General features: G+C 48.5%; 2 protein-coding genes and 1 long non-coding RNA gene across 6 annotated transcripts; all 3 read right to left on the bottom strand.

Annotated features, from left to right (window-relative positions):
• Positions 1-3,338: 3,338 nt before the first annotated feature.
• Positions 3,339-18,435, bottom strand: LOC120370790 (E3 ubiquitin/ISG15 ligase TRIM25-like). Of its 3 annotated transcripts, XM_039485994.1 has the most exons (10): positions 18,175-18,435; positions 17,127-17,667; positions 15,902-15,997; positions 14,742-14,975; positions 14,620-14,642; positions 12,503-12,639; positions 12,062-12,092; positions 10,296-10,333; positions 8,776-8,876; positions 7,905-8,323 (listed from the first exon to the last, which is right to left on the bottom strand). In XM_039485994.1, exons 2-9 carry the CDS (start codon positions 17,565-17,567, stop codon positions 8,803-8,805), a joined length of 1,074 nt encoding a protein of 357 aa, XP_039341928.1. In that variant the 5' UTR covers positions 17,568-17,667; positions 18,175-18,435; the 3' UTR covers positions 7,905-8,323; positions 8,776-8,802. The 3 variants fall into 3 exon arrangements, with proteins under 3 accessions (XP_039341927.1, XP_039341928.1, XP_039341926.1); XM_039485993.1 differs by lacking the exons at positions 7,905-8,323; positions 18,175-18,435 and adding an exon at positions 3,339-4,748 and having other exon boundaries at positions 17,127-17,877; XM_039485992.1 differs by lacking the exon at positions 18,175-18,435 and having other exon boundaries at positions 17,127-17,876.
• A 14,722-nt stretch (positions 18,436-33,157) lies between these two features.
• On the bottom strand, positions 33,158-126,956 carry PPARGC1B (PPARG coactivator 1 beta). 2 transcript variants are annotated; one of them, XM_039485268.1, is made up of 12 exons: positions 126,853-126,956; positions 60,642-60,815; positions 55,116-55,328; positions 52,665-52,781; positions 48,031-49,183; positions 47,016-47,052; positions 46,252-46,316; positions 44,547-45,300; positions 43,010-43,085; positions 42,049-42,170; positions 41,494-41,645; positions 33,158-37,342 (listed from the first exon to the last, which is right to left on the bottom strand). In XM_039485268.1, the coding sequence occupies exons 1-12, from the start codon at positions 126,934-126,936 to the stop codon at positions 37,239-37,241; spliced, it is 3,051 nt and encodes a 1,016-aa protein (XP_039341202.1). In that variant the 5' UTR covers positions 126,937-126,956; the 3' UTR covers positions 33,158-37,238. The 2 variants fall into 2 exon arrangements, with proteins under 2 accessions (XP_039341202.1, XP_039341203.1); XM_039485269.1 differs by lacking the exons at positions 33,158-37,342; positions 42,049-42,170 and having other exon boundaries at positions 41,503-41,645.
• An 832-nt stretch (positions 126,957-127,788) lies between these two features.
• Positions 127,789-133,669, bottom strand: LOC120369836. Its single transcript, XR_005583454.1, has 3 exons — positions 133,578-133,669; positions 132,175-132,319; positions 127,789-128,243 (listed from the first exon to the last, which is right to left on the bottom strand). It is a non-coding gene; the product is annotated as an uncharacterized LOC120369836 (long non-coding RNA).
• Between the last annotated feature and the right edge of the window lie 10,089 nt (positions 133,670-143,758).

Genomic DNA, 143,758 nt, shown 5'->3' with positions numbered 1-143,758 from the left:
TCAACAGCTAAGCAGGTATTAAAATTCTCATAGGATTGAATTCTTCTTAAATAATCAATGGGCTCAGGTATATTTCCTCATATCATCTTCATTTAATCATCTTCATCCTTTTCCTCCTCCCCCAAGGCATATGTAAGGGGCATTAAAAATAGGAGTAGTCTCAAACTCATATTTTTTCATTCTATAACAGACAGCATGTGACCTGGAAATAAAACTGCAGTGTCAGCTTAGTATCCACAGAGAAATCTGCCTTCCTAGATATTAATTTTCACCTACAAGCCTTTTTCACCTTAGGCAGTATTGAGACACCTATGTATCTAGCTCACCTGCTATACAGCAGGAATGACAAAATCCTTATCTCCCCCAATCACAGCTAATTTAGCCAACAACGTGGGCACCCCCACACACACACAGAGTTTGGCAACATATTGCATCCCCAACAAATTCTACTAGAATAAGGAAGATTGTACCAATGTGGAGAAATGTTCAGCTTTTCTTCTAAATTATAGTCTAGCAAAGATGGGAAGGTCCCACCTAGGTAATTATCCTCTCAATTTTGCTCATTATAGCCCAATAATTTCAGGTTTCAGTTCTTAGCAATGCTGTCAAGTGTTTTAGTTGTGCAATGGGATGTTGTATTGTCTTTGATCATACTGCAGAGAGGGCTTTAGAACTGTCTAGTGAGGGCTATAGAGGTCTCCATCACAGCAGGGACATCTATACCCAGCTGTTTAAAGTGTGACTATACCTTCCACGGCTTCCACCTACCCCTTCCAAATGGCTAAAGGAGGCACATAAGAATCAGACTGGCACCTATTTGAGTGGTGTCAGAGGAAATCTTCTCTAAGCCAGTTTCAGAAGTTTCTACCAGGGGTTCAGAGATGTGGGGAACTGTGGAGGAGCCAAATGCCATTGCATGTTGGCAATAAAGAAGGGAGAGGTAAACTCCCTAAATTCCTCATCCCAAACCCCCTCATCTTAGGAAGAAAAGTTTGCTGCCACTTCTCTGGCAGTGGCGCCAACAGACGTTAAGAAAAGAAGCTGCCAAACACAGGGCCTACCCCTGCAACGTGCAGAACGGGGTCAAATCCCTGTGAAAGCAGAAGAATAAAGCTCAGCAGCTTGCTGTATTGGGCTCAGAGTCCCTTGCAAGGGAGCTTTCAGTGAAACCAAACCTTAGACAACAGACAGGTTGGGCATTTTCATGGCACAGGGCAATGCTTTGTGGTGCAACAATACATCTTCCCCAAGTGGCCACATAGCTGCCCACCCCTTCCCAGGGCCCAGAATTAGCACAGCCATTTATGACGCTGGGGCTGTTCCACTGCTGGAGAAAGAAGAAAATAGATCCTCATTCTCCTACAATGTCCTCCTGTCGCTGGAGGTGAAGGAAATGTGTTGTGAATTACCAAGTGCTGTCGCCATAGAAAGTGACAAATTAGCACTTCAGTGGAGTATGCAGAGATGCTGATTAATGACAAAGGTTCGCCCTCACTCCACCTAGAACAACACTGGTGGCATTTAAAGTATCACTCTGAGAAAACACCTTCCCATCTGAACTGGTTTGTCCTAAGTTGCTGCCTGCAACTGCAGCACCAGGTTGCATCTGCTGACCATAGCTTCTTTGCTTTGGGTGAAAACAACAAGCTATTTTACAATCAGAAAACATGCTGGGTAATAAAAGTGAACAAGGCCAGGCTGGTTTCTTTTGTGTCTTTTGAGAGGTTGAAAGCAGCTGTTATCCATATCCTGCTGGCTTGGACCCAAAGTTAGCGTGGTGATAGGGAGAGCAGGTAGATCACCTTGAACGACTGCTGAACTCCCAAGCCTGTGTTACACTTTATGTTACACTGAAGACTGATAAGTGCAGCAGAGCAAAGGCTGGGGATCTATCAGACTTTGGCTTGTCCGTTTATGCTGAGAAGGGAGAAATCTCAGAGACAGTTCTGTTGAGGTTACTGGTTAGAATCCTCGCTCTAGGTGCATATTGATTACTGCAGGTGATAAAAGAGAATTGAACCATCTCTCCATTCTAAAGACACTCCCAATACAGAATGTTTAAAACTCCCACTAAAAGAGAACCAGAACTCCAGACCATCACAGGTAAGATTAGAAAATGAGAGTGCATTTGTTGTAGGCTTCCTATGCTGTGTGACATGGACCCTGATATTGTGACAGAGATGTGCTTCCCTTCTGGTTACAATTCTCCAACTGATGATCCCCGGGAGAGAGGAAGGAAATCAAAGCAATGGGACCAATGAAAAGAAAAGCCCTTGGCTTTGCACAGACAGTAATGCTATGTCTGTAATAGCAGCTCACCAAGTAGACCAGCTGCATTTACTGGTTTCTTTCCCCTGGGCCTTATGCAATGCAGAGTGAGTTTTATTTCTAATGTGCCCAATTGCATTTTCTTTATGCTAAAGGGTTTTATTATAGATAATTCATACACTCCGAGCTTGCTGGGCAGACCATGTCTGTTCTGCTGGGAGTTTGCCACTCAGTTTTTCTCTTTGTTGCTTATTTTGTTTGTTTGAAGATGGCATTTGTGGACCTTTGGGGGTGCAGCTGAGGCTGGATCCTTGGTATCAGGCTAGGAGTAGACTAATTTAGGTCATCAAACTGAACATTAAGCCTCACTACAGTTATTCCCCCCAGCCACACAGTGGAGAAGAGTGCATTGACCCTGGGATGAGAGAGGCCCAGGAATGGCTGGTGCTGAGAAGCTGGGCTGAGGTGGTCTTAAATTGCACCTGAGTGACCCCTTCTGGCCAATTTTTGCAGAGACTTAACAGAGTTTTGGAAGGGACAAACCCAGCCTTTTTTTGGCAGAGAGAGGGCTCTGCGCTGCAGAGCACAGTGTGCAATAAGGGAACGTAGGTTGGGAGATCCCATAGGACCTCCCTTTCCCCTTCCACTAAAAGAAAATGTGTGATAACATGACCATTAGTCAGAGAATGAGTCAGGGGTCTCACTTCTGCTCTCAGTGGCCAAGCCTCCACATCACAGAATCCACCATCACACTGATACAAATTGTTTCCTCTCAGTAGAGACGCTAAGGACTGAATAGGCCGGAGATACATCTCCCTTTGAGGTGATTTTTCAAGGTCAAGTCTGAGTCATGTTGGGCTAGTGTATGAGCTTGCTGTGCAGCTGCTGCTCTGTACCTGTTCCTAAGAATGCCAGTTCTGCACCTTTCCCCAGCATTAAATTATCTGTTATTTTTAAAAGTTAAAAAACAAGAGACAAACAAGAGGAAGTAAGGGTGTGCTAAGGTTTTATGAATTTGCACCTTGGTAAAATCTGATTGAGCTACATGCTATGAAAGAAATCCTTGCACTTTCCAGGGCTGCATTTGAGGCCATCTGTCCATTTTCTAGTATTTGCAGTGATTGTTTGAATTTATTTAGGCCCTGCCTATTGCCACACAGGCACAAGGAGGATTATTACAAATGGGCGGGGGAGGGCAATAAACACACAGAGAAGCATGTGAAGAAAGGCAGTAGGTGTGGCTGAGCATAGGACAGGGAGTCAGAACCGCAGAGTTCTCATCAGCGACTCCCTCTGTGACCACAGGCAAACGCTTAACCTCCCTGCTCTGTAAAGTTGGGATAATCCTTATCATTGCCTATCCTGATGACCAATATCGTCTCATTGTTTCCTTGTAATCCCCAGCCTGCCTGTCTGTCTGCCCCCATATATCGTCTAAGACTTAACTGTAAGCCCCTTGCAGCAGAGACTGTGTACTTGTTCTGACTAGGGACCCTAAACACTACAGTAGTACAAATAATGAATAATGTTTGCCTCACAGGGATGTTATGAGGTTTATTTGTCTTTTGTAAAAATGCTGCGAATGATCATACCTAACACTGAGATTGCATTTCCCATGGTGCAAGGGGGAGTACAAATATTGACCAGTTAATCGTCACAACCCTGAGGGAGGTAGGACAGTATCCCTGCCCTTCATTTATAGATGCGGAAACTACTGCATGAACTGTGGGGGCTTTTCCAGACTTTGAGTTTTACAATCTCAGTTTAATTAAGGAAATTGCTTTAGTGATTCAGAGACACGCAGGGTGGCTGGAAAATCTGTGGCTTGGAGCTCAACTGCTCGATACATTTCATGCCAAAGTGATTACAAAACAAAGTTGACTTCATGAAGAGGGTGTGAAAAATGACTGGAATATCTCTTTATAACTCTCTTTTTACCTTTTTGAGCATGTTTGGTAAGGCATTATTCAGTTAATACGCTTTCTGTATTGTAGTTTAGTCCTTAAACCCTAATTTAATGAGAATGGCACCAGCTTAACCTAAAGGCTGCAAACATCAACCCTAGAAACTCAGTTCTGAACAACGTTCTGTTGACAATCCTGGGGAATATTTCTTCACAGTCTTGTTTTGGAGATATTGTTTTCATCATTTTCTTTTGTTTTCCAACATTTCACTTGGCAGGTTTTGAGAAGAAGCAATGCCCAGTTGTGAGCCTGCTTGTTGAATCTGTGCCATTAGTGGGTAGCGAACTCTCAACTTTCCAATGAACATGGCCCACTGAGTCCAGACCTGAATGTGAACAGAGCTGACAGTGTCTTTGAATTCACCTGTGGAAGCAGGGCAACAGGGATGCACGAGATAAGAGCATAGTAGGGTTCAAAACACCAAGGCAGAAAATGTCTTGTCTCTTGATCTTGAGTGGTTGGGCCTGTCATATCTCATGGAAGTTGTAGACCAAATTAAGCCAGTTCTTTGATGTCCTAAATAGTTAAATAATTATCTACATTTAAAAATTATTAGAAGATTGAGATAATTAATTAGTGTCCTAAAACAATTAAAATGTAACAAATGGTAAACTAATTATGAGCTGTCTCTCTGCCTATGTGTTCATTTCATTTCTAGCCCTATTAACTCTGCATTAAGTGCCATAAAAAAAAAGGAACCACATCAATTCTGTGTCCAAAGGCAAACTTCCCCACCTGACTTCCTCAACACCTCAGTCATTCTGTAACTGCGTTACTGAGACTAGAACTGCACAAAGAGGTGGGTCTTTATTGCATATGGGGGAGGGAGTGCCACAGGCCAGAAGAACATGACTGAGAACATTATGCCCCCAGCCTCTGTGAACATCACTATGGAGGACAGCCCAACTGATTGTGGCAGCCATGGTATGTCATGCAGCGAAAGGTGGTCAGCCAAAATCGCTTGAGCCTATCCATTAATGGCCTTGAAAAATCAAGAACAAAACTTTGAATTGGCTTCAGGCTGGATAGGGAGCACAGAGTGTACAGCAACCCACGTGATGTTCTTTCTCTGGCTCATTCCACTTAGGCAGCAGACAGCAGCATGCTGGGCTAGTTCATCTCAGTGCAACCTTCACAGTCACTCCCAGGTAGCATGCCAGGCACTAGCCTAGTCAAGAAGCCATGGAGGCCAGGGTCTGATCTGATGCCATGAAGCACCTTATGGCTTCGTTTGATCGTATTGTAACATGCTTCTGCCACGTGCTTGGTAAGATAATGATTCACCTTGCAGCACTCTATACTGGCATCTCCGCCGGCATGCACACGTCTTAATCTGTTCCTTCATTAGCCCTGCTCAAGAGTCCTGACTGGTCACATGATTATTTGGTAACGTCTCTCGATACGTGGTCTATTTCTGGAACTCAGATAAACTCTTGAGCCATTTCAGTCAAAATGAACACAAATGTAGCTAATAGAGCTAGGAATCAATTTAATCAAAATAGGCCTTAACTGGCACTTAGATGGGCATATGCCTTCTTCTGCACTGGGGTGAATTTCCCACTAGGTCAAGAGTATCCAACCTGTAGCCTGGGGAATATTTGTGGCTCTGAACTGTGGTTCTCAAAGGTGATGATGTGGGAAGAAATTGTGTATTTGATTACGAATTGAAACCATGTCCCTGAGCTGTGCAGTGCGGCTTTTACACCGGCGAGTCTGAATCAGCCCCACAACTATAGGGAAGAGGAAAGGGTTGTTGCCTCTCCAGCTGTCCCACCACCTCTCCTGTGCCCCTATTTCAGGAGCAGCTCCAGCGTGAGCCAGGAGTGCTCTGAGCAGCTGCTATTCCTTCCCTGCTGGCTGCTCCACCAGTTGACACCAGCAGAGGAGCAGGCCCAAAGACTATTTTACAAACCTGAGATGGGCGATTTGTGTTTGTTCATTTTTCCCCCTTCTTTTTTTTCATAATTGTAAGATTTGATATTAAACAAATAAAGCTCAGTGGGCTAGTGGTAAAAAATAGATTTACTTTTCCTTCTACAGCTGGTGTTGACCTGACTTTTGGAAGTAAGGAACAAGAGCCAGGACTCACCATCTCAAACCATCGGACAACAGTTACTAGGAAGCGGTACAGTTTGGGCAAATTGAAGGGGATTCTCAGTTCACGTTTTCTCTTCCAGCCAGCATTACTGGGATGTGGACACTAAACATGGACTTAATAGGGGTCTTGGAGTAATTTCATGCTTTGTTCTGATGTCTAAAAGAAACTCATATGGCTCCTACCTGGAACTAAAAGGGCACTGTCTAGACATTCTTACAAGTATCTATTGGGTTTCCGGGAAACGGGGCGGGCAAAGCCCGCCCCATGCTAACGGATCCCCCCCCCAGCCTAAGGGGAGGTTCCACAGGGCCTCAGAATCCCACTAATTGCGGGGGACAACTAAAAAAAGAACAGGGACAGGAGTGCGGTCAAAGGGTCATAAGAAGGGAGCCTGACGGGGACACCGAGCAGAGAACCCCGGACAGCGCCCACTGCTCCTTGAAGGCGTCGAGGGAGCCAGCGGACGCCGCCCAGAGGAACTCCGCCCTGAGACGTGAATGGACTAAGGATCGGAAACAAGCCCCACAGTCGCAGGAGTCTCCATTGGCCAACCGCCTCTCCCTGGTCACGTAGATGGCCATTTTAGCCAGGGCAAGGAGGAGGTTGACCAGGAGGTCCCGCGACTTTGTGGGGCCACGGACAGGGAGTGCGTGGAGAAGGAGGTGAGGGGTAATGCAGCAGTTACTTGTACTGAAATGCGGAATGCTCCTCAGGAATCAAGGTGGGGCAGGATTGTGAAAGAAATACAGCGGCATTTTAGCATGTCAGACCAGAAGAAAACCTCTCATAGAGCAGGTCTTTTTGATACATTCCCCTTATTTGCTGCTGGCTCTTTGACTTGTCTGTAGCAATCGTGTTAAAGATTCGTTTGGAGGCTGCCTAAGCTCCAGTGTGTTCCCATTCTATAGGCTTTGATATAAAAACAATTATGATGCTCTGAAGTGAACCTGAGCTAATAATCACTCTTTATGGCAAGTTTTCAAAATATTTTCTCTAATACAGTGGGCATCGAGGGGTTAATTCGGTTACTCAGAGTATTATAAGTTGGAGCCATGCTCCCCCACTTCCTTAATTCCTGTTTAATTAGTGTGTATTTTCTCCACCCCCTGTTTATATATAGTTGAATAAAGCAGCAGATTCCCAGTCTGCCTGAGCTGCCCCAGAGAGGCGCTATCCCATGAGAGAGAGAAGAACGCCCGGTTATTTAAAAAACTACATTTGGGGTGTAAATTACGAAGAGAGGGATGTAGTACAGTGGTCATCCAGGGGTTAACTGGGTAGAGTATTATGGGCTGGGCCATGCTCCACCCCTCATTTCCTGTAGTCCCCCCCACAATCCTGTTTTTGTATATAGTTAAATAAAGCAGCACATTCCCAGCCTGCAGGACTGTAAGTGAAGTGTGCTGCTTGTGAACTGAGGAGTCCTTTTACAAAATTTTCTTCATAGGATTACTCTATGGTACTGCACTGTACAGCTTCCCGAAGTCCTGCCTTGTTTACTGTAGTCAGCTGTAAGCAGACATGTCTTGAATACTAGAAATCTGCTTAATGGCATGAACTACTATAGCACTGACTTTACATCTTTGTAATCATTTATTTGATTACTCCAAAACACATTGAACAGAAGTCAAAAGCTTACACACATACAGCCAATATTTAGTCAGACTTATCACTGGTGACACGACTATAGCTTGGTTGGTAAATACTCTGAAACAAGCAGTTCCACATGTTGGTGAGACAGGGAGAAGGACAAGCCACATGGGCTTTTTTGCTGCATTCATGTTTAATTCTTTGCATTCGTATTCTATATTTTTATTTGCCGCAGGAAGTTTTTTTGGCAGAGACACTTGAAAAGTACCCAGAATTAATGGACATTTTTGAAAATGTTGAACTTAATCTCTTTGGTCTCAGTCTCCCCAACTTTTTCATGTCTCTTTATTACTTCTGGGAACCATTATTTCAGCCACCACATCCTTTCCTTTCATTGTATGTTCTAGAAATATAAAAGATTGAGAAGATTCACTTTGTCACCCTCAATAATTAATTATATTTGTAATAGTACGTTAGCAACATTTCTTAAGGGCTATTTAGCATTTCATCTTGTCCAGTGTTTTCTCCTGCTTTCTCATTTCAGTTAGGTTCTTGCTCTGCGTGGAACATTTAGTTTGACCCTAACAGAAAACTTGTCTCATAACCAAACCTACATTACAAACACAGACCCCTAGTAATGAGCTATGGCTTTCTTTAAACACAGTTAATTAGACAAGACTATTGTGTTAAAATGCTCAGCTGATAAATAGGGTTTTGACAAAATAGTGTCTTAGAAAAATATAGCTAGCTGTTTTAAACACTTACTATCATATCTGGGACAGGATGGGTGCTAAAGAGAGGACAGGGATACTGTTGAATTACTCCGTAATTAATAAATTCCTCTTAGTACCTTACCTGCATTCACTGCCTTGTGTTCCCAGTCTATTTCCGTGAAAAATGGGGATTTCCAAAACCAAACCTCTGTTGTTTTTTGAAGAAAGAATGGTATGGATTACCTGGCAAAACAACCAAACATTTCAGGGAAATGTAATCATACTTAGGACTAGCTTGTGAACTCTTCCTCCCACCGGTAAGCAGCTATCACACAGGTAGCCCTTTTGAAATAAAATGTTACCACCATCCTGTTGAGTAGAACTGGCTGACATTTTTCCATCAGAAATAGGTTTGGATGGAAAATGACCTTTTTTCCCCAACACCAAAATTTTTGAGGAAAATTTTCATTTCTTTTTTAGATGTTCTGGGTTTTCAATGAAACATTGTTAGAAAACTGAAAAGGCTTCCATTTTCTATTTTTTGCCCCAAACCTGGAAAACATCTGTAAAAATAATTTTTTTTGCAAAAATTTTCACAGAAACAACTCACTATTTTCCAACCAGCTGCACTGTTTGGGCACTGGATTAGTAGCAACTGAAAGAGAATGCTACGAGTCACCGACATAATGTCCTGCAGCACTGAGGTTTTTCTTGGAGATCTCCTATCTAGTAGGCTTAATCCTGCTAATCTTATAAATTCTGACAAAAATAATAGCCCAAAGTAGCAAGGATGTAAGATCAGGGGGTGAAATTTTGGTCTCATTGAAGTCAATGGTAAAGCTCCCCTTGGCTTCACCGGGACCAGCATTTCACCTAGATCTTTATATGCTTGAGTTAACATTTTGCTACTTAGCTTTTGTTATTTATGAAACATTGGATTAGATTCATCTCCTTTACAAGAGTCAATCTGAAGTTACTCCTGTATTTTCTGAAGCATAAAGGGCAAGACAGTAAAAATCTTTTACTCCACTAGTGAGCAGAACCTCATGGGAGTAGCTAAAGGAAAGAAGGCTGCATCGCACATCCATGTGGATGGCTAACTTAGCTGTGTAATGGGGAGCGAGGAGAAATGCCTCAATGACTGAGAAGCCGTTAAGGTGCTCACTGAATGAGGGAAGATAGCAGCCCTGCCTCATTCATGTTGCAGTAAAAACACTGAAGGAGAAAAGGCAGTTATAGTAATAATTTTGCACATAAAGTAGGCATGCAAATGCACAGACGCCACATTACTATTCAGTGGCAACCCAGTAACTAGGCCTGATCCTTACAGACTTCATCCACCTTCTGTTATAGTCAGAGGGAGTCTGCATAGTCTTTCCTGGGAGCTAGATCAGGCCCCTAAGGAGCACTGAAGCAGAAGGAATCCCTCCCTAAGGCCTTAATTCCAGGATGTCTCCTGTGTGTTTTCTAGCAGATGTCAGCCTGGTGCAGATTTTGAGCACCATGCCCTGCACCTGTCCTCTGCATTCCCACTGGCCTCGCCTCTGACAGGAAGATCTGACAGAGCTGCACAATACAAAATGCAAGTGAGATACCTTCCCTCCAGAGAGGAGATATGGACCACAGTCTTTAAGAGCAACAACAATATTTTTGAACACTTACCTTGATAATGGAAATGATCTCTGGAGTCTGGAGCTGCTCTGTATGTCAAGAGATAACACTGAATATCAATGCCCATTAAAACACAAGCTGCACTTTGGGGATGGAGTTGGGTATGAAATAAATTCATTAAGAGACAGAGACACACAAAACCCATTGTTCTGAAAAGAAGAACAACCTCCTAGGGCCTGTTCCTACCCTGGATGCCAATGGATGAATCTGGTTGTAGGAATGTAACTGTGACACTGGTGGACCAGGTGCAAGCTATTGCCAAGGCTGTAGGTGCCAGCTGAGCATGGATAAATTCATCTGTATGTTAGTATTGTTCAAGATAGGTATTAGACTTGTCAGGATGTGTTTTAGACTCTATAAAATGCTTGTAAGTTGCTGCATGCATTAATCTCACTTGTAATATCTGTATCCCATGCTATAATGTAATGTGTATGCAGGGTTCTTGTAGCCATGTTGGTCCCAGGATACTAGAGAGACAAGGTGGGTCAAGTAATATCTTTAATTTGACCAATTTCTATTGGTGAGAGACAAGCTTTGTAAGCTCGAAAGCTTGTCTCTCTCACCAACAGAAGTTGGTCCAGTAAAAGATATTACTTCACCCACCTGGTCTCTCTAATAAGGTCATATGTACGTTTTGCTTTATAATTGTAAAAATGCCTGCTCTGAACTTGTGAACTCAGGCAGGAGGAGTGGTTCCCCCGCCCATCAAGGAGGGCTATCAATACTAAGTAGGCCATTGTGAACCATCACAATACAAAGACAGGAAATAAAGATAACTGACGTGAAAATCCTTCATCACTTTGCTGTCTGGACTCTCACAGGGCTGGCGCTAAGAAATAAAAGTGGAGATCCCCAGGGTAGACCTGGGTTAGCCCTAAAAGACATTCAGTGCTGACAGATTACTACAGCTCTGCCACCTTTTGGAACCATAGACTATACCTCATATGTGTATATGTTGCCTGCTTTATCCTGTAAATAACTCTCTCATTTCTTTTTCCTAGTTAATAAATCCTTAGTTAGTTAACTATAGGATTGGCTACAAGCGTTGTCTTTGGTGTGAGATCTGAGGTACAAATTGACCTGGGGTAAGTGATTGGTCTCTTGGGACTGGGAGAAACCTGAATCTTTTGTGATCTTTGGTGTAAGTGACCATTTATCACTAAGTCCAGCTTGACTGTGTGGCAAGATAGACTGGAGTGCCCCAGGGGGCTGTCTGTGACTCCATGGTAAAACTGTTATAGTGCTTCAGGAGTTCACTCTTGTTTCTGGGTTGGTGAAATCTAATTATAGCACATACAGCCAGCTTGGGGTGTCTGCCTTGCTTTATGACAGTCTGCTCCCGGTTGTGAACAACTCCAGGCGGTAAGTCTTAGAATTAGGTGGCCATGGTGAATCCTCGCCTTTTGCATTCGCACTCGACTTTCCACAAATACTCTGCTGTATGAATTTAAGTGCGCTGTTTGGGGGAGCGCTTCTGCTGGCAAACCCCTTCGCTAGCATATTCGGGGAAAGCAAAGAGGCACAGATACACTCAAAGCAAATCTGTTTAACAACGTGAACAAATGTTTGTGAGGAATGTTTGCAGCAGCAGTGCAGGTCCAGTTCTGAAGGGGGATAAAAGCAGTGAAATCTCTGTCCCTTTAGCCCAATACATAATGGCCTCCCAATGAAGAGCTGTGAACTTCTGGAAAATACAAAGGCTGGTTAGTGGCATTTGCAGTGAATATTGCAAAAGTGAAGAGAAGAAAGGGATTTACCTGTTCCTCTGTGTTTGGTTAATGAATTGACCTGCAAGGGTTGAGAGAATGTCTTAGAAGGCTGGCAGTGTATTCGCAATATAAACAGTCATTTGGAATGTGTTGCTGTGGGGTCTTGATCCCATTATCAGAGGCAGATTTGAAAATATGGGTCCACTGGGCAAACACATGGGGTGGTCCCTAAAAGTCTGACAGAGGGTGAGGTTTGGAATGCTGGGGCAGATGGAAACTGGTCGGGGGGAGGGGCTGAGGGAACAGGGTGCCATGGCAGATGGCAGACATCCATACCCTGGCCCCTATGGAGAAGGATCAACATTTGCAGCACACAAGCAATGCTCAGTTGAATAAATCAGGGAGCTATTGCACAGTCCTTGATAAAAGGTGGCCATTTTCCACTACCGACCAGTAATGTTCTGTTACTAGTTTGGGTAGTTTACTTACTGTGCACCGCTTGCATCAGTGAATCTAGGTTTGAGATATACTGCTGTGTCCAGCTTCTAGCAGCTGCAATTGTTGCCTGATCCAGCTGCAGTGCTAATACATCCATGCTGTCAGTGCTGAAATCCTGATTATTAATCCTAGAATACCCAGACAGTCATTTAATCAGTGATCACCAATTAACAATTATAAAGTTGGCTCTCTCTAAAGTTAGGTAGGTATCTAGTAATTAGAAGAAAATATACAGAGGAAAGCGCTTCGGCAACATAAAGTACTAAAGAAGTGTTCTGCATTACAACTACTCTTACAGTTATTATTAATAACATTATCATAGAATCATAGAATATCAGGGCTGGAAGAGACCTCAGGAGGTCATCTAGTCCAACCCCCTGCTCAAAGCAGAACCAATCCCCAACTAAATCATCCCAGCCAGGGCTTTGTCAAGCATAACCTTAAAAACCTCTAAGGAAGGAGATTCCACCACAGACCTAGGTAACCCATTCCAGTGCTTCACCATCCTCCTAGTGAAAAAGTTTTTCCTAATATCCAACCTAAACCTCCCCCACTGCAACTTGAGACCATTATTACTTGTTCTGTCATCTGGTACCACTGAGAACAGCCTAGATACATCCACTTTGGAACCCCCTTTCAGGTAGCTGAAAGCAGCTATCAAATCCCCCCTCATTCTTCTCTTCTGCAGACTAAACAATCCCAGTTCCCTCAGCCTCTCCTCATAAGTCATGTGCTCCAGGCCCCTAATCATTTTTGTTACCCTCTGCTGGACTCTTTCCAATTTTTCTACATTCTTCTTGTAGTGGGGGGGCCCAAAACTGGACACAGTACACCAGATGAGGCCTCACCAATGTTGAATAGAAGGGAATGATCATGTCCCTCGATCTGCTGGGTAGTATTGCTATTGATTACCACTGGGTGCAAACATTCAAATTTTGAAACTGTCTGATGAAAAATAGGGCCACCTTTTTTCTAAACATTACTGAATATTATTATCACTGCTGCGTAATCACCAGTGTGGTGAAAGGAACATGCCAGACATATTAAACTGGTTAAGCTTCTGGGAAATGACTTATTCCCTATAGGTTAGATTTTGATTTTAGATACAGCTGTGAGCTCTGTGATGTGTAAGGTGCACCGTCCGAAAAGTAGCCCTGGAGGGCATTGTGACTCAGTGCTACAATTCATACCCTATCAGGGCTTGTCTACATGGGGAAATTTACTGACGCTACTATATTGGTAGAATTGTACCACTATAGTTATATTCTCCATATGGATACTCTTAGCCTGATATAAAAGTACCCTTTCTGGTGTCGCTTAAGTCACTTCGGAAGCAGCATAAACAGAAAACATAGTCCAAGTCACAGTGTAACCCTGACTCTTACAAGGACATTTTAAAATCCAAATCAATGTTAAAGCCAAATTGCTATGTGACCCTCAAGGGGACTTTTTATCACCTCACTGCACCACAATAAGCCTGTGCTATCGCTCAGATGATTATTAGTTTTTTGTACTGATAACCATAGCAGATAGGTGTGCCAATAAGAAACTTACTAACCACCTGTGCTACTTGCAACAGGAGGCATCAACACCACTAAAACTACTATGACCATCCTCAAGCAGAACGGGCAGCCCAGCTGCTGGGAGAGTGATGAGACCCCAACTGAGTCAAATGAGACAGTTAACCCCTAACCCAAAAATGGAGCTCTGCACCTTGTTCTAAGTGCAGTAGTTTTGCCCAAGCACATTATATAAGGCTGCATACACGTGACAAAGCATCACTCTCAATACAGTTGAACCCTACACTGTGCTCACCTCTGGAAAATACAACTCTGAGCTAATAAGCTCCAGTGGATTCCCTTAGAGGTGGGTAATCAAGGCAGTGGCTCAGGACATTGAAAACTAACCGGGCACTATTGGAGTTACAGGTGAATCGTTATCCATCCATATTTTGGGCGTGGTGAACTCTGACTTAAGACCAGCCTGATTTGAGGGGCATTGGGACACAGAATGAAGACTAGAGATACAGAGAAGTCTTTTGAGCTTTTAGAGTTGCCAGCTCCCTATTGTGCCAAGGAATAAGACAAACCTTTTGGGGGAGAACTTACCTGTCTTGTGCCAGTTTAAATGCCTATAAAAATATTTTAAAAAATAGTTTTAGTGCAATGCTGGGCAAGGGCAACTGCTTGAATGTTCATTTATTAAATCAGAGCTAAATGTTGCTGCTTACTCTGAGGAACTGGAAAGGGTCTGTTTGCGCTCTCAGCCTCTGCAGGTCCTGAAGATCCTTCGCAGCCTCATCTCTCTTCTTTTCTGTTTGCTTCTTCAGTGTGGCAATGTCTGACAGCTGCTTTTTCTCACTGGCTTGTATGTCAGCCAGGATCTGCTTCTCCTTCTGATCCACCTCTGCCTTGATCTCTTTGAAAAGGTTTGACAGCTGAGCATCCAAAGTTTTCTTATTGAGCTAAAAGAACAGGTAAGCAAATAAGGTGCTGGCTCAGGAATTCAGTACCACAGCTTAGTGTGTTTATTTATTAATTATCATTATTATACCCAATGTTTTGCAATACCAGAGTTAAGAATGAAGTGGACAATAAGAACGTTTCACTTTTCCTTGGCACAGCCAAGTAATCAGCGTAATCTGAAAATTATCTGGGTGTGATGAAAGAGAATAAAGCAGAGAAAGTTCAGATAGGACATTATAGTCTGAGAATTGCATTGGTTTACTCTGAAAATCCCATACTTACGTAGAGCTCCTCTTTTAATAGGAGAAGAGAGCTTTAAGAACAATGCAATGGGATTAAGTGTGTGTAGTGATTTGACAAGGGAGCTGGGAGTCAAAATCCTGGGTTCTATTTCTGACGTGGTTGTGTGATTTTTGCCTAAGACACTTAACCTCTCTGCTTTTCAGTTTACTCATTTGTAAATGAGGGGTAAGAATAACGGGGATAAAGCAAAAACGGGGATAAGAATAATAATGATCCGCTAACTTACACTGGGAACATTGTGAAAATTAATTATTGATTGCAAAAGGCTAGACTTCTTCAGTGGGACTACTTATGTGAGTAACTGCTCACAAATGTGAATTAGGTTTCACATTCAGCCCCAAAGTACTTTGAGGTCTGTGGAAGAAAGACACTACAGAATGCAAACAAATATTCTTTGCCTCTGTCATTTTTCCTCACATTTATGGTTGTTGTTTTTTAAAAACAAGTTGCAGTCCCATGACCTGAAGAGCCCCATAGTGGGGTATTATTAATACAGATTTATTATTATGTCATCTTCACAGTCAGAAGGGGTTGCTAGAGAACACTGATCAGAGATGCTATTTTTTTTTTTTCTTACAAGTCATTATTAAAGAAAGATACTTTGAATAATCCAGGCACAAACCTGGAGCTGATTCTCACTCTTCTGAAGCTCCCCTAAGGTTTTATTCATAGCACTTTTGTTTTCCTGCATCAGTTCCATAGTGTTAGAGAAAACAACCTAGTTAAAGGAAAAACAGCATTAAACATTATAACGGGAAAGTAACAGTGATGGGTTCATAAGAAAATGGCATTTTTATGGAGCTGATGAAATGAACAAGCGACCCTTTTATCGATCCCTTCTCATTGAATATGTGCACCCATTTGTTTCAAGTGAGTCACATAATAAGTTGTGTGCTTCTCGCCTCCCCCAACCCTCCTCGAAAGACATAAGACCATGGATGAGTTGGAAAACGGAAACATTCTTGGAATTGTAGTCAGAACTGATTTTAATTTTACCTCCTATATATAGAAATTGACTGTTTGCATTATCATAGCACCCAGGAGCCCCAGTGATGGATAAGGACCCTATTGTGCTAGGTGCTGTGCAAACACAGAACAAAAAGACAGTCCCATATTTGTTAGACACACAGTGACTGTGTAGGTTAAAAAGAGAAGTTGTATACGTTTAGCTTATCACTTAATACCTGATCCTGCAAACACTTACACACGTACATAACTTTACCCAGGTGAATAGTCCTATTATACCATGAACATAAGGTAGCGATCATGGATATTTACCCCGAACCTAGCTCAGGACTTATCTGTGTGGCAAGTTACTACACAGCAAGCCAAGGTGTGACTCTCCAGCACACCAGCTTGGCATGTCCAGGGTGGACACTGCTACACTGCACTGAAAGTCCTGGAGTGCAGCTAACCGTACTACTGCTTCAAAGCTCAGTATGCTGAACTGCAGGGCTTTCCCCGTATGCTATCTGAGACTATCACTGTACTCTAGCAGCGTCCACGTGGGCCCACAAAGGACTTTTATACTTTTGACCCTCATACATCATTGCTTGAACTGAAATCTGCCTCCTGCCTTTAACTGAGTGTGACCCAGCATAAAAAGGGGGCAATCAAGGTCAATTTCCTCCTGATTTCTACAGTTTTCTCACTTTGGGGGTGAACACTAAGACCAGCTCATGAGTCACCTCCCTCCTCCTTTACCCCCTGTACCGAATTACCTGGGGAATCCTTCCCTTACCCGCCTAGCACTTCCACCCTGAACTGAACTATCATACTGAGCGTAGCTCATAAAGATCCCCTTTGGAATTTGTGCCCGTGAAGCAGAGATGCAGAAAGCCCCTTACCAGCTCCTTGTCATACTGCTCCTTCAGGGTGATGACGCTGTGGCCCTTGTGGGAGCCTGCGATAGAGCACATCACACAGACGAAGGCCAGGTCATTTTCACAGTAACACTCTAATAGCTTGCCATGCTCGCCACACTTCCTCTCCTGCAGGGAGCTGCTGTCACTGGGTTCCACCAGGACATGATCCTTCTGTGCAGCCTTGGCATTGTGTTTGCTCAGGTGGGCCTGACACAGAGATGCCTCACAGGTCATACAGGTTTTCACTGCTGTGTGAGGCTGCTCCAAGCAGAAATCACAGGGGATTATCTCCTTCCTTTGCGGAGAGGCCTTCTCCTTGCCCTGCTTTCCCTTTGAGGAAGCCGTCTGGAACTTCTCCACGATGCTGCAGAGCTGGAAGTTCTTATGCAGCTCCAGAAAGGGCCCCAGCTGGACCTTGCACATAGGACAGGAGTAGGTGGCCTTGGCTTGCTGCTGGGCAGCCAGTGCTTTCTGGATGCACTCCTTGCAGAAGCTGTGATGGCAGCTCAGGGAGACAGGGTTCCTGTAGAAGCACAGACAGATAGGGCAGCTGAGCTCATCTTCCAGCTCAGCAGCTGCTCTGAATTCTTCCTCTGCCTCTGCCATGGCTTCAGAAACAACACCCTCCTAGCCAGTTTGTGAGAAATGAAACTAAACTAAACAGGAAGCTGCTGGGCTTAGTGCCAACTGCAGAGTCAGGCAGACAGGAAGACAACAGCAAAACCATACCAAAGTCTGTAAGGACCTCCTCTGTCCACCCTTATAGGCTAACCAAAGACACCCACCCTCTGAGCTATCTGTTCTCTGGCTCCTCCTCCCACAAGCAAACATATTTGCCATTTTCTTTGTGCTGGCTGCTTCCTGGTATCTGCAGCTTTGGAACTTTTCAGCTCCCTCTTTCTCTCTCCCTCTGACACTTCCTTAAAATGACTATCAGGGCTGACAGGATGTGAGGACACAAGGGAGGCATTTAAAAGCACAAACTGAAAAATCCTTCCTGGTGAGAAGAGAAAATTAGACTTAAAATAACCTGCACTTGAGGGAGTCATCTTTCCCGAGCGAGGCCTGGCTGGCCTGAGCAAGCAATGTCCTTTACTTCATGTGGCCTGAAGTCCTCGTCTTCCCCAACGCAGGGCTGCAGGGAAAATGAGAGGGCTGAGGGAGATAAAGAAGAGCTCTTACAGGCAGAGGTGAAAGTATGCCGGACGGACCACACTGGCTTTTGCGGTGGGGATTTAAAGGGCTTGGGTCAGGGAGACCCAAGCCCTTTAAATCCCGGTCCACAGCTCCAGTGGCCGGGCCGGGCGGCAGGGAACTCAGAGGAGCCCTTTAAATCCTGGCCCCAGCTCCGGCCACAGCTCCGGCGGCCAGGCTGGGGCCAGGATTTAAAGGGCCCAGAGCTCCATGGCAGCTGGAGCCTCAGGCCCTTTAGTTCACTCCCGGGGCTACCAGCCACCTCTGCAGCTGGGAGCCCCCTGGGTGATTTAAAGGCCCTGGGACTCCCAGCCACAGCTGGTGCTCCAGGGCCTTTAAATCTTGAGGCCCCGCCTCTTTCCAGTTGAGGCCCCGCCTCTTCCAGAGGAGGCCACCCTCCCACCCCCAGACTCTGGCCGTACTGCTAAGTCCTGTGAGTTACTTTCACCCGTGCTTACAGGAGACATTTAAGGCATTTCTTCTGCACCCAGCCTGCTCTAGAGGGGGTCATGTGGCATTGGTAAAACATCACTGCAAGAGGTTGGAGTGTAGAGAAATAGGGTCACACCCCTTTATACAGTTTGTGAGCCCTCTAGTGGTGCTTGCTGTGTTCTGTGTTGTATAAGCTGCCTGAAACTAGTCAACAACAGTTAGTGTGTGTGTGTGTGCGCGCGCGCACCTATTTGACAGAGTCTGGTATGTTTGTGTACAATACAGTTAGAAAACAAGGGTATTTGGGGCCCAACTATGCCCAGGTGGTTTCTTCATAATCTTGTTGTGTAAAGAGCAAAAGTCCCAACACAGCCACAATTTTCTAACACTGAACAAGGAACTTTATTGGACTATGCAAACAGTATTATCCATCTGTCTTTCTCCCCTTTGGCTTAACTGTGGAGCCTCTACCTAGATCCTTTCCGGGCCCCCTCCTGCCTCCTGTCTCACTTCCGTTTTAAAGGTACAGTGCACGTATCCTCACAGATAAGGGAAGGGGGCATATATGTAATCTCTCCTCCCTGGCACCATGGAGCTTAGCCAGGAAAGAGGACTGTGGTGGAGTCTCCAGCTTCACGGAGATCTCCCTTTAAGGGGAATCCTGGGGCCAAGGAAAGTCTATAGGCGTGTGCTGCTCCATCAGAACTGCCAGGAGGGGGCAAGCCTGACCAGCACAAAGCTGGTGTGAAGCTGCAGGGCCTCTGCACAGATAACCCTGGTCTCCTGACAGGGGCGGCTCCAGGCACCAGCGCTCCAAGCGCATGCCTGGGGCAGCAAGCTGCAGGTGGGGGGCCTGCCGGTTGCCATGAGGGCAGGAGGTCCACCAGTCCTGCGGCTTCGGCGGCAATTCGGCGGCAGGTACGCCGAAGGCGCGGGACCGGCAGACCACCTGCAGGCATGCCGCCGAATCCACGATACCAGCGGACCTCCCGCAGGCATGCCGCCGAAGGCTGCCTGACTGCCGTGCTTGGGGCGGCAAAATACATAGAGCCGCCCCTGCCTCCTGATCCCTCAGGACCTAAAGGGATTGGGGATAGGTCCCAGTGACCAATCTGCAGTGCAGCAAACCCTGCCCCCCAGATGGAATAATCAGCAAGGAGGAACTCTGCAAGGGGATCCTCGAGGAGATTTCTTCCTTCTAAGCCCTTCCCCACAGGGGTAGTGCAGAAGGGAGCAATCCAAAGGGAAGGTTCAGCATCCCATGTGCTTAGATATCAGCATTCCTTTCCTTCCCTTTGCAGGGGGTATTGCTATATGTTCTTGTGTGAAACTGAGTCAGCCTGGGAACCTGGCACCATCTGAACTCCTTCACTTTTGCAGCGTGCTTTGTGTAAACTTTGCTTTGAATGGGAAAAGCAATTAAATAATTAAAACAAATTCCAAAAATAACTAAACAATTCCTACAGGCAACACGGTGCCTCATCTGGCTGTTGTGTAGAAAATTGCAGGGTGGGGCCAAAGACAAAAGCACCTTAAGGTGTACAAAGCAGAGCCGTAACACTTCCTGTTTCTACAACAGAGGCTCCCAGAGCACTTGAAAAGGCTGGATAAGATCATCATCGGCCTTGATTTTACACCTGAGATGAAAACTGAGGAAAAAGGGAGGTGAAGTGCCATGCCCAAGGCTTCACACAGACAACTAATGTCAGAGCGAGGAAAGAAACCTAGGTGTCTTGGCTCAGTGTCTGGCTCCTGCTTTCGTCACTAGGCTCGCTGGACCCCAGGGCTCTGTGCTGATGCTCACAAGAGGCACCGTCCAGGAGTGAGAGGCTGGAAGTTTAAAATCATCTTTGCTTCTCCCTAATTCTGTAAAGTGTCAGGGGATGGTTTTAGCGAGTTGTGTAGTGTTATAATATATTCCGCGCCCATTTAACTTTCAGTAGATCTACAATAATAGAAAACTGTGAATGTTTGTGTAGTATATGATATTGCTGTTAAAGTTCTTGCATTCTTTGTTGTGCACCAAAAGACAGGCACATTAAAATGATTGGCGGTCTATTTCCACAATACACTTTTCCCATCTTCTCTTCCTCACACACACTTTTGTCCTCCATTTCAGTCTGATACATTTGCAACATCAGTTGCCTCCATATAGCTCCTGGCTAGATATCTGCCACAGTGTTATATCAGGGCCTTAGCAGGCTGCAATCCACTCTGACCCCAAGCTCCTATTTCAAATACTTCAGGTCAGCTTAGATCTTTTGCACAGCAGTGCTTTTGCTCATATATAGGGCCCTACCAAATTCATGGGCCATTTTGGTCAATTTCATAGTCATAGGATTTTAAAAAATTATAAATTTTATTATTTTAGCTATTAAAATCTGCAATTTCATGGTGTTGTAAGTGTAGGGGTCCTGACCCAAAAAGGAGCGGGAGGGGGAGGGTCGCAAGGTTATTGTAGGGGGGGGTTGTGGTACAGCTACCCTTACTTCTGCACTGCTGCTGTTGGTGGCAGCACTGCCTTCAGAGCTGGGCAGCTGGAGAGCAGCAGATGCTGGCCGGGATCCCACCTCTGGAGGCACAGCCATCACCAGCAGCAGCGCAGAAGTAAGGCTGGCAGGGTATGGTATCACCATCCTTACTTCTGCGCTGCTGCCTTCAGAGCTGGGCCCTCAGCCAGCAGCTGCTGCCACTTCCCAGCTGCCCAGCTCTGAAGGCAGCAATGCAGAAGTAAGGGTGGCATGGTATGGTATTGCCACCTTTACTTCTGCACTGCTGCTGGTGGGATGCTGCCTTCAGAGCTGGGCACTTGGCCAACAGCCACTCAGCTCCAAAGGCAGCACACAAATAAGGGTGGCAATACCATGACCCCCATAAAATAACCTTGCAACCCCCGTAACTCCCTTTTGGGTCAGAACCCCCAATTTGAGAAACACTGGTGTCCCTCATGAAATCCGCATAGTATCGAGTAAAAGCACCCAAAAGGCCATATTTCACGTCAGAAGACCAGATTTCATGGTCTGTGACGCGTTTTTCATGGCCGTGAATTTGGTAGGGCCCTACTCATATTTGACTAAGATGAAACAACATACGTAATGGCCTCACTAATATCACTACAGGAGTGTCCGAGAGCCATTAGATAGACCAAGCATTTGTTTGAAACACCCTGTCCCTGCGTTAAAGTGTTTATAAGTATAGGATTCTTTGCAGCGGGCTTCTGGTCAGACATGTCATAAAATGACACCAAGTTTCTTTCACAGTCCAGCTCCACCTTGACCATATTTAGGAGTGGTTGCAACTTCTGGTTCTGAGCCACTTGGTGAGGGAGGGGGGAACAGGGCTAATACTTTGGTGTACATCTTAAGGACTAGGATCCCTATAATCTCCCATGGCAGGCCTGCTAATGCACATTTAATGATCACCAGCATCCCCACTGCAGTTAGATACAGATTATATCCAGGAATGTGTTCATCAGATGCATGATACTGAACGCTAGCTGGATAGTTCCCATATGAAATATGGCTGCTGGGAAATTAAAAATTCTACACTCTGCCTCTTCACCTGGGGAAGGATGGGTGTGACTCCAATTGCTTCTCCAGTGAGCCCCAGGGCAAATTTAAGAGGGGCACTGATGGACGATAGGGGAAGTTACAGCCAGCTTTCCTTGTCTAGAGGACTGGTTTTATGGTTAATGCACTGGACCAGGACTCAGGAGTATAGGATTTGACTCCTGTGCGGCCTGGGGCAAGTCACCTAAATTTTATGTGCCTCAGTTTCCCAACTATTAAATGGAGACAATACTTACATACCTCACAGGGGTACAGTAGTTGCTTAAATACCTAGATCCATAGGATGGTCAATGCAACATGAGCTCTAAAGTGCAGGGGATCTTTGGAAACTGAAAATGTATCTAAACATCTGAGTGAAGCCGTTTCACCCACCTTTAAGAAGAAACCCAGAAAAGCTCTGAGCAACCACCCAGAGATGGAAAAGCTTTGTTTTTAGTACTGATTGGGGGCCAGCCCGAGGGCCGCACCGAGCAGCTGATTGGCAGCCAGCCCCCGGGGCCTGGAACCACTGTGGCTCGTAGGTGCTGAGCAACTCCTAGTTTTTTTTCCGTGGGTGCTTGAGTCCCAGAGCACTCACAGAGTCGGTGCCTATAATGCCGGCCATCTTGGTCCAAAAGAACATGGGCTCGCGGGAAGGTCCAGCTCCTTGCTCAGGCTGCTGCAGAGGGAGGCTTCTGAGGGCCTGCAGGACAATTCGAAGTTTTGTAGGAATTCTGCAGATGACTGAATTTTGTTGCCTGTTGTGAGGCTAAAGACTAGTTATTTATACTGGTTTTAGAAATGGTGTCCAAGTGTCTAGGGCTCCTTCACACAGACATGATTCAACATAATTGCATACAATAGATACTCCCCTTCAGTCACCCTTTGAACGGATATAATGGGCCTCTGTATGGGGCTCTGATGGAAGCAGGGAAAGGGTTAACATTCTCCTCCTGAGCAGGGCAAGATGCCACAGCTGCCTCCCCTCAGCGCAGGGATTGCTGGTGAACCAGCCCAGCTGGGGGTTATGAGGTACTTCCTCCAGGGAACTATAAGAGGTGTGTGCTACAGGGCACTGAGCTTTTGCCAGGTTTAGCTGCTAGATTTTATTGGGACTACAGGAAACAATGGTTCCCCTTTTCCTTGGGTTGACTTTTTTTAAAACTGTTTCAGGGACAGGCTCCGCTGAGTTTTATTTTTATATCTGTACTTTGTCCTTGGCCTTTGCTCTCAGGTGGAGTTCAGGAAGCCCAAATTGTAGCGATTCCCTTCTTGCTGGGGCTCCCTGACTAGTCTCTCTAAGCTTATGTATACTCAGTGTTTTTCTAATCTCTACTGACCTGTTAAAGAAATGAGCAGATGATATTTCAACTGCAGGGATTTGCAAACACCAGTGAAGACAGGAAAAACTAGCGGGATCTAGAGAGATTAGAAACACAGCGAGACGAGAATAGGATTCATTTTTGAAAAATTGTGACCTAATTTATCTGGAGGAACATAATCCAAACTACAGTTGTGAAATGGGGGGAAAAACAAGCAGCGATGCCAAAGGAGATGTAGGGCTGATGGCAATCAACAAACACAGGGTCAATGCAGTTTTGGGATACTTGTACAGAGGTGCCATATCATGGAGCAAGGGGGTACAGTCAGAGTCTTTTGCTTGCCGTCCTGAGCACTCAGTACTTGAAAGACATAAGCCAAGTGAAGGGAGTCCAGAGAAGAGCAATATAAGCTGGAGGGTTTCTGAGAGGATCCAAACGCGTGTAGCTTGGCTGAGCAATTAGTGTATGTGTGTGGAAGGAAACATGATGGCAGCTGAACATTTGAAAGGTGGAAAGCTCCTGCAGGGAGATGATTGATTTAGGGCAGTGCAGGAGCAGAAAACTAGGAGAAATGGCATTAAATTTAAAGAGAGAAAAAACATAGGCAAATATCAGGATATAGGCTTTAGAACAGTCTCCCTTGGGAAGTGGTGGGAGCCCCAGTGTGTGAGACATTTAAAGATAGGCCAGGCGAAGAACTAGAAATCATACGCAAAGGCAGTGGTTCTCGAAGTGTGGGTCAGGACCCCAAAGTGGGTTGTGACCTCCTTTGAATGGGGTTGCCAGGACTGGCTTACACTTGCTGGGGCCTGGGGCTGAAGCCAAAGCCTGAGGGCTTCAGTCCTGGGCAGCAAGACTCAGGTTGTAGGCCCCTGGCCTGGGCCCTAAAGCTTTTGAGCTTCAACTTCGGCCTCCCTGGCCGCAGCGGTGGGGCTTGGGCCTTGCTCCCCAACCCCCACCCAGGGCAGTGGGGCTTGGGTGGGCTCAGGCTTCAGTCCCCCCTCCTGGGGCCATGTAGTAATTTTTGTTGTCAGAGGGGGGTCACAGTGCAATGGAGTTTGAGAACCCCTGCACTTAAACTCTTATATAGGCAGGAAGGAGCACTAGGTGACCAGCTAGGCCTGACCCAGTGCTAGTGTCATAATTCAGGCACTGCAGCCCCTTCATCACTGAGGTTACTCCTCTCCGAATAACGTCCAGTATCTCCGTTTGTTTCTGGCTCCCCAAACTGAAAGCAGTGTTGTAGCCATGTTCTTACCAGAGCCATGCAGAGAGGGGGACGAACACTGCTCTGGCCAGAGACGGGATGCCTTGGCTTAGGGAATAGAGCTGATTGAGTTTTTTTCCATTAAATTGTATTTTTCATGAGAAGTTTCTGCTTCTCATGGAAATGTTGGGCTTTTTGGCAAAAAAAATCAAACCTTGACATTTTTGGTTTTAATTTTCCACCCAGTTCTATTATCGAGCTGACCATTCCATTGGCTTTTCTTGTTACACTGTTTTGTTTTGGTTTTAATTACAAGTCTAAACCTCACCCCTGACTTTGTCTGCAATTGTATTCCTCCCTCTTTCCCTTCCCCTTTGCCTGAGATCATTTCTCCTCCATAGTTCCATGTAGCACAGAAGTTAGATTGTAAACACTCTCTTTGAAGTGCCCAGCACACCTATGGTGCTACGCACAAAGGTTTCCTGATAATATTGTCATGAGAGCTAGGTATTATTGCAGCACAAAGAGGTTTCCTATTGAGACCACAATACCCTTATAATGGAAGGTGTTGCTGTCTGTGATCCACTTGCGAAGAATAGAGTTGATTACTCCTTTGTCTAGTCCTGAGAGTTTAGCAAATTGGGACTGGCTCTGTCAATAAAGAGCCCTGAGTCTGTGTCCAGACAAGGACTCTGGGTCTCCCTGAATATGGAGTTAATTTTTTTTTATTCAGCAGACAAATCCATTCTCTTATAGATGGTAACAAGCCATCAATCCAGTCTAGTATGATGCATCCTCTGATCTCTTCCTCCTCCTCCCCCACTCAAAAAGGATTTAAATTATTTCCAGGTTGAATGTTTTATTTCCTTTTCTTATGCCTAGTCTGTCCCCCCTTGTATACACTCCCTAGTCCTCACTGGTGTCTGCGACGTCTCCTGATGTAATATCATCTGCACATGTAATGACTGTGCTGTAATTTCAGATTATTAACAGATGATCCCCGCTATACTCCCAAATCAAGTAACATTGCTGTACATAAAACAACCGGCCAATGGGAGCGCGGAGTTGGTGCTTGGGGCGGGGGCAGTGTGCGGAGCCCAGTGGCTCCCCTTGCTTAGGAGCCGGACCTGCTGCTGGCCACTTCTGGGGCGCAGCGCGGTGCCGGGACAGGTAGGGACTAGCCTGCCTTAGCCGGACAGCACGGCTGAAGGGACTTTAAACGGCCCCGTCGGCGGTGCTGACCAGAGCCGCCGTGACCCAGTGCCTTACATTCCGCGCCCAGCACTGGGTCGCAACCCACAGTTTGAAAGCCACTGCACTAGGACATGGCCTTACTGGGCAGTCTTGATGCTCTGTTTCCTCAAGTGGACCTGGCAGAATGATGCCTTGCAGTTCAGGCAGTTCCTTACTGCTTGCTGAGGCTGCCCCAGGCAGAAATCACAGGGGATACCTTCCTCCTGCCTTGGTGGCTGTTGGCTTCTCCTCTGGTCAGCAGGCCTCCTTGGAAGGTGGGGCCAGGAACTTCTCCACAGTGCAGCACAGCTGGAAGTTCTTCTGCAGCTTTGGGAAGGGTAGGAGGTCCACTTGGCCGATGGAGTGGGAGGTGTCGCAGGGCTTCTGCTGATTTGTATTGATCACCTCTTGGATGCACTCCTTGCAGAAGGTGTGGCCACAACTCAGAGACACAGGGTCCTTGTAGATGTCATGGCAGAGGGAGCAACTAACTCCTCTTCAAAGCTTTCTGCTACTGCTACTGCCTCTTCCCTGACTCCAGAAATGCAGCCCACTGAGCCGCAGTGAAGGAAAGCTGAGAAGGAAGCAGAGGATCTTAATGCTGATTGCACAAAGCGAGTTGTGACTATGCCAGCAGAGCCACCCACCTAGTTTGTATGGAAACATCTCCCTCCCTAAAGCCTCATCCAGGCTGGGACACCAAATCCCTACGAGCTGCAGGTGTATCCAGAGGCAACTGCCATGCCTGGTTCTGCTTAATATAGTGATTATTATCCAATGGCTAGCTTGGTCTGGAACTCCTACATGGGCAGGGCTTGAGGCTCCCCAGCTTTCAGGCTTTCTGAGCCTGGTTGCCATGTGGCATTTAACCATGTTGAATGTGGACACAAACCAGGGTCCCTGTGCATGTGCTGTGGCTCATTGTTAGAGACTTAGCTGTAGCAGTGTACAAGATGTGGGGGTCAGATTCAGCCCTGGTGCGATTGAAGATAGTGAACTTAGAGCCTTGGGGAATGTAGTCCGAATGTCACAAGGGAACCCTCTTGCCCTACAAGAAATGAAAGATGAGCGGCAAAGACCTGAGAAATTTAAAGAAACAGAAACCTTCACTTGGTCCATGAGACGGGGCTAGTCAGTGAGGAAACTTAGAAAAGTTAAGGGGAGATGGAAGAGGGAGTTAGCGCAGAGGTGGGCCCAACGGTAGCTGGAAAAGATGGAGAAGAAGAATAAATGGAGGAGGGAAAGCTCCCTCCTGACCTCTGGAAACTTGCTGAAGAAAACCAGGAATCTAAGTCTGAATGTGAGAAGGAGCCTGGGCAGGAGCCATGAAGGGGGAAAAAATACAACCAGGGACTGAAAAACCATGAAGGGAAGTAAGATGGGGATCCAGGGCTGGCTGCATAGGCACAGAGAGAACCCATCTCTATAGCAACCAATAATCTAGCCAATATATCAGCAACAATAGAAGCAGGAATTTCTACTGCCTTGTAGGGAAGAGGAACACATTGGTTTGTTTTCCTTAAAAAAACAGTGGGACCCTGAAGGAACAGCGCGTCCAGGGTGTGACAAGGGCACAGAAATCAGCATGGTGGCTCAGATTGGACAGGCAAATTGAAGGCTGGGTAGAAAGCCCTCACAAAAGGAAGAAACCAGCATGCCATACTGCCTGCAGTTACCTGTCTGCTACTGGCAGCAAGCAAGGATTGATTATACTGGATTGGGGAAGCGCATACATTGTCGTAATTGATTTCTCTCTAGTCTTCCACATGTATTGAGTTGGCAAAGCTTTCAGAGACCTCATCAACTGGAATTTATGTCATGCAGAAGCTAAAATCAATATTTCCAAGACGGAGAGACCCTGACGTCCTTCTGACCTCAATTTAAAGCATCAAGGCTTTGATTTTAAATACTGCACTAGTACCCATATCATTCCCTGAGCAATGGAGAGCAGGAGTAACCCTATAAAAGCAGGCTTGGCATTTTGGTGAGCACAGCCTCAGAACTATGCCTGGCAAAACTTCAGGTGGGAATTAGACTTAGGACATCTTGGCCTAAGACATTTGATATAACTTTAAGCTAAGAGGCCAGACCTGGAGGAATTCTGAGGGAAAAAAGCTGAAATAAAAACTCAGCGAAAAAAAAAATCAGTATTTACCGGAGTCCTAGACTGAATGTGTTCAACAATTCTGGGATCAACAGGAACTCCCACTTCATATGCAGCAGAGACTCATAAAGGATGAATGTGCAGGAAACTAGCTGGCCTCTGCCTTATTCCCAAATAATGAAAAAACAATTGTAGTCTGTTGGTGAGTGAATCTGCAGCAACAGGAGATACTTGTGAGAGGAAACCCTCCAGAAGTGAAAACACTGCACAATTCCTCCTGATCTTGAGAATATATAGGATGCCCACATCTGAGCTCAGAGACATGCCAGGTCAGTAGTTTTTAAAGGAAGATCCACTCCATTTAGAGGATCAGAGCCTTTTTGACAGAGATGTTTTATTGGAACATTCTCAGAATTAAAAGGGGTTTAAAGTTCCAAAGAGAGGTGGATCTGTGGAGGCAAGGGTTAAAACCATACATCTTCTAGTCCTCCTGTTCCCTGCACTGCTGTAAAATGAGCACATGAGTGTATCTTTCTTGTGCAGCTCACAACATACCCCACGCAAACCTTGCTCCAAAGCGGCCACATTTTCAAAATGCAAATGGATCGTGTGAGAGTGCAGGGAGTTAACAGGTGAGCCTGCACCCTGATCACTCTGCCACCACATAGTCCAATTCTGTCCATGCCCCTCCTCCCCCGAAGACTAACCTGGGTATTGCAGTTAATTATCTAATCAGGTAGGGTGGGGTAGGGGGCTGGGTGAGCTCAGGACTGTTAAGAAAGGCACAGGAAGGGAGAGGAGCAGGGTTGGTTGAGACCAGAGTCAGAGAGATCTCCAGGGAGGGAGGCTTCTCCTCCTCCTCTTGGGCCCTGGGAACAGGGCTGAAGATACAAGGGATACTGCAAATAGTATTGCTACACAAAACTGTAAAGGTGTTGGTGAAGAGAACATGAATGAGGAGCATGCTGTGGAGCTCCAACCAGTGGAGTCTGAGCAAGTTTCTGTGGCAAGAAGGCAGGAGAGGACCATGCCCTGCTACAGATTAAATCACAAGGGTTTATTGGACAAATCCTTGCCAGGTTCTGAGTTAGATCTGAGGGCTTGAGCTTTGCAGAGGCAAGTTCTGAGGGGATAGCTGTTTGCAGCACACCTTTCAGTGCAACGTCATGGTACTAAACTTAGGATAAGTGTATTATACTGGGGAGCCTTGCTTTTCAGGACGTGTGCACCCTTCCTAGCGGCAGCACCCTCATCCTGCTTCCACTTTAAAGGTGCAGTTTAAGTGTCTCTCTCTTGCAGGGAGGGTTAATGAGCCATTTATGTTCTCTCTCGCTCTCTCACCATTCTCTGACATTATCCTCCATTTGTTGGTCCTGAAATGGCAAACTTCAGCTTTCCCGTGTCTGGTCTGGCCTCAGCCTAGACCCAAAGGCCTTCAATTTCCACAGGAGACATTCCATTAGGAGGGGGAGAGACTCCTGGTAAGAACTTCAACTTCTTCTGCATGTGAACCCCATTTGCCTCCTCCTTCCATTGTACTTCACGTTTTCTGGGCAGGAACTCTAAGCAAGGCCTTAATGATAAGCCTCCAGGCCAGTTCCCTTTGTACTACAACCCCTCATCTCCTGTACAGTCCTATAGATTTTAACATGTCTGGGACTGCTCCAAGTTCAGAGTCATGAGAGCAGAAGCCACCCAAGCAATACGGCAGACTAGATCCTGTACAACTGAATGGGAGGCAGCTGGTGCTGCCAAGGTCTTGGCCTGATAAACTAGCACAGACATCCAATAAGTGTGGGCATTGTAGCTCTGTAAAACCACACTGCCTGCTCCGCTCATGTGTAGAGAGAGCAGTAGAGAGCACACACTCTCCACTACAAAAAGTACCAAGGAGCAGTTGGTTATTTTTCAACCAAGACCTCACTTGTCCCTGCTGTAGGCAAAGACATGGAGGCAGCCTGGCACCAGTGATGCCAATCAGTCCAAGTCAGCTGTAAAAATTGCCCCTCGTCACAAAAACAAACTATTGCCTTTTCTTCCCATCACCCAAGAGAAATGTGTCAATTTATCTCCGTGCTGAAAGGAACAGAGAGAGCACTGGCTATTGCACTGACAAACCCAGGAGTGAAAAGTATATGAACTAACAGAAAAGACCTCTAGGTGTGCAATAAATTGATATTTTACTAAATAGAAACTGCAACCAGCATAGGGAAACTCCATTATTTTAATCTCCATGAGAACAAATGAAACTGATGGAGATATTTGTTGCAAATAATTTATCTGACCAACTGATGTTGTTAAATACATTATTCACAAACCATTTCTTCTCATTCTTTAATCAACTCAGTTGATGACCAGTCAACAAAAAAGGTACTTGACACAAATCTTTTTCTCCCATCAGTGAGATGTCACAAATTATTTGTGAATGTTTCCATTCACTTATCAGGATGGATGCGGTTTGTTTGTTTGTTTTAGAAAGGAATACTCCAAAGGAGGGACTGATCCCGCAAACAATTTACCCACCGAGCAATTTTTTCTCACCCATGTAGTCTCACTGGAGTCAGCAGGACTGCTGACATGAAAAGACTCCAAAATGTATATGCAGGCCAGGTGCTTAGTCGTAAAGGACCTGATCCTGACCTCACACTGGTTCCAGCTGCATTGACTTCGCGGGGCTACTCCTGGTTCACACTGCTGTGAGTGTGGACAGAAAATGTGAATATAACATATTGGATAAGCTTCAGATATTTCCCATTTTTATTGTGACATTTCCCTTTCCCTTCTGCTAGGGTAAAAACATACCTGAGCTGGAGTGCTGGAGGCTTTTGTGGGGGAAGAGAGGGGTTCTCTATCAGAGCACAGGCACGTTCAACTGATTTGTACCAAATCTTAGATAATTTAGTGCTGGTGAAATGTGTCCATCTGACATCCCTACCAATCAAAGCCCACCAAACAGGTAGCAGCAGGGCAGCTGTCCTGTGCGCTCAGCCAACATGCCTTAAACCGGTAACAGACGGCATACAAACCTTCTTATTCCGCTGTAAGGATGGCTTATTTCGATGTAGCTTAATGCAGCAAATAAAATGGATTCAGCTAAACCGAAATAAGCAACTCTTACACAGGGTTTGCACTGGTTTATGACAAAAACAGTTTAAACCCCCAATTTAAAGAAGTGCAACTTCTGTGTAACAAAAGGCAAAAAGCAACAAAAATCAATCAACTCCAGAAAGAGCCACTCTTGGCAGAATGTACAATTCCTTCCATTGGCAATACCAAGAGAAAGGAATTACCCGTTATCACTTTTACTGCTAATACCCAAGTCCTAAAATGAGTGGGTGGACATAGGAAACACCTGTTTGTGGAGGGGCATATATTTTGCTCTGTAATTAATCGTTCTTCAAAGCTTATGAGAGATGGAAGAAAGCATTTCTTTGCAACAAAAGTCACCTCCTCCCTGATCATGTATAAATGGATAATGAAGCATTATCAGGACAGACGGTTTGTTTTTTTTTACGTTATAGTGTATTTGTTATAGTTTATTTATAGGCAGATCACTTCACTATTTACAGTACATGAGCGTAGAGATTCTACAGTCTTTGTGATGTAAACAAGTAACTCCGCAGCAAGGGGAGTCTGGAAAAAGAAGCCAGTTCTGAAGTATTTACACAATTTAAAATAGAACTTTTATACCCACTGGATAGATACAGATAATACATTGAGCGATTTGGTTAAATTATCTATGAAACTATAGAATCTGACAATGTAAAAATACAAGAAAACGTTCTCTCATTTAGACAGTTAAATCACACTAGAAATAAATCTCTTTTTAAAAATAAGAATAAAGGAAAGGCATAAGAATTCATGCCATTTTTAAGGTTAAAGTATATTACATAAATAAGGACACAACGGAACATAACTGGGAAAGAAATTAAGTGAAATATAAAAAACCTCTACCAATTTAAAACAAAAAATGCAGTCAACTAAAACCTTGATTCTTAAGCACAAAGGGATCAATTCTGCTACTTTTACTTACTCCAGGAGTAAGGTGCTTCTTACTCAGCATGAGCAGGGTGGCAAAATTGAGCCCTTAGAGTTATTAGCAGTGTCCTTTAAAAGAAAAAAAAAAAAGTAGAATTTAGCTTTTATTATAAATAACAAAGCAGATGTGCCCCTTTTTAGGTGAAATTCTTACACCTTTCTCAAGAAATGCATCAATTTAATCCTTCTCGCTCATTCACATACACACATGAACACACACCCGATTATTAGATTAACCTTGTTCAGCTCTCTGATAAATAATGCCCCTTGCAGCGCCACCTGGTGTATTGCAACCAGACTTTCTAAGCCACTACCTGATTACAGAATCTATATAGGAAGAGCAATGGAAACCCGAAAGCTTTACTTGGTTCTGTATTGCTCAAGATTGTCAAGGATGGACTATCACGTCAAGAACAAAAGGTTTTAAAGGCTCAGCTACAGATAATGATATATTAAGAATTCAACAGATTTCCCAAAAGAAAATTAGTACAAAAAAATAAAGCCGGTTCTGTAAATCTTCTTTACATGGACCAGTACAGAAATTGAATGCGAACACTGCAACACAGGGACTTGACCTGCTGTTTATGCTTTGTTCAGATAATGCAGCTCAAAGTTGCACTGAGTAGGAACTGGGGAATAGATATTTTCCATGGGGAACATCAGCTCTAAAACCCTGCATTCCCCAGCTGTCCCTCCCCAGTCCAGACATTCAGAAACAATCCTCATCTTGAGAAGTCATGGGAATGCACTAGATTCTGCCACAAAGAACTGTATCTCGTGCAAAACAATGAGATTTAATGGGTCAGTGGATGAGAAAAGGTGCTTGTGGCGTTATCATTTACTTTGCACGTCAGGTTTTGTACCTGACAGCAAATGGAAACCATCAGGGGATTTTCTGTGTGTGTGTATATATATATATATATATATATATATATCTGTTTAAAAAATTAAATGCCCCTTCCTGATCACCTATTATAACACACCATTTTTACTCCCACCCTCTTCTAGAAACTAAATTCTTTCCTTATATAAGTCCCTGCTTCCCTCATAGATACATGGCTTCTTCTGCACGTTGGCGTTATTGCTGGCACTATAGTTATTACTGAGGGCGGGGGGCGGGAGAGAGAGATACATGGACCCTGAAAAGCAAATGTGGGGAAAAGTGGGAGAGTGTCCCTTTAGAATGTGGGACTGTGCACAGAGCAGGGTGGAGGAGGCAAGGAGGGGTATCGCTGGGGAGGAGTCCCTTCCTTGGCTGGTGTGCACCGTGTCACTGTCTGTATGGGAAGCCTCTGCTCAGATGAATGGTGTGACGCCCACGGAGACTCTCTCCCTCTCTGTACGGAGCCGGCTCCGTGGGACTTAAAGCTATTCCTTTCACACTACTGTCCTCTCCTTGAATGGACGCCACGGTCTCAGAATAACTTTCTCCCATCCCAGGGAAAAGATGTGGCTCCAAATTTAAGGTACAATCCTGCAAGACGGGGAGTGCCCCCAACTCTGGGTGACTTCAGCACCTCCCTGGATTGAGCCTTGAACAGTAGCATACTAAGAATCAAACTGCATTCTTTGATTGTGGCTGGCCTGTGTACAATTATTCCCCTACCAAGGCCAGGAAAGGATCCACATTCCACTGGCAGAGTATTCCCATCCAGAACACCATACTATATAACTCCTCCCCTAGAATCTCCTGCTGCAGAGTGTAGCACTGCAAGCCCAGGGGAGCTTTAAAAAAACCTCAGTCCAGAGGGAAAAATGTTTACACTAGACCTAGTATGAGTGACATAAACAAAGTGAATATTCATGGCTATGCTTCTCAGGTGGAAGATCCAACCCTCGGCAGCCACTAAGATAAGCCACAGGTACTGGTCTGAGCTCACCTGCGTAAACTGTGCGTACATTCCAAACCACAGCCCCCTCTGGCTTTACATTCAGCAATACTGGCTTCACTGCGTACGTGGTCACCAGCAGCACCAACAGGAGCTCATTGCCCAGCCCAGGCCATAACCATCGGTGTGTGCGTTTGTGCACCTGAGTGCATATTGCATAAGTTCTGGAGACACTTCTTGCAAAAATAGTTTATAGGCTTCAGGCAACACGACGACCACTTATTGCATCTCTTCCTATCCTAGGATTGCAGTACTGATTGGCCCTGTGCGTCACGGGATCTTCCTTCCTCTTCAAGAGTATCTCATTTGATGCGCTGACGTTCTGCAACTGTCATTGGCCAATGGCCAACACAGGAAGTCCAGCCTCATGAAAGCAATACGAGATTTAAAACTGGGTGTATTGAAATCAAAGCTTGTGAAGCGAGTGAGTGATTCACACTGAAGGAGGCTCCTTCCAGGTACCAGGAAGTTCTCCTTATAGCTGCATTCAACCCTTTCACATTCTTAAAGTTTGATGCATTTTCCATCTCTGACCAAAGCCAGCGTTATGGGCTTTGATCCATCCTTGACTTGAGCAAGGAGATGGAAGAATTACACGTATCGGTTTTGATTGATCGTTTTCTGAAAAACATCAGCACAGCACAGGACAGTACTACTCACCCTAAATGTGTCGCTATATACATTCTACAGTAAGCTCTATAGCAATCACATGTAAACATCATTGTTGTGAGGAAATACTAGGACAGAAAAAGGCAAAGCTACAATGAGGCGATTGCCAATAGCAGATGCTCAGTCTAGGTCAGAGTTACTTGTGTCATTTAGATTGGGATGAGGAGCAGAGGAAGAGCCCATGACTCTGTTTTACAGTAGGGACGCAGTCAGGTAACTACTCTGGAACAAGACTAAAATAGCATGAGGAATATGCCATGTAAGTGCTCAGTAATTAACCCATTAATGAAGGTTTGGGGAAGTGTAGTTCAAGTCACCAGGTAGCTCATAGGTAATTACCATGTAACTGGATATTTTATATTACCGTGTAACTGAGCTCCGTGCTATAAGACAACTAATCAGATAATTGTCCTGGGGTCACACAGAGCCAGATTCTAACACCCTTCCCGCTTTGAATAGTATCTTACATCACAAGCGATACCATTGGTGTCAATGGAGCACAGTACAATTCAGCATGAATTAGGGTCTTAGAATCTAGTCCCATGTAATTACTGAGTTTTTGGTCAAGTGTGCCCCATATGATGAAGTAATACCATTACAATACGTCAGTGCCATGTACTAGGGGAGACCTTAAGGGAATCTAATCTATCTATTGGCAGAATTTAAGGCTATTATTCTATCTACAGGGGATGGCTCAATCCCTGCGGTCTCACCAGTGTATGAAAAACAAACTGAAAACGTGGGGGCAGTTTGTGGCGTCAGCAAGGTTGTTTGGTCCCCACTGTTAAACACTGTGTCTTGCTTGTTTTTTCTCTGACTGCCCGGTCTCTCCCCGGCTCAGATGTGGAATGGCTTTAAAGTTTCCAGGTCAACTCTACAGTGAAGCTGCTGACCGTACTGACTGTGTGCCTTAACCCCAGCCCTGCTGACAGGCTTTGCAAGGACCCCCGTGATTGGGGATCTCTGGGAACCAGCGAGATGCAGGCCAGGGTTAGTGCTACCCAGCAGGCACTGAGGTGACAGCAGCAGGCAAACACCCACCAGGGCCGCAGCGCCTCCATCACTGGCACTCTGCTAGTCAGGAGCCTGGGGAAAGGAGGAGCACTGGAGAGATTGTGATAGCCAAGAGGGGTCAATAGGGAGATGGGGTTTGCTAACTTCCTAGTGGGACTGGGTAGGTCTATGGCTTATCAGACACCACTCAAAGGAAGGGTAGCATGCTGCGTGGGGCAGAGATGTTCAGCTTAGCTGCCATGCCCTCTAGCTGCCAGTCTGAGTGAAAGGAGAATTTTCTCACCCAGTTCCCCCGCATATTGTGGAAGTAGCTGTGCACGATGCACCCAGCAAGTCGCTTTGTTCCAGCTGAGCCAGCCAATGGATGGAGCTGGGGAGGGCCCAGCAGCATCACACAGAGGCTTTAGCTGATCATCTAAGTGGAGATGTGATCCTCAGCTACTGCCAGACCCATGCACCTGAACAGGGATGGCTCTTTGGGGGCTTTTAGCATTCACTCTCTCCCAGGCTCTCAAGGCAGGACAGCAGCTTCACTGGATGGTGCCTGATTCCATCACCAAAGTGGCCTGCAGCGATTAACTCCCATAGTGCCCAATTTGATAGTGTCCTAACACTACATCCTTATAACTCCCCTTCCCCCGGTCCCACAAAGCTGCACCACTGTACAACAGCCCCAGTTCCGGACCAGCCGGTGCCAAACCACTAAACTCATCGCTTACCAGCATGTTCAGTCTCAGGCAGCCTGAGATTGACAGCTGGACTTCCAGCCACGCAAGCAGGAAGAATGGCTTTTCCAAGACACTGGAGTGCCAAACTCCAACCCTATCCTATTCCAGTTCACCAGGAGCTGGGGCCCGAGCTGGCTCACTCCGCAGCTGAAGGGGCAGACTCTGGTTCGGTGATTAATCCAGAATGCCCTCCTGGACTCACCCCCATCTGCTCAGTGGCTAGTGCCTCATTACAGTGCATAGTTAAAAATCAAGGAAGCGATACAATAAATCTGAATTACAGTACATCTGAGCCATAAATACATTTTTAAGTATATACTTTTTTCTTCTATTAAAAATTAGTTTATAGTCCTGATTCTATTCACAATTAACAGTTTCATCATCACACACTACAGACAAAAAATGTTATGGTGAACACAGCTGCAACTCCACTCCGGGAGCGTGGGTGGATGTTGGGGGACCCGGGGAAGAGAAGGCTCACTCCAAAACAACCAGTCAGAAGCAAGGATACTAATGTGTGGCAGTGGAACATCAACACCATGGGGACTCACAGACAGAAGCAGCTTTGTTCAATGTAAACATCAATTTAAAGGGACAGCAGTCTCTCTCAATCTCTCTCTCTCTCTTTTCATATACTTAATAATTTCTTCGAAAACGTAAACATATTGGAAGTGCCTTGACTGAGGTATTGAGGTGTTCCTCCAAGGTTAAGGCTGTTATCGATGCAGGCTTCGCTGGGCCTCCTGCAGCAAGCTGTCAAAATCCATGGTCTCGTACTTGCTTTTCACTGGAGCCGGGGATGACTCCTCCACATTGGAATCTGGTAAAGGCAGGGACAGAGTATGAGATAGTCAGGGGTGCAGGACATCTGCCAGGGTCACAAAGCACGGACATCCTGCTTCTCTTTGAAGATCAGTGTAGCTACTTAATCATACTTAAGACTTATAAAGCACTTCACATGGGTGGGCTAATGAATCTGCACTCTTCCCCCATAAGGCAGGAATTGTCCCCATTTAACAAACAGGGAAACCGAGGCACGGAGCGGTGTTCTGACTTGCTCAGTCTCACATTATTATTATGATGTGTTAGAGCAGGACCTAGAGGCCTCAGCCACTGGGGCCTTTTGTGCTAGGTATTTGTACAAACACATAGTGAGAGACAGTTCCTGCAGCAAAAAGTTTACAGTTTAGATAGGACAGACAAAGGTTGAGAGGGAAAACAGTGAAGTGAGTTGACCAAGTTCACATAGCAAGTCAGTGGCATAGTCAGGAACAAAACCGAGCTCTCCTGAGGCACAGCCACTGCTCCACCCACTAGATCAAACTGGCTCCCAGTGAATTAGTAGCAGCAGCTGGATAGAACTCAGGAATTCCAGGGTTCTAGTCAAATAATCATCAGTCCGTGCTGCCGCCTCAAAAAAGTTGTTTGGGTTTTCGGTTTAATTAGATGTAAATTAGACTGTGACTCTCACTCCCAACAGCAAACTGACCAGCCACTCCCCATCTGACTGAGTACCCTACCAAATCTGGCAGTAGATGAGCTCACTTTCTCTTAGCCTTCTCTTTTCAACAGAGCCAGGAGGGATTTCTCCATGAAAATCCTGGGCAATGACTTGTTTTCTGTTGTAGGCAGAGCTGGTAGCAGAGCCTATACTTAAGACTGCTCATTAAACTGTTTCCAGTTGATTCTAACTTTGCCAAACTTTAGTCTGAAACTTCCCATGCCAGGTGTCTGACTCAAGCTAAATTTTTCAGAAAATTTCAGCTAAAACAGTCCAGCCATTTCTGAGAATGGGACTCAGGAAAAAATACGTTTTGCCCAGGTTAAAAAAAATTCTTACAGCTGATTCATTAAGAAGCTCTCACAGCTCCATGCTTTGGAGTGAGGGCTTGAACTTTGGCTGGGGAGTTACCCTGGGTCAGGGCCATGCCTTTCCCCATCCCTATGGAAATGTGGCCAAATTCAGGCAAGGTCTGAGCCTCTGAAAAATTTCAGTTCAGACATGATCAGTACAGATTGGTTAGAGTCTGGCAGCTAAGTTCTCTGAAGATTCCATCTGCACTGAGTATCTCTGTCCCCTCGCGGCTCCTCTGTGCCAAGCGGCCTGACTGGGCATGCTCCAGCTCAGCGATGGAGGGGCTGATCAGGGCTTTCCTGACAATTGCTCATCCTGGCTGCTACTCTGTGGCACCAGGTGACTGAAACTAAGAGAAGGGAAACTCTCCTGTGCAGCATGGAGAAGGAAGAAGCCCCTGACTCGAATGGAAGAGGGAGAAACGGTGGAATAAGAGAAGAGGGGATCGGGAGAGGCTGGGACAGGACAGAGGCAGAAGGGTCTGTAACCACTGGAACACACTCCCCTATAGAACCCGGACAACCCAGGATTCCTCTGTCTCAACATTCCTTTGCTGCTAGCAAATAGCTGTGAAACCCACCGGCAAAGTGCATGGGTATCGGCAGGCCCACAGGGATGTTAATAGCCTTCTACTGCTACCGGTTATTCCATCAGCCTTAGTGATGGAGGACTGTGCTAGGGATCTAAAGCTTCAAACCCCATATGGGGTTCAATATGTCCACAGGATGAAGTTTGTTTTTTAAATTTTTCAAGTTTTTAATCAATATAGGAAATTACTTAAAAAAACCCAAACACCCTACAATAAAAGATCATTGAGGTTGCAAAGCCAAGCTCTCAGAAGTTAGGAAATGCCAGAATTAAAGTTGCTCATGCCCCCTTAATTCAGTCCACTCCTGTGTATGGATTATAATAAAGTCTTTAATTACATGATTACATACTATTTTTTTGCACAGGAGCTCTGCATCATTCAGTTCACGGGACGGACGGTGGTCACGGGCGAATGAGGCTGTTGTTTACAACAGGGTTTCTCAACCCAGTAGTCGCGACTCAAAATTGGGTCACCAGTACATTTTAAAAGGGCTGTGTGGCCGCTCCAGAGGTTCCGGTCCCGTAGGGCTGGTTGGGCTCAGCTATCTGCTCTGGCCGTGGCAACCTCAGGAGTCATGGTGCTCCTCAGGTTTGGCCCAGCTGCCTCTCTGTCATGATGATGGGGGGCCAGCCAGGCCAAATTTGTGGGGTGAATGCAGGGCAGGCTTTGCAATGCCCCCCGGGGCGTCCCTCCTGCTGCAGCAGCAGTACCCAACCTCTCCCCCAACCTTTTTATTGAGTCACAGCATGCCATCGACATTTACAAATGGCTCCTGAGCCCCAGTTGGTTGAGAACCTCTGGCCTACAGGACCCCTGCGTCACTCGGTGCGGAAGTTGGAAGGTGTGCAGCGACTGAGGCAGGGGACAGAAGGAAGAGACTGGGTGGTCTCATGATTAAAGCAGCTGAATGCTGGCCTAGAGAACCGGATTCTATCCCTGCCTCTGCCACAGAGTTCCTGTGTGATGTGAGCAAGTCACGTACACCAATATTTTCATAAATGGCCACTTTGTGCTCCTCATTTGCTGGGGCCTAGACTTGATACCCTGGGGTCTGATTTCCAGAAATCCTGAGCACTCACAGCAGCAACTCAAGGGGAGCTCTCCTCTGGACCTCTACAGTGTTCTACGCGCTAAGTGCTCGGAAAAATCAGGCTCTGGGCATCTCAAGCCCAAATTAATCGGCACTTTGACAGTTTGGGCTTTAATCTCTGTGCCTCAGTTCCCCACATAGCAATGCCCCCCGGCCCCTCCCCTCAGAGGGGGCTGTGAAAAAATTGCATTAAAATTTGTGATGCGCTCCACTACGATAGTGATAAGAACCACAGAAATGCCCATGGGGATATTAATAATTCTGTGCACTAAATAAGACTGGGGCCCATACGCTGAATGAAGAGGATAAAAAGAAATATTGAAGAACTACTCATTCACCGAATGACGCAGGGATCCTGTGGTGAAAATAGTCTGTGATCATGTAATTAAAGATTGTATCATAACTCGTACACACCAGGGGGCTGAACTCATTTTTGAGCGACTGGCTTTGCAACCTTAATGCTCCTTCAACAACTTTTTGGTTTGGTTTTTTTTGGATTAAACGTACACATAAAGTGTGTGGAATCTGACTGCACAAATGGTGGGCCTGGACACACCTTGAATCAGACATTGCCAGAAGCATCACACAATCATGGGACGGGGGCGCGGGGGTTTCCAGAGAGAATTTTTCCATAAAGACTGAGTTGCTACCTATAACTTTGAAAGATGTGTGATCTAGTGGTTAGTTCCTGGGACTAAGATTCAGTAGTTCCTCTTTCTGATCCTGACTCTACTGCGGACTAATTCTGTGTCCTCGGGTAGGTTATCTGGCCTCTCTGTGCCTTAGTTTCCCAGTATGTGAAACTGGGCTAATAACTATTCACGTCACATGGGAGTTGTGAGGCTTTAATTAATGTCTGTAAAGTGGTTTGAGGTCCCGGGATGAAATGAGCTGGAAAGTGCAATGTGTTGTTCTAGTTATGCCATGATAATTTGGCCACTCTTCACAAAGCAGCTCCCTGGGAAAGCTCTTTCCACAGGCGTATGTGTCTGGCCTGCAGCTCTGCAGCACTCAGCAGGAGCAGCTGGAGTGGGGGCTATGGGGAACCTTGTTTTTAACTCCACTCTGAAGACTAAATGCTTCCCCCCGGCTAGCTTGGGAAAGGCTTGCCTTGCAGCTCTGCTGCTGCATTTCCCCTTGTCCTCCCTGCCGTTCAGAGATTTCCCAGCGCTGCTGCACCTCCAAGCTGTGGCAATTAAATGACCCCCTGTGGCACACTGGAGAAGTCTGACTGGGGTAATGAATCCAGGTCCACGAGGGTTTAATGGGCAAGGCAGGTGCCTCCCAGGTGACTTCACCGGGGGACACTGAGCTGGAGAGCTGCAGCGTCCCGTCTGAGAGGTCTGGGCCATGGTGTTCACAGAGGGTCATAAAAACTCCCTCTGCCCTAAGGAAATGGGAGCCTGGCTCACCAGTGAGGCCCGCCTGCTTTCTCACCCAAGTCAGTGTATCTGGTCCACAAGTTGCCGAGGCCACCGTAGCTCAGCTGGAACCAGGGCTCGTTCCTCTTCCTCAGCGAGGCGCCGTTCTTCAGCGATAAGGCGGCATGTTCCGAACACCGGTAGGTGATGAAGCCATATTTATCCCCCCTGAGCAGCCAAAGAGGAGTCAAGAGGTGACTGACCAGGGAGAGGGATGTGATGAGCCTTATCTCCTAAGGGGCTGAGAGCCACATACCGTGTAGCTTGGTTTACGGAGGGCACATGCAGGAATCGTACAGTGCATCTCACTTGCACCTGTGGTATCTTAACAGTTCTACAGGCCTCCCACACCCACCTTCGCCCAAAGGGGAATTTACAGACAATTCTGCTTAACCTTGTGAGCCCTGGGATGCGATGTACACCCAAGGGATTGTGCTGTTTTACGGCCATCCCCATTCATCCCATTAAAATATGAGGATGAGTCAGCCAGCATTGCGCCCTATGTCCGAAAAGCCCTAAGAGCATTCCCACTGCTTTGCCTGGTGCAGGCCTGAGCTCGCGCTCGACACACCTGTTATTCCTGGTCATAACCCGACACTCGACTATCTCCCCAAACACTTCGAAGCGTTTCTTCAGTTCACTGGAGCTCATGCTGCTGGAGAGGTTTCTGATGTACACCACCCGGCCTTCACCCTGCACAAGCACAACCAATGCAGCTCAGGCCCGCCTCCTTACCAGGCCTCCCTGCTGCTCCCCTGGCATTACCCACTGGGGAATCCCACTGTTAGACAATGCCCCAAGTCTCTGAGAACATGCAATGCAAAGATCTGGCCCCTCTGTGTAAACAGCTCTCTGAGGAGCCTCAAACAGCTGATTTCTTTTCATGCACATTTTCTTTCCTTTATCCTTCTACTGCATCCTTTCAGCCTTTGCAGTGTTCTCCTTGTGGAAGTGTAACTGTAAGAATATTATTGAGAATTCCTGTCTGTGGAACTCAGCTTGTGCTGAGGAAAAATGCCAGAGATGTGTGGGGCTGTATGGGGGTGTACAAGGCAATACAGAAGAGCAATAGATTACTACCACTACACACGCACAGGCTTTCTATGTATATCTGTTGCTTTTTATATGCAATGAGGCTCAGCTCAATAACCTCTTCGCAATTCCAAGTATTCCCCAAGTTCCCAGCCCTAACTGCGAATTCCAAGTGCACTGAAGCTGTGGCCGTAGGGGGCTCTGAATTCCTCCAGGGCCAGGGATTCTGTATATTGCCAGTGTCAACTGCTAGCTCTTTATCTTTTCCCCATGCCCTTGTTTAAAATTGGCCCCACCCCCAGAAATGCCAGAGCCAGGGCCAATACACTCCACTGTCTCCTTTCTGGAGTGGGAAATGAATTGAGGGGCTGTGAATTGCTTTGTCCCACGATTTAAATGAGCTTCAGCAGGATGAAGCCATCTGCTCCCACTGGAAGTCCCGCTGCTTCCGCCGAATTCAGCACGGCACTCCCTCCCCCACGAGCCTGCAGGTCACTTACAATGGCCTTGTCCCGTCTCTTCTCAATCTGGTCCCGGTTCGCATTTCCCCCTTGACACTCCTTGCTGTATTCACATCTGTTTGTAAGCAAGCAAGAGAGAGGAGTTCAGTGCGGAGCAGGGATCCTGCAGGGGGAGCTTTGGCAGTCAAAAGGAAGTGGAGGCATAATCAAGTTGATGTGTCTGCCACAAGCTTTTAAAAAATCTCTAACTCAGGAGACTCCTGGTGAGCAGGCTCCACTGATGGATCCTCCAGAGAAGAGCCTGGCTTCCCAAACCAAACCAAGCCTCTTTAGGCCCGATTCCGGGACTTAAGCCGCCAGGGAAATCATTCTTTACAGATACTTGATGTGGCTCCCTATCTCCTCCTGCCTCCTTGTAGCAATCCCCTTCCCCAGGAGCAACTGGCTCCTCTCCAATTCTGGCTGTGATCTTCCTCCTTGTACCACCAGAGAAACCCACCCTCAGACAGGTCAAGCATTGCCTGACTGACCAGTGTCAAGCAGCCACCGGTGTATTATCACTTACTTTTAATGAACTAAAATAAATGACGTTGGACTCAGCACATGGAGGCGATTTCATCAGAACTCTCCCCTGTTGGGCTGGACGGTTGGAAGGGATCGATATGAAGTGCATGCCATGCGCAGACGAGGTGGTCTGCACACCCATGTTCTGTGGCAGAGGCGCCAGCTTTGTGATTTGCTGGCGGGTGCTCGACCATTGATCCATCCCTTTCCCCAAGACCCCACCTCTGCCCTGGGTCTTCCTACCCTTGCTCTGCTTCTTCCCGTGCCCACTCCATTGCCGTTCCTTCCCCACCACTGAATGCACCCCACTCCCACTCCTCCTCCTCCTTGCCAGCGCCTCCTGCACGCCATTGCACAGCTGATCGTGGCAGGCGGGAGACACTGGCAGGGAAGGGAGGAGCTGATCGCTAGGGCCCACCGGTGAGTGGGAGGCACTGTGGGGGAGGGGGAGAAGCTGATTCGTGGGGCTGCTGAGCACCCACTGTTTTTTTTCCCGTAGGTGCTCCAGCCCCGGAGCACTCACAGAGTTGGCACCTATGCTCTGTGGAGGTGTTCAGTGTTAACTCTGCACTGTTCAGTGTGTCAGGGCTGACACCTGATGCTTAACACCTGAGTGGATCTTTGGGGTTGAATGCTTGGATGTATTCCTGGGAATGGGGGGGACCACCTTGGCTTCGCTTTGGGGTCTGTGTGTTCGTCACACTGACACAAGAACATCACTTGGCACGTCTCTAGCACCGGCTTTTTGTCTTGGCATCTCACAGTGCTTCACCAGGGAAAACAAATTTATCCTCATTTGACAGATGGGGAAAATGAGGCCCAGAGAGATGGAGAAATGACTTGCTCAAGGTCACACAAGGATTTGGTGGCAGAGCCCAGGCCAGGGCTCTGTTCACCTGCCTCTCTTATACCCCCAGTATAAACCCCTAAGAAATTATTTTGCTTGAGATGTGCTTGCAGGCTGGGACTCATCAGTCCCACCCTTCCCCTCCTGCCAGCTGCCCAACTATACCTGAAAGTCCGTCTGTTTGCTGGAGACCTGGACCTGCAGCATGAAGACCCAGAACTGGATCTGCTCCGGGAACAGTGGTGCAAACTGGACCTGGCAAGTGGGTTCCTGCGCAATGGACGCTCACAATGTTCCTCCTCCTCTTCCTCCTCCTCCTCCACGGGGGAGCTGCTCTCACTGCAGCTATCTTCGAAGACAGTGTCATACTCGGGGGTCTTGCAGAAGGCTGTGTCCTCATCTTCAAGGGCACTGTCCAGGAAGCCGAAGTGCTTGGTTAAGCTGGCTCTGATCTCCTGGTCTCTGAGCTGTTTGCTGCACTCCTTCCACAGGGCCTCGCCCTTCCCCGACCCCTGATAGTGTGCGTCGGGCACTCTTCGCTTGTGCTCAGCCTCCGCCTGGCTCTGGGGCTCCCAGGATTTCAGCACTTTCCTCTGGAGCGTGGCCTCGGGTTTCAGCACCTGGCAGTAGTCGTGGTCCCCGAAAGAGCGAGAAAATGGCCGCTTCAGCAGCCCCTGCTGCTCTGAGGAGGAAGGGCGCACGGCAGCTCGGCTCAGGTGTGCGTAAAGCTCTGTTCGCTCTGGGTGCTTCTTCATGAGTTTCCTGGGGGCTGCCACTTTGACTGCCACTGCTGAGGTTCTTGGCCCTGGGATGGAGGAGGTGAGGGTGGCTTCCTCTTTCGCTGACCCATGGGGAATGTCCGGCTTATACAGGTCCTCCTCAGCAGGCTTGTACGGCGGAGTGGTAGGCGGTGTGAGACCTTGACCCCCCACACACAACAAACCACAAGAGTGAAACTCTTTGAGCAGAGCTTTCCCGCTATTACTACAACTGGTCATGGCAAGAGGAGCTAGGTCTGAGTGACGCTATGGAGAGCCACCAACCCTCTACTCTGTAGAGAGGGGCTCCCTGCTAGTTACTCCTGTCTTCAGAAGGGGGTCATTGCAAAACCACAGTGGATTGCAGCTAGAGGGGCCCACAGGATCCCCTTCCTGCCTCCTCCTCAAAACACATTGGTGAGAAAGGCCTTTGACTGGATTGTCAAAGGAGCTGGGCACCCGTGTGGCAGCTGAGGTCAGCAGGTACTTGGAAGGGAGACCTCCCTGGCAAATGCCCTCAATAGCAGACCAGTTGTGAGCCCAGTTCACATAGTCCTTGTCAATCCTTTAGCAATTTTTGGAAAAGCAAGGATTTGGGGCCTAATCCAACCCCCCTTAAAGTCAGTGGAAATGCTCCCATTAACAGTTAACTTTATCCTGGGGGTTCTGACCAAATTCAAGTGGATAATGTACAATTTGGCTCTTTATATTTTCCATAGTTTCAGTTCAATACAGGATTCCTCCTCACTTCCTGGATGGATATGTTGTGCGGTGTTGCGGTGCACCGTTGAACAGCTGCTATGCTCCACCCCAGAGGTGGTTGCATTTCAGTGGTATCTGAATTGCTTAAAAGAGTAGTTGTAAAGTGCTGAGGGATCCTTTCAGATGAAAGGCACTATAGAAATGTAGGTTTTTATTACTAAAATCCATTATATTTACACTGTTATAATAATTCCTCAGATTACCACAACCCCCACCACATCTAGAAGCGGTTAGCGCCAGACTATTTCACACTGCATTTTTGGTATTGTTTCCCCTCACCTTCCAACGTACACAGGGAGAATCCCAACAACAAAGGAAGGGAGCACCGCCTCTTTACATGAGTGGCTTACCTGCAGTCCCACACAGCTCTACAGTCAGCACCTGCTCAAAGTTCCTCTTCCCAAATGTAGGATCACTGGAGAGGAGAAGAACATTAGAGGAGCAGGGAGGTGTTTATATGAACATCAGAGACTGAGAGTACTGCTGAAAGTGCAGCATAGAGACCTCAAGCAAAGGGGGAACAGGAGATGTCACCCATACAGGACGCCGACTGTGTCCCTCTCCGACTCTCTGTGGCATCAGGGCTAGTACATGATTGGGGGGTGGGGCAGAATCCAAGCTTCTGAAGCATTTCCATTTTCCCTCCCAGCTGAGACAGAGGAACAGGCAGCTAGAGAGTCACTCCAGCAGAAATGTGTCCCTCACAGCCAGAGCTCCAATTCCTTATTTCCAGGGAAAGAAGCCAGAGAAGTACCCCCACTATCTTCTCTCCAGCATATGGCACTTATAAGGCTTTCAGCAGAGCAATCCATAGGCATAACCTGCCCTGAATTTGAGGGCCTGGAGCTATGCTATCCCTTGCATTTAGGATCCCAGTCCAAGACACTATGCTTCAAACACATGCCACGGCTAGTCAAATGTCCCCTCCCTGCTGCACATCCTCTTTGCCTGGTTGGTAAAAGTCCTGAAGTTTTGCCTGGCTGGCTGTTTTAACATTGGCATTTAAAACGCGTGTCCACCCAGGCAAAACTACAGGCCACCTGGCAGTCATGCTGGCCCAGACTGCCGCCGGGCTGGGTTTAAATTGCTGGTAAGTATTTTGTTTTTCACTTACGTTTGTGCCAAGGACAGCGTGAGACACGTGGGTGTTTCTGAAAGACACGGAGAGAAGCAGAATTACTGAACATGCTGCATTCCCTTCAGACTGATTGATTGCATCACGCCCAGAAAGAGGAGGCAGCGTGGGCTAGCAGATTCGGTGTGGGCTTGGGCACCAGGGGCTCTGAGTTCTAGCCCTAGTTTGGACATGGCTTGCTGTGTGGCCTAGGCAAGTGACTTTGCCTCTCTGTGATTTGGTTTCCCATCTACCAAACTGGATAATACCTGCCTACATTGTGAGGGTTAATCACATAATCTCTGTAAAGCGCTTTCACCATGCACATGCTAAGGTGCTGCTAATAATTAATAGTATTCCAAGGGGCTCCAGGGGGAGCTCCGGCCTGCTCCTCAGCTGGAGGGGTAGTATTCTATAGGATGAGAAAATGGGGAGATCCTTCGCGGGTGGTTTTGCAGTGATTTACTCAGTAGACAGTGTCTTTGTGCTTTCCAGCGATAGATCTCAACGTACTTCACAAAGGAGGATCTGTGTCCTTACCCCCATTTTAAAGATGGAGAAACTGAGGCACAGAGAGGGGAAGCAGCTTGGCCAAGGTCACAGTGACCCAATGGCAGAGCTGGTCTCCCAGCCCTCGCCCTACCCACTGAACTATGCACCCCACAAGTTGCACAGAAAAACCCCAACAGCATTGAAGAAGTTTGGTGTTTGCCCCACTGGCTCTGGGGTCTGCAGTGCTCAGCCATTCACGGGCACATGCACAAATGTTTCCTACGTCAGCCAGGCAGCAGCACTGCTACAGTGACTCATCACCCAGCGAGCGCACTGGATCTGACATGCAGGGCTACTGCTTAGAACACCGCAAACCAGCTCAGCCTCTGCTAAGCCCCTCATGCACTGACGGCCTGGGAAGAACGGAGTCAGCCAGGGTTCCTTTAAGCATTAGTTTTGGCAATGCCAGGTCAATGCTGGGGTTAATTCACTTCTAGGCCCCTGCACACTCTCTCCTCCTTACCTGTTTCATGCAACGGGGTGCAGTGCTGGCTCTCATCCACCTCACATCCTTCCCCCTCAACTGGACTCCCCAGCATGGGGGTCTGGGTTTCTGGGTGGTTTTGACACCTGCTGTCCCTCTCGTCTGTGCCACCCACCTCCACCTCTGCCGCTGGCTCTTCTGCATTGAAGTTCTCCAGGGCTGGGCACAATGTGGGCTCTCGGGAGGCGAGAGCGTCCTTCGCCCGACTCTCTGCTGCCTCTCTGGGAACAGATGGCTCTGGGAGAGGCTCATCAAGAAATGACAGCCAGTGGCCAAGCTCAGGGTTGAGTCTCTTGGAGCGCCGGACAGCATAAATAGCGCTCTCCTGCTTCCGTCCCCCTTTCCCTGAGGTTTGCTGGGATGGGAGAGTGGCATCCTCTGGGCTGCTGGTCTCTCTCCTGGCTTCGGCCTCAGCCTTGGGGCTTTGCCTTAGCTCTGCTTTCTCCAGAGGCATTTTGGCTCTGGACTGATATCTCCCAGGAGAGCCCTCAGCCTCCTGAGCAGATGTTCCATGAGACTTGGAGCCATGAGGCCTGACCAAGGAAGCGTACACGGGTTTGGCCAATCTGTACGGCTTGCTCACGTCACACAGCAGGTCCCGGGCCAGTAGCTCCTTCAGGATGGAGAACTCAGGCCATGTGGCTCTAGGCTTCTTGCAGCCGGCCGTTGCTTGCAAGGTGCAGGCTGTCCGGCTCTCCTGGCTGCAAAGGGGAGGTATCTGCAAAGGGCAGTCTGGCTTTGCTCTCTTGTAGGGGCTGTTGCAGTGCTGGTGCTTCACATCTGCAGGGTCTCTGAGAGGCAGCTTCCTCGGAGGAAGGCAGTAGGTATGCATGTAACGGATAAGCTTCACCACTGTGTGCATGGCCTTCTCGCTGGCGCCGTCCTCAGAGGAGCGAGGAGTCACCGGGATCTCACTGGAGCTCAGCGAGTCTTCGCTCGAGTCGCTGTCGTCTCCACTGTGTGCAGAGTGACTCAGAGGGGAGCGGCTGCTGCTGCCTTGGTACTCGTCCGGCGGCCAGGTGGCTTTGGTCTGTGGGCAGCGTGTGGTGGAGGTGAGGTGCTTGTGCAGCTCTGTGCAGCTCCGACTCTGAGCCTGGAGAGGGCTCAACTTTCTGTCCCGGGGACCCTCCGCCTTCAGAGACAGAAGAGAGATGTCCCCGTGAGAACAGACTCAGCCCCCAAGCCCTAAAATGAGGCTGGTTAACTACTGCAACACAAGACTCCCCACCTGCAGAAATACACGCTGTGGGAGCAACAAACCCACTAGGGGGACATGTGCCACGTCCAGTTATTTCACTGAACAATGCTAGGGAGAAACAGACCCTGGGCCCATTTTCTCACCCAGCATAAGGAGTAAGGAAGTGGGCCCTCTCTGGGGAGCAGAGCCTGTTCCTGTGATGAGCTACTGTTTGCACTGCCTGCTTACATGGACAGAGCAGTTGCTTCACTGAACATCTTTAGAACCTGTCTAGCACGGAGTGACAGCAGGATTTCCCTAACGGCACAGGCTGCCAGCCTTGGCTCTCAGCAAAGTCTCCACTGCAGAGACTGGAGCGAGTTCCCATGTTCCCAGATTTAGACAGTATACAACATTTATTAGGACATTTTGAACAATTATAAATAATTAACCTGCGCTGTCCCTGGGATAATGGAAGGGCCGAGGATACTTGGCGCTCCGTGTATCATCCTTGCTCTAAATGAAGTCATTTGCAGTGGCTTCCCGTCCCCTCTGCCCCACTCATGCACTGCCATTAGGCAGGCTCTACTCTGCCTGGGTTCACAAGGCCACTTTGAAACAAGGGCTGAGTATTTTTAGTGAGAACAGCTCTCCAGGCCCAGGCCCTTCAGAACATGGTAAGCGCAGATTTACTAAAGCAGGCTCAGTCATCCCTGCAAAGAATCGGCAAACAATGCAGTGTTTCAGGGTTTGTTTGTTAGCAGTGAAGGAGGGCACATCCGGCCTCAGCAGTCTGCTGGGATCTGTCCTCAAGGTGGTTATGGAGATCTCTGCCCTAGGTATTTCTACTTCACCACAGCCAGTTGAGTGGGCCGGATCACAGCTCATTACATCTCAGTGGAAACACATGAACGTTCAATAGCAATGGTTCCTTCATCTGCTGCCTGGGCCCCTACTGCTGCCGGGTCTGATCCCTGAGCTGAGACCATGAGTCGGGCAAGGCAGCACAGCAAGGACCTTCTCCTAGCCTCTGCTCTTTGGGGAGAGTGGATGAAGGTTGCTTTCCTTCTTTGAAACAGACAGGGATGAAGAACAGCCTCTGAGTGACGCCTCTGGGAGGATTATGAGAACTGCCTGCGAACAGATGAGGAAATGGACTTGGCCTAAGAGAGTATGTCTACACTACAGCTGGGAGGCAAGATTTCCAGCCCAGGCAGACAGACTTGCACTAGCTCTACTCAAACTAGTGCACTAAAAATAGCAGCGTGGACGTTGCGGCACCAGTGGCAGTTTGGATTGGTTGCTTGAATCCAAGCCCACCCAACCCCCTGACTCTGAGCTCGGGCAGCCAGCCCGAGCCACCGCCCACATCACAATTTTTTACCATGCTAGCCCAAGCTGAGCTAGTACAAGCCTGTCTGCCCACGCTGGGAATCACACCTCCCAGCTGCAGTGTAGACACGCCCATAGTGCCTTGATCCCAATTCATCATGGTCACCCGCGCTAGCCTGCCCATCTTGTAAACCACAGGCTGTTCATTAGCCAGAGGACTGGGGTGTCTTAGTGTGACGGAATGCCCCCCTGTATTCACACCCTGCACACTGTAATAGTCTTTGTACAAAATATGCCTTGTATGGTATCATTTGAAAACTAGTAACTTGCTGGTCAATAGTACCATGGGGAAATGTGTGTAGCAATTATACGCAAAGTTAAGAGTTCCCCCTGAATGCTGATGGTGGCACATGTTCAAACTCACGTAGCCCTGATTAGGCAAAACTTGTCAGGCAGGCCTATCTTAAACAAAGGAACGTGTGTTTATCTCATTTTACATATGAAGTCTTGAGACAGCCAGGAGACCAGGCAAATCTGAAGTTTAGCACAGCCCCTCTCTGGTCTGGACTGCATCCCGGAATGTCACAGGGCAAACCACAGCCTTCTGGAGCGCCTCTCTGGAGGAGGGGGCTCCATCTTCATAGCCCTTCCAGGCGTGACTTTTTTGTGGAGCTGCCCATCACTGATGTGGTGGTCTCTGTGATCTGAACAGACTGAGCAGCCCGCTCCAAAATTTGTTTCATTCAAGCTGTCCAAGAGCCGGCAGATGAACTGGCTTTTGGTTACAACTGACCTGGGCTGAATTTGCACCAGCTACCTAGAAGAGAAAGGTGCTAGGATACAGAGCCTACTTCCTGCACCATTCAGGCTCTCTGGATCTCCCTCACCCTGCAGCAGGGCTAGGATGGCAGCTGAACCCCTAAAGCACCCACTTGACTCCAGAGGGGTGACTAGCATCTCTCGTCACTGACTCCGTCCAACTGTAGAACAAGAGAGTGACTGAGCCCAACTATGTCTGCAGTGGTGGTGTAGCTGTCAGCCCCAGGATATTAGAGAGACAAGGTGGGTGAGGTAATATCTTTTATTGGACCAACTTCTCTTGGTGAGAGAGACGAGTTTTCGAGCTACAGCGAGGAAGAACTCTGTGTAGCTCGAAAGCTTGTCTCTCTCACCAACAGAAGTTGGTCTGATAAAAGATATTACCTCACCCACCTCATCTCTCTGAACCCAGGTAACACATTCACATGCTGTGGTTGCTCTGCTTGGGCCTCTGAGCAGAGTCAGTTCTCACCCTTCAGTTATGTGGCAGAAAATAGTGCAGGTACTATGGAAACCTACTAGCTAGATAGGCAGGTTACATGGAGGCAGCTACATGGATTCCGTCAGACACAGCTGATCTCTTTCTAGCTGGTGTCTGTGACAACACCAGTGCTTTCCTTCCCCCTTGCAGCTGATATGGAACAATGCCCTGGCAGATTTTTTCTGCCTTCCCCAGGCAATCTAAGTCCACCTATCTAATGCACTGCACAATTTCCATTATCCGAATGGAAAATCTTTGATGGTGGCTTGCGTTGGATTTCAGGGGATTAGCTTAAATGATTGGTTTGGGCTCTACAATTTTGCATGCAGCTCTCCCCAGGATAAGTCAACTCAACCAAGAGTAAGTTGTACTATAATTTATTGGGACGGGGGGATTTTATAAATCAGAACTCCAAAGAACTGACTTCAGTGAAACTGTGAGAGGCTTTCACCCTCAGCCCCACTGCGAACAAGCTGTCCCAAATGCACAGATAGGGTCTCTCCAGAATCTCTTCAGGGTTAGACAGTCCACTTTGAGAGAGGCTATTTCCCCGTGCACAGCACTTTCCCTTCAGATCGTGACACTCTTAGGCCAAGTCTGTTTTCCACCAGCTTCATCTCCAGGGCTCATTATCCCCCAGTAGCTTCACTCAGAGGCTGTTTATCCCTCCATGGAACCACCATTTGGCTGGCTTGTTTTCTGAATGCCAGTCTTCAGATTGGGTGACGAGGAGATGGGCAGGCGTGGGGGCATCCCTAGCATTCCCTGCTGGGATGGGGCCATGGCAGCTGGGATGGGAAATACCTTTGTGCAGGGTCGCTGGGGTCTGGATTTTGGGGGCCCCTGGCGTCGTGCACTCCCTTCTCTCTGAGCCTCACAGCTTGGAGGCACGTGGGACGGAGAAAGAAGCAACTTCTTCAGCTAAAAAAGAGAAGTGTCGAGAAAAAGAATGGGAATTCCAGCGCGAACAGCAATCGATCGCGGGCTAACCTCTACTGCACACACGTGAGGTGGGTTCAGTGATCTCCAGTCACTGAAGCCAAGAACCACAAACCATTAGTGTGCCTGTATCTGCCCTTGGCTCAGGCTGGGGCTGTCAGCTGTAAGGATCATAGAACGAAGCAGGAAAGAATTTCACACCTCTCTGCATGTTACTTGGCTCCAGGTAAAGAATTTTATAGCCTGTGGAAGTGCTTTATGTCTTCAGAACACTTTACAAGCATTGACACATTGCTGCTCATAACACCCCTGTAGCTCTGCAAGATGGGAAAAGGCTGCCCAAAGAGGTGAATTTGCTTGCCCAAAACCACACTGCATTGTACTCCATGGCACCTCCTATTAAAGTCACCAGCACTGCCGGGGCATTTAAATAACCCACCAAAACATTTTTGTCCTTTTCAGATGGTGATTTTAGTTCTATGTATGCATCTGATCTGGGCAGCTCACGAGTCCCCATGCAAGGATTATCTGGCAGTAATGATCCAAAGGGGCTTGAATTAATCAATTACCTTGAAAAATGCTTTGAAGATATAAAGCTCTGTGTAAGTGCCAAGTATTTATTGGGAATCTCCCCCAATGTGACCCCGATGTGAATTCCACTGTAATCCCATCAAGAGGGTCTGGTGACAACAGCTGAGCTGGAATTTCCTTAGGTTACACAGCATCATGGCGTACTCATTTCTGATCACAGGGTTAGCACAGTCTTCTGTTCAAAACATTTTAAAAAAACATTCCATGTTCCACATGCGTCGTGCTAGTGCTGAAGCCTAGATCAATAGCAAGGCGACTGCTTAGGCTCTATGGGAACGTACAGACGTAGAATATCTAGGGCTTGGTCTTCAAAGATGGCCTGCAAATTTAGTGGCCTCCTTTTAAGACCAGGCCCATGATAACGGTTATTGAAGTGGGAGGTTCACACAACAGCGTTTCTGCTCTCTTGGTCGGGTTCTGCATTGAAATTTCAACAGGGGCTTAATTGTGCACTTCCCATTTATAATAAGTGTAAGTGCTTTCCCCCTGCAACGTATACATCCTATATATACACATACACATTGTGTGTGATATATACACCCCTCACACACGCAGATAATTAGTGTCAAGTGGAAATGCACGCTTTCACCACTAGATGCCGCAATGTACTTTTATATAAACCATGCCTTTCAGTCATTACACAACAAAGCGGTAGGGGGGATCCTCCCCCATGGACAGAGTGCTCTGGCTGGTGAATGAGCTACAGGCCCAGCTCGGTTATATCAGACCAGCAGGGATGCTCTTATATATGGCCCAGGAAGCCTTGTACCACCTGGTGGCAATGCCAGGGCTCTCCTGCTCAAGCTGTGAGTGAAGCTGGGTTCCAAGGAGCGGTAGGATAAAGCACAGGATTCACAGGAAAGACTTGGAGGTGGGATTGGAACCCAGAAACTGCACAAAGCCACAGAGAGGCCTCCTTCAGGGCAGGCGTGTTCAAGGGTTTCCCCAATGGGCATGGGGAACTGCAGGCTATGCAGGCCCAGGCCAACCTCAGAGCGCATGCAGCTCTGGCTGGGAGAGAAAAGATGGGCTGCTCTTTTTGTGGGAAGGGCTGGAGGGGTGACATCAGCTATACCTCTCTTTCCTCTTCCCCACTTCCTTGCAGGTTGATTAACTTAACGGGAGGTTCTCAAACTGAGGCCACAGATAAGGTGCAAGGGCTAGGATTACAATCAGGCTGAGTCCCCTCTCTCCAGCACAAGCTGAGGAGCGCTGGCCCTGAACACACACCCTGAAGGTGAGGGAGAAGGGCCAGGCCTACAGGTGGAGGTTTGGGGATCAGGGGAAATGGCTGGGAACTGCCCCCAGGTGCTCCTGTGAGATGCAGTGGAATGATGGGGAGCTCTGGGGTGGAGTGGGGGCAGGAATGGGTCACAATGAGACCCTGGTAGCCCAACCATGGTGGGGTTCAGATAAAATGAGACCCCAGACCAAATCCTCCCTGGTTTGGGAGGCTGGAAAATGGATTTTGCCCATCTGCTAACACCCACTGCCCTTTGCACACAGCAGCAGTCAGCTTGTTCCCATGAGGATGGTGATGGGGGTGACAGCGATGGCGCGGCACATGTATACGTATACAATACAGGTATATGCTTTGTATCGACGGTTAAGAGTTTTAAGCCTATAATGAAAAGATTCAGACCTTTGCTTCCTATCATACCCATGCAGCCGGCTTATCAGAGGCTCATCCAAATCCACCTTAAACAGTAGGAAGTGGGTTCTTACTAGAGACAGCTCATCAACCTCAGGGGCCAAAGGGGGCCCCCCCGGGGTGGGGGCGACTGGTTTGGGGGGAGGGGCTGGTGAGGCACAGGTGTGGTTGGGCACGTCCCTTTCTTCCATAGTGCGGAAGGCAGCCAGGCCCATGTCATCTTCCTGTATTTCATCCAGTGTTTCGGTGAGGGCCGCCAGCAGGGCTTCATTCTCACTGTCTATTATCTGAAAAGCAAGAGAGATTTGCACAAAGCAGTGAGCGCCAGCCAACATTTCCATTGCAGGCTACCTCTAGGGGGCGTAAATACAGCTCCCACAAGCTGCCCCACCATATTATTTAAAAGGGGGCCTCATTCTTCCATCTAGGTCAGGGGTCAGCAACCTTTCAGAAGCGGTGTGCCGAGTCTTCATTTATTCACTCTAATTTAAGGTTTCGCGTGCCAGTCATACATTTTAACATTTTTAGAAGGTCTCTTTCTATACGTCTATAATATATAACTAAACTATTGTTGTATGTAAAGTAAATAAGGTTTTTAAAATGTTTAAGAAGCTTCATTTAAAATTAAATTAAAATGCAGAGTCCCCCGGACCAGTGGCCAGGACCCAGGCAGTGTGAGTGCCACTGAAAATCAGCTCCCATGCCGCCTTTGGCTCCTATTACACCCCCCACCCCCGTCCCGATTTTTCACACTTGCTGTCTGGTCACCCTACTTCCATTACCGATGCCAGGTTTGCATCTGTCCTACTCCACTGACTTCAGCAGGACTGCTCCCGATTTACCCCAGGGTGAAAGCAGAATCAGGCCCAAGAGCGGCTGCAATCTGGTCCATTTTATACAAATTTATTGTGCCCTTCCGATTCCCAGCAAGTTGCCACGGTTGGCCTCAGTAGCTCCAAGGGTAGTTGCTCTACGGTAGGCAGTTTGAGAGACCCTGGCCTACTCAACCATCCGTGAATACTCACTTCCAAATGAACGCTGTTAGATGAATTTACTTGGGCTTGGTGCATGGAAAGCTCATTCCTTCAACAGACTGACTGCATTCTTTCAGGAGTCACTGAACATCTCTGAACAGGCGTATTATTTCTCTACTGGGAGGCGGGGGGGTTAAGTTGCAAGGGCTTGGCTGTATCATTCTGAATCACACTTGCACAAGCGTCTTTAAAAAAAACAAAAAACGCCACCCAACTCAATCCCCCCTTTAAATTAGGAGCTGTTGCAGTGGATTCCCAGCAGCAGCTTCCTCTCTAACTAACTTCCATCCTTCCTGTTTTGGATGTATTTCAGACACTCTGAAAACAGGGAAGGACACTCGGTGATGTGTTCTTTCCCCAATTTGTGGGCAGCTGGCATGAAGCTGTGACCACAATTTCCACCTGACTTGTTCTCTTGCTTTTGACCAGCACTTCCTGAGACTCACTGGAGCTCAGAGGGGTGGGACGGAGGAATTGGAGCGCTCAGCAAAATGAGGGAAGGGTATCTGAAGGGCTTAGGCTCAGGGCTGTCCAATGGAAGGGAGTCCGTGGTGTCATCCTCCACGTTGACCCCCTCCCCTCAGATCCGGTGGAGCACTGGAATGGCACTTGCCAGTAGTGCCAATGCTGCCATCATGCCTTTTTGGTAAGCACTGTTTAATTCTTAAAGCCCCAATGACTAGAATCAGAGTCTCTCAGCTTTTAATTAAAACTAAGGAAGTTTCTAGCCTTTGTGGTTGCAGAAAAGGGTTGAAAATGAGACTGTCATGAATCTTAAAGGCTCAGAAATCAGAAAGCAAGGAGAAAGAACCCAGCATGTATTATTATTTTTTAAACTCATGATTTTTAAGCCACTCTCATGCTTTTGGCTCCTGCCTCGTGATTTTTGAATGCCTGGGGGTGGTAATATCGGGATTGACTTGAGGCTGTCCTGTGACATGTCATGACACTGTGTCACACTGCATGCGGATATTTTGAAGAGAAAGATGCTGTCACTGGCTCTAAGGAAACTAGGAGAGTGAGCCTATTAAACTCTGACCTGACCAGCACAGGAAAACCTGATAGGGCCGCAGGCTTCTCCATCACAGCTCTGCTAATACATCTTAGTCCTGACCTACAACACTCACCTGCTATTCCAGACCTGAACTCCCACACTCAGCTCTGCTGAGGCACCTCAATCCCAACCTACAACCATGACCCCCAACTATTCCAGTCTGGGCTCTCCACACAGCTCTGCTGATGCCCCTACCCTGTTGTAACTACCATCATTTCAACCATATTGCCAAAGGCCAAAATTGGGGCAAAACCTCAGAATGCTGGACATAAGAAAAGGAGTAAGTGCAGTGACCCGGATTCAGTTCTTCAGGAGGATTCATTTCTATGGGATTATTTACTGTAGTATTCCTGATATAAATAATTGACAGTAATAAGTAGGATAATTGCAGCTCTGCCTGTAGCACAGGGATAAATCTGGGTCTAAAATGCGGCCCAAATGTATGTTAGCATCTGCTAACGAGAATTAAAATATTCTTTTCTTCAACCCGCTAACCCTGCTAGAAATTTCTACACCAGTCCCAGGGAAAAGGTGTCAGGATGCCCCATTTTTGGCTGCTGTGCACAGAAATTCAGTGGGATACATTTCACTGTGTCCTTATCACTGCTAACGGGCCTGTCTCTTATATCTCTGCTCTGTTTATCTTTTCCCCAGGAAGTTCAGCGGAAAATATGCATCTCGTGATGAAGGTCTGTCAGCTGCACTGGAGCCTTTTCAAGCACAGCAGCAGCGCAGCGTAAAGGCCAGAACGTTAGTATTGTTAGGGTCAAGTTCGGAAACATTGGGGCTTTTTAAAAGTCTCCAAAAAAATGTAACCAGTGCCAAGATCCACAACTGGCTGCTAACGGGCGCCAGTGAGCTGGACTCCAACGCAGGCCCGTCGCTAAGCGGGAGAAGAAGAGTCAAGGCTTCTCTCTGTGTGCTACCATCACCTAGGGGAAAGGGGACATTGCCTTCCCAGTCCAGAGGGGATGGGGCATGTCAAGGCCACAGCTACAAGAGGAAGGATGGTCCAGTGGTTAGAGCATTAGCCTAGGACTTAGAAGCCGTGAATTTAATTCCAGACTCAGCCACAGATTCCCTGGGTGACCTTGGGCAAGTCCCTTAGTCTCTCTGTGCCTCAGTTCCCCCTCTGTACCATGGAGATAATAACCCTGCCCTAACTCTCAGGGTTTTGGGAGGCACTCAGATACTTTGTAATGGGGACCATATAAGTACCGTAGCTATCTAGATAGACAGACAGGTATTTACAGAAGGGAGGGGACCTGCTGCCCATTTCTGCCTTTCCCCCCATTCTGTTACCACTTGTAACCTACCATCATGTTCCTCCTAAACTGCCTAGAGGTCCTGCTTGTGGTGGTGCCAGATGCTTCTGTGGGAGACACAGCCAGTGTGTCCAAAGAGCTCACAATCCCTCTCCAGCTACATGGAGCCTACACACTGGGTCCAACCAATGGGCCGGCCGGTCTCTTGTCCCACCTCCAGCAGGGGCTATCCCTGACGCTTCAGAAGAAAATGCCCTTACTCCATGCAGTGCTGGGATTCCTTCCCACCTCTTGTGTCGATTACTAGACGCCCTGCCGCATGAGGTCTGAGTACCTTTTCTTAGCATATCAGTGCAAATGTCAGTGCTGATGACAAAAACAATCCCATTCTTTTTTTTTTAAATCCAGCAATTGACTCTATGGCTTTCTGTGAGACTCGCATGCAAATTCCCTGCTTGTTGAAGGGGCCACCCCACTGACTTGTTTTAAAAGCACCAACTGTTTTTTCTATTGCAAACCAGTGTATCTGCACTAGAGAGGCCAGAAGCAGGACACTGGACCAGCATGCTCCTTAGCCCCCTTGCACTGGAAGATCAGATCCAGAGATGAATTTGTGTGTCTGTAAGAAGCACCTAAATGTCAGTGAAGTCTGGATGTGGATCTGATTCTGGATCCAAACTTGGTGACTTAGGTCCAGTTCTACATTGTAAGCAAGGTGTTTGTTTACGACCATCAGTCTGGTGCGCCTGGTAATCTACTCACCTAACCCCCGCTTGTATACACACAGGCATAGACACACACAGGGACAATGATAAAGCTTATGCCCAACCATAGACCTCAAAGCCTTATGTATGGGGAACACCCTTCATCATCCCCATGTTACAAGTGGGGACCCTGAGGCAGGGAAAAGCTGCTGGTCTAAGGTCACACAGGAAGCCAGTGGCACAGCTGGGCTGCACAACCACGTTTCCTGTCTCCCAGCCCTGTGTCCCACCCATCCACTGCCACGCTGCCTCCTGATTGCACAATAATGGAGTGGAGTCTGGAGTGACAGGGCTGTGGGGGAGAGAGGGTGAACTAACATCCTGTGTGTGACCCATGAGTGGGCCCCTTCCTACTTGCTCATTAGACAACAGAGCGCCTCCCCCCGAACGCAGATCAGCTATCAGCATGATGCTCGCATGTCTATTCAGAGCGCAATTCGTTGAGAGGGAGTCTCTGCTATAAATAAACGTGTGCGCAGAATGCAGAGGTGATGCTGAAGCTGGAGAATCAGATAAAAGGGAAGCTGTTTTCTGCATGCTGGAAATTAACATTCCTGTGCTACACCGCTCCATGCTGCTGCTGAGCCTCTTAGAAACCGCCGCCGCCACCCACCCCAGCACAATCTGTCAGACCTAAAATCAAACAGGATGCACTAGGCACTACGCTGTAATTTCCTTTTAATAATACATCACAGGAGGATCGGCTCAGCAGCCCTCTTCTATTCTTCCACCTCCTCATTATAGCCTTACTCCGCTTGCCCCATTTAGAAACGGAGTGCAAATTAATGGAGCACTAATCAACTGGGGAAGAGATATTAATAGCCCCGACCCCCTCCCCTCCTCATCCCGCCACCTGTCCTCTGCTTCCCCATGCTGATCTAGGAGAAGGAAGGAGCTGAGGCGATGTTACCTGAGGAGAAGCCCACAGGAGGCCTTGGCTTCAATGGGCTGGATAGGCAGCACTGGTCAGTGACTTTGTGTGTCTGTGTAGTGAGGTGTGTGCACATGGGCTGGGTGCCCCACGCTCCCTGTGCTGGTTCCCCGTGCTGCAGATCGGAGGGGGAGAGAGGGGGTGCTGACAGGGGCTGGACGGGCAGTTCGGGGAGTGGGAAAGCTGTTCTCGGTGACTGTGCCCCTCAGAGAGAACCTGCTCCAAAGCCCCTTGGAGTAAATAGGGGCTTTCCACTGACATCAATGGGACCTGGATAGGGTCCATAGCGAATGGCCAGGACAGACTAACTCCAGATCGCTCAGCCTTTACTGCTCTTCTTTGGCTAGGCTAGGGGACAACACAGCAGTCCCTCCCCCTCCCCAGGTGCCGCTTCCTCCTTTCAGTGGGCTGAATGGACAACATCAGTGCCCTGTAGTTGTAGGTGGAGGGCAGGAGAGGAGAGGGAGAGCCAGGAGGAAAGATTCGCCCCGGAGTGAAAGTGCTGCTTGGTGGCCTCTACCTTGGGCCAGGGAGCAGCATGGCACACGGTACCTGAAGGAGCTCGGAGTCGTCTGTGCTGTACTGGCTGGACTCGGTCTCGGAGCGCTCGGCACACCACTGCAGCTCGCTGAAGCAGCTGGCAGAGTCAAAGTCACTGGCGTCCAACGGGGACAGGTCAATCTCAGGGAAATCGGAGTAAAGGTGCTCCTCGCCGGACACCTCGTACTGTGAAGAGACAAGAGGAGGTGAGCCTGGCCATCCTCTCCTCCACCTGCCAGCGCCAGAGAAGCCTGATACAGCAGCCAAAGTCCAGGGTCTCATGAAATGCATGTTGGGTTGCATCTGACTCAGGGTGCTGAAACATTGCCCAACCACAGGCCACCCTGGCAATCTACCAGGAGCCCCAAACCCAAACCCGCATCTGCTTAAAATGAGCAGATTTCAGCAGACTTCAACTTGAATGCAGAGATGTGGCCTGCAGAGATTTCAGCTCCCAGCATGCAATGCTCCGTCTCTAGTCAAGTGGCTGGGATAAAGACAGAGCATTGCATGCTGGGAGCGGTAGTATTAATGTGCTACCCCCAATATTAACGTTGAGAGCAGCAGAGGGAAGCATTACTGAGTATTATGGGTCATATTTACCCCAGGAGCAGCTTACTGGCATATGGCCCAGTTTGGAGCAATTACATGGCAGTGAAGTGACACAGGAGATCACTGTGAACTTTGCCAATCAACTGGGAGTGCCCACATCATTTCAAGTTCACACCAGAAACTTCGGAACGCTGCCCTGCAAGACTGCAAGTCAAAACAGCCACAAAACTGTGCTCCAGTATCTGTGTGTCAGAAGCTCCGGCGCAGGTTCTGCCAGTCTCACAACGGGGTGCTTTTGCAAGGGAATCGCTTGGTTTCCTCTAGAGAGCACAAGCTCAAAACCATACAGGCCAGATGCTGGCAAAGCAGCAGTCCGTGCTCTTCAAGGATACTTAAGCCACTCCAGCCTTTAGTGACGTGCTGCATACAGCCAGGGCTAATCCCACAGCCCTGATAAGTCAGCAACTAGAGAGGAGAGCAAGAGGCTTACAAGGCACATAAAACAGCCCTGCTCTGGGCAAGACTTTTGCGTGGATGGTTTCACAGCTAGACAAGTCAGCTCTTCTGTCTCCCAAACCCATCTTCTTGCCTCTCTGCCTTCCCACATCCTCCCACCTGTCACTTGACTCAAACTCTGTAACCCCAGCCATCACTGTATCACCTCCAAATTATCCAACCTTCAGCGACAATCCTGTCAAGTCAGGTTCACGTTCCCCCTGCAGCCAAGTCACTGAGGAAGGCAACATAGACTCTTAATTTCCCATCTCTCTTTCCATTGTGTCCAACCCAGCATGCGCAGGCGCGTGCGCGCACACACACACACACACACACACGCATTCTCTCTCAAAAAACCTAGTGTGGAGAGGAATCAATTCCTGGCGCACACAGGCCAATCTAAGCTCTAGGAACAGAGCTAAAAATATCCATTTAATCATGAAAAGCAGCTGAGACCTGCCCCGTTTCCACCTCCTTCCCGATGGCTGCCTTGCTGCAAAGCCACACGGCTCTCTGAGGGGCAGAACATATGATTGCGTTAGACACCGGCACAACGGACGCGCAAGTGGCCAAGAGCAAGTCCCCCACTGACATTATGCCAATGCCCTGCCAACCAGAGAGCGTGGGTATGTGCAAGGCACTGGCTGCAGGGGTCAGGAATGAATGTGAAGGGGGGATTTGTTTAAAGCAAAAAGTGCCCCCCCCAGGCCAATGTTAATTTGAAAGTGTGTCAAATGGTTTGGGTGTCTCGGTCAATGTGCTCCAATTATTGAGTAGAGAGAGGAATCTCTTCAGTCCTGACCCTCTTCTGTTCCAGCTGTCCCCCGCCCCAGACAGGGTCTTATCCCCACTGAGGTTGCACAGAAACTTTTAAAATTTCTTTTACTCACCCAGCACCCACAGGGAGTGTCCGGGTCTTCGGCAGCGGCGGGGGTGGGGGGATGGGGTCCGCTCTGGGTCTTCGGCGGCATTTCAGCGTTGGGGGGTCCTTCGGTGCTGAGGAAGACCTGGAGCGGACCCTGTGCCGCCAAAGCCCCAGACCACCCCCAGGTATTCAAATCGGGCCCCGTAGTTCATAAAGCCGGCCTGGATGAAGGCCTCATCTCTGCACCAGGAGTGGGCACAGCCGCCTAGTGGAAGGCTGAAATTCCCACACACACTGCCCCTGCAAACAGGTCTCCCCCTGCGCTGGGGTGAGTGTCCATCAGACTCCATGGCCTATTCATACTCTGATCCTGCCCCTGCTAAAGTCAGGGGCCTAACTCCCAGTGACTTCAACGGCGCAGGCTCCCCGTCCTTCCCTTCTGAGTCGAGGTTGCCAACTCCTTTCATGCCACTCACCACAAGTCATTCACTGGTAATAGTTTGTCTGCCTCTACTAATGGCCAGGGCAGGATTCAAACCTTGAGGCGAAAGGTGTGACACAATTCTTGCCGTTATTGGCTAATCCGTGGGTGTTTTCTGATGAACGGGGAAGCAAGTTTATTTATATGGTGAGTGCATTTCAGATCAGACAAACATCTGAGCATCCGAGAGGCTGTGAAGAGAGAAGAACACCCCAGGCGCTGCGTTAAAGCGCCCTAAATAATCTTTTCAGGATTCAACAAGTGGAAGTAAAATCTATTTCACAAGAAGTTACAGGAATGGAAGAGACAGTTTCACTCTCTTTTTTTTTTTTTTTTAAATTGGGATAATCTGGGATTACTGGTCTAGTTTCCTGAGGCTGGGGGAATGGAACTGTGTGTCCTGTCCATATTTTCCAGTCTGTCTTAGGACACTGTTCCACAAGCAGTGAACATTACACCCCCCCAGCTTCCTTCTCTCTTTATCAACACCACCCTCGGGGAAGGCGAAAGGAAGGGCAAATGGTCTGGAGGGTGCTTGCAAGGCGAGGCAACCACAAGGAGCATTGTGAGTGGGTTTCATGTGGCTGGGAGCTCAGGCACTAGAGCCTTAGAGAGAGACAGACCCTACCCAAGCACTGTAACAAGGCTCCAAGTACCTCCACACAGCTGCACTCATCCTGCTCAACACAGGGCAAAATTCCAACAAGCAGCAGAGAAACCAGTTTCAAACTATTAATGGCTCCGAAAGCATTTTCTCCATCGTCTTTCCCACTGGCAAGGCTGCATTACAATGTGTGTTTCTGTATGCAGGAAGCACCCTCATGCCAAAGGATCCCATAAGTTTTTACAGCTACAGAGCCAAAACCCACTTGCCTTGCTACCCCAGTGGTGCCAATAAGTCTGATTCAAGCAAGAAAGGCAAACAGGATTGGGCCCATTGCTCCATCTCTGGAATACACCATTGCATCAAGAGGGACAGTCAAGTGCCAGATGCAAACTGCGTAAGAGTGGGAAGGAGAAATGCTGACCAAGGACACCAGGGCAGACCCATGAAAGGCTGCGGGATCTTTAAAGTTCACAGAGGCCTGCCAGGGCCTTGGCTTTTAACTCCTCACCCAGCTGGCCTCCCATGCCGTAAACAGCCCAAATTCCTTTAGAAGGACAAAGAGTCAAGTCAAACCTGTGGGTCCAGGGAATCGGAGGATTTCAAATCAGAAGCTTTGGATTTCCCCTAAGCCAACCCCTTGTAGACTTACAGGGATACAGTTTCCTGCCTTTACCCTCTCCCTTTCTGCATCTGCTCTCGGATGGATATGGTTTAGCTGTGGGGCACTGGTGCCCTTTGGGCTTTCAGATTCCCCCATCACTTGTTACAGTGCAGTCCTGATTTCCTTCCGTGTTTCTTGTGCCTACCCCCAAAAATATCTGTTTTCCAGCAATTGCTCTGGCTCCCTCCATCTCCCAAATCTTCCCATGGGAACAGAGGCAACCGTTTTTATTTTTAGAAACCCCCTTTTTAGATATATTTTCAATTAAAAAAGCAAACAGTCAGATTCTCCTGCTCTCTTTGATATGCCACAAGGAAAAAGATCCTGGTGTTGAGATCACAAGGAGCAGCTGACACCTGCACTTGGGACATCTTTTGATCCTCTCTACAGATGCGACACGTACCCATTCCCAAGACAGCTGTCTAAAAATAAACTCCTGCAACCTAATGCCTCCTTGGAATGCTGAGCTGCCCAGCTGGCACTTGGGTGGGGGGAGAGAATGCAATCAGTGTCTTGGTAATGCCATGCTGCTGTTTGAGCCCCATTCCAAGGGACTGGCCAGCTCAGGGTAATAGGAACCACAATTCTGTATCCAGGCCAGGTTGGTAGAAAGAAGATGGCGTTGCCAGAGTGGTATCAGCTCTGTCAATGGAGAACTTGTCTCCAGGGGATTTATCAATCCCAGCACTTTTGCCCAGTACAAAGTTCACTTTAGCAATGAGGAAAGAATTCCATTTTGGCTGCCTGCCATGGAGAAATGGAATAAAGGCACTTGGCAGGAGGGCAAGTGATAGTATTTTCAATTCTTCCCCTCCCCCTACCCTAGTCAGGTGATAGGGGAATGGTAGGTAGGACTTGGCTAGGCTGGGTCTGCTGCCCATGGAGACTGGATCTGGGCTGGTCCAGCTTTCCCTGTTCCCACTCTGTGCCTTTCCTGCTGGCTTGGGGAGGAACAAACTTTGTTCTAATTTCACGCAAGAATTTATAGGGAAAACAGCCCGTTGGTTCTTGAAAACCAACGGGCTGGTGTGGCCAGCAAACACCCATGGAGAGAGACTTGAAAATTCGGAGCCATCCGTCACTCCAGACACCTGGTTCGTGTGCACTGGAGCTCAGCGAAGTTCAGAGACATGCCCAGGGGATTTGAGAATCAACTGATCACCACTCCAGATCCATAGGGGAAAACCCACCTGACTTCAGTGGGACTGGGAACCAGTGCAGCATCCCCATGCCACGAGATGCACTTCATTTTGGAAATGACTCCAGATTCTCACAACCCACTGGGAACAGGGGGAACAGCTGGCAGGGGTACTCACAAGGCTGCCATTTGCAGCACTGCGTAGGTACCATGAGGTCAGTAACCACATAACCACAAAGGTGGGGAGGTGAAGGCAGAAGCAAAATTTCGAAGGTAACTCAGAATATCTACAATGGTGTTTCCATTTCTCACCTAATAGAGGGGTTTTAAGGTGGGAGGGTTGGATTTCTGCCTGTCAAATTCAAGATCACATAGGATGACCCTAGCCATGATTGACTGGCACGTGAGGATCAAGGCTACCGCAGAGCACCCAGCAGCCTGTCGAGAATACCAGACGTGCAATTTCGGTGGCTTACATGACAGTGATGGCTTCCATGGCTTTCCTGAAATCATGAGTTTCCTGCATGCTCCTTTCAGGGAGAAAAGATGGCAGTTATTGACTAAAGTAGGACAGAGAAGCTGCCGACAGTGGGATACGCATTGCAAAGAGCTGTACTTCAACAGAGACTCTGGTTACCAGATGGATAGAGCACTGAAACTATTATTAATTTACTGTTAAGCACCAAGAGCAGGCTCCCTGCTGTGAGGAGCTTATAACTTAAATAGACGATGACACAGAATGCACCGGCAGACTCAGAGACAGCCTCTGTCCTAGGGCATTTTGTGTTTGTTTTTTTAATTCTCAGCAGTGGGTGACAGCCCACAAGGGCCCCCTCTATCTGCAGCAGAGAGCCAAGCTCTTCTTTTATCCCACCAGCCTGCTCCAGGGAACACCTGATGCCACACACAGACAGACAATTCAAATAGTGAATTCACAAGGCAGGAAGTGTTTTCCTTTCTTTCAGAACTGAATATGGACTTATACGCGGACTTGGGCTCCACAGACTGAGGTGGGCTCCGGGGAAGGATTTGAAAACCAGAGTTCTGCTGCAGAAGTGCCCCTTTATGCGGATGACCCAGAGAGCGTGCCCACCCCTCCTCTGAGGCCGTGATGTACAAACTGCCCAGGGCTTAGCCAGAATTACCTTTAAAGAGAGATGAACGAGGCTCATGTGTCCAAGGCCAGGACAGAGCCGGTTCTAGAACTAGAGAGGTAGAAGTTTAGCGGTGTCTCAATAGGGTTTTTTCCATCTCTCGGGAGAGCCTAATAAAGAGCGTGGGCTGGATGCCCAGCTGATGTAAACTGACACAGCTCCACTGACGTCAAAGGAGAATCTGGCCCTCACTTTTAATTATTTGGGTAATATCTCTCTAGCCAGTGATTCCCTTTGACCCCTTCCCCCCACCCCCAGCCCTCATGTGCACTCTGGTGCTGAGCTGTCTAAGAAACTAGCCAGTGCCAGCCACCCTGTTGGCTTCTTAGAAGCAGGGCAGGAGAAGCCAGTGGTGAGGTTAGTTCCCTGCCTGACAGTGCTCACCAGCACAGCCTGCCAGCAGCAATTTTGAATGTTCTTAAAGAGAAAAACAATATTTGACATAATTGCTGTGGGCTGTTACAACAGAGAGAACAGGGCTGGGAAATGCAGCCTGGGCTGCTCTGACATGCCAAGTTACTTGATTGCTGAATTCTTTGGCTTGTGGCAGAGACGCCCCATTGATCAGGGCTATGCCCCAAGAAGTCCTGATTCAGCACAGCTTTGACCCAAACTCTACTTTGGTTGCACCGGGAAGAGTAGGTCTCAGTTCTCTTTGCCACCTTGGACACAGGGCTGGAACGGGACATTTATCTGGAAAGCTGAAGTCTCTGAATGTTCTCCTCCTAGAGCTGTTTAACCCACGTGTTAGCATGTGGGAGGCCTTCTCTTGAAAGCTACATGAGGTGCCTCCCTGAGACCAACTGCAATTCAAATATTGGATTAACATGACAGGGAATGTTTTCCCTTCTTTCAAAACTAAACGTGAACTTGGGCTCTACAGATTAGACAGCTCCACAAAGGCCTCCCTCTTATGCGGAGTGTGCTAGGCTTCAGGCCTATATCCAGGGCTTTGAATGTGCTGGCTCCTTCAAACCAGGCTGGGATCAGCAGGAAAAACTGGGCCTGCAGCCTCCTTGCTACAGCTCAGGAGAGACTGTCTATCAGAAGCAGGGAGCCTAGCTCATTTCTGCCCCATCAGCCAGCTCCAGGGAACAGTCAATGGCACATGCTCAGAGGATACAAATCGGACTTTGCCTGCAAGTCTTACACCTGAATGAAAGTGGGGGGGAAGTCGAGAGTTCAGCCGTCAGGAAATAAACCACCCATCCTGCAGCCTTCAAGACAAGCATTGTGGGCTTTGCTTTTTCATCTTAACGAAAGCAGGCTGTAGAAGGCAAGCTTTAACCCAGCGCCTCACCAAGACGATATCTGCACACAGGCCCCCGTCTGTAATCTGTGCACTTTCTTGGAAAGAAATACAATTCCCGTACTATTTCTACATGATCTCTGAAGAATTGTAACTCTGCTACCACGTGGGCAGCTAAAATAGTGCAGGCCAGCATTTCAGGAGCATCACGCCAGCTGCTCTGCCTGGTGCTGGAACCCACTGGGCAATCAGTGTCCAATTTCTCCCCATGTTAATGCTTACCTGAGCTTTCAGCCTCTGAAAATGCTTACTACCAGGAAAAAAGCCTCGCCTCTCAGGGTGAGGTGTACAAAACAACCATGAGGACAGCTGAATCTATAGTGGATTATTATCTACACTGCACTGAGGGATCTAGTGGAACAAGGCACATGTAGGTCTTGCCTACACTGAGACTTTCTGCTCCCATGTAGTTACCCCAGTGTCGATATGCTGCACAAATCCCACTGCGCACTAGTGCAGTGGGTCTGTATCTCAATATCATTATAGTTACACTGGTGCAAATTTCCCTAGTCCAGGAAACCCCTAATTCCAACACCTTACGTCAAGGCAAAATACTTTGCAGTGCAGCTCAAAGTGCCCTGGGTAATCATATGCAAATTGCGCTCAGGTTTAGCGAGGCTGCAAAAGTTTAAGCTTCTAAAGTCTGCCGCTGCTAAAATGCTGCTGGACTGATTGCAACAGCTTCTCAATAACTTAATCCTGTTTAAGCCTCGAAGGCCAGATTTACATTGTCATTTGCATAAATGTCCCCAGGATGCTTTGCAATAGGCTAGTCATTCAAACGCCGCTTTGCGGCTCTCTAGGCTGAGCAAGAAAAAGGAAGAAAAGTGACCGTACCCCGGAGAGGCTGTAGGAAGCAATAACCCCAGCCAGAAACAAGCAGCCATCTACACTCAAAGAGCTGCGGCTTCTGCAGTGACTCATCCAACCCCGTACAGAGCCTTCCTCTCATGACTAAGTGCCTACTCGAAGCATTAAGAGAGAAATATACATTAGCACTGAGGAGAGAGCCCCAAATTAGCCAGTAGTGTTTTGGTTGGGTCACTAACTGACACAAGGTGACCAAATACACAGACCGCGTAGGGCTCTTTCAGTGACGCACTCAGAGCCCAAGGGCTGGAGACAGCACCGGAAGGGTTGCGCACACGGGTGCAGGTTAATGGCTGTGTGTCTGAAAGGCAGGGGAGCTTTGCTCCCACTCTGGATTGTTTCTAAAAAGGACAGAAAATCCTTGTGCGGGGGTTTTGGTGAGAGCTGTCTGGGCTTACCAGGGAAATCCGTAATTACCGACAGTTTGAAATGCGGATTACGGACATCCAGGGAGACAGACACAGAGATTGTTTCGCTCTGATGAACTTCTGACCCAGCTGTCGGGATGGGCTCTCATGTAATGCTTCCGGCCCATGTATCTGACCCCAAGAGGTGCTGAGCACCCCACTGGCTGAGATGGGAGGCGCAGGGCCTCCATACCTTCCTAGGGCTGCTCCGCTGAATGGCTTTGCTTTCTAAAAATAGGCATTTAGCCCTGGTGAAGCACGAGGCAGGGGGGAGGGACCGGAGTAAGTGTGTGACTAGTACACGTGGGGATCTGACATGTGCATGCGGCTGCAGGGGTTTGTGCACACAAAGAGTGTGATGAGTCTGGAAACGGGGCCCTTCAATAGACACAATGGGCCAATCTCAGCTCCGGAGCAGGTGTACCCAGTTCCCACTGCAGTCAAAGTGAGCCCACGCTCAGACCAGCACTGAGCTTGGCCTGATTAGTCTGTACCCCTCCTGAAGGGTTATATCTGAGGCCCACGTTCCCTGGGATAGCAGGGACTGGGAGCTCCGCAGAGCTGGCCAGCGCAGCCCGGCATGGGGGAGCACCTCGTGTCGCCCCTCAGTGGCCTCCTCTTCCTGGGGCTCAGAGCAGCGTTCGCAGTCTAATGTCAGAGCTGGGTCCGTCCCCTCCTCATCCACTGCAGTGCAGAGCCCAGAAGTGCTGGGGAAAAGCTAAGGGCGGCCGAAGCAGCCATGCCATGTTAGAGCAGAACCAAGAGGCTCTGGGGGAGTCTGTGGCTTTTCACATCTAGAATGTGCAAAGTATCTCGAGCTGGGAATTGAATAGGCCCAGCCTCATGCAGCTGCGTTATAAAAGAGAGGAGCTTGTACAGTGCCACAGCCATATAGAGAGTAGAGCAAACGTTACTGTCCTCCTTTCCCCTGATGGCTGGCACCTTCACTAGGAGAGAAAGAGCTTGCAAAACCCTCCTAATCCAGGTGAGTCCCTTAGAGAGAAATGATTTCAGCCCTACCTATCTGAAGGCCTCTCTCACACGTCCAGAGCCCCACACTAGCCAGCCCCCATCAGCCACTCCAGGGAAAAGCTGCTTTCAGCAGACTCCTGCTGGGCTTCCATGGACTGCTGGCATCTTTAGGGTTCCTGGGCGGTGAGCCTTGTTATCAGCCACCCCAAGCGGGATTCAGGTCCAGGCCTCCTCTTCCTCCCTGGCTCCAGAAAAAGGGCCATATTTTGGCAAGGACAAAGCTGTCGCAACCCCTGCACCCCTCTCTACTTGAGTCAGAATATGGTGTTGGGGAGGGGGGTGGAGGAGAGGAGTGACTGGTGCAGGGCAGCCCTGGAGATGGAAAAGTAAGTTATAAATACATGTAAATAGGGAGAGAAGGCACCCGGCCGGAGCCGTGAAGGTCACCACGGCGTGTGCCCGCAGATAAGTAAAGCCCCGTGATGGCATTTGACAAAATGTCACTCCGAATGGGTAGCCGTGGTGTCGGATTGTGTCTTTTGTCAGGCTGCCCCTCTAGACGGCGGGATATTTATAGCTGAAGCCTCGAACACCAAGGGCAGCCATTCCTCCTGGGGGGGCAGCGATAGGAGCCGGAGACCCAGCCTGCATCACTCGCAAGCATAAATATTTGACGCGGGGGGGGAAGGAGGCGGCAGGAATGCTGCCCTGCTGGGCTCCGGAAAGGAGAGACGGGTTCCCTTGGTGCGGAGCGAGCCCCCCGCCGAGGGCTTCCGCTGTGCCCCTCTCCTGGCAGAATGCAAACCTGCCAATTGGAGACTGGGCCAGGAGCCCCGATGGGGTTTTGATCTGTAAATGCAAGAGGCCGGTGAGCAGGGAGCGGAGCTCTCTCATTAGGCCTGCATTAAATTCCCACTCTCCAGCCAAGACAGGGACATGAAAGGAGAGGCTCAAAGCAACCAAACTGGCGGTGCAGGAAGCACAGTGTGAGAGGAGAGGATGCGATCTCCCACGCACACATGGATCTTCTCACCCTTAAGCTAATGGGGAAGGAGCAGCCAGAATTCCCAGCTTCCTGTATTTGCATACAAGGATTTCCAGGATCTGACTTCCCTGTTAGAATGGCGGGGGGGCAGGGGTTGGCCCTGTGCATTTTCATTGTGTTTTTAATTAAATGATCATTACTTTTAAAGATTCAAATTGCTTACCAGGAAAAACACCACAGCATTATGTAGGGCCTATACAAATAAATGATAATGATTTACCCTTCTTAGTGCTTTCCTTCTGAGGATCTCAAATATCATTTATTATTATTGCCATCATTTGTATTATCATAGCAGCAGAAGCCCTACACATGGATGGACCCGACCCCTCTGTACAAACACAGAACACAAAAACAGTCCCTGCCCCAACAAACTCAAAACCTAAATATAAAACAAGAAACAGATGGAGAAAGACAGACAGATGGGGGAGCACAAGGAACTGATGGTCGTCAGCATGATGGCCCGTGGTCTTAGCACACAAAATACCTAACTGAACACTAAGCCTCACAACACACCAAGTTAGCTGTGTTTTACAGACAGGGAAACTGAGGCATAGAGCAAGATTATGTGACTTGCCTGAGGTCTCATAATGGATCAGTGGCAAAGCTGGGAACAGACCCCAAATCTCCTGACTCCCAGCCCTGTGCTATAGCCCACAGTACAACTCACACAAACACATACAGTGCCCTTGTGTACTGGCTTTTGCCTTACATAGAAAAAGACAGCACTGAAAAGTACCACAAGATATGAGCAATAGAAAATATTAAACATTAACTTAACCTGGCAAAGTACTTTTTTTATAGTTTTATCTTTGACATGGAGGAAAGATGGAAGTAATTACACTAAAGCATCCCTGAGTCATACCATGTATCTCAGAAAGTAAAAAAAGGGGCTTAAAATACTGGTAAAACATGCTGAATAAACAAAGGTGAAGCAGAACATTTCTAAACAAAGGTGTGTTGAGTTTGGGAAGGGTTGAAGGAAAGTATATTTTGTCACCGATTAAACAGCCCCATTTTATTCCTATAGGGAATTCAACTTCCATTTATTCATATCTTTCCACATCACACTGTCCACTCTGTTTCTCTGTGTGAACAATGAAACCCACAGTCAATGAGATGAGGTACACCCAAGGTTACTGGTGACAAATCCCACAGCCCCTCCTGACTTCCCCCCCGTAAAGACCTGATTAACACAGAGAAGTAATAATACAGTTGTGTTATTTTAGCACCTTTCATCTCAGAGGATCCCAAACTGCTTTACCAACTTAAACGGATATATAGATCTGACTGTGTTCGGGGCTCAATTCACCCAGCACTGAGACGCAGCCACTTCTGCAGTGGAATGTGGCAGTTGCTTAGCGGCATGCAGCAATGCTGCACAGCATGTTCGGACAGAGAGAGAGGAGACTCCTTCCTCCCCCACTGAAACCGCACGAGTGAGTCAGGTAGAACGTAACTGTAAAAAGGACATTCCCAAAGCAGGAGTCTCTGAACAGCGGCATATGGAAATTAGACCTATTGCTTTTGCGGGGAAGCTTGCCGCTGGCTCTGCCCTGATTTCCACGGGATGCGCAGCGCTGAGTGAACAGGCCATCCAGGCAGAATGAGCGCATTCAAAAAAATACAATACACTGACAAAGATGGGGCAGGTGCATCAGGAAGACAAAAGGCCAAATGCTTCCCCCTGAGGTTTGGCTACACAGGATGACTTTTTATCCAGCCCGCGTGGGCAAAAAATTCAACAGTAGCCTAGCACCACAGAAAACCAGCAACACACTAGCCCTAGGTGTAACAACAGGCTGATAACGACAGCTGCTCCTCAGCTTGCATTCAGACACTCATGCAGGCCTGATCTCCCCCAGCAAGGGGAGCACTGCATGCACTCCTATACACACCTTGCTGTGCTAATGTGACATGCTGGACTATCCCTCAGGCAGGAGGCAACTTGTGATCGCAATCCAAGTGTGACTGGCACAGCTCCATGGGTTCAGAGTCAATTTCACCCATACTGACAAAAACCCAGTGCAAAGGGGGCCAGTCCTGAGAGCAAATTGCTGAGATTCCCAGACGTGCCTCTGAGCCCTAATGGTATTTTCTAATAAATCCATTGCTATCAGCCACACAAAAGAAAGCGGGATAAATAAAGAGCAATAACAGTAAGTATGTGCTGGGTAAGGCACAAAAATGCGAGTGGGAACTGGAACCTCAAACAGGAGCAAATTGACTGAGGCAGCCAAGCCCTGCAGCAGCAAAAGGTTGTGGGTATAAGCGGGTAAGGAGAGGAGACACTGGTAGATATGGGAAATAACCAGAGATGATCAGGGGAATCTGTCCAACAAGGGATCTCTTTCCTACTCACTAGGCTTGATTGTCTCCAGCGTAAACTTTCAAGAGCCAGGGACAAAGATCTCTCAGCCGAGAGCCCACGGCTGCAGAATACACTAGCTCTGGAAACAGAGCTGAGATGGAGATCCAACCCTTCAGTTCCAGTGCAAGACTCATCCCTTTGGGTGGTCTTTCTCCAGTAAGGATGAATAGACGGTCCAAGGCTGAGACATCCCGGGGAGAAGGGAGGGATGGAGGAAGTGACGCAAGCAGATCAGGCTTTGTTTTTTTGATAGACAGAACCTCTGAATGAATGATTTCTGTAGAGACGAGTACTGAATGAGGGCCTGGACTCTGAGAAAACCCCATTAATGCCAGCAAGTATCTAGCCTAAGTAAAGTCTGTATAAACACGGAAGAAGGCCCTCGGGATCCAGCCTATTTTGGACTGGATCTTTAAACTGAAGACACGTCTGATGTGATTAGTGACTCCCAAGCCCAGCTGGTGCCCTGTGCTCAGCCTAGTAGGGCTCTCCACCCTTATGGCTTTCCCACGGTGACTCAAGAGCAGAACTTCCTGGCTCCAAGGCTGAGCCTGCTGGGTAGGCAGATCCCCCTTGAGACCACCCGAGAGGCTGGAAGCCAGGAATCCCATGATAGGGAGCCAGGTTAAAATCAATCAGCCAAAGCTTCTGCTCATCCCTTGCCTGAACCTTTCACAATTGCCCTCCCTTGCTGGGCCAGGGGACAGTGCTGTGTGTTCCTGAGGCAGTCAGGAGGATGTCCTGCCTCATACTGCCCTTGTTTTAAAGCCAGCTCCTGCAAGGCCCGGCCTGCAGCTCCCTGAGCAGGAACTGTCCACCTGATCCTTTTGGCTAACACAGCACCATGCACACAATCAGTACTCAGTGAGGAGTAAGTCAGAGGAATAATGTCACCATCCCCATGCTGGGGCTGAAAGCCTTGGCTGCCCCATCACTCTTCCACGGGCCACTCTGGCCGCTCCAAGGATGACAGGAGGCTGCAGCCGGGGCTCTCTCTTGCACCTGTGTGAGTGATGGACGACGCCAGCCCTATTCACAAATCCAGCCCGCACATCTGTAAAGCTGCAGAGAAAGCTCCAGCTGCAGCAGCAGCAGATTGATGGGGAATAAAACCAAACAAGGTAACGGAGCATCTGAGTCCCCAGCCAGCCCCAGGGCCCAGCCAGATCTGGGAGAGCTTTCACTGTATCTCCACAGCTCTGCCAGAAGCAGGGAGCTGAGCCTGACTAGCTCTGCGGATGAAGGGGCAAATGTCTGATTCATTCAGGAGCTATTAGCCAGGCCCATCTGTCACAGAAATTCCCCTACACAAGAATCTCCCTTGTTTTGAAAGGGACAAATGACTGGAGAAATATTTTAAGACCTTCCTCATCTGACTGTCTTGGAGCAAATGGCCACATGATAATTGTGGGCGGATGGGGCTAGCCAACGGGCAGGGCAAGGGGAAATCGCTGGGCCCTGCACATGTTACTGCAGGCACCATACTAGCCCCCTCCTGCCTTCCATGGTGCGGTTTGGTCATTGGGTCACTGCTTCCAAACTACCCCTCCTGGGTGGCACGTGGTTCCAGCATTTGGGGAGGCTGGAGCAGTGCGGGCAGGGCCACAGGGGAAGAGTGGGAGCGGGGCCTCAGGGTGAAGTGTAGGTGGGACCACAGCCCAGGCATCTGCGCTCTGAAAGGTGGCTGTTTGGGGAGGCTTAGCCGCCACCCATGACCCTTCTGCCATGTGGCACAGGGAGCCACCGAGGAGCCGTGCTCTGTGAGGCTCACTGCCCTGCCAGCACAGTGCAAATGCGCTGGACTGCAGGCCCCTCCATGACCGTGGAGGTCATGGGAGCTTATTGTTGCCCACGGCCCTGTCTACAGTGGGGATGTTTAGGAAAAATCTCTTTTTCCCCCCTTCCCCACTCACACCTGTTCAGCGGCAGTGCTGAGAGCCCTGGAATAGACACGTCTCTGACACTGTACCCCTGGGTCTCCTAACCTTGCTCCCAGATGGCCTAATTAATGCTGTGTAAAACAGTGCCAGAAGGCAGCGGGCACTCAACGCTACGGCGCCTAACAACATTACCACTGGTGGAGCTGAACCAGAGCAAGTGTTTGTGGGAAACGGGTGATGCTTCCCCGGGGAGTGCGGTTAGAAGACACCACTTATCGCACTGACCGATATTCAGTGTGGCCCCCCACAGCGATGGATTATACCCAGCCTCACCCCAGGGACGCTGCAATAACCACAAGGGGGGGGATTCCTATTATTGGTATGCTTGTGCAACTCCTCTGAGTTTGAGAAATGCCTGAGGTCCTGAGTGAGTAGCCAGGAAATACCAAAATGTGAATGTCACAGGGAGACAGATTCCCAAGCATATACTACATGTGTGTGTGTTTCCTCCAGAACCATGATCCTGTCTTATCACGCCATGTAATTTCTTCCCTATAAATCCCACTCCAAAGTGAGCCTGGGAAAGTTGTGCCTGCAATGCCAACAGTTTTATATCAGAGGAGTAGCCGTGTTAGTCTGGATCTGTAAAAAGCGACAAAGAGTTCTGTGGCACCTTATAGACTAACAGACGTATTGGAGCATGAGCTTTCGTGGGTGAATACCCACTTCATCAGACGCATGTGGTGGAAATTTCCAGAGCTTCTCAGGTGTCCTAGAAAAAGAGGGGGAACCAGAGCATTGCAGTCTAAATGCAGATTGCAGGATGCCTGGCATCTCCATCTTCCACTGAGGAACGACAGGAGGTGCTAACGTTATTTATATGTAGTTCTACTCTGGTTTGGGAAACATAAGGCAGGACTTTACGGGCGACATCCCAACAATGGGGTATAACGGTTGAGCACACAACCCTAATTCTCTGTCCATTACAACCATAGGGAAAGGTTATAAATCTCCATTAAATTCTCTGGGATTTTTCCCTATGGAACAGTCTCTGTATCAGCAAACCAGCAGCACAGACAGGGAGACTAGGTTGAGACCAGGCTGAAAATCCAGGCCCTTTGCACACATCTGACGTAGAGGCAGATAAGCTGCCTGCAGCTGTACAATAAAAGCTGCACTATCACTTTGTTAGGTCTATGGTCCATAATCTCTCGGATTCCTTTAATTTCCCAAAGCAGCCTGCACCTTCTCAAAGCTTGCACTCTCTTAAACCCAGACCAGTATCTATCTCTGCATTTAGACCATGCTCTCCCCTAGCCTGCCTCACTCCTGAAGCATTTGTAGCACATGTGCTGGAAAGTTTGATGACCGGTAAGGAAGAGAGAAGAGCATCTCTCCTGGCTGCCTGTGTCATTTGTAGTCAGGTACCAGGTGTCTAAAGTCTCCTCACTATGGAGAAGAAAATACAGAGCCCTGCATTCATTGAGTGTCATTGCCTGAGACATCAGGAAATGGAGCACTGTCTCCTTAGTGCTAATCAGGACAAGCAAGGAGACGGAGAAGGTTCACGCTCAGGTTAAGAAAGCACAAGAAAGATCGTAGCATCTTCTGTCCTTCCTAGCATTAGCGTGACCTCGGACAGGATGAAAACCCTGACGCACCTGGTGCTATAAGTACCCACACATCCATTGGCTGCTCCCTGCAGCTGCAATACAAAGCAGTGATTGTGGCTGAGATCCAGGAACAGAGAGAAATTCCTGACGTGTTTGCAGCAGAACATGATCCTTTTTGGTGGCTGGGCAATCTAGCCAGGTCCTGGCTAGCAGCACCAGGCACAAGCCCTGACAGACCTAAATCCAGCTAATTTCTAGCTTTCTGTGTTCTCTCCTCCTTCTTCTCCCAGGGTAGGAGGGAGCTGGAATCTGGCCATTTTCCCCCATAGGAAAAAATATACAACTGCCAAAAGCAGGAAATGGAAAATTTTGGAAGCGAGGAAGGAGGGAGAAGAATTATTGTGAGCAGCTGAATGAAGCAGAGCTGCAAAGCTCACCGCGGCCCCACAGCTCTCTCCAAGCGCCACTCCCCAGATCAGCCCTACTGGGCAGCAAAACAGGAGCCCACCCACTTCCCCCTTCTCTCCCCCCACAGGTCAGCCCTGCCTGGCAGTGTCCCTGCTCACTCATCTCCCCTTGGGCTTTGGTCCACTGTTTCATTTTTGTCTTCCTTCACCCTCTGAGGGATCCCTCCTGTGACATCGATGAAAGGAGGCAGAAAGGAAACAGGGAAGAAGGGGGAATGTTTCCCCCCATTCTCTGTGAGTGCAAGACCCCTCTATCAGGCTACTGAACAGTATTTGCTGAGATCAGCTTTACAGTCTCCAGTTCACTGCTCTGCTTAGCTCAGTCCATCTCCACGAGGGGCGTGCGGCCTCTGAGTGGAAACCCACCCAGGCTAGGGAAAAGCAGTTGCACAAGGCAGGCGACCAGGAGAAAGAGCCCTGTGATGACACCTCTGCTCGGAGTATAATGCAGAGAACGTGCTATCTCGGAGCTGGCTTCCTCCTCTGATCGCACAATGGGAGCACTCAGTTCCACACGCGCTGCATGGGCACAGGTACTCTGGGGGCTCGACCACCATTTCCACGGGAGAACAGAGCGCTTGTCTGGCGAGGGCTGAGCTAGCCCCTCCAACGCACATGCCCAGGGCCGAGAAGCATGGTGACCTCAGAACTGGCAGTGATTTCTACTGTCATGCTCTGAACCCCGCTCCCTTCCCTGCTCCCCTCCCCAGGTGCCTCCTGAGAAAAGGCTGAACAGCTCGCAGAGATGCACAGCGAGCCTTAGAAAGCAGGTATTGTTGGAAGACAAATGACAAAGGCAGACTGGCGTGCCAGAGCTCCTGAGAAGGCACGGCACCCGCCCCCACTCCGGAGGATCCTGAGCTGCGCAGAGCTCCCACGTTAAAGGGCGTCATTAGGGACCGAGTCACAAGACGTCTCAGGATTAAAGTCCGTTGCACCATTACAACTGAGGGCTGAGCTGCAAGGGGAAAACGCTGGCATCTTTTTATGCCCCTCCACGCCCGCATCCCATCTCTCCCTGCACGATATTCCTAGGGAGGCCTATTCATCGGTACAGACCTACACAAAGCCCTGCCCATGCCATCCCCATTTTTGACTGTGAGGCACACAAAGGTGGTGTTCCCTGGATGACCAATTGCCAAGGACAGCACTGCAAGTGCCACATCACAGTCACCTCCACTGCTCCGGAGAAAACATGGTACCATATTGGGAGCTGCCTGCTGCCGGCTCCAGCACGCTACACCACGTAATGCCAGGGGAAAACACCTCTCTCTGAGCTAACAGCTCAGGTCCCTTTCCACGGCAAGGGAGGCTCTTCCTGCCTATCGCACTATGGTCTCGATATGCTACACGCCGGGGGGCGAGCAGTGGGACAGTCGCTTCTCTCTGCAGCTCCCAGTGCAGAGGAATCTGGGCAGCGGACCCTCTTTCAATCTAAGCTGAAGTCTCCCTTCTTTCCCCCTGTGGTTTCCCTCATTAGTTCGGCACTGCAGTCTTTCTTATCAAATTAGTGTCCGTCTTCTGCAAAGCCCCCGGAGATGTCGTGGCCCAAGCAGACACGTGACCAGCCAGAGCGGTTATTGCTCCACTCTGCTCCAATATGACACATTCACAGAATCGCCGGGAAACATGACCAAGGGTGCCGCACGCAACAAACAACACCCAGCCTAGTGCCTGGCTAGCCTCTTCTCAGCCCTGGCCGAGGAGCGGGAGCCCACTGAAATTAGCCACTGAGACTGACAGCACCTATTCCCCAGGCTGTTCATTTAGGTTCCGAGACTGCACCCCTCTCCCTGGCAGCTGTGTGGCAGTACCACTGTCTTCTATGATCCCCACTCACACCCTGTGGACGCTGGGTAGCTATGGCTAAAACACTGCAGAGGAAAGGGCATGACAAATGCTGTGGTTAGATTTTTTTAAAGGATGGGTGAATGACCATTACTTCCAGTAATATAGCTAAGATGGGAACAATCCAAAGTCATGCTTCAGGGCACCAGCTGCTCACCTTAGGGGTCAGGACAGAAGTATGCCCACCTTGACACATGCTCAGCACAAATGGCCTTGCTGGAGGCAGGAGACCAGACATTATAGCCTGATCTGCAGCGAGGTTCCCAACCTCACAGCCATGTCTGGACTCCAAAGGCGTTGGAGGAATGAATGGGTGGTTGTCTAGGTTTGAGGAGACAATAATCCGGTTTCATGGGAATTCCTCTGGTCTGTTTATACATCAACACTCTTCTCATTCCATCCATTTACCTGGATGATTATATTACATAGTAAAACCTTTTATTCGCCCTTTAATTCCCAGCACTTGAGTGAGTGGCACCGCAGGCAGGATAACAATGCACAGGGTAGGAAGGTGGCAGGGGAAAGCAAAGACGGCTAGAACTGGGCTGCCATGTACTCTGGGCCAAGCCTCGGGGAGATGGACTAGACGGTGGTGTATTCTGGCCTGGGAGTGGGAGCCAGGCACCTCTGAATGCTCTGGGATGCTGTAATCTTCCTGCCTCAATCCCCCCTCACTGACACCAACCCAACTTAGGAAAGTGCTTAGAGATCTACAGATGGAAAATCACTATCGGGGTCAAATGTCCACTTATTTATTAATTATTATAATTCTATGTAAAAAAAAAAACCCACATACACAGAGCTCCCCTCCATTCAAAATTACCCTCCTGCGGGAATCCATATAAACCTAAGAACAAACAACCCCCACAAATCCTAAGAGCCTAAAAGGGAAGAAATCTAAGGTGAAGACCTGCTAGTTGTGTCCAAAGCTGGTTTCTTGCAGCAACTGCCTAGATAAGGGATACTGGCCTCCACTGACTGTTGACAAGACAACAGACTACAGCATAGTCCAGAAATGTGACTGAGGCTTGTGGATCTGGGGAGTGGGACTGAAGGAGGATGAGGCCCCCCACCCAGGGGACGGTACAGGATGGCAGGTAGACATAGTGAGTAACCACTACTGGGCTAGATGCTACATAACATAAGAATGGCCATACTAGGTCAGACCAAAGGTCCATCTAGCCCAGTATCCTGTCTTCTAACAGTGGCCAATGCCAGGTGCCCCAGAGGGAATGAACGGAACAGGTCATCATTGAGTGATCCATCCATCCATGCTAGTATAGTGTATAAGACCACCGCAGAATGCAAAGCGCGTTCCTCTCTCTCAGTGGGGTCAGCCACAATGGTGCTGTGCTGTGTCTCCACGCCCCAGGTGCTGCCATGAAATCCAGTGGGAGCTGATGGAAGTCTTGAATACAGCACAGGTGGCTTCGAGCGCTAACCCAGCTGGCAGCACAGTGCATGCCACATCCCAGAATTGAGACAAATCCATATCTACATAACCCGCCCTAACGGCTGCATGCTGAACTGGAGCGAGATACAAGCTCCCAAACAGCTGTACCCCTCCTCCTTCCCAGCTCCGTCCCTGGCTCCTCACCTAGCCTCTTCACAGCCACCCAACGGCACGGGTCCCCCAGCAGCAGTTTTTGACATCATGTCTGGTTAACTCAGAGATGGATCAAATCTCAAAGCCCCAGGCACCGGAGCAGACAGGACCCTGATCCAAACTCTGCCCTTGGCCCCTTTATCTATAATGGCACAAACCTAAAACCTGGATCCACATACTCTGAAGAAGTTTCAATCCAGATTCAGTCTTTGCAGCGTGGGCCCATCTCTGGCTCAAGTGAATTGGAAGCGAAGGTGCCAAGACAGCGTATAGGCCTGGCAATGAGGTCTGTGCTGGAGGAAACCAGTTCCTGACATGCCTGATCACCTCAACCAGCACTGGAGGGGGTTAAGGTGGCTGTTCAACATGCCACCTTGAAGAACTTTGAAAGGCATCAGGGAAAGCTGCTTGCGAGTCATGTGAGCAGCTCCAGTTACCCGGGACCCAATCGCGTAGCCTGGCTTTTATCAGATCCATCTCCCCACTCAAAGGAAGCCATCAGTCTCTCTCCGCTGCCTCCGCTTTCTGTGTCAGGGGGCGGCTGGACTCGGAATGCAGCTGGGTGTCCTTGAACGGGCAATTTCGCCACCAATGTCACCTTGGAGAGAAACACTGCAGTGCAAACTTTGGAGAAGAGGGGAAGGGGGAGGAGATAAAGGGAGCTCTGTGCTCTACTCCCAGCTTTGTTCAGAGAAAGGAAGAGCGACAGGAACATTGATCAGGCCCTGCTACCATTCAGGGACACGCCGGTGGGATCATCTGTAATCCCGCTCTGCCTGCCAGGCAAGCAATGCAGGTGGAGAACAGACTGAACTCAGAGGCTGTGAATTCAAGTGCCAGGACACATCAGGCTTGTGCCCAGTGGTGATCCTGCAGCCAAATCAGGGGCCGTACGTTCTGGTCTTGGATGCATGTCCCTGACCAGCCAAAAGCTCCTGCTGCAGCACACAGGAAACCAGCACATTTCTCCAGCGATGTGGCTGCACCTACCCTGGGCAACTGGGCTTACGATCGGGCCCCAAAGGTCTGAAATTCTGTTTCAAATCATGGACCACCTGGAGGATCTGAACTGTCATAACCGCTAGGGGCTGGTTTAATTGTATCAGTATTTACAGTAAACAGAGGCAACTGTAACCATATGAATTAGTTTGGCTTCCGCCTTTCGGCCAGGTGGGTACTTCCCCCCTCTCCTGAAATGGTCTCTCCTGGGATACCCAGGCTCTTCCTCCCCCCACCCCTGGATGCTGCTGTCCTCTGTGCTGAACGAGCCCTGCAGATCCTCATCCGCTATCATTGCACAGGCTTCCCTACTTTCCCTGACTTATCTTCATGCTCGGACAAAGCCATGTGGCACGTAGCAGTGGCTGGGAACCACTGTTCCACAGTTTCTCTCTACTGCTATCAAGATGCTCTCTCTACAACACAAATGGCGTCGTCGGTAGCAGCTTGGTACCCCATGGTAGCACTCTGCTTTTTGCACGGTATTATGAAAAGTAAGAGGCACAGAGTGAGGCAGCTGGAAACCAGCCGTGTCAGCAGGTTTCTCAGACCTTGAGGTGTCCTCGAGCTTTACGGTATTGATGATGCGAGCAGTGTGCCGCCAAGGGTGATTGGAGGAAAGACCACGCTGCTGTGCACAAACGGCTGATAGTGAAGTGGCCCCCACACTGCTCCTAGCTGGGGACAGAAATCCATGTGCCATAGAGATGGGGAGGATCATGAGGGGACTTTTAGCTTCAGAGAGGAGAGATGGCTGCATTGCGGTGTTCACTCCATGACAACACAAAACAGCAGGGTCCATGCACCACCAGCTCCAGGCAACCTGTTCTGCAGGGGCTCTCAACTCACTGACTGCATCGCTGAGGACCCAGGTTCACATCTCTGTTTAGACTCCTAGCAAAACATGTTCAGTGAGCTAATTAGAGACCTTAGAGGACACCTGTGTACATCACCAAACTATTGGGAAATGAACAATTGGATAGCTGCTCTGGAGAGGTTCAATACTGGAATAACGGACCATGATGCAAACAGAGGTGCATTGGTAGAGCAGAGGTGAGGAAGAAAACAAATAGCAAGAGGTGCCGTAGGTCAGGACTGGGTACCTTGGCAGAGCTGCGTGCGGGAAGCACAGACCTAGACTAGTTATGAATGCTACAGGTCAGGACTAAGGTCCACTGGCAGAGCTGGGTGAGGACGCCTGCCTGCATTAAGGCCATGCCGTTGTGTTGAGATTTCCAAAGCAGTGCGTAGGCCAATTGGAAGATCTTCTGCACTGCCTGAAAAATCTCAGGGCTAGGCTACATTATGAAGGCTTTGCTGGTACAGCTATGCCAGCAAAGCTCCCTCCAGGAGACGCAGTGTATACTAGCCAAAGCCAGTCTAGCATCACACTCCTAACAGACAAAGCTATGCTGGCAAATCACTGTAGTTTAGACCTGGCCTCAAACTTCGACTTTAAAAACTGACGCAGATTCTTAAAAGGAACATGGTGGGGGGAGAAGAGAAACAAGCTAATATCTGGACAGTGTTTGTTCTAAACGATCCCTGTCAGGATGTGAAACAAACAAGTAACTGAGCACTAATGGGTGTCCGTCCATTACGGCTCCCTGGAGACATCCTAAAGCATGACCCTGCAATCCTGCATCACCAGAGCCTTTGGTGGCATTGTTATAATTGGATACTGGAATGACTCCACTAGAGATCTGCCGTGCGGGCTGTGAGTAGGAGACATGGCGGGTCGCGGCTGAGCGTTTCCTGCTATGAATTACCCCTCTCCATCCACTTTATCTGCTTGTTTCCTCAGACTGCAGGGTGTTTAGCACGCAGTCCCTGGTTAGCAGAAGCCTCTATGGCCCTGGCTACACAAAGCTAATGCTACCAAAACATCCCCCTATTGCACACCCCAGTTCATTGTTAGCCACGCTGGGGACATGGGCTGCTGCCAGCACTGTAAGACCCCCCATGGATTAGCTTGTGCTGGGTTAGATGACACAATGCAGAAATGGCAGCGGAAGCACACAGCACATCTACACTAGAGGCTCCCAATGTTGCTGGACCCAAGGTAGCAATGGAGGGAAATTTTTTTTTTTGCCTAGTGTAGAATTTCCCCTGTGCTAAACTTATGCTGCGAGCTCTACACAAGGCTGTGGGCAGCAGCAATGCAGGCGTTCGCGTGACCCTTTGTAAGAGGAATAGAAATCGATCAGCGAGGGCCGTGGTGGAAGGAGGGAGGAGGATTCCCGCCTGGCTGAGTTACCGAACGTGTCAGGAAAGCAGGATGGCCACCAGGCGAGTGTGACACAGAAGATGGATCTGTCCCAGGAACATGTTTCTTTGCTATTAAACTTCCTTGCAAGTAACTGAGGCCTTTGCCAAAGCAAATGGGCTCCTGGCCACCTCACCCCTACCCTCCCAGAGCTCCTTGGAGCTGATCCTGCTCTGACCGTCCTTGACTGGGCACTAAACCCTCGGCATGTTTTTTTTCCGGCTGGTGCTGGATCTCCCATAAAATCCTTTTGGAAAGGTGGTATTGAGAGAGAGAGAGAAAGCAGCAGCAGCAAGGCAGGGAAACCTGTTTGTGTTGTGTAGTAAATCTGCTGGCAACAATGTGCCGCTCCTCCAGACTGCGCCTCTAAATATAGCATCCTCATTTATTACTGGGCCTCCTGCTGGATTCGGTACAAGCTGAGCCAGGGCGCCTGTGACAACATCTCCCTGCCCTCCGTCAGCCCTTGGCCAGTGGGAGCAATCAGCCACGTGCACGGGGATAGGCACTGACACGCTGCATTGCTCTCTGGCAGTCTCACTGAGGAGCGAGCTGCTATGCCAGGAACACAAAAGCCACCAAACACGGGGGAGTGGGGGGGGGAGAGGAAGTGCTAGAAGGAAGGTAGTGGTGTGTGTCTGGCCCCAGCATCCCTCTTCGGCCACACCCTTCCAATACAGTGCTGCCTGCACAACTCAAAGGCCAAAGTCTCAAGGAGCCACTAACTACATGCCAACGATATTCATCTACACATATAATTGTAGGATAGACCTTTTTGGATTGAAGGACTCTGCAGGGTGCTCAGATACTCTGGTGCAGAGTATGCAATCAGCCGGACATATTGGTGTGTGAAAACCAGGTACTTGTACTGGGACCTTTACAGTAGTTGTAAGCCTGTATTTTTGGCGGCACTTCAAAAATCTGTCCCTAAAAAGAAAAAATCAACCTGTGTGTAGCTACGGAGAGGTCTGATTGGTCTTCCACTTTCATTTAATGCACCAGAATGATCTGAAAGGCCACGCAAGCCCCAGGGCATTCTGCGATTCACTGGCGAGTCCGTCTTTAAAAGACCGTCCACATCTGTGCGCGTGGAGAACCTGCGCGTATGTCAGCCACTCGGACAATCGTTAACTGATCTAAACTAACTGGAAACAGCCAGGAACAAGTGTTGCAGCAGCAAGAGAAACCTCATTATTCATCAGTATAAAAATAAACAGTGGGCAGTATTGGGATTAGTCATAGCTGAACAGGGGGAAGACACTGTCTACTTGTTCTGCATTCAGCACCCCAGCGAGGGTCCCCACTGCTCTGAGAGGAGGACAGTCATGCAGAGAGCACAAAATCTTAAATATGGTCCTGCTTATAAATATAGATCAAGGCTATAAAAACCAGCCTGCTGCGGGACAAGAGCCCTTCCCCACATAGTGAGAAAACAACGTGGTCTTGCCAGTGTAGATGGGAGCAAACCAGGTACATAGCCCAGGCTAAATGCTCACACTGGGATACAACTTGCTTTGGCCCTGCCCAGAACTGCAGTTATAATCCAGTTAAGCCACAAGTGAATTAAACTGCCCTGCTTAAGCCAGCCCAGGTACTAAACATAATTGTTTGGACAGTGTAAAATCTTTGGAGGGTGTCTCTCCCTGGCACTTGCAGCATTTTAAAGAAGGCCCGAGAGCTGTAGATTTAACCCCGATGCTTCGCACTGTAGGCATCTTCCAAGAGAATTAACCCCATCTCCATATCTCAGATCAGCACTTGGCCATTTACCACCTCAGATGCATTGGAAGTAGCAGGGAAAGGGAATTCCCTTTACTGTTTGTGAGAGCAGAGCAGCTAAGGACCAGGAGATGCTAGCTAACCAGCCTGGGCCACCACCCCCCGCCTCCCCGAGAGCCAGTTTTATGTTGTTTTCTGCTGATGAGATTTGGCACCTTGGTACATTTCACAATCCAAAAAGCCAGCCTATCAGGAGTCCTGACGGAATCAACTGTCCCTCTGGGACGTGGAGCTAGGAATCGTTTATGCCAAATTCCTAGGATTGCTCAGGTCACGCAATAATTTTGTTTTTACATCTCAGACCCCACAGCGGGATTGAAAATCTAAACTGCATTTTTAAGGGGACTCCCTTCCTGGGTTTCCTTCCATCATGATACTCACAATTACTGGGTTAATTTTTGCCCACTGGCTGCCCTAGGCCTATTCAAAGTTCCAGGGCATGTCCTGATGTGGGAGGCCGAAGGGGGCAATTCTCAAATTTGATGGTGCGCAAAGACTGAGAAGATGGGCTGGCATCATCCTATACCCCTCATAATGATCTGTCAGCCACAGGCTGAGATCTGTGTTGCTCCAGCAGGGAAAGGGAGATCAGAATGGCTCTAGATGCAGATCTGAGACAGGCATGATGTAGAGACTGGATCTGGAGGGTTTGGGAGACCCTGGTCTGGGAACAGAAAGAGACGTCCCTGCACTGGCTGGGAATGAGCTTCGCTATTGATTTCCAAGATAATATATAACAGATCAGAAATAAATACACATGGGTAATTGCACTAATCATTTGGCCCAGTGAGTCACCACGGAGCAAACCGTGTGGCTCAATTGCACCTGGTAAGAGAGCAAAGCGCCTCTCTGCCATCAACGGGTATGTCTGCGCTGCAAAATAACGGTGTGTTCTTAACTCAGCTTCACTAACTCAGGTTAAAGTGACAGTGGAGAGAGGGTAATTTAGCTTCTAGCTCAGGTCAGCAGCTCAAGGCCAAACCTATAGGGCAGCCTAGGATTGAAGTCAAGATGCTAACCCAAATTAAAGCCAAGCTGCCGTGTCTTCACTGCTGTTTTAAGCCAAATTGTTTTTCCGTGTAGATGTGCCCTGAAGTGCCAAACCCTACTCACCCACACCCTTCTCACCTGGGAGGAGGTTGGGAACAAAGCGGGGGAAGAATCCGGTGGAAATGGGCAGAACCCTCCCTAGCACCAATCAGGAAACAGCCGGATTCCTGATCAGACTCACCACAGGCAAGTTCAGAGCGGCAGAAACCACTACCCCGCTGCAGTGGCAGAGTTCCAAGATACTCAAGACACCTAAAACCTGGCAGCAGCGGGTGAGACAAGTTACTGCTGTGTGTCACACCCAACCGCAAGAGAGCCAAATGCACAGAGCTGTGGTGCCTGCCTCCCCTGGGGGCACGCAGCCCTGAAACAGGAAGTACTCGGGGATCGACTGTACTCCTGGGAGTAACAAATGAGATGGCACAAAGCCAGGTTACAGGAGTTCACGCAACAACACACAAGAGTCAGGTGTGGCTCTGCACAGTCTATCTGGATGGGGTTGCCACTGTAGGCACAATGGGTTAAAACAAACATCATCCTCTAAAAGTGCTGCATAAAGGCTTTTCCCATCAAATCCTTCCTACAGCAGAGCATCCTTCCCAGCAGCACTGGGCACCTGTTCAGCTCAGCTGGAGGCACATTCCATGCTACAACCAGTTCCAAACCCTGGGAGGGAAGGAGCGAGGCTGTTCCATGCACAACCTCCTCCCCAGAGAAACAACCCAGAAAGGAAACACAATGTACTGAAGGAGGGTCCAGCCTCTGTACCTGGGCAACATCATCTTTACAGCAACTCAGGTTGCTAGGGAAAGGATTCCTGAAGAAAGCTGGGGGAATTCCCAGACCAGGAATGTGCTTGTCTGACTCCAGAAGTGATGAGCCTGTGGAGGAAGGAGGGTGGGGAAATTTGCATATCACTGGCTTGAGCTCAAGAGGCAGGCACTCTGTAAGCTGCCCAAACACACCCCACTCCTGGCCCAGCTCTGCTAGCTCCTCAGAGTGGATCTGCTGCAGCACCCAAGGCTATTCCAATCCAGGGCTCCCCTGACACAGCTCTGCCAGTGCCCTTCACTCCTGATCTGTGACACCCCAGCTAATAAATCCTAGATGAATGCCCCAGCTCTGCTCACTCCTAATGTGCATCGTGCCCTGTTGTTCAATCCCTATCCCCCAGCTCTGCTGATGCACCTTAGTCACGACTTACAGCCTCCTCTCCCCCTGCTCTAGTGCAGGGCTTCCTCGCAGCAGCAACAATTCCTGTTGCAGGTGAACGTACACATCTCCCCTGTGGGAGGACAGATGAGGGGGTGGTCACACATCACTCACTGACACTCTGGATGAGACCAAACTGAAACCATGCCCTTTGGAGACAAAAGACAGTGAGAACACACAGGAGGTGGCCATTGAACTTGCTCTGCACACTTCCGATAGGGATCATCTCTCAGGTGATCCTGCCCCACGTGGGCCCAGGCTGTACTTGTCTATTCCTGCCTGTCAGTGAGAGCAGATTGTCTGATGGGGCCTTTACCAGAGGGTCCCACAGCTCTCTCTGTAGGGAGGGAAGGGAGGAAAAGATGGAGTTTTCCTGCTATCACTGACCAAATCTGTTCTAATAACAGAAGGGCCCATTCTGCCTCTTGCTGTAGGGGAGATTAAAGGCAGGTCTGAGACACGAGTGTAATTCTAACCCTGCCTTTTCCTGTAGCCATAGGAGAACAGCCTCTAGATTTATCAGCCCAGTGTCACTGTCTTTTCGGGGGTGGCTGAGCCGGAAGGGAGCCCCAGTGTCACCTGAGAAGGAGGAGGATGCTGTGGAGAAATGAACCTGGGGCCACTTACACCTCACTCCCTGTGACCCTCAGCCTGCGTTCTGATCCAGCACATAGCAGGAAATCCCACTGATCTTCCTCAGTCTAGGGGAGGAGAGACCCATGCCCTTTCTCAGCTAGCTGTGGGGGTTCCTGGGACTCTGGGCCTGAGGGCATAGGTTACATATGTCAGTAACACAATTATTGTCAGTTACACAACCACCACTAGGCCTCAGTAACCTGGGCATACCGTCCTGCCTATAAAACAGGGAAGGCAAGAGAGTGAACCCCTGGCAGCTGCACGGTGTGAGCCCAATACACAGGCAGAGCCAAAGCTACTTGAACACCAATGATGGATGGTGCCGTTGAGCAGGGGGGCACGGTACCTAGATTGGAGACCTTGAGCTGTATATCTGGAGCCCTGTCAAAGCACAGGAGCATGGGCATCCCCTGGCCCATGAGAAATACAACTAACTACAGATCAAGCCATGAAACTCCCCTCACTCACGTCTGGTTCCAGACAGTTCCCAGGGTAAGCAGCTAATCCTTGGCCAAGACAGAGAGAGGGAGCTGAAAACCAGGACAAGGCAGCCCCTTCTCAGGATGCACAGAAATGCTCCCCTGACTGCCCTTGACCATGCCAGGTGCTCAGCACCCTATGCGCCCACTCACACCAACAGGAGCTGTCAGTGCTCAGTACCTTGAGGGAGGCACCCAGTACCCCAAGGCTGGGCCCTACAGAGAGTGACAGTACATTCTGAACCCCATCCTGAGTCCCAACAGCCGGACTACCTCCCCTCAGCCTGTTCCCTTTGCAGTGCAGAGCGGGGAGGAAACATTCTCCATTTTGGTCACAATGTGACTGAATCTCATTTTGGTTCTACCTGGATTCTCCAGATCTTCCTTGTCTGCAGCCCCCCGTGTTAGCACTAACCAGGCTCACGCTCTCTACAGGTATCTGTAATCTGGCTTCTCACATGTGGTTTGTCCCGCACAGTTTCCCATAGGCTGAGTCAGCATGGAGGGGCCTTCATAAAAATGGCCTTCACCTTATATGTGACCTCAGAGAGGAAAGTGGTCCTCGAAATGGTTGGTCAGGAATATGGGGAAGCCAAAAAGATGTCCTAAATCCCTTCTCTTCTACCCAGCATACACAGAGAAAACCCACCTATCACAGAAAGAAAGCCCAGACGTCTAGGCCCAGATCCTCAAAGCTACTGAGGCTCTCAACTCCCACCGAAATCAGTGGAAGTTAGGACCCTAAATATTTTTGAGGATCTGGGCCTTTGTGTTTAATAGAGTGAAGAACCCTGGGTTCACATTCTTCCCGAGCCATGTGGGACCTTGGCCAGGTCAGCTGAACTCTTTCCACGTTGGTCACTCCAGCTGGTGGGTAAAAACAGGGAGCATCACTAGAAATTAGCTGCTGCCTCTGCAATGCTGCTCAACTTTGGAAGCCTGGATGGGAAGACGCTCTGCTGGATGTTTAGAGTAAGCATCCCATTGCTCTTGGCATGCAGTCTCATTGACTCTGGGCCAAGGAGGATGGAAACGCCAGGCATCCTGCCTCCTAATGCCAGTGCTTCCAGAACGTTGGTTCACTTTGGGACACCTGCTATACCGGAGGTCCAAGCGGCCCTGCGCTCCAATTGGCTGGCAGACTCCAGCAGTGCTGCTATTCCATGGCAACATCTCCACTCAGAATATTCCTGCCTTGTGACTGTGGGGCCAGCCAAGAGGAACGCCCCCAAGCACTGCATCCAACCAGTGGCCAAAGCCAAAGAGACACAGGGGAAGGTGCTAAACAATTAATCATCTGCACTAAAAATATCCGAGTCCCAAAGCACATTCACCTGCAAAAACACCACACACCTGTCCAATACTCTGGAATATTAACATTCAATAGACATGCCCGATCTGTTAAAAACATTGAAATCTCTCTCTCTCTTAGATTATTAAAACCACTAGAAACGACATATTACAGGTGTTGGAATGAGGCTCACTCTGTAATATGGTAACACCCTGTTAAACAGAAAGGTCTGATGAGTATATTCCTGGATAAATGTCTAGTTAAACAAAAGCTCACTGTTGCAATGATTGTTTTGTTCCTGATATTTACATGGCAAGAATCTGTGAACCTGTTAATACTTCCTACGTAAATAAACAAAGAGTTAAAGAAAATATATGAGTCCAGAGACATGCATGGAAGAGCAAATCCTGCCCTGTCGAGACTCACTGAATCCCAGCACGTACACTAAAGCTGCAAACCAGCTGGCAGGTCCCTGTTGTTTCTAAAATGCCAACAACGGCCTCAATGCCGCACAAGACAGTACCAGCGAGAGCTGAAAGTCAGGGCATGGTATTGTTCTCTCAGAGGTAATGGTTAGCTACTAATGAAGTAGCCCAGTGCCATGCAAACATTATTTTCCCTGGTGGAAGGATACTGGTGTTGAGAAACAGCTCCACAGCAATGCTTGGGAGCCTGTGTCGGGACAGCAGCCCCTCTCTTCTAACTTTATATTGAAAATTCTTGAGTGGTTCATTGTATCAATAAACGCAATCCCAGGGGGTCTGTAGCAATATCTGTGCTGTGGCACAGGAGGGACAGGGAAGCTACCTGATGCAGAATGTTCTCTCTCTGAAACACCCCGGCGCAGGGGCCACGTTCCACTCCACCCGGTGTTCACAATGGCCATGGGAAAAGAAGGTAACTGCACCCACTAGAAGTCTGACCCACCCCCATGTCTACTCCAAGGTTTGGTGGATTTAACTGCAGAGTTCAAGGGTGGGAATTTTTCACACTCCTATGCGGCACAGATTGATCTAGCTAAGCTAAGGAGAGCAGGAGGAAAGGTGGTTTACGCTACGTTCTGTTTCACTGATCCTGGCCCAGACGGGAGCCATTCAGACCCTTGGAGACTGGCTGCAGTTGTACCATAATAACCATTGTACCAGCCAAGGATCATCCGCTCTGCCCCCTCCCACTCTGGCCCACCCTCTCACCCCTCCCAAGGATTCCTCTCCCCTTGGTCAGGTGGAATCCCTGGCTAGCCCTCCCTTTAGGCCAGTTCCTGGCTGCTTTGCTGCTCTCCCTCAGAGCTCGAGCTCAGGTGATGTCCCTCTGTGCTCTGTCTGCTTTTCAGTTGTGGCTGTCTGCATCCAGGGCTGTGCAACTAGTCCCTAGGATCGCACAGGTACACGATTTCATTCTGCCTCCCAACAGTCCCCTTGGATGTCAACAGGATGCAGAATTCTGCTTCCCTTTCCGGCCTATCCTGTTGTGTAGTGTTGCTGTTCACTGTTTTCAGATGCCACGCTCCACCACCGAGGCGGCTGCATTTCAATGGTGATGGAAGAGATCCCTTTACATGTCCAAAGTGATATACAATCTAGTTTCCCAGCAAGTCCCTTCTTCTGTGCATCCACCTGTTACACTGTCAGCGCCTAGAGGTGGAGACTGTCTGTGCTTCTGTGCATTGCACAAGGCTGAACATACCATCAGCACTGACAAACAATACGCCTATCTCATGCTCAGAACACCCCTGCACAGCACAGAGACTGCACAGATGAGCCACAATTTTCCAGGTTTGAAATTCTGCTGAAATTTCTAATTTTAAACTTTTTTTAAAAAAAGGAAAAAAGGTTGAAGGGCGATTTCTTTTTCCTGAATTTCCCCCCTGCATTTCTACCACCTAGCTCTTCATTTTTCAAATTTTAACAACATTTTAAAATACTAAATTTCTTTTTTAAAAGATGGGGGCGAGGAAGGGAGTAGATTTAAAAAAAAAAAAAAAGGCCACAAAAATTCCTCCCCCATTTCTCAGCCAGCTCTGGATGGCAGTGTTCTTGTGGTTTTAGCGGGGGATAACTGAGGCACAAAGCAGTGACGGGCCTATGGGTTCAGAGGGAATCACTAACACAGACAGGGCTGTGTATCAGGAGAGTTACTCCTTCCTCATCCCATGCTCAGATCACCAGACAATGTCTCCATCACTAGCCTATGCCCCTTCTCTTGTAAAGCCCCGTGGGATCCTTCAGGATCAAAGCTGCTCTGTCTCACACACAGAGAAGTGTTTAAATCTATGGCCCTTGCAGGAAATCACACATGAGCAGGCACACGCATGTGAACATGTGATCACGACGGCACACGCAACGCAGGACAAAAGAGCCTTCTCTGAGCCCAGCTCCATGGCCAGGGCAGCCAGGGGCCCTGCACCCCTCACTAACACACCTGGCCTCACAGGCGACTCTTAGGTCTGAATGGTGCTGGGGTAGCAATAAGGGTACAGGGAGGATCAGCACACAGGACCCAGGCACTGCAACCGGGAATGTGGCCAGCATTCCCCCGCCCCTTCCCCCCCCCCCCCCCCGAGGCCTTTGCCCCAATTTCTGCTCATTTACGGGGCGAGAAACCCTTGTGACAGTGTGAGTATTTGGGTAACAGTCCACTGAGACACCAGCCAGGGACAGCTGAGAAACAATGCACTAAAATAAGAGTTGGCAGGAGCCGAGCCGGGCTTGGCAATGAGTGAGGGAGACGCTCGGAGCAGGAGGGGATGAGAAAGGGAGATTTGGCTCCCTTAAAAGAGACAGGCATGGTCTGAGCCATGAGCTTGTATTCCTGTGCTCCCCCGACAGCCACTTCCCCCACGCCCACCCTTTGGGGTCCTAACCCCCCCTACCCACCCGTAGGCTCCCTTCCTTCCTGCTTGTGACCCTCAGGGCATGCAAGTTCGTCCAGAAAAAAGGCTCAGAAATGAGTAGCACACTCCGGAGCTGGGACCAACGAGGCCAGGATGGGAACGGGGCTGGAATCGGAGTGCAGCTGCATGACCACCCGTCTGGCATCTCCACTCCTCCTACGGCAGACCAAGCAGCAGCAGCGCATGCTCCAGAAACTCTCCCACGGTCGGTCAGCAAGTAAACATCCTGGGGATGCTCAGGGATCCAGATGTCTGGGGAGACGTGGAGGAGTGCTGGGGAAGCAGCAGGGCGGCAGAAGGGGGAAAGGGGAAGGAGGGGGCAGGTGGAAAGGACACAGCTCCGGGCCCATGGTGCAGTCCCAGGACGGGTCGGTGATTCTGACCTTCCTGTGCTGGGACACGTGTAAGCGTTGGCACTAATTCCCCTAGGCTGGGCTGTGGGGGGCTTAGCCTCACCCAGAGGAACTGTTTTCATCCTGAGAGCTCATCTTGACCTTTTGTTTATTTCAGACAGTGACATTTGCAGGCTGAAGCCTGAGCTCTGCTTCATCCTAGCTGAAAGGCCACCCTCTGCCTCTCCCCCCGCCCCACTCCCTCCCCCACCGCTGCCCAGAGGCCTGCTCTGCGGAGCTGCTGGGCTTGGACTGACCCCCTGCAAACTGTCCCGGGCTTTGCTCACCGTCAGCATTTATACTGGTTTTACCTCCCCATTAGTGTCATGCTCAGGCCAGCTCAGGGTCAGGCGTTCCGGGGCGACTCTCACTGGGCTGCAGCCTTGCTGCTGGACAACATGCTGCAGGCAGAGCCAGCCCGGAAATGTTTCATCAAAATACTTTTTTTTAATGCAAAATGCCATTTTCGCACAAATTGAAAAGTTTCGGAAAATGTCTTTTGATTTCTACAAACGTTCCTGCCAAAAAAATATTTCTAAATTAATAAAAATCATTAGTTTTGGGGAAATTCCAATGTTTTATTGTTTTCTAATGTTTATATTATTTTAATGATTTGTACATTGCTTTATAATATGTAGTTGTGCATAATGTGAGGCTACTGCCATAATAATATGACACAATATAATAGTTTAATTATGTTTAAAATAAAAATAATAGAATATTTCAAGGCAGCTGTTACTTGGCACTTATTGAAACATTTTATCTTCTTTTATCAAAATGTCTCCTTTTGTGTTGTAATGAAACAGTTTGATACTTTGACATAAAGCGTCTAATTCAGACAAATTTCAAAAACACATTTCAATATGTCGAAATTTCCCATGAACCAGAAATTCTGAGTTTCAACTGGCTCTGGATGACGGTCGAAGGACACACCATGTACACAGCTCTGTTCCACCTCCCCATGCGATGCTGTGGCCAAAAAGACTAATGCAATCCTTGGATGCATAAATGTAATTTCAAGTAGGAGTAGAGAGCTGTATTTGGCAGCTGGAATACTGTGCCCAGTTCTTGTGTCCACTGTTCAAGACAGATGTTGATAAATTGGAGAGGGTTCAGAGAAGAGTCATGAGAAGCATCAAATGGTTAGAAAACATGCCTTAAAGTGACAGACTCAAGGAGCTCAATCTAGTTAGTTTAACAAAGAAAAGGTTAAGGAGTGACTTGATTACCGACTGTAAGTACTTACATGGGGAACAAATATTTGATAATGGGCTCTTGCGTCTCGCTGACAAAGGTATAACACAATCCAATGGCTGGAAGTTGAAGCTAGATAAATTCAGACTGGAAATACGGTGTAAATTTTTAACAGCGAGAGTAATTACCACTGGAGCAATTTACCAAGGGTTATGGTGGATTCCCCGTCACTGGCAAGATATGCTTTTTTTCCTAAGAATCTGCTGTAGGAATTATTTTGAGAAAGTGTTATGGCCTGTGATACAGGAGGTCAGACTACACGATCCCAGTGATCCCGTCTGGCCTTGGAATATATGAATCTATGCTCAAGGCTCACTGATGCTGCTCCAGTGGAGTATCTCTGTCTGTATCAGTCTCACATATTATTGGCTGCTGGCCTGAAAGACACTGCCACCGTCAACAACCAAGGAATACTTCCTTTCAGTTCAAGGAGAAAAGCTGCCAGCGTAACATCTGAAGATCCCCTGCAGGGAGCATGCCCAGTCAAGAGACCAGCATGAGAGAGTGGACAAGGAATGGGAGTGGGAGCTGGAATGCTCCGAGCTCTAATCTTGATCCACAAGTGTTGGAGACACCACATGAGTAATTCAGCCACTGACTCACTCTATTGCCTGAACGCTTCACTTTCATGTGTTGTGCCTCAGTTTCCCTATCCATACCAGGATCCTGACCTCTCCACAGGAGGATGAATTAGTAAATGGCTGTCAAGGGCTTTGTAGCTGTGAAGGGCTTTCTAAGTGCTAAGCACTATAAGCCTGGAAAGCCGGTTGGCATCCATCTTGAATTCTGGCAGAGATTGATTGAGATTCATACACGAGAAACCTTTGCAAAACTGCCTCCGTATTGGCCACAATCCATGAGGGGACCCACCGGGCTTCAGTGTAGACAAACAGTTGTCAGGGACCATTTCTGCTCTTGCTAGTTTTCTGTCTGCTTCAATGTGAAGCAACAGACATAGACATGGGCTCTGGAAAGAACGAGGGAGGGAGCGGGTGGTGGTGCACAGAGCAGGGAGAAAGACCAAAGAAGGAAAGGAGTAGGACAGAGGAGATTACAGGGCTTCCTTCGCCAGCAAGCCCATACTGTAAAAGGAGTGGGAACAGGGACAGACTGGCTAAGGCCCCAGCTGTGCTAAGATGGCTATGTAGCTGCAGCAGGGGAATTAACCCTCCAGGGTTCACGCTGCTCCTGGGTCACCCAGGCGAGAGTGTACGTGGGCCTTTGCCGTCTGTAACTGCCAGTGTCACAGTTACTCCCTGAAAAGCCGCCTGGCTCCATTTAAATTATACCAGCAAGGACCCCCAACAACATTCATTCCGTCAGCGTCAACATCTGGAGCCTTCCTGGGTGAACAGCCAGGTGCATTCTCCACATCTGACTGCTCAGAAGTGAGAGGAGGTTCCCTAAGGCAGATTGGACGGGCATGCAGAGGAGGATGAGCAGGGTAAAGGGTAACAGCGCAGTCATATAATAGGTTGCTTCAGGGGTCCTGGAACAATTTGTATAGTGCGGGGGAGAGGGGGAGGGAATGGGAGCCATTGAACCAAACTGTAAACCCTTTATATAATGGAAACCACTTCAAGCCAGGGGGTGCGGCCACACCCCCAGCACTCCTAGTTCCAGCACTTATGGGCTGCTTCCCAAAGGAAAGTCAGCACATGTCCCTGGGATAATTCTAGCTCCTCCTGTGTAACCCTGTTACGTCTCCCGTTCCAGTGGTCACACAGGTGTAGCCAGGGCATAGCCGCCTCGCCAAACTCTAACCTGGGTGCCTACATCTGCTCAGCTACATTCTCCTGCTAGGCAGGGCTCCTCTTCACTTTCTGCCTCCACTGCCACGCAGCAGGGCTGCCACGTTCTATCCCAGGAGTGGCTGCATACCAGTGCTGGCTGAGGTGAACCCCATACATCGTTTACGTGCCAGTCTGCAACACGTGTCTGGCTCCTTCTACCGAGGGGCGCTATATAAATTCAGAGTCTCAGTACAACGCAGAGGTTCAGGCAAAAATGTTCAACTGACAATATTTTTTAGAAAAAATGGAGATTCAGCAACACCGAAACATTTCACGGATTCCTGTTGGTTTTGCTGAATTGTTCATCTTAAAAAAAAAAAAAGCCTAAATGTTTTGACGTTCCTATTTAAAATGACTTTTCATTTTGAAACTTCCTTCAATTGTATTTAAAATAATTTTAAAACCTTTTTAAAATGCTCAAAATCAAAGTGAAATGTTTGGTTCAACCTGAAAGAATTTTTGAAAAATTTTGTTTTCAGGTCAACCCGAAACTATTTTTTTTTTTCAATTTTTCAGAATTGTCAGTGAACCAAAAAAATCAATTATTCGCACAGCTCTGCTCTCAAGTCTTCACTCCAGCGCCAATGCCAACTACCCTCTACGCCTTCGCCAAATGCCTTCTCCTCTGTGTAACTCACCAGTCCCACTGGGAACACCGGGACACTACTGAGTTGCCTCACGGGGAACTAAGACAATTTAGTGGCTATTGCCATGGAAGGGCTTTGAACATAACAAACCCTATATAAATGGTACAATCAACAGGAACTGCAAGACGGTAGTCCCAGGGAAAACAACTTTAGGAGCAGAACTCTGACCATTCAAGAGGAGACTAGGATACCTGGACTCATATTCAATGGAGTGACAGAGTATAGCCCAGCAGAAGTGGCCATCCAATGACCCAAAAAGCCATACCTTTCCTTTGTCTTTCAACTGTTGCTATGCTTTAAGGTCCTGGCATGGGTTAACAGAGCGACTAGTTCTGGGTGAAAGTACAGGCATTTGGTGTTGTAATGAACATTACCAAAGTGTTAGTCGGTTGTAACAAGATTGCAAGTGGCCTCACATGACTAGCAATTCAGTGCCTGCCTGACCTTGTCCCTACCTGCCTTCACATACACACACCCTCCAGCACTTCCAGCCAACAGGAAAAAAAAAAGTGTGTGATTGTGCAATCACCTGCTACGATGCCAGCAACACTCCCTCTGATACTGCCAGGGAGTGACTGCACGTGCTAACTGCCAGTCTGGGCTGTGGCAGGGCCATCGCTCCATGCAGGGCCAGCCCTGGCATCCCAGCCCTGTCCCAACAGAATCTGGTGGGCGCTGAGTACTCAGCCCCGTGCCCTGGGAAAGACACCTGTGATATCCCCACTGAACAGACCAGCAAAGAGCCCTGTGAAAATAGGCAGCACTCAAACAGCATGGAGGAACCCAAGCAATCCCTGAATATCCCAGCTTTCAAACAGATCTGGGCCATCTCCTTTCGGTATCTTAGAAGGTCACTGGTTCAATTGTAGGCCAACATACATCAAAATAGGGTCTGATGATGTCAGTGGGGCGACATAGGTTAGGAACATAGGAAGTGGGAGAAGCCCAATCCCCCTTTCTATCTCCTGCCAAATCAGAGAGATCAACTTTCCATCCAATATATATTAGAGCCAACCAGTGCCCTGTCCACTACTGTATCCCATCTCCTGCCACTTACACTTGCCTTAGCAGAGCAGGCCAATGGCCCATCCAGTCCAGTACCCCATCTCCTGCCATGAAAAAGCAGGACAATGGTCCATCAAGTCCACACCAGCACAGACCAATGGTCCTTCTAAATCTGATGTCTGTCCGATAGTGGCCAAGACTGAATGCTACAGAGCCGGAAGTGTAACACACTCCTCCCCAGGTCCCCATGTTATATGTCTAACTGTGCAATATTCTGCCAGGGGGGGTATTCCTTCCGGGCCAAAGCTGGCAACCAGCAGTATGAAGCATGAGAATGGACAGTCCTTGTGATTTCAGCCTAGCTAGTGTCATTGCCAGGGCTGTTCTTATCCAGACGTGTTTCTAACCTTTTTTTGAACCTCACTAAACTATTAGCCTCACATGTCCTGTGACAGTAAGTTCCAGAGCCAGTTCCTTACACCCTCTTTTAACCTAGGAAAATGGTTAACTGGCAGGTGTGTGTCACCAAGAGGCCGGCTGTTTCCAAAGGCCTAACCTCCTGACAGGACCCCCCTTCTCTGCCCATCTCCCTGCAACTCCCAACCCTCCCTCAGGCTAGGAACCAATGGGAGGCAGAGACAGAAAGCTACTGGTATAGAGCTGGGGCGGCTGCCGATGGGAAAGGAGCACAGCCCCTGCCAACAATGGAGAGGTGACTGACTGGGGGAGTGACCCAGCAAGGTCGATGACAATGGAGAGGTGACTGACTGGGGGAGTGACCCAGCAAGGTCGAGGGAAACTGGAAGGCTACATTCTGCTTAGGGGAGGGAGAAACAGCTGGGGGTGGGAAGATAGAGAGAACCGATTTGTTTCCAGTGCTCGCAGGGTTACATGTATCAGTGTATTGTTGCTCCCTTATTCTATCTTTCTGTGACCCAGGGTAAACACGAGCCCCGTTGGATTGGCTCCATCTCACCTTTTAGATTACAGGCCACTCTTCCGTCTCCAATTACTCTGCTAGTCCTCATCTTTGTAATGTATCCCCCCCGTGGGAATCCAACCCCTGGGTGCTACCAGTCTGGGCTGCTGCCCTTCCCTGGGTTGTGCCCTTGAGACAGCGCAGCATGCAAGGGTCTGAGCGCAATAGCCAGAGAACTCACAGCTAAAGCTGAAAAGGGTGATGCAGAGACAAATGAGGTGCCTTAATTAACAGGGAGGCTGCGATACATCCGACCTCCCCAACAGTGGGCAAGACTCCGTGCTGTGGAACTACCAGAGGAACTGCTCCAGCATTCAACAAAGGCATGGAGAGCAGAGCGGGGACACCGTCTGCTGCATCACTTCTACGAAAATCCTTCACCTGCAAATGGGCAGTGGAGGATGTTCTGTGTGTTACAGCATGTTCAGCAGGATGACGGCAGTGGTGCATTTACTTACACACATAGAACCTGTGTGCAAGGTGGCCGGTCTCCACACAGCCAGGACAGAGCTTAGTGTACTGGTCCCCCTGTCCTTTCTCCCCCCGCCCCCCACACACACACTTCTCGTATGAGTAGGAGAGCTGCAGGCACCGTAACCAGCTATCTAGCTGGAGCCTAGATTCCTCCTATACTATCAGTTTCATGACCCCATTCTTTGGAGCCAGAGTGACCTTCTTGGAGAGTTTGAGAGGAGGTGGCAAGACTGAAGACAGGTTAACCCCAAGGCAGCTGAGACACCGCACTGAGTGCTAATGCACCGGCAACCTCAAAGTGAATCCACATTGCTGCTGGCTCTGTACCAACCTGGGAGCTTTATGAGTGACAGAGACAGTCAGACAGAGCCTTAGAGAGAGGACGCCAGGAGTCTTCCCATCCTAGCAACAGCATCTCTGTGAGCTTCCCATCCCCAGAGGAGGACTCTGCTTACAGCACGACACCCAGATGCTGGTTCCCTCCCTCCCACCCCTAGCACTCCAGCTTCTCTTCACAGGGAACCTCCAGCAATCAGCTTATCGTGGTTACGCTCTACTGGCATCCAACCTTGTGTGGGGGTAGCACTGTGGTCTCTGCCCCACCCGCCTGCTGCCCTAGAAAAACACCCTGGGTTCACCCTACAGGTTCTGTGTCCGAGGCCTCCACACCACGGCCAAATTGTGCTTTCCTTCCACAACAGGGATATTAGCTAAAGGCCCTTCCCACCACTGGGGCTTGGGGCATCTCACCTCAGTGTAAGGTGTGAGCATTGCACGGCCAAAGCTGAGTGTATAACTGATGGAGCGGTCATCTCCCATGGGGATGGGGAGGGTGTATCCCAACACAGTCAGTACATGCAACTGCAGGCCGAAATGGGAAGAGATATATGGTGGGTTCTGGGGGGAGTAGAATTCACATCTTCTCCGGGTTCTCTGCTCTTCCCATGTAGAGTCTGCCCTTCCTCACCTGACTGTGTGGGTGCACCCCAGTGCTCCACTCCATGCATCTTGCTTGGATCTAGGGCAAACCCTGGAGGCTTCAGTCCCTGTCAAGCTATATGCCTGGGCTACCCTCATCGGGAAGCCAAAGCAAGGGCTTGTCAGGCTGGACTAAAAATCTAACAGGATGGCAGGGCAGCTGCATAGCTCTGTGGGAGGGAAAGCAGGCAGCACATTCAGTCTTGGAAGAGAGAGTTCCCTGAGCCATCCAATATATTAGACTGCAACCTACAACTAGCAAAGCAATTACACATTCACGCACCCCTCCAAACAGGCTCACAAACACACCCCACATGCAAACATATACACACCTCCATGCACACTAAGGATGTAGAATGTTAACCGGTAAGCACAGTCTCACAAGCTAACCACCTTAACCATTAACCCCTGGGCTGGCCGGCTCCAGTGGTCCTGCACCGGTCGGAGCGGGCCCAGCTGCAGCGCCTAGCTGGAGCGGACGGAATAGCACTGCCCAGCTGGAGTGGGCCCAGCCACAGCGCCCAGCTGGAGTGGGCTCAGCTGCAGAGCCTAGCTGGAGCGGTTGGAATAGCACTGCCCAGCCGGAGCAGGCCCAGCCACAGCACCCAGCCGGAGCAATGCCATCCAGCCAGAGCGGGCCCAGCCCCAGCTGTGCCGGCTGGATGGGCCCTAGCCACTTAAACGGTTAACCATTTAAATGAAGCATTTTGAAATCATTTAAACGGTTAACTTTTTAAATGGTATTTATATCTTTAATGGATGCCCCTACTGGGACTCTCAAACACACACACACACACACACACACACACACTCTCACAGATGTACAAGCACCTCCACATGCAAATACAACTCTCAGTGTTAGACACTACAGGTGGGTGGCCCTTTGGAGGAAAGTGGCCTGCAGGGAAGTCTGGGATGCTGACGGTGGGTCTGGGATACACAACCCATTGCACATACCCATAACTCCCACCTTTCCAGTGGGGTTGAACTGCTGTGTGCAGTGGGGTCTCTTTTGCCAGAGGCTGGGAATGAGTGACATGGAATGGATCACTTGATGATGACCTGTTCTGTTCATTCCCTCTGGGGTACCTGGCATTGGCCACTGTCGGAAGACAGGATACTGGGCTAGATGGACCTTTGGTCTGACCCAGCATGGCCGTTCTTATGTTCTCTTCAAATGCCAGCAGGCACAGGGGAAGAAGAGCCCCCAGTTCAGTTTTTAATTAGGGGAAGGAAACACTGCTCGAGAAAGGAGGATAAATGGAGTTCAGAGGCGACGCTGGAAGACACTTGACTTCTGTAGGAAAGTGGGGAATGGGGAGAAGAGGTATCCTCAAGGAGGTGCCCCTCTAGGGTAAGCACTCAGCCCTCTGCCCTGGCTGCCAAAACTTCCTCTACCACCTTAAAAAGCTTGTACTGTTGCTAACACGTACCCACCTTCGATCCATAGGTCAGAACCAAGAAATGGAAGGGGTGGGGCGAGGATGGCAGCACACTATGTGCCCATGTGGCCAAAGGGATAGGGAATGTCACATGCTCCAATCACCTCTTGTCCCACTCCCTGTAGCAGGAGGTGCTGTTACATCAGACCCACCTATCCAGAATCGGAGCATCATCCAACCACCTGCCTGTGCCATGTCTACCACATGATCATGAAAATGACGGGGCATCAAATCAGACTGTTGTTCAGTATATGCTGTGACAGGCACATGGACCACTCCTGTCTGTCATGTGGCTGGAAGGGCCAGTACAGTGAGGGCAGGGTGAGGAGAGGCCTGGCCAGGAACGGACAGGAGGAAAGAAGCCTGCACCGCATGCGTTCCTTCAATTAATTTACACTGCTCTGCACGCAAATGGGCTTTCCCAATATTGACCCTGAGACCTTTACAAATCAGCACTGCCGGGGGAGCATCCACCTCAGGCGTGAAGGGCCGGTCTGAGAGTCCAAATCCATCACACGGGGGTTCTACTGAGGCCTCCATGTTTGAAAACTGGTCACCCTGTGTGTATGTTGTGTGTGTCCCTGTGCCTATACATAGCAAGAGTGCAACACGCACCGCCATTTCTTAAAACCATCTGACCGACTGACGTTCCAAACAGGCAGAAACACAAGCAGACATCACAGCTCAGAACTTGTCAGTATGATCTGATTACTTGAAATCAGCGACTGATGCACACACACACACACACACACATGCATGCACAGCTGCCAACACACACCCACTAAGGTGCAGCCCATGCACAGTTGACCCATGATATCATGCTTAAAATACAAAAGGAAAGCAAGATTAAAACAATTATTAAGCTGCTAAGAGAATTCCAGGGAGAGGCAGTGACCCTGTGTGACTGAGAAGCAGCTTATGAACTGAAAAAAGGTTCTATCCACAGAGTTCACTCTTCTCCGGGGACATACAGCTCTTCCCATTCAGTAAGTTTCTCCCTGTGCCCCCCTCCTTTCTCCTCCTCCTGCTGTATCCTCTCAGTCTGCTGGGGCTTATAAAATCTGGCACTAGCTCTACTGAGCTGTGGGAGTGGGAACTGGCATGTTCTCTGTGGGTCAGCTTCATTGCCTCACCAGTTCTTTTGATCTCACTGCAGAGTTAAGCAAGAAGGGGCATTGAGACTTTGCCCAGCTGAGAACTGCAGCAGTAATTTAGGGGCCTTGTGCATACAAGGGAGGGTACTGCAATCACCTTCACTTCTGCAATGGAAATGCAGCCAGTGGAGATGCTAAGTGCTACCCCCAAGCCATGTTGTAGGCATCCACAGCCTATGCTATGGCTGTCCTACAGCGGGGGTCCTCAAGGTAGACAGCCTGGGGAAGGGCCGGCCATAGTCTGAACCCTAACATCACAGAGCCATTGAAATAAAGATGGAGAAGGCAAATCCCAGCCCAGCCAATCAAATCTGCCAGATCCTTCCCAGCAGCTCAGACACTGCTCTTTCCTTTATCAAGCTCACATGCTGGATTTCCTCAGAGACACTGAGAGGAGGAAGTCCTTGGCAGTTTCTCCCTGCTAGGTCTGAGCCAGAGCAGAGGTGGCATGGGGAAGGGAGGGGAGCTCAAAGCGAGTCAAGAGGCTAATGGTCAGTAGGTAAAACAACCAGAAAAAAACTCCAGTCTGTTCCCACTCCCAGTCTGTTCCCACAAAGATGATTTGTCAGAACTTTTATTTAAGCACCAAAATATGCTGGCAAGAGACTGAAGTGTGAACTCTCTCTGGCGAACGGGATGGGAGGGAAGATCCCACCCACACCAATGCAAATCCCATTGACTTCAGTGGAGTTACTCCTGATTTACACCAGTGTAAGACAGAAGAATCAGGCCTGTCTCACTGCTCTTATGAATGAAGGTGGGAACAGGGTTGCTAAAGATAACTTTGCAAAAGGACTCTATTAATAGTAATACTTTGCATTTCTATAGCAGCTTTCTATGAGGATCTCGCACTGCTTGGCAAATGCTAATAGATCAGGCCTCGCTACAGTTCTCTGTGGGTAGGTAGGGTTAAGTGTCAACATAAGAATGGCCATACTGGGTCAGACCAAAGGTCCATCTAGCCCAGTATCCTGTCTACCAACAGCGGCCAATGCCAGGTGCCCCAGAGGGAGTGAACCTAACAGGTAATGATCAAGTGATCTCTCTCCTGCCATCCATCTCCAACCTCTGACAAACAGAGGCTAGGGACACCATTCCTTACCCATCCTGGCTAATAGCCATTAATAGACTTAACCTCCATGAATTTATCCAGTTCTCTTTTAAACCCTGTTATAGTCCTAGTCTTCACACCCTCCTCAGGCAAGGAGTTCCGCAAGTTGACTGTGCGCTGTGTGAAGAACAACTTCCTTTTATTTGTTTTAAACCTGCTGCCCATTAATTTCATTTGGTGGCCCGCTAGTTCTTATATTATGGGAACAAGTAAATAACTTTTCCTTATTCACTTTCTCCACACCACTCATGATTTTATATACCTCTATCATATCCTCCCTTAATCTCCTCTTTTCCAAGCTGAAAAGTCCTAGCCTCTTTAATCTCTCCTCATATGGGACCCATTCCAACCCCCTAATCATTTTAGTTGCCCTTCTCTGAACCTTTTCTAATGCCAGTATATCTTTTTTGAGATGAGGAGACCACATCTGTGTGCAGTATTCAAGATGTGGGCGTACTATGGATTTATATAATGGCAATAAGATATTCTCCGTCTTATTCTCTATCCCTTTTTTAAATGATTCCTAACATCCTGTTTGCTTTTTTGACTGCCACTGTACACTGTGTGGACGTCTTCAGAGAACTATCCACAATGACTCCAAGATCTCTTTCCTGATTAGTTGTAGCTAAATTAGCCCACATCATATTGTATGTATAGTTGGGGTTATGTTTTCCAGTGTGCATTACTTTACATTTATCCACATTAAATTTCATTTTCCATTTTGTTAGCTAGACAAATTCAGACTGGAAATGAGGAAATAAGGCACAAATTTTTAAGTGAGGGTAATTAACCATTGTAACAACTTACCAAGGGTTGTGGTGGATTCTCCATCACCGGCAATTTTTAGATCAGATTGGATGTTTTTCTAAAAGATCTGTTCTAGTTTAAACAGATATTAATTCAGGGCAGTTCAATGGCCAGTGTTATATAGGAGGTCAGGTTAGATTATCACAATGGTCCCCTCTGGCATTATAATCTAGTCCAGGATTGGCAACCTTTGGCACGCGACCCGCCAGGATAAGCACCCTGGCAGGTCAGGCTGGTTTATTTACCTGCTGAGTCCGCAGATTCGGCCGATTGCGGCTCCCACTAGCTGCGGTTTGCCGCTCCAGGCCAATGGGGGTGGCGGGAAGCAGCGGCCAGCACATCCCTCAGCCCGCGCCGCTTCCCGCAGCCCCCATTGGCCTAGAGCAGCAAACCGCGGCCAGTGTTAGCCGCGATCAGGAGCTGCGATCGGCAGAACTTGCAGATGCAGCAGATAAACAAATCAGCCTGTCCGTGTGCCAAAGGTTGCTGATCCCTGATCTAGTCTATGAATCTGTGCATTATCTTTGTGACATAGATGGGGACACTGAGGCACGGGGGGATTAAATGGCTTGCCCATGGCTACACACCAAGTCACAGACAAAGATGGGAGTGGAACCCAAGAGCTCTAATTTCCAGTAGAACCACTAGCCAAGGCTGCTTCCCCAGTAACAAATGGCTGATCACTCTAACTGGTGGAGGGTTCTAATCAGCTCCCCACCAACAAGCAGTTCTCCATTACAATATTGCTAGATTACTGGTCTATCATGCACAGGAGCTGCACAGTGACACTGCAACCCTGCTGGTTACCATGGCTACATCACTGCTCCTGCTCGGGATGGAGATGACAGGATCGGCAAGGAAAGTAACTGAAAGGAGCTGGTGTTATCCTTCATCCTGAAGGGAAGTGATGGAACTGACCCCAGGCTGTGCTCAGTTGGCCGCATGCTAAGCTAGCTCCACGGAGCTACCTACTGCCATCCGTTACCCTCCACTGGGAACTGCTCTGATGGATAAAACTCTCAGAAACATTGAGGATGCTCTGACAGCTCCGCTGGCAGGCAACTCCCCTGCGAGTGAGGGAGCCCACTGTGCCAGTCCCCCTACCTCAACTACTCTCTAATGAAGGGAGGTGCCAAAGTGTAGGCTGCATCGGTGATCCCCCAGCATGAAACACTGCACGCTGGGACCTGCAGCACCAATGGACCATACCTCCTCAGTGTGTCCGAGAGTGGCTACCATTTGTTCCAATGTATGCTGACTAGGTACAGCACCATCTAGTGTAAATTAACATACTCACGGGCAGCTCTGCTTCTCTGTTGAACAAGGTGAGCACCATGCCCCTGCTGGGGGAGCAACAGCTCTCTGCCCTGCCCCAAGCCCTCCCGCAAGGGCCCCGAAGTAGACACAGCATAGTCACATGGCTCTACTGCTCCACACCGGCCACACCCTATCTCCAAGGATTTAAGCCACTTCCAGGGCTTCACATAGTTCTGTGTAAAAACTCAGGCCAGTTCCTTTTCCAACAAGCTGCATGTCCCCAGCCCAACTCTCAGGAAAGCCATGGCAATGCCCCCACTGACAACACCATGGAGCTAATCAGCCACTTGGTGCATGGCACTGCTCATCCACCTCGTTCCTGCATTTGTGTGATGCCCACTTAAACAATGAGCTCCTCAAGGCAGGGACCATGTCACCCAGAACACTGTCGTTCCTGTCTAGAAAACAACAATGATGATGATATATGAGCAATGAGTCAGTGGGTTTCAGTTCAGTTCCTAGTATCTCTCTGTCTAGTTCCCTATTCTGCACCATGGTGTCTGAGCACTCGCACAGGAGTTCACTTCATGCCTGGCACTAACTGGCCTTTATGCAGACAGGCTCCGCTGGAAGCCTAAGAACTGGAAGGGCCATGGCGAATCTAGAGAAGCCCATCTAGGTTGGGCTGAGGAGCATTTATGAGGCACCTACATAGCCCAGGCTGGGCCTCCTCCCTAGATAAATGCAGGCCTTTGGTCTCTAAGGCTGCCCAACCAGCACCTTTTCCAGCAAAAAGGATGTGGGGTACGTGGCTGAGTGGAGCAGAAGGTCCCTGCATGTTTCTGGGTGTGGGGAGCTTCCATGAGACTCTGATTTTTGCCATCATCAGCCACTGAAGAGCTCCTTAGGAGGCATTCAGGTTCTCCTGGAAACCTAAGGTCAAGAATTTCAGCAATGCTGTATCCAATTGATATTCAGAGACATGTGTGCTGGAGGACAGGGGAAATCAAATGCACTACATTCCGCTCTCAGCACATGACTCAGGAAATTGGCACAGGCCCCCACAGAGCCTGCAAAGTCACCCGAACCCAGCTGAGCGGCAATTTTGACAGGCCCCTTCTCTCCCATACAACCCTTTCCACTGTTTTCCCAAAACACTGGTAACACTATGTACTTGCGCCTGTTTGTTTGGAAGATCACGCAGCCAGTTAGCACCCTTCGTTAAGTCCTTTTCCCACAGCGGTTTTCTTGCATGTGCAGTATTCTGCAGTCTTCTCTTTTACTACAGCATTGCAATTAGCCCTGCTGACCTCTGAAATCCTCAGCCTCTCTAAGCAGCCATGCATTAAATCCTGGATTCAAGAGTGGAAATAGACTTCGTAAAAGGCTTATGACCCTATTTATTACATTATACGCATGACCGATCCCAACACTATGGCATAATACCTCATTTAATGCATTGCAGTCGTTGCTTTCTCTGCCTCTGTGCCAAGACAGACAAACAGATGGACAGGTAGGTAGTGGAGAAGACAGCAGAGCCTTGACAGATGTCTATTACAGTCCATATCTTGCATTGCTAAAGGAGCATGCGCACAAGCAGAGATGTGGATCTAAAAAAAGGTAACACGCTGCACTCTTATATGGCATATCTGCCACACATATGTACTCTTTAGACCAGGTCACAACACAAGCTGACCATGTGGGGCATCACACTGACTCCAAAACTCATGCTCTGGGTAGGCCTCTCCCTCAGACAGTGGATTCAACAGGCAAGAAACTCACTGGCACAGCAGCTCTTCATTCCTGGTCCACTGGGAATGGGTTGGTGGCCCGAGACTGAGTGAAAGCAGCACAGGCAGCCTTTCCCATGATAGAACTCCAGCTCAGTATTCCCTCTAAGCCGTCACCCATTCTGTACACACACATGCATGACAGCAGCTGTCAGCACCATTCCTGGGTCCAGCAACATAGGGCTAACTGGCACTGCTGACTCTAAAAACTAAACATGGGAATGTTTAATGTAAATCATTTGCTAGCGATGAAAAACGATGAGTCTGGATACAAACAACCGAAGGCCAGTGCTCGGGAAGCATGTGCTGTGGGCAATGCCATGTATGCACTGCAGCGCCTCAGAGGTTCGGCAAGCCACCCAGCAGCAGAATTCTGGGCATACTTTTTCCTTTAGTAAGGCATGCCTTGAAAAGGAAACAGTAAGAAATTCACGGAGCATAACAAGTCAAGTAGCTGAGGGACCTTCCACATCCCTGTGGAAAAGATACAGCAGCCACATCCTATGCATGTTCCAGTCAGAGACTGGATCACAAGCCAGATCAGTTAGCACTTCAAACAGCTCAGCTGAGCGACAGAGCCTAAGTCAGGGATGCCTGGGTTTGAATATCAGCTTTGAAAAGGAAGGGGCATGTGTGGGTGTCTCTGTCTATACAGTTATAAATAGATGGGTACAGAGACTCATGCAGCACGCACTGTTCATCATACCCAATGTTCTTAGGACAGCAACACAGATACACACAAACGGAGGAGCCCACCAGAGGAAGGGTCAGACCATATAATCATGATGCCCAGCCTAGTAATAAATCAGATCAGAGAGATCACAGGTTAAATCAGGGACCACACTACACATCTATGGGGAGTTATCTTTCCACTGACATTTGGTTCACACTTCAAAAGGACTTTACATCTGCACGTTGCTATAGTGGAATCCCCAGATAATGTAAGAGAGAAACTGCATATCGCAGTGCAATCTGGGGAGATGATTGCACAACACTGACCTATACAGGGAGCCAAATCCTGCACTCAGGTTCTTGTTTGTTGCTCCCACTGAAGACAACAGGAGCTTTCCATGTGTATCTGAGGGCAGAATTTGGCCCAAGTATGTGTCTCAGGAGCTGCATGTGGGGTGCATATAGACTTGTTAACCTGAAATAAGAATGGAGTTTGCAGGCCACCCTAATGGCCCAGCTGGCAGAAGAGACCAGAGTTCAGTCTATTTCCTCAGGAAAGTTCAGCTCATAGGCCGTGTCCAGTTTTACGCTCTCCTTCCAGACAGAGTGACCAAGACTCAAGGAACTGGGTAGGATTGGAACTCCAGATGCTCCCATAGACCTGCCTATCTGATATTTCTCACAGTGGATTCCAGTTCTTTCCACTGGCCACTCAACTAATTCAGCCGTGGTGCAGTAAAGCAATGGCCACAAACAAGATGTTATGAAGCCATCTCTGACTAATAGAAATCACACGCGTCAAGACTCTTTCCGTCCCATAGTCTTAAAGGGCAAACTGCACATTTTTTCATTAAATGAGCTAAATGTATTTTTAATGTGCTCAGTGCCACAAATACCAGGGCAACAAAGGGCATTCGCCTTCACAATTGTTTCCCTTTCCACCCCCAAATGTCACGCCTGCTGGCTTCGCTCTGATGCCCTGGAATTCATCATCCTGAGATGTCACAGCCACAGTTCCCATTAGAGCCCTGCTGAAGCACAGAACTTGCAGAGGTGCACGGAAGTGAAGTTATTTAATCCTACAGCACAGTTTTGCCTTGTGTATTTCTGAATACGATTATTTCATCCCCTCTGGCATACAGAACAGTGATAAAACAGTTGGCCAAACTTGCACTCTTGCCTCAAATTATATTTAGATATTTGAAAAATAAATCTGCAATTCACCTTTAAGGCACTTTTTTATCTGCTGCCCCCACTTAGGATGCTGGTTGTTGCTGGTAATAGCAATGAGAATAATCCCAAAGCATGGAAATAACATAGGACCCGAGTTTTCAAAAGAGCCCAGCTCCCCTTTACACATCTCCAACAAACTGCCCAGAAATTACAGACCAGTGAGCTTAACATCAGTATCTGGAAAGATAATGGAGCGAATAATTAAAAAATCAATTTGCAAACACCTAGAAGATAATAAGCTGATAAGTAACAGTCAGCATGGATTTCTCAAGAACAAATCGTGTCAAACCAATGTAATAGCTTTCTTTGATAGGGTAACAAGCCTTTTAGATAACGGGGAAGCAGTAGATGTGCTATAGCTTGACTTTAATAAGGCTTCTGATACTGTCTCGCACGATCTCCTCAAACTAGGGAAATATAACCTAGATGGAGCTACTATAATGTGGATGCATAACTGATTAGAAAACCATGCTCAGAGAGTAGTTATCAGTGGTTCACAGTCATGCTGGAAGCACAGAACGAGTGGGATTCCCACAGGGGTCAGTTCTGGGTCCGGTTCCGTTCAATATCTTCATTAATGATTTAAATAAAGCCATAGAGAGTACACTTATAAAGTTTGCGGACGATACCAAGCTGGGAGGTGTTGCAAGTGCTTTGGAGGATAGGATTAAAATTCAAAATGATCTAGACAAACTGGAGAAATGGTGTGAAGTTAATAGGATGAAAATCAATAAGGACAAATGCAAAGTACTCCACTTAGGAAGGAACCATCCGTTGCACACATACAAAATGGGAAATGGCTGCTTAGGAAAGAGTACTGCAGAAAGGGATCGGGGGTCATAGTGGATCACAAGCTAACTATGAGTCAACAGTGTAACACTATTGCAAAAAAAGCAAACATCATTCTGAAATGTATTAGCAGGAGTGTTGAAAGCAAGACACAAGAAGGCATTCTTCTGCTCTCCTCCACGCTAATTAGGCCTCAACTGGAGTATTGTGTCCAGTGCTGGGTGCCACATTTCAGGAAAGATATGGACAAATACAAGAAAGTCCAGAGAAGAGCAACAAAAATTATTAAAAGTTGTAGAAAATATGACCTATGAGGGAAGATTGAAAAAATTGGATTTGTTTCGTTTGGAGAAAAGATGACTGAGAGGGGACATGATAACAGTTTTCAAGTACATAAAAACTTGTTACAAGGACGTGGGAGAATTTGTTCTCCTTAACCTCTGAGGATAGGACAAGAAGCAATGGGCTTAAATTGCAGCAAGGGAGGTTTAGGTTGGGCATTAGGAAAAACTTCTTAACTGTCAGGATGGTTAAGCACTGGAATAAATTGCCTAGGGAGGTGGCGGAGTCTCCATTATTGGAGATTTTTAAGAGCAGGTTAAACAAACACCTGTCAGGGATGGTCTAGACAATATTTAGTCCTGCCATGAGTGCAGGGGACCAGACTAAATGACCTCTCGAGGTCCCTTCCAGTCCCAGGATTCTATGATTCTGTGTTCCTATGATTTTCAAAAGAGCTCAGTACTCCGATTCTGGATGCTGAGTACCTCTGAACATCTTCCCATCTCATTTAGGTGCCAATGGGGAATATGAGCTCTTTTGAAAGTATGGCCAATAGTATCCTCCAAAAAAGTAAATACATGCATATATTATAACATGGTGTTTTCAGATGATCTTCCAATTGATCACAGCAAGCTAGTAGCAGAGAGGGGAACAGGATCCAGGCCTCCAAGCTCTCAATCTTTTGTTCTAACCTAGACATGCTGTCTTCTGAGTTTAGTGGGTTTCAGTCTAGGACCTCGGAGACAGAGAGCAAATCACGAGACTGGCAGTCTGAGAACAGAAGGCCATGCTGACTGAACTTCCCATTGAGCCCTAGATGAGATTCCTCTAGGTCAGGGTGATATTGAAACTGGCTAGATGGTCGGGCTCAACGGGTAGTGATCAATGGTTCCATGTCTAGTTGGCAGCCGGTATCAAGTGGAGTGCCCCAAGAGTCAGTGCTGGGGCCGGTTTTGTTCAATATCTTCATTAACGATCTGGAGGATGGTGTGGACTGCACCCTTAGCAAGTTTGCAGATGACACTAAACTGGGAGGAGTGGTTGATACGCTGGAGGGTAGGGATAGGATACAGAGGGACCTAGACAAATTAGAGGATTGGGCCAAAAGAAATATGATGAGGTTCAACAAGGACAAGTGCAGAGTCCTGCAGTTAGGACGGAAGAATCCCATGCACTGCTACAGACTAGGGACCGAATGGCTGGGCAGCAGTTCTGCAGAAAGGGACCTAGGGGTTACAGTGGACGAAAAGCTGAATATGAGTCAACAGTGTGCCCTTGTTGCCAAGAAGGCTAATGGCATTTTGGGTTGTATAAGTAGGGGCATTTCCAGCAGATCGAGGGATGTGATCATTCCCCTCTATTCAGCACTGGTGAGGCCTCATTTGGAGTACTGTGTCCAGTTTTGGGCCCCACACTACAAGAAGGATGTGGATAAATTGGAGAGAGTCCAGCGGAGGGCCACAAAAATGATTAGGGGGCTGGAGCACATGACTTATGAGGAGAGGCTGAGGGAACTGGGATTGTTTAGCCTGCAGAAGAGAAGAATGAGGGGGGATTTGATAGCTGCTTTCAACTACCTGAAAGGGGGTTCCAAAGAGGATGGATCTAGACTGTTCTCAGTGGTAGAAGATGACAGAACAAGGAGTAATGGTCTCAAGTTGCAGAGCGGGAGGTTTAGGTTGGACATTAGGAAAAACTTTTTCACTAGTAGGGTGGTGAAGCACTGGAATGGGTTACCTAGGGAGGTGGTGGAGTCTCCTTCCTTGGAGGTTTTTAAGGACAGGCTTGACGGAGCCCTGGCTGGGATGATTTAGTTGGGGATTGGTCCTGCTTTGAGCAGGGGGTTGGACTAGATGACCTCCTGAAGTCCCTTCCAACCCTGAGATTCTATGATTCTATGAAAGCAACAAAGAATCCTGTGGCACCTTATAGACTAACAGACGTTCTGCAGCATGAGCTTTCGTGGGTGAATACCCACTTCTTCAGATGCAAGATCATATGATTCTATGATCATTTCTTAATTAACATTATGTATTTAAAGCCCATTGTGTGCTAGGTGCCTTACAAACAAATAGGGAACCTAAGGCCTCTGGGCAGTGGAGCTTACAGTCAAATTGGTGGGACAATGTAGGGAAGGGGTCAGCAACCTATGGCACGCATGCCAAAGATGGCATGCGAGCCGATTTTTAATGGTACGCTGTTGCCTGCCAGAGTCCCAGCAGGCGGCAGCGTACCATTAAAAACCCTGCCCTGCCCAGCCTGGCCCGGCCCGCTCTTCTCCGCCCTCCCCCACCGGGGCAGGGGGCAGAAGCTTGGTCCTGCCAGCTTCCCTGCCTCTTCTCATAGTGTGCTGGGTTCCTGCCCTGCCTTTGCCTCTCCATCCCTCCTGCCCTGCCGGCCGATCAGCTGATGACCCTTGGCGAGGGAGGGGGTCGGGAAGGAGCAGAGTCAGCGTGCTCGCTGCTCCCGGCGGAGGCAGAGAAGAAGCAGGGGCCAGCCTTGGGGAACGGAGGAGTGGAATAGGGGCATATCCCCTCCAGCCCCCTGCCCTGACCCCACACACACACCCCAGGCCTGTGCCCTGAGCCCCGCACACACCCCAGTCCCCAGTCCTGAGCCCTGTACCCCCCTCATACACACCTAGCCCTCTGCTTGGCTCCTTCACCCCTCCGTCCCATGACCCCAGCCCTGACTCTGGCACCCCCACACATATCCATTCCGCCCACCCCCTGCCCTGACACCTGCACTGCCCTCACATGCCCCCAGCCCTCTGCCCTGACTCTTGCACACCCCCACATACCCAGCCCCCACATCCCGTGCACCCCCCACATCTTGACTCTTGCACCCCCCCACATTACCACCCCCACCCTGAGCACCAAATGGGAGCTCCTGCACCCCCCCCCCATACCCACCTGCACCCCTCGCACCAAATGGGAGCTGCCCTGGTAAGTGCCCTACACCCAAACCTCCTGCCCCAACCCTGAGCCCCCTCCCTCATTCTAGCTCCTGCTCAGCCCCTTCACCCCCAGCCCTGTGCTCAGTGCACTCCCACCCTCACTCAGTGCAGAGAGAGGAAGAGAATGGGCCAGAACCAGGGAGAAGGTAAGTACGCACTGTATGTGGGCAGGGCCAGGACCCCAGACCGGCAGCGGGCTGAGCGGGTCCAGCAGCTGGGATCCCGGCTGGCAGGAGCCGGAGGATGGAACCCTTGAGTGGTTTATCGCTGCCGGTCTGGGGTTCTGGCTGCCAGACCCTTCCCAGCTGGGGTCCCGGCCGCAGGCCCAGCTCAGCCTGCTGCCAGCCTAGGTGAACAGAACCCCAAATCAGCAGCGGGCTGAGCAGGCCGGCGGCGTAAGATCAACATTTTAATTTAATTTTAAATGAAGCTTCTTAAACATTTTGAAAACCTTGTTTATTTTACAACACAGCAATAGTTTAGTTATATAATATATAGACTTATAGAGCAAGACCTTCTAAAAAACATTAAAATGTATTACCGGCATGCGAAACCTTAAATTAAAGTGAATAAATGAAGACTTGGCACACCACTTCTGAAAGGTTGCCGACCCCTGGTGTAGGGAGTTTTCACTGGTACTGTCTGTATGATATCTGCTCTGGTCAATAAAGACATGCCTTCAGTCTACAGGGCTGTCAATGGAGCACTTTCCCCAGCACTAAATTCACACACACGCACACGCCATGAAAAACAAAGCAAATGCTGAGCAGATAACAGCTGGTGCAGAGAGGAGCCAGTGTCACTAAGCACACCTGGAAAACCAGCACAAACAACAACCAGGCCGGACGGAGGCTGCAGATTTGGCTCCCAAACATCATAAAACTAGGATGGATGGAGAAAAGCAACAATCAATAAGGAGGAGGTAACAGAGACACTGAGGCACTCAGAGCACCAGGGAAGACTAGACAGCATATAAGCTCTCCAGATCAGATCTTCCCAGCTCATACCCACCCCATGGCTTCCCTCAAAGCACTCAGTCTGGTGATAAACATTGCAGCTTCTTTCCCAGGCCTCTAGTTTCACTCAGCTGCCCCTTCAATATGGATGCAATGGAGGAACAGAGAGCAAACACATTAGTTTTTCTCATGCACCTGCTGCTTCTTGTCACCAACTTCAACTGTAAGCTCTGTAGCGCAGGGCAGTCGCTTCACTCCATGTTTGTACAGCACTGAGCACTGAGGCCTCGGCCCCTGATTGGGCCCTGTGGAACAAGACTAGGCAGTTTTACCTCTCAGTTGTCATGAAAGAGCCAAGTGGATGGTTTAAAAATCCCATGAAAAAGTCGTCACTGAGATATTAGTAAAACAAAATTATGGGAGCATTTGTTTATGCTTCATACAAGAACAGTCTAGATCAGGGATCGGCAACCTTTGGCACATGGCCCACCAGGGTAAGCCCCCTGGCAGGCCAGGCCGGTTTGTTTACCTGCCGCATCTGCAGGTCCAGCCGATTGTGGCTCCCACTGGCCGTGGTTCACTGCTCCTGGCCAATGGGGGCTGCGGGAAGCGGCGGCCAGCACATCCCTCGGCCTACGCCACTTCCCACAGCCCCCATTGGCCTGGGACGGCGAACCATGGCCAGTGGGAGCTGCAATCGGCTGAAACTGTGGGCGTGGCAGGTAAACAAACTGGCCTGGCCCGCCAGGGGGCTTACCCTAGCGAGCCGTGTGCCAAAGGTTGCCAATCCCTGATCTAGATGATGTTGGGCCTAATTTAAACTGTAGGCTGCTTGATCATATTCCTCTTGCATGACACAAAGCTCCATCGGAGGGAATTGTTAGAGCGGTCCCTTAGTCAGCTCTAGGATGGTTGGGAAAGGAAAGCAACTAACTAGCTATAGTTTAAAGGGGGCCAATGGTTCATGAGTGGCCAATACATTTTTAAAGTAAAATTAACAGGAAATTCAATGCAAAACTTAATCAGCTTAAAAGCAAAGGATTATGAAAGTCACATCCACGCTCTTTAAACAAGGAGAACTCCGCCTGTTAGTGTCCAGCCTGTTCAATTCCCAAGAATTCAGAGAACAGGGAGAACAGACAGGAACAAAGTTCACGGAAGCCTCACTGGATGCCAGGTGAAGAGCATTCATGCAGCAGGAAAGGGCTCTGTCAGCACTGTCAGCTGGCAGAGCACAAGTCAGTATGCAATCCCTCTTCCCTGCTGTGGATGTGGCCTGAGAGTCCCCTGAGGAAGTGATGATGGGCATTGGCCAGGCAGGGCACAGAGGCTGAAATGATTAACCAGGGCTAAAGATGTTGCTCTCAGTAGTGGGTTTCCTAGTTGAAGGGTAACACCATTGCCTTAAGGAGATGGCACATTTTCCATTGCTTTGACGATATATGTACTTAGGACGCTCACATTGCCCAAGTTAGGGTTGCACTGGCAACTTGCCCAAAGCCAAAGGACCACATCTCCTTTGCATAACATGGAGCAAATTGCAGTGCTGTCTTCAATAAAGAGGCAGCCTACTGAGTTTACAGGGTCCATCTTGAAATGCTCTTTCTTGATCCTAGGAGAAGCACTATCTTTCTGAGATGTAAAACGCAGGCTCCCTCAGCACTTGCCTTCAGTGGGCGTCATAGGGGTTGGATACCATATACCCTCATTATTACTGTTACCTTACTGTATATTTTACATATACAGTAAGGTAACAGATAAAATCATAATCACTGTTTGCCCAAAATCAATCCAGCCGGTCCAGTAATGGACAATTAACAGGACAATTATACTGGCCTGGATATTCTTTCCTGTGCATGCAAAAAGCACAGACACTATGGCATCCTGCCTCTGCAACATCTATTGCAACATTTCAGTGCTACATTTTCACTTTCATAATGCAAACATGACAGCTAATTTCTACCACCAAGCACTCAACTAGGTTAAAAAACCGCCCAGCTGCAACGACAGCAAGCAACACTTCCTCTTCCCAACAGCAACTCACGGAGGGTCTGATCCTGAGCTCACTTAACCTGTGTAGCTCCACTGACTTTAATGGAGTTACGCCTCATTTACGCCAGAAGTGAAAGCAGAAACAGGCCCAGACTCAGGGCAGCAGGAGGTTATGCTCAGACAACTTGCAAACTCCACGCTACAGGGATTGAAAAGAAACCTGATTAGATGGTGATAGGCTTCCTGGTGTGTGCATGTATCTCAGCAATGGTGTTCCTCTGCACACTGCTCTGACCACACCAGCTTCATACACATGGGGACCTCAGATCTTGCAGCCTGATGAGGGTATTCTGGTCCCCTGGAGAGTCCTGTCAACATCAAGATTTCCTTGCCCTTGAACTGCAGGGAAACTAGGGCTCCTCAGGGGAGGTGAAGGTGGCTCTTAGCCTGGTGAATGCATGGCCACCCTGCCTGGGATGAATAGGTTACCTGCAGCTCTTTCTGAATAACAAATGTGGAAGCTGCAGCAGCAGTGAACTCCACAAACTGAAACAAGAACTGAGCTGTCTGACCAGCAAGGGCTGTCTCACCAGAAAAGGGCTTTTTCTTCCAGCATGCTCAGTACTGCTGCTGGGAGCAAGTTCACAGCTTAGGAGCAAGACAGGGAGAGAATTTAGCAAGTTCGTCTAATCAAAATATAATTCCCCACAATGATTTCATTGCAAGAGCTGGAGGCACTGCTTTCATCCTAAGCTGCCTTTTATTGCTCCCCTCAGCAGCAAAGGAAAACAGCTGTGTAAAGAATGTGTCGTTGGGTCCCAGGAGGAACACAGGGGAAGCATCACATTAGTGTTCCCAATGCCCCAGAGTCTCTCCCACTTACATTATGATGGGAGATGAGAAGCCTCAGCCATCTGGGACTCCTCTACCTCTCTGCTGCTCCACACAGCAATAGCAAGGGGCCTCTTGTTCCACAACGTGTGAAGGGAAATTTGCGTCATGTTCAACCACTCTAGTTCCCTTCCCAAGGCTGGGAAAGATTCTAGCTCTCACTGCCTGGGAGGGGAATCCGGAGACACAGAAAGGGATACAAAAAGCTGCTGAAATGTGCCAGCAATCCCTGTCTCTCACTGCTTCTTCATTCACTCCATACCTCAAATGTGGACTTGCCACCCCCCCCCCACACACACACACACAAAGCAGTGATCTGCCACTTGGGTTATAATGCCGCAGCATTTTGAAGGTGGAAAGCACAAAAGAGGGGCTAACGGCAAACTTCTGCCCCGTCTTGGGGCAAGGGGGAAAGAACAGGGAGAGGATAAATGAAGCTGTGCCAAGCCGCACCCTAGCACTACCACCCAGGATCCAGGGTAAATGCTAACCAAGTGCTAGCCACAGTGGAAGGTGATGGTCCACCCAGCACTCCTGGCCCCGGGGCTATGACCAAGTTCATGCTCCCACAGCTGCTTGCATACATGCTGGTATTCTGAAGCAAGCACAGGGGAGGGGGGGGGGGGGGAAGCCCTGACCCTGTTCAGCTACTACAGAAACGAAGGCCAACAGGAATGTTTGCAGAGTTTGATTTCCCTTTTTCAACCCTAAGGTAAATAAGCTGTTGTTTTTAAATCACTGTAACCTGGTGCATGAGAGCCCCAAAGTGAAATGGACAAGGAGCAAGAGCCGAGCCGACAAGACCATAAGCACTTGCTGGACAAGGTGACATAGATATAGAGGTGGGAGTAAGTGCGTAAAATGCCTGCCACATCCTGGATGCTACCACAACACAAACAATAAACAAATAGTAATTTGTGTCCTTTCGTAGTCCAGGCTGAGAGAAATGTGGAAAAGCAAACCAGCCTACCAGTACATAGTAACAAGCTCAGGCACTGTCTGGCGTCACATCCGCAGGTGTTGGTAATGGGCACAACTTCAACGAAACTAGGCCAATTTACACCAGTTGATGATCTGGCCCATTAACTTTAGCCTGTCAGTGCTCTTTATCACTACGACTTCAGCAATTTTTTTTAAATCGCTTTCTCTTCTAAGTCTCTACAACCTGGTATTTGTCTAGCATGCAGCCTGGGCAAGGAGACTGGGAATGTCCTTCCTATTCATTTAAACTTGTAAGGAAAAGTGTGGTGACTATAACGCCATTTGCGATATGGTTGCTGAGACCACAGAACCTGGTTCACCAGACACCATTTTAGGGACTTTCTCCCCAATACCAGCAGCAGCGCCCCATCCAAAACACAACTCTGCGGAACAGGCATCACATGCTCCATTGAGTACTCTGTGGCCAAGGAGAAATGTGTTGTGTTGCCAGGGTTGTGTGCCATATGCTGTTCAAAAAGCCAGCTCCAAGTCTGCCTCACTGACCAATCTGCAGTTCGCAGGGTTTAGAAGCCATCTCTCTGTTAGATCACTTTATTCTGCCAAACCACCACGAGAAACATAAGCCTTACAATGTTGCCATAGAGTGCAGCCAGGCCATGGCAGCGGAAGCTGAAAAGTGGATTCCTCTGACCAAAAGCATTTACCAACAGAGGCTTGTTCTGTGGAACATATGAAAGTTGTCTGGTGGATTTCTGTAGACAGGCATCCATATCTCATCACCTCTGGCTCCTTGGTTGGCAGTCTCAGAGAGAAGCCAAAAACTGCACGAGCTATGGTCTCAACCCTAATGGCAGTTCTTCCAGGGAACGCGTGCCCTGCTGTTGTACCTGCTCTGTGGTGAACAGAGGGATTTGCCCTCCAGGGCAATCAATCTGGCACTAAATTCACAACCTGAAAGTGGTACCATGGTGAAAATACAAGTTTCACCTCAGCGGCTCTTTGCACACAAAGCATCAGAGCTCCTGCACTCTGCCTACCAAAGGACCATGGGACTCTGAGTTAGTTTCAGCGCTTTATGTTCATTGAAGACTCGTCCAGAGCAGAGGGGAAAGCCAAATGAGCATCTATTTTGGTTTACCGAGTGAAGCAGAAACAATACACTCTAGAGGTCCTGCTGAAGATCAGGGTCTTCTGCAATTTCCCCATTTCACCAACAAGTCAGAATGCCCTCATGTCAGAGCCACCCTCCCTCCAGCCAAGGTGGGGTGAATCCTGCTCACTGGTGAGCCAATTAATCCTAGTCTGTGTGTTGGCCAGAAGGTCACTGTTAAGTGTCATGGAATGCTCCTTCCCTGCCTTCTGTCTCCGCTAGCCTGGAACGTGAATGCCAAACTGCCACATGACAGAATGCTCTTGGGCCAGTCCCTAATTTAACTGAAGGAAACCAAAGGGCAATGTATGAAACCTCAGTGTTTTCCATTGTGAGGAACACAAAAGCTGGATGTCTGCTAGACAGTAGAACAGTCACATGAAAAGCACAGCAACTCGCTTCCAGCCTAATCCTTCAACTAGCTCAAAACAGCAGGAGTCACCCATTGGGCCAAGGAAAGGGGAACATGTGCATGGCAGAGACTATGCTTTACAGTGCTATCGTGCAGCTCAACAACACAGCAATGTCAGGTCTGAGGCTCAGCGGTTTAAAGCCAGTCTCCTTAAGGGGAAGAAGAAGAGGTTCTTTTGGAAATCAGCTGGGACAGTGGGGAGTTATGGGCGGGGGGCTGGGGGGAATGGTGTCAGTGCATTTTTACACCCTGTCAGGTTGTTGAATGAAACCCTAGAGGAAATAAAAGCAGCAAAGAGTCCTGTGGCACCTTATAGACTAACAGACGTATTGGAGCATGAGCTTTCGTGAGTGAACACCCACTTCGTCAGATGCATGTGACATGTATCCGACGTAGTGGGTGTTCACCCACAAAAGCTCATGCGCCAACACATCTGTTAGTCTATAAGGTGCCACAGGACTCTTTGCTGCTTTTACAGATCCAGACTAACACGGCTACCCCTCTGATCCTAGAGGAAGTAGAATTTCTTACTATAAAGGGGCTTTTGACACTGGAAAAGTTAATGTGGGCAGGCGTGCTGGAACAATTTTTATAGTGGGGGTGCTGATAAGAACCATTGAACCAAACCGTAAATCCTGTATATAATGGAAACCACTTCAAGCAAGAGGGTGTGGCAGCATCCCCGCACTCCTAGTTCCAGCACCTATGATGTGGGATAGAAGCTTCCTTTGCTAGAGACAGCAGGTTAAGACCTTAATTATTCACCTGTGGGGTAGATGCCTTTGAATTGCAGGATGAAACAAGGAAAGGAATGTGCTGGTACAACACAGACAAAACCCCAAACCCACACCAGGATGCAACCAGTGGATTCCTACTATGGACAGTAAACACAGGGACAAATTGCCAGAAATGCAAGGCTTGAAAATGGGCTGATCAGCGCATAGGTTCTGAAAAGGGACCAGTCTCCAGCACGCCCACCGGAGCTGCCAGTGGGAATTCTCTGCCTCTGCTCCTAGCAGTTAGTATCTCATCACTGAAAATGACAAATTCAGCAGCAAGCTGTACTCTGGATTTTTCACATTCAGCTCTGTGATATAAGCTGTTGCTGCAACTCTGAGCAGTGGTCACCTCACCAAAATGTCTGTATTCTGCTTTGGATGAATCTGTCTGCTCTTCGATAAACTCAGATTCGGTAATAATCGCAACACTTCTCTAGACTTGTACATGGCTACTATTCTCAGACCCTTCTTCCCACCTCTTTTCACTGACTCACACTACAAGGGAACATACCTGCATGCAGTCCAACAAAAGGTATGCTTGACACAGGTACAAAGAAGGGTCATCTTTGGCTTGGCCTAATTATTCCAGGCCTCAAGACAAAAAGCTTTGATAAACAGCTATTGAGCAAGACTGAGAAGAGGAACAGACAAGAAGTAGAACATGGGTTTGAGCGATGAGAAATAGCTGGAGTAAGGCTCTGATCTAGAGGAGAACTGCTTAATGATTAACAATAATTAACTTGCTATATGCTTTTCAACTGAGGACCTCAAAGTGCTTATGCACCCAGTAATGAATTAAGCTGTTAACAGGGTGCAGAGAAGCTAAATAGGGAATAATGTATTTCAGTCCATGTGATCTTTAAACGTCTCCAGGCAGCAGCCTGTGTTATTGTTTCCTATGCTGATTTTTAAACAAGTCAAAAATGGAAAAGTCAGACTGAGCCTCGTTATTCCAGAGAATCAGAAAAGATTCCATAACCCGACTGGTATCGTTGGTAACGTCCACTATGCCTGGACCCTTCCAACACTTGATACCCTCGACAAATTAGCTGCAATTGTCTTTATCCTTTTAAGATGACAAGAGCAGCACAAAATGCATTAAGTTGGCCTATAAATCATACGTTTCAGGTTACTTGCAAAATAAGCCCATTTTGGTAAGAAAAGTAAAACATAAAAAGAAAACCCTTTATTCTCTTTCAGTAACAATGCAGTTATCATGAGAATCATCATTGCCTTCCATATGTAAATAGAGGTTAGCATGCACCCTCAGTGCAATCCTGAATAATTAAGAGACAGATGCAAATAACCATGTTAAACTTGCACTGCGCCTCTCAGGGATTTTGTCTGTTTAGCTGGGCCGGGCCACTAATCACCTACCACTTTTGAGCACCTTGCTGTGAATTTCTGCAATACTGCTGCAAAAGAAAGGAAAAGGGGGGATGATGCAGGAGAGCTGGACTCCTTCAGGATTTCCATGAAGGAAACAGATAATATGCATGATCTCATGGCGTCCTGACATTTTAGCCTCTTTGGATAATCTGATCCTGTTCTAGAACACTGGGGACTTTGCAGGAGCAGCTTTCAGGCTTCATTGAGAACTCAGTAAGCCAGTTGTAAGCACAGGCTAGTACAGTAGTAATGGGGAGAGACGTCAGAGGCGAGCTAGGAACCGCCTCCCGTTTATAGTTATAAGCAAAGCATGTGACTGGAGCCTTCACTGCAGTTTCATCAGAGGTTAAGGTACAAGCACAACACACACTTACAACTTCAATCATTTCTCAAACAAATGCATACAAATCACATGCTGGGACTTTAACCCTTCTATACATGTGGGGGAGAGAAGTGAAATGAAATTAACAAAAGCACTTTCCATACATACCCTATAACCAACACAGACTGCATAACACTTCTGAGGAAACCTGCGCAGTCTATTTGCTTTTGTTAACATTACACACACAACAGATGACAGCTATAACACTATGTATGTACATAATGCTACTACTAAACTACTGTGTATGCATATATATATATATATATATATATATATATATACACACACACACACACACCTCTCCACCCCGATATAACGCTGTCCTCGGGAGCCAAAAAATCTTACCACATTATAGGTGAAACCGCGTTATATCAAACTTGCTTTGATCCCCCAGAGCACGCAGCCACCCCCTCCCCTTCCAGAGCGCTACTTTACCGTGTTATATCCGAATTTGTGTCATATCGGGTCGTGTTATATCGGGGTAGAGGTGTATATATATATATATATATATATATATATATATATATACACACACACACACACACACATATATATATATATATAATGTGAGAGAGAGAGCTGCAAACTCAGCAAATATTATTTCAAGAAATGTCATGGAAAAAACACTCTTATTTCATCACAAGCCATTTCACAGTTCCAAACTTTGCAGAAAATGTTCACGATAGGGTGGTGTTGCAGCAAACATACAAACTCCCAAAAATGTCTGCATCGCGATATAAAAAAGAAGGGGGGGAAGATCCTTATTGGAATAACATTTTTAGATTGAAATTTAAAATGCAAAAACTTCAGCTGTCAAAGTGCATGCACAGCATATAATATCATTATTTATTTCACATTAAACATGCAGAAAAGATGCATTTTATTACTGGGTATCATACCCAAGACCTTTCACCTGCACAGAGAGCAACCAGACTTTTACAGATTGTAACCTTTCTGAAATACTTTGTTTTTGTAGAATGACATCTATCTATACAATCTCATATTCTCCCGTGTTTCCTCATCACTAATTCCTCTGGTAATAATAAATCCTTCTAACCAGAAAATACAAACTCTGTTTATAAAATGTCCTCTCCCCACTTCTCACCTTTTCTGACCCTTCATCTGTAATCAAACTGTCAGCAGCTTGCAGTTAATAATGAAAGTTGCCACACACACATACCCACTGCCCATGTCCCATGCTAAACTGGAAATCTCCAGTGCTGGTGTCTGCTTCAAGAGGCACAGAGACCACATCAATCTAGCTTGTGGCAAGACCTGCCTAGTTCTGTCTGGCACATGCACCGGGGACAAATGAGATTTACTAAGTCTTCAACTATTATTTGTTATGAATCCAAACAGCAGTTCTTCCCCAGCTCCTGCAGTCAAAACAAACAAACCAGTGAGAGAATAAGGGCTAGCATTTATGTGGCAGATCCACAATCAAAGCTGTTTTGTCATCTGTGGTTATGAGACTGAGGGTGAGTTTGGGGGGGGGGGGGGAGGGTACAAGTAACTATAGAAAACTCTTTCCATTTGCAACAGGCTCTGGGCACATAAATCTGGCTGCAAAATGTGTGGTCATGCTCCAGATCAGTCACGGTTCCAGCTATTGCAGAGTTTATTGTTTAGCCCCTTTCCGCAACCCCCCAAAATGGAAAAGCATGCAGCCCTCTGATATATCCAGCACGCACCCTCTCGTGATCATGCAGAAGCTGCCAAGGAGACTTAATCTGATTTTAATATCCAGCTCTGTCCAAAAAGGAGCTGATCCAGATTTTTAAGTTGCTTATTTGCAACAGTAAGACCCCTCTCACTCCATTCCCCAGATCTCAGCCTGCATACATGTAACCAACACACGGCATGACTCATTCGCACAGTCTAATTCTTATCTGCCCCCACACCACACAACCCCATCACCACCATATCTCTGGAGTAACGAGCAACACAACGTTTAATCCCTCTACCAAATGCCAGCCCTAGCATTCAGGCCAGGCTGTTAGTTGGGATGGGAGAAGCCAACCCAGGCAACGACCAATTCCCCTCTCACCCCCTCCTCCGTTCACCCACTTGTCTGAAGAAGAAGAAAAAAGGGAACACACTGGGAAGATGGGGGTGAGCAGGAATCGATACATTAGCCTGACAACTTTAAGGAACTCTGCATCCACAGGGGTTCTCAAACTGGGGGTTGTGACCACTCAGGGGGTCGTGAGGTTATTACGCGGGGGGTCACGAGCTGTCAGCCTCCACCCACAAACCCCGCTTCACCTCCAGCATTTATAATAGTGTCAAATATAAAAAAAAGTGCTTTTAATGTATAAGGTGTGTGGGGGGGGGTCACACTCAGGGGCTTGCTGTGTGAAAGGGGTCACCCGTTCAAAAGTTTGAGAACCACTGCAACTAGACTGTTCCTTCCCATCATCCCCCCCCCCCCACACACACACATACACAGACACAACTATCACTTCCTCCCACAACCGGACCGCCCCGGCGCTGTCACCCTCCCCAACAATTGCACTTCCTCAGACGGCCCCCTCCCACAATATTCCCCCCAGTCACATCACACACAATCACCCTGCAAAGACGGATTGATTGAGCCCTGGCAGGGCCCTTGTGCCTTAATCGTCGTCCCCCGCCCCCCACCCCCATGTGTGCAGCCCGGCCGGGCTGCTATGCATGGGGAAGGTGCCTGGCAGCAGCACCCAGGAGTCCACGTGTGAGTGGTGCTGAAAGTGCTCGGGCGCAGCGAGCTTTCCCCCGAATAAGGTCTCGAGCCTCCTTGGGAGCGCAACGTAGCAGCCTCCCCGGTGCCAGATCCCCCATTGCTGCGCGGGGGGCTTTGCACGCGCACCCCAGTCAGTCAGGGCTGCCGGCTGCAGCCTCCCATGCTTCTCCCACTGGGACTGCAGCAGCAGCGTGCAGCCCCCTGGAGCCCCCCCTGCCTGGTGCATGGAGGGATCACGAGTCCCTGCACCCCCCAAGCTCCCCCTTCCTGGCGTAGGGCGGGAATCAGGGTTTCCTGCACCCGCAGACTTCTCTCCCCCTTTCTGCTGTATCCGAGGAATCAGGAATGCCCCATCTTTGGTACATGGAGAAACCGGTGTTTCTGCACCCCAGACTCCCCGGTCCTCAATGCATGAGGGGGAGCAGGGGCTTCTGCACCCCCAGATTTCCGTCTGTCTGGGGCACAGGCATCAGGGCTCCCTGTCCCCGGTGCATGGGGGATCCGGGCTCCCTGCACCTCGCGGCTCCCGTTCCCGGTGCATGGGGTGCAGAGCTCCCCGGTGCATGGGGGATCCGGGCTCGGTGCACGGGGTGCAGGGCTCCCTGCTCCGCGGCTCCCCGGTGCCTGGGCCGGGCTCCCTGCCCCGGTACCTGGCTGTCAGTGAGATAGCTGAACACGAAGGAGGAGAGCTCCTCGTCCAGCAGCGCGCTGCAGTCTGGCGCCGGCTCCGCCATCTTCCAGCTCCGGCTCAGGCTCCGGCAGCGGCGGACCAAGCATGCGGCGAGCCTAGAGCAGCGCGGAGCCGGGAAGCCGGCGGGGCGGAGCCGGGCCGCTCTGCTGGGAGGAGCCACGAGCCGGCCGGCTGCAGGAGCCGGCCTGGCGGGGGAGGAGCCGGCACTGGCGGCAAGGCGGGGAGGAGGGGATCTTAGCCGGCCCGCCTGTGGGAACGGGCCCGCCCGCCGCATCGGAGCCCGGGAAGGGGCCGGGTCTTGTCCGCTTCGGGTCGCTGTCCGGAGGTTCCTGCCCCCCCCCCCCCCAAGTATGGGTCCCAGCTTTGGCTGGACTTATTCCTGGAGGTTTCATCACGTGATATCTTTAATTAAAGTTTAATCTTTAATTCCTGGAGACTCCAGGACAATCCTGGAGGGTTGGCAATGGTTCAGCCAAAGGACCCTCCCCTCTGGATAGCCTCCCCCGCGGGGATAGTTCCCCCCTGAAAGCCTCCCTGAGGGGCAAGACCCTGCCCTTGAGAGCCTCTCCCAAGGCTGCAGGCCCACCCACCCCCCACCAACAGCCTCCCCTGAGACCACCCCCCAAAGGGGCATCCCTTCTTCAAGAGCATCCCCAAAGGAGCCAGCCGCCCCCCCCCCAGAGCATCCCCCTTTCAGTTACTGAGCCCCACAGCGCCTCCCATCTGCCCCTTCCTTAGGAAGTGCCTCAGCTCGCTCCCCATTCCCCTGCTAGGACACCCTTGCATTCCACCAGAGCCAATGCCAAGCCCTGTGTGGAAGCCAGGCAGCAGAGCGTTTCTCATTGCAGGGGGCAGAGCTCTTCCCCGGGGGGCGCAGGATAGCTCCCTTGGGGTTCTGGGGTGGAGGACGCTCAGAACAGCTCTCCCTGGGCAGCCAGGGCAGGGGGCAAAACACTTTCCATGGGGTGGGAGGAAGGCAGCCCCAAAATCAAACCATCTGGGCAGGACACTGGCCTAACTCATGTAATTTCCAACTCCTCGTAGGGCTGCTCTGACGTCAGGGCCTGTGTCACACCTTTGGGCCCTGGCCGGGTTGTGAATAACACTGATGATAACCCCCAGTAATGTTAAAAAGAGCTCTCCAGGGATGAGCAAATCCTTTTGTTTGAATCTCACATCAATGACGTAAGGCAATGCTGTCCCCTCACCGCTGCATGTTGGTGCGACAGCAAACGGATGGCTCTCCAATCATGCTTTTCAATGTTCATCTTATTCCATAAAGTTCACTGCAAAAGCTGGCTGAGCCGAGCCCTGAGGGTCTCAAGCAGACAGAGAAGCAACTCCCCTCACCTTCTCTCAATCGATATGTTAGACAGAAATGGGACAAAAGCAGAAAAAAGAATAAAAATATCCATTAGTTACATGCCGCTTCAGGTCAGAAAACAGAATACAATCAATTCAAAGAGATAAGGCCAGCTATTTACTAAGGCCTGTTCTATGCACAGAGTTTGTACTGATATAATTGTGTTGTTTGGGGGGTGATTATTATTTTTTTAACTAAAAAAGTTATACTGGTACAACCCTAGTGTGGATAAAGTTATATGTATAAAGGTGCCTTACAGCAGTAGAGGTTATTTTCCTTCTGCACAGGAATAAAATCTACTGGTATAAGCCACATTTATATTGATTTAATTGCATCTGCACTAGGTAGGTTGTGCTGCTTTAGCTATACTGGCATATTGTGCTGCTTCAATGACATACTCTAATTTTTTAAATCCTTTTATTACTGGCTGAAGCACTGACTGCTGTGAGAAGTCCTTCTGACTTCAGTCGGCCTATTCATGGTAATAAACATTATGCCCAACAGTAAAAATGTTGGCAGGATTGGTCCTTTAAACTGGAGAGACCAAACTTTACAGCACCTCAGACTACATTGGCAGCATGCCAGGAGCCTGAGAATTGCACCTTGTTGGCATATAAATGCACATAGTCATTAGAATTTCTTGCACGGGCCCTCAACCATGTGACTAGCCCCTGAATATACACAATAAGGAGAGTACATAGTGACCCAAAGTGAAGAATGAAGAGGACTGAAAGGTCACCACTAACTCAGGGCTGCGTTTCGTGTGTGGTGTTCTCTCTGTCACAGTGAATGGTTTCATGTTGCAGGCACAATTTTCTGGCTTACATTTTGCTGCCCACACTAAAAGCTCTTTCAGAAATAATTCATCACTGGACCAAAATTTCATGAACATTCTAACTTCACATATCCACAAGGATTACAAGGGGGAAAAGCACTAGTTGGCAGTGCAGGCACCTAAATTAGCCGACATGAAATTGATCAGAGTAGCAACACATGCAAACTATTGGGCCCAGATCCCCAAATCCTATCAAACTGCTCAGATGAGACCATATGATACTTATGTGCATAAGCTGATTATGCAAGTAAGGGATATGTACTGATTTAGGTGGAGTGCATCATGGTTGTATTTCTCTAAATGGATTAATATAAAGTTATTGTTGTTTGAGGCCATCAGCAATAAAAATCTGTAGCTGTTGAACTTTGTCTTCGCATTGCTGTTTCAAAGGAAGGAGGAGTATTTCCAACCACTGATTAGCTCTCTGTAGAGCACATGCTTTAGGCACTATTCCATGTACTAAAATCAAGAAAAAGAAGGATTTGGCAATAGTCATTTTACAAAATAGTACAAGTTAGTCTGAGTGGTCTACAAACAAAAAACTATGTCAACACACCATAAAGAGGTTGTAGGTAGCATAGATGACCGGTGACTCCCCATACTGGAGGAGCACAGGCAAGCTAAAGGGAAGGACACATGACCACCCTATGTGCCTCCCTGGCCCAGTGACCACTCCCGCCCTGTGCCCAGCCTAGGGCCGCAGCACTCTTCCCGCCCCACATTCCCTGCGGCGGTAGGGGGGCTCTCTGTCCTTCTCTCCCTGCGCCTCCCCAACACATGTTCAGCCACTCTCCCTGGCAGCTGGGCAGGGAGCAGGACGGAGCCACTTTCTGTCTGAGAGAGCATAATAATGGTTGGCACTTTTGTAGCACTTTTCATGCATAGATCTCTAAGGGTCTCACAAAGGAAGGGATGTCCTCATTTTAAAGATGGGAAGAGACACAGAGAGGGAAATTGAAACTCAAGGTCACGTGGAGAGTTGCTGACAGACTTAGGTCTCTCAGCTTCTAGTCCTGTGCTCTATGAACTGGACAGTGCTACCACCACCACCCCTAAATCCTATATATTCAGAATGACACCACAGGGCAAGAGTGGTCAGTGAGGAGGGCAGTGCTGAAGGCTTCACAAATTAAGTGTGATTTATGGAGGAATTTAATGCACAAAAGTGGGAACCAAGTCCATGTATGATTTTATATTCTATATATGCTCCAAAGAATAAGCTAATTATAAAGTTTCAACCTTGCATCTGAATTTCCCTCAAATTGTTGATTTAAAGCCAGACCATAGTTTTATATTTAACAGTGTGTGTGTGTGTGTGTGTGTGTGTGTGTGTGAATTTTTTTTTACACATGAAAGTGTACCGTTAGCATGATTGATCAGACATGGGCTATAACACACATATCTCATATCTAGCCCACAAGGACATCGAATACATAACTAGTGTTCTGGTGTAAATCCATAGAAGAATCCATAGAAGGAAAGCTAGATAAAGCATATGCTGAGTGGATTTCTTTGTAAGTTAAATCTCTCCATGTGAAGTCTTTCCATTGATTTGAATGAGAGCTGGATTCATTTCTGAATGAGGAACTCTGCATTAGATTACATCACTGGGAGTCAGAGCTTCTGCATTCCCAGCTCAGCTTGTGACTAAAGTTGTGATTCTGGACAAGTTATTTACTGCTCCGTGCCTCATTTTTTCCACCTGTAACATGGGAATAATGATACTTCCCTACCTCACAAGATCATTGTGAGAATTAATTAACTAAAGTTTGCAAAGTGCTTTGAGATCTTCAGATGGAGAGCAGTATAGAAGAGTCAGTTATTATCGTTATGATTGTTGTTTTCCTCCCCTTAGAAATAAACCACATGGCTACATTAAAAATACCCAACTCATGGGGTTTAGGATGTGCCATTTGCATGTCATGTTGAGGCAAAAGAGTTAATCATACATAATGTGGGATTATATATACTTCTTATGGATGTAGAGTGGTTACACAACAACATTATAAGCTAATTGGTTGCCACATCTTTTTTAAATCAAAACATTTGAGTTGTGCAAGGAAAGAAAAGTAGTTGACAGTGCTCAGACTTCTTGTTTGTGTATTTATGTAACTGAAGAAATCACAGCCAAACTCATGTATAAAACAAAACGTTTTGTTAATTAAAAACAAACTTTCCCCTTTTATTCCATGCTTCAGGCAAAACCAGTTTTTTATGAATGAGTTGTGAACCCCAGAGAAATGAGGTGTTATAATGGAATGCCTGGCAGACATAGAAGAAATACCAGAGGCAACAGGATAAGTAGGGTATTGTAAAGTGATTTTTTTCTCCTGTGCTAGTGAAAGGCAGTGAAATTTCCTGGTTTATCCAAAACAAAGGGGCGAGAAGCTGTTATGTTTCTGGGTCCATCTCCTGTGAATTTCTGATACCTCAAGATCCAGTGCTATATATTCTTTGCTCTATTTGGAGCATGCCGAGTGGTCCTACAGGCCATACTGACCCAGGAGCCCACTGACTTTTAAGCTAAAAAAAATGTTCAGAACATCTTCCTCGTTCATAATTGTATGGGTTTGTGTGAGTCATGGATTATAACCAGTGTGATCTCCAAGAGTTTTACAGCCAGCTGCTGCAATGTGATGCTTGGCCCAGAGAGGCTGGGTATAATATTACCAATTTAAAGTGTGACAGGAAAAGGCTGCAAATGCCCTTTCAAAACAGCAGGACACAGAGAGCAACTAATGTCATTAGGCCACCGGTCAGGAGAGGACACAGAGTTTATATATACCATTGCCCTACCAAAGGCCAAATGTGGGACATAAAGAAGAGAGCCAATGGAAATCAATTGAGTGGGAAACACCCAAAATGCTGTGTGAACTCTCTGGCTTTGGTTTCATGTCTCAGATGCTTCTGATGCTTGTAAAACAGCAAATGTTGTAATCATTGAGTGGGCATGCAGTGAAATGCAGGGACAATCAAATGCAGATGTCCATATTATAATACTGTATGTTCTCTTGGCTCCCCCTTGGTGGGTTTCAACATGCCCATGGGGTCTGCTAGACAACTTGGGCTGGGCTCTGGCTTACCTTTCTGCGTGGGAAAAACAAAGGGATGAAGCTAGCTCAAACACCACCTACTGGTGAGCAAGAGTACCACCACCTTTCTGCCACGCCCCCACGTCCCACATCTGATCCAATAAATTGTCCAAGTCTGCAATCCTCTATCTCCTCTCTAGATGAAGAATGAAACAGTCAACAAAGTTATAGAGACAAGGTGGGTAAGCTAATATCTTATATCGGGCCAACTTCTGTTGGTAGAAAAGACAAGCTTTCAAGCTGCACAGAGCTCTTCAGGTCTGGAAATGGCCCTCAGAGTGTCACAGCTAAATACAAGTTGGAACAAATTGTGTCACATAAGGGTTTAGCATGTTGTAAGAGATCATCCAAGCTGACGTGGGCAGTTAACACCTCTGCAGTCATAGTAAAAAAGAGGGTTAGTGGGTTATAGATCATTGTTAATGAGCCATAAATCCAGTGTCTTTATTAAGTCCATGATTTTTAGTGTCTAATAAGTAATGAATTTAAGTTCCCAGGCTCATCTTTTGAAGTGCTGTTCAGGTTTCTGTTGAGGACAAGGACTGAGAGGTCAGATATGGAGTGATCATTTTGTGAAAAGTGTTCACCCATGGGTGGTATAGTGGTTTTGTCTTTTATCATTTTTCTGTGTGAGTTCATTTGAGAACATAGTGATTGTCAGGTTTCACCCACATAGCTGTTATTGGGGCATTTAGTGATCTGGATGAGGAGCACCACAGGTTGTGACAGGCAGCAGTAAGACCCATAAATTTTGAAAGGTGTGTTGTGGGGACTTCAAAAAAATTGAGGAACCATCTCCTGCACCTCACATACTCCTGAAGGGACCACCGTAAACAAGAAATCATCACATACTCCCACACACGGGAAGGAAAGAATCAGGAAACCTACCTGCAGATAATGCAAGAAACCCAAAACAACTATAAAAAAAGAACCCAATGACAGACATCCAACACAAAAATATAAAGTGGAACCAACTACAACAACTCTGCAACCCACAGAACACCACCTCTAGGAGAAACCATGACACCAAGATCCATCATATGGACATTAAATGGCACCCCAACATCATCAACTTATCAAGACCACCACTAACCAGAGGCTGAATTATCTTCCAGGGACTGAACTTCTGGCCCACCACAGAACCTGATACCATACTAATGTGGAGAACTAGAAGAATTATCTTGCCTACTCCACTGCAAATAATTATTTCACAACAGAGGCGCACCACCCACAACTACCACCATGGCCTTACTGATAGTCATAAGAAAAAACAAATCATCTGACTGGACACACCACAGTGGACAAAACCACACACTTCTTCATTATATCGATTGCTTCAGGAAAAAAATTGAGTGTGAAATCCTTAACAAACATCACATCCACCACAATCTCACCACCACTTAGAAGACTGCTGTACAATCCAAGCACCAGATAGTGATCAAACCAGCAGACCAAAAGGACACCATTATTATCTTCAACTTTGATGACTAGGTCAAGGAAGCCAACTGAAAACTCTCTGACATCACCTACTATAAAGAACTCAAAGATGCCGCATCACAATTCAATCAGAAATGTAAGGATATCATCAAATCCTTCCCCAAACAACTCCAGGAGAAAATCTACAACATCATCTCCCACAAACCCAACCCAGGGACTTTCCTAGATTCTTAAAAAAGGGAACCCAGGCAGAACCATCATATCTGGCCATGGAACTCTTACTGAAGAACACTGGGACTCATAGAAACCATCCTCAAACCACTTAGCACACAAAAGGCCAGTTTTCTGCAGGATACAATCAACTTCCTCCAGAAAATCTGCAATATTAACAACCTCCCTTAGAACACCATCCATGGCACCATGGCACCTCCCTATACACCAGCATCCCTCACAATGACGGTCTAGCTGCCTGCCTCAAATATCTACAAGACAATGGACAACACTCAGATATCCACCCCAAACACATTGCCAAACTCATCCATTTCATCCTCAACCATAATAATTTTACATAGCTCAGTGGTTTGAGCATTGGCCTGCTAAACCCAGGGTTGTGAGTTCAATCCTTGAGGGGGCCATTTAGGGAACTGGGGTAAAATCTGTCTGGGGATTGGTCCTGCCTTGAGCAGATGGTTGGACTAGATGACCTCCTGAGGTCCCTTCCAACCTTGATATTCTATTAAACAACAAACACTTTGCCCAAACCATGGGAACAGCCATGGATACTAGAATGTCTCCCCAGTATGCCAACCTCTTCATGTGTCACCTGAAGAAAGAATTTCTGGACAAATACACCATGAAACCAGTGATATGCCTGAGATATATCAATGACATTTTCATCATCTGAAGAGATGACCTATATTCCCTTACAGATTTCTACCACAACTTCAACAACCACCTCCCATTCATCAAACTCTCTCCCACACCAGCATCAGCCTCTTAGGTACCACAATCAGCTTCAACAATGGAACCCTACAGACAACAATTTACAAGAAACCCACAGATCACCACATTTACCTTCACAGATCCAGTAACTATTCCAAACACACCAAGAAATCTGTTATCTACAGCCAGACATTCAGATACCACCGATTATGCTCCGAGGAGAAAGTCCAGGATACACATTTTAACACACTTGAAACTGCTTTCACCTAAGACATTCCCCCAGAGAAGTAGATCTTATCATGGAACAGGCCACCCAAATACCCTGAGATGACCTGCTTCTATAAAGGAAAAAAAAATCTCCCATTGCACACCCATAGTTGTCACCTACCACCCCACATTGGAATCCTTACAGGTTAGCATTAAAGAATTATAATTCATCCATGATGGGGACACATCTTGAAAGAAATCTTTGCCAAGCACCCTCCTTTGGCCTTTAAACCACCACCCCACCCTTGCCAAGCTCACCATCAGAAGCAAGCTCCCCACAGACCTGGACCCACCTGCCTCACTGTCTGGAGTGGCTCACAACCAAGAGTGCCAACCTCAGGGCAGACTGTCAGGGAAGACACCCCAAGCTGGTGGTATGTTCTTTAATTAGATTTGACCAACCCAGAAACAAGTGTGAACTCCTAAAGCACTAGAACAGTCTTACCATGGAGTCCAGACAGTTCTCATGGGCATCTCAGACTATCTTGCCACCCAGGCAAGCTGGACTATGTGATAGATGATCACCTTACACCAAAAATCACAGCAATATTCAGGTTACTCCCAGTCCCAAAGGACCAGTCACATACCCCAGGTCATTTGTACTCAGATCTCAAACCAAAGACAACACCTGTAGTAACTTCTGTAATAAACTAAAGATTTATTAACTAGGAAAAGAGATAAGAGAGTTATCTAGAAGGTTAAAACAGGAAACACACACACACAAATGAGTTTAGATTTAAAAACATAATATAATGTTTTATATTCTGTAATAAGCAGCTCTATTTGTCCTTTATGGCTAAGCCATGCCAAGCAGCATGCAACCTCTTGCTTACGTTTAGGAAACTTTGACCCTCAGAGTCCAGACAGCATAAAGATTCCAGTTTTTCCTTGTCAGGGATTTTTATCCCCTCAACCTCAGAATGCAAGCTGAGGGTATGAGTTCATGTGCAGGCTTCCCCTTCCTGGAGAGCGTTAGGAATGCAGTCAATAAGGTCTCTGTCTTTTGATGCTACACATGCCTCATTTGCCTTCAGTGGGCCATCTTGTGTGCAGGATGAGCACTTTACCTTAATTAACACTTCTTTTCCCGTGTAGTGAGTTACATCAGTGGTTATCAAACTTTTTTTCCCCCGCAGACCACTTGAAAATTGCTGAGGGTCTCAGCGGCCCACTAAATGATCTTTCAAAATGCTGTTTGTATTGTAAAGTGCTTTGGATAAAAGTGCTATATTTAAAAAAAACTTAATAATAATTAACGTTTTTTGTTTTACAAATAAAAGCACAAACTCGTATTTTAATAACAGTAGTCTTACCTTTCTAATATGATAGATGTGTCTTCTCTCCCCTGCTGCGGCAGCCCCTGAGCTGGGGCTGGGATGGAGGGAGGGTCTCTCCCCTGCTGCGGCAGCCCCCGAACTGGGGCTGGGAAGGAGGGAGGGTCTCTCCCTCTCTCCCACACCGCAGCAGCCCCCAAGCTGGGGCTGGGAAGGAGGGGGGTTTCTCTTCCCCGCCACAGAGCTGAGGCTGGGAAGGAGCGCTGTCTCTTCCTGGCAGCCGCAGCCCTGGAGCTGGGGAAAGTCACCTCTTTCTCTGGCCGCCACTGCCTTGCACATCCCAAATTCCCCCCACCCCCTCTTCTCACCCCACTGCCCCCTCTCACCTACCTCATAATCCCCCCAAGGCCACCACCCCACCTTACATGTGCGTCTTCTCCAGGGTCCAGGCACCTAATTAGTGGAGCCACCCCTGCGCGACTCCATTAATTAGGTAGATGGCCTTTCATTCTTTCATGTGTGGCTGCCAGGGCCGGCTCTAGGTTTTTTGCTGCCCCAAGCAAAAAAAAAATTTGGCTGCCCCCCGTCCCAGCCCTGGGCTCCCCCCTGTACCCTCCTGCTGCCTCAATCCTGGGCTCTCCCCCCACTGACCCACACCCCCTGCCGCCCCAGCGCTGGGCTTCTCCCTTTCCTCCCCACCAGTGCCCTCCCCACCCTGCTGCTGCCGCCCCAGCCCTGGGCTCCCCACCAGTGCCTTCCCCCCCCACCCACACACACGTCCTGCCTCCCCAGCCCTGGGTCACTGGTAATGCTCCCAGGGCATGTCATTCAGCAGGAATTTTGGATGTGCACAAAACACAGACAGGATTGGTTCCCATATAGTTACAGAGCTGCAGTAAAGTGGAACAATTTTCAGCTTGTGTGATTGGAGGATATCTGGATGCATATTATAAGACTGTCCTCCATAAATGAGGAAAAGTTGAGGTGCCTTTATTATTCTTTTGTTCCACTCTTTCTTTCTATGGGGAATTTGCCAATGCAATATCACTGTCTTCCTTTTAAACAAACAAAAAGGCAATGGCTGTTGAAAATAGCAATTCCAGTGCTAATAAGCATTTCTTGCTCAATTTTATCCTGCTTTTTCTACAGCAAGTTACAGTGGATCAGTATATTTGATTTGGGAGAAATGAAGTAACAGCTGCCCAAACTGAGCTTGAGCACTCCTGAATTTTGAGGTGTTCAAATCTGGAAGGCAGGTGCTGGGGGGGGGGGCAGATCTGTGGGCTCCACGGGGGAGCATGGCAGCAATGTGTCTGGAGCTGCATGGAGCCAGACATGCTGGCCTGAGTGGCACGGTAAGGGGGCTGGGTGTTGGAGAAGGGGTAGGGGGTTCCAGGGGGCAGTCAAGGGACAGGGAGCAGGGGTGGTTGGATGGGGCAGAGGTTCAGGGGGGCAGTCAGGGGACAGGCAGCAGTAGGATAGGCATGGGAGTCTCAGGGGTTTATCAGGGGACAGGTAGGGGGTGGGGTCCTGGGGGTCTCAGAAGGGGGCAGTTGGGGACAAGGAGAAGGGAGACTTAGATAGGGGCTGGGATCCCAAGGGGCAGTTGGGGCAGGGGTCTTGGGAGGGGGCAATCAGGGGACAAGGAGCAGTGGCATTTAGATAGGGGGTGGGGTCCTGGGGGGCTGTTCGGGGGAGGAGTCCCAGAAGAGGGGTATCAGGGGACAAGGACCAGCGGTGTTAGATAGGGGGTGGGGATCCTGGGGCGCAGTTGGGGCAGGGGTCCGGGGCGGGGGCAAACAGGGGCTGCGTGCCGGGAATCAAACGGCTCTGGGCTGCCCGCAGCCGCGGGGAGCCCTGAGCCCTTTAAATCCTAGCCGGGGCTGGGAATCTCTGCGGGCAGCCCAGAGCCCTCTGACTCCCCGGGGCTGGGATTTAAAGGGCTCTGCGCTCCCCGCGGCTGCCGGCAGCCCAGAGCCTTTTGATTCCCGCCCCGGCTGGGATTTAAAGCGCTCTGGGCTCCCTGCGGCTGCGGGCAGCCCAGAGCCCTCTGACTCCCGGCCGCAGCCGGGATTCAAAGGCAGGGCCGCCCCAAGTAGAGCGCCGAATTGCCACCCTGGGCAGGGGGGAGGGGGCGGTCCGTGTGCCCTTAGGGCAGCAGGCGCGTTTCCGCGGCAGCGGCAATTCAGCGGCAGCTTCTATGTTTAGCTGAAGCCGCCCTGGACAGCTAAACATAGAAGCTGCCGCTGAATTGCCGCTGCCGCGGAAATGCGCCTGCCGCCCTAAGGGCACACGGACTGCCCGCCGGCGGCGGCAATTCGGCGCGCTACTTGGGGGCAAAACAAGGGGGACTGCCGCCCCTTGGAGAATGCCGCCCCAAGCACCAGCTTGGAACGCTGGTGCCTGGAGCCGGCTCTGGTGGCTGCTCAGGCACCTTAGAGGGAACTATCCATGGACCACCTGAATGGAGCTCACGGACCACTGATAGTCCACAGACCACAGTTTGAGAACCTCTCAGTTACATAATTACGGAGGTTTACAATGCAGATACTCAGTATAACTTTCTACCATGGGATACAGATATTATAAGTAGGATTAATACATGCAGCATCCTACAAGTATTCCATAAAGTCTAAACACATTCTAACACCACTAATATCTATTTTAACTATACTAACCCACAGGTGAGCCAGACTGGTTTCCAGCTCAGTGTTCAGTGAGGCTTTGGACCTTTAGCCTGAGCTGGCACTTGGTCTGCCAGTGTCACACCACCAATTCAAAGTATCATCAGACACTGCCACAGCAATAGATTCAAAATCTGCAGATATATCTCCACTGACCTGTATTTTGTGGGTGAAATCAGACAATCACTGATCTGTATGATGCTCAATACAACTTGCAATACACCTTTCAAAATTCATGGGTCCTACACACGCCTATTACAACATGTAGTGTACCTCATCTAGTGCCCTAAATGCCACAACAACAACTTTGTGAGTGAAACCAGACAATCACTGCCCTCTCGAATGAACTCATGCTGAAAAACGATAACACTGTATCACCCAGGGCAAACACTTTTCACAAAACAATCACTCCATATCTGACCTCTCAGTCCTCATCCTCAACCGAAACCCGCACAACACCTTAAAAAAATGAGCCTGGGAACTTAAATTCACAACTTTGTTAGATACTAAGGCCTGATCTACATTAAAAAGTTAGGTCGACTCAGCTACATTGCTCAGGGGAGTGAAAAATACATACCCCTGAGCTACGTAGTTAAACTGACCCCATCCCCAGAGTAGACAGCACTAGGTTGACAGAAGAATTCTTCTGTTGACCTAGCTACTGCCTCTCAGGGAGGTGGATTACCTACGCCAACAGAAGAATCCCTCCGGTTGCTGTAGGGAGTGCCTACACTGAAGTGCTACAGGGGTGTAACTGTACCACTGTGGTTTTCAAGTGGAGACAAGCCCTAAAAATCATGTACTTAATAAAGAAGCCAGATTTATGTGTCATTACAACAATCTGTAACCCACTAACCCGCTTTTTCCTATGACTGCAGAGTTGTTAACTACCCACTTCACCTTGAACAGTCTCTCACAACATGTTAACTCCTTAGGCTAAGCAATCTGTCCCATCTTGTATTTAGCTGTGACACTCTGAGGACCTTTCCCAGCGCTCAAGAAGAGCTCTGTGTAAGCTTGAAAGCTTGGCTCTTTCACAACAGAAGTTGGTCCTATAAAAGATATTACCTCACCCACCTGTCTCTCTCATATCTTAGGACCAACACAGCTACAACAACACTGCAGTCAACAATACTGGTAGTTAAATGCTCATCGAGGAGCATCTGAGCTAACCTCTTAGGGAAAGGAATGGGACAGATCACACCTCTCAGTGCTATTGTTCCAGGTTCTCTGCACACACATGTAGACAGGACTTGTAGCTGTGCTGCTGTAGCATCCGGAGTGTAGACATCGCCTAAGTTCATATTTTAGAGGTTTTCTCCACAACCATATGAGCTAGAGACTAGCTTTTTTAAACAAATGAAAAATCTGGAGAACAAGCTAGTACCTTCAGAGAGGTTCCAGTCCGGTGTATAGGTGCGTGCCAGCTGTTTCCAGGCCCTGCAACTAAGCACTTGTTTGCATTGGGGATTCTTGAATTGTTTTGAAGCTATCATTTTATCTTTAACAGTTAGGCCAGGTCTCTCCCACAAACTTCTGCCGGCATACCTACGTCCATCAGGAGTCTGAAGAAGCATGACCCGTGACCAACATAGCCAGTAAAAGCCCCTAGTATAGATGCAGTTATACTGGCAAAGCTGCTCTGTTTTCACTATAGCTGAAATAAATTATATTGGCAAAAGCACAGTTTTGCCAGAATAAACCATGTCCACCCTAGCACTGCTTTGCCAGTAGAGTATACCAGCACAGCACTATCTGCATAGAGCTCCTAGTGTAGACCTGACTAGTGTTTGAATTCCATCTGGATGATCTAGTGGGATGTTAGAAATTTAGCTCTTGGAGGTTGCGGTCCGAGGCAAAACCCATCGATTCTAAAGACCAAAACAAAGGCAGGAGAGCCTGCAGCAAAGTACACAAGAATACAATACACTTGTACAGCACTGCCATACAGTACAGTTCACCTAATTTTACATAGTGACTTTCTCAAAAATATATCTCAACACACTGTTTATAGCATTAAAATAATATATGTACGGAGAAAAGAAATGGAGAGATGCAGAGGCAACAGAGTTAAGGGAGGGTTTTATTGAGCTATTAAAATAGATGGGGAGTTCCTGAGGCAGAAGTTCACAGGATGATGGAGTTTTCAGAGAAGAAGGCTAGTAAAGTTGACTCTTATGTGTCAGCTCATGTTAACAGCCATCCGTCTGGTCTGAGAGATTATGCTGAGGCCACTGACTTCTTTCAGTGGCAACTTATGGCATTTGAGCGACTCGCAGACGAGTATGTGAAGAAACAAACAACAGCTGAAGCAAGGCTGGTCTTTCTTAATGAGTCTTTCTGCTGGCCTTGGCCTGGTACACTAGGGCATACACGCGCCTTGGGATTGTGGGTGATTGTAGGTATATGTGAGGGAACAACGCAAAGTTGTTAATAAAGGGCCCAGTTTTGCAAAGTGCTCAGCCACTCTGTTCCCTGTGAAGTCCATGGGATTTGAAGAGGGCGGCACATTGCAGAATTTGGCCCTGTTTTTGAATATTTCCCCATGCGTGGTGTGTTTCTTTTCCTACTACAGTATGGTCATGCCCTCCATGTGCTCTCAGTAAGCTTTTGAGGCAGGTTCTTCTGGAAATCTCACACAGCTCCCAGTTGGTAAGAAGCCCTAGTTTCTGATAGGGTAAAGGCCAAGTCAGAAAGCCAGTTATGCTGGGGAGGCCAGTAGAAATCAACCTTATTTCATATGACAGTATAAATGGATAGCCATAATACTGGGCCCTAGCCCGCACCTTTCTCTTGGTGCCAGTCATTTCTGAAGAGGGGATACTCCAATTGCCCTGTACCTGAGAGCAAGACGCCTGCCCTGTCCCCTTTTAGTTTTCCAGGCACCAATACCTCCCACCTCATTTGCCCTACCAGCGTAGTCAGACATCAGCTGATTCTTCTCCAGGATTTGTAAGTGTAGACAAGCTCCCCTTGTTTCTAAGGGGCAATTTCCCAGGGACGCAGGCCATCAAAGCATGCAGCTCACTGCAGCCTGTTTCTTTAAATCTGAGACGAAATCAGGAGGTTTATGTTACCCTAATTACAGGGTTGTAATGGTACTGAACAGCCACATCTTTATCTGTGCAGTTTTCTGCGTCCTTGCCTGACTCCAAGGCACTGACCTTTCCCTTTCATTTCTACTTTAGATCACTGACCTCATACCCCTCTAAAGCAATTTGTTCCTTTGAAGGAGATCTAGGTGGATAAAACTAGAAAGCTATTTACTTTTAGTGACCAAACACAGCAATCTCCCAGTGTACATTACACTAGCTCTCTCTCACTCACTCTGGACGAACTCAGCTTACCCTGCTTTACTGTACCACTGCAGGCTGTTACACTCGACTTATGGTGTCTGTCATATTGTATTGATGTCATCTTGCTGTAACCTAGTAATGCTGCCTTGCTCATTTGATCCTGCTGTAGGTCCCTTCCAAGCAGTATCTCTTAGCTTCTCCTACAATCAGATTGCTTACCTGGCCAGTCTCAGTGGTTAATAATGTCATGTCATGCAACAGCGGCCACATCATCTTTCCATTTGTCACTCTTGTGTATTTTGTATTTGTCTCCAACAGAGGATCAGCAGCTTCAACTCCAATGTCCCTGAATGCATGAGGCCAACTTATTCAGGCAGAGCTGGGACCTGTCACCTGGGAACCCCTTGGGCTGACCTGCTTGTCCTGGGGAAGTCTTGGTCTTACTGAGAACCATGCTGAGTGGCAGGCAATGCAGCAAAGTCTGAGCCCCTCCCATCTGAGCAGGAATCTCCTTCCCTTTAATAACCCATATAGATCTTGTCTCCACATTCCTGCACACAGCATGGGCCCACTGGTGCCATCAGAGAGCCAGACAGTTTGGAAGGCAAATAAACATGCTATCTCAGCCCGGAGAGGAATAAAACTCAAATCCCACAGGCGCTAGAGCAGCTCAGTAAAAAGGTGTCTCCTAGCCTTTATCTGGATATATCCTGCTCCCACTGAAGCCAGGGAGAGTTTTACCATTGATTTTAACAGGAGCGGTACCTGGTCCTTTGGGCCTGATACAGCAAGGCACCGAGTCCCCTCAGACCCCATTGGACTCAATGGGAGTTGCAGGCTCTCAAGAGGCACTGAAGACCTTCTCAGATCAGACTCCAAAACTAATCACTGAGGGCAGGGCCCTTGTCCTCCTTTGAATCATGTTGAGCGCTGAGCTCTCCACTGAGTGTTCAACAAATAATAGCGAATAATAATAATCCAGTTCCTAATCAGTCACAGGAGGCACAAGCAGCTTGCACGTCTGGCTCAGCATTTCTAGTGCAGGTGTCCACAGCAGGGGCAGGGGCACACACGGCCATTTGCAGAATGACCTAAGTATTTCACAGCCAATTCGAACCACAGGCAAAATGCCCTGGTGGGGTGAGAGGCTACGAAATGCTGAGGTTTGTCTCCGGGTGGCTAGGGTGGGACCTGCCCTGGGTGGGGACTAGCACTCAGCCAAATGGGATGAAGTCACCAAGGGCAGGCAGGGAGGGGGAAGTTTTCCGAGTGTATATGTTAATGTATAAATGAGGCTCGTGCATATAGAAATCCCTGTGCATGCTCTCATTTTTCTATGTATACCGACATTTCTCTCTGCACCAATACCCTGGGGTGCACTGACAGCCTGGTGTGTGCACAGGTGTCTTCTCATGCATGCAGATGTCTCCATGCACGTTGATATCTGAGTGTGCATGGTGCCATCTCCATGCCAGTGTGCACCAGTTCTCCATGCCTAAACTTAACTCAGTCCTTATCAATAGAGATAGCTGCTGTTTATCTGCTTTCAGGTTTTAATTGTGTTCTCTAGGGCTTGCGATGCTTTTTTGTGGCCAAAATTTGGACCCCAAAGAACTGTCTCCCAGTCCCCACTCTTCTCTGGTCACCGTGGCCCCAGAGCACAGAAATTCCATGC

The sequence above is a fragment of the Mauremys reevesii genome, linkage group 8 (assembly GCF_016161935.1).
Source record: "Mauremys reevesii isolate NIE-2019 linkage group 8, ASM1616193v1, whole genome shotgun sequence".
Taxonomy (NCBI): Eukaryota; Metazoa; Chordata; order Testudines; family Geoemydidae; genus Mauremys; species Mauremys reevesii.
The sequence above is the reverse complement of the archived record's forward strand: the minus strand, read 5'-3'. Positions and strand labels throughout refer to the sequence as shown.

Coding starts and splice junctions, on each gene's coding strand:
- LOC120370790 (XM_039485993.1), bottom strand. CDS start 17,750: ATGGCAGAGGCAGAGGAAGAATTCAGAGCAGCTGCTGAGCTGGAAGAT. Junction 12,640..14,619: donor TTTAAACTGGCACAAGACAG/GTAAGTTCTCCC, acceptor TGGGTATTCTAG/GATTAATAATCAGGATTTCA. Junction 12,093..12,502: donor ACTGATGCAAGCGGTGCACA/GTAAGTAAACTA, acceptor CAACCCTTGCAG/GTCAATTCATTAACCAAACA.
- PPARGC1B (XM_039485268.1), bottom strand. CDS start 126,936: ATGGCGGAGCCGGCGCCAGACTGCAGCGCGCTGCTGGACGAGGAGCTC. Junction 49,184..52,664: donor CCCAGCGACCCTGCACAAAG/GTATTTCCCATC, acceptor CTGTCTCTGAAG/GCGGAGGGTCCCCGGGACAG. Junction 37,343..41,493: donor GACCAGATACACTGACTTGG/GTGAGAAAGCAG, acceptor TGCCTTTACCAG/ATTCCAATGTGGAGGAGTCA.